We start from the raw sequence: 144,179 nt of genomic DNA on the forward strand, positions 1-144,179 counted from the left end.
TTCACTCACTGGCTCCATTCCCGCCTCTCTGTCAGAAGGTCCCGGGTCTGAACCCCGCTCCAGACAGTCCCGGCGAGCGGAGACCAGAGCTTTGGTGTGAAATTCCAGGTTGACATCTCATAGACTCATAGAAGATAGGAGCAGGAGTAGGCCATTCGGCCCCTCGAGCCCGCTCCGCCATTTAATGAGATCATGGCTGATCATCCAAATTCAGTACCCTGTCCCTGCTTTCTCCCCATATCCCTTGATCCCTTTAGCCTCAAGAAATATATCTAACTCGTTCTTGAATATATTTAATGAATTGGCCTCAACTGTCTTCTGTGGTAGAGAATTCCACAGGTTCACCACTCCCTGGGTGAAGAAATTCCTCCTCATCTCTGTCCTAAATGGCTTACCCCTTATCCTTAGACTGTGACCCCTGGTTCTGGACTCCCCCGCCATCGGGAACATCCTTCCTACATCTAGTCTGTCTAGTCCTGTTAGAATTTTATAAGTTTGAATGAGATCCCCTCTCATTCTTCTAAACTCCAGTGAGTATAAGCGGGATACTCGCGTCCAGTGGGAGTGGGTGATCCCCCCATCCTATGGATTGTGGGAGCCCATAAACCCCTCCCGATGTTATGGGTTCGAGCCCCATTCCAAAGAGCCCTAGTGATGAGAGTTTCTGAATATTGAGTTAACATCCAGGTGAGGACAGATGTCCAACACCATTGCATCTAGCCAATCCCCCCCACCCCTGGTTAGGTTAACGACCTGTCCACGTAAATAGGGGCCTTCATTACAGAGAAGGCTGAGGGGGGACATGATTGAGGTATACAAAATTATGAGGGGCATAGATAGGGAGGATAGAAAGGAACTTTTCCCCTTAGTAGAGGGGTCAATAACCTGGGGGCATAGTTTCAAGGTAAGGGGCAGGAGGTTTAGAGGGGATTTGAGGAAAAACTTTTTCACCCAGAGGGTGGTTGGAATCTGGAACTCACTGCCTGAAAGGGTGGTAGAGGCAGGACCCTCACAACATTCAAGAAGCATTTGGATGAGCTCTTGAAATGGCATAGCATACAAGGCTACGGACCAAATGCTGGAAAATGGGGATTAGACAGGGCTTGATGGCCGGCGCGGACGCGATGGGCCGAAGGGCCTCTTTCTGTGCTGTATAACTCCATGACTCTATGAGACAATCCAGTGTGCATGTGGAAGAAATTATACACTCAAGACGACCAAATAATCTCTCAGTGTGGTACTGAGCCCCACAGATTAGGAAAACCCCTCATCTGTGCTGAGTTACTGATGTCAACCGGGGTGTTGATCTGTTACATCCACCTGGGAGGGCAGACGGGACCGCGGTTTATGTCTCATCCAAACGATGACACCTCCAACAGTGCAGCGCTCCCTCAGTACCGGCACCGGGGGAGGTCAGCCTGGATTATGGGCTCAAGTCTCCAGAGCGGGGACTTGAACCCACAACTGTCTGACTCAGAGGCGAGAGCGCTACCCACTGAGCCACAGCTAACACGGAATCAAGTCCCACAACGCTCAATGTACACACACACACACACACACACACACACACACACACACACACATACACACACACCCCCCCCACCCCCCGGAGGTCCCATGGGATGACGAGCCGATGGAACTGGAATCCAGAACCAAGCAGCACCTTCGAGAGAGGAGAGAGGAAAACCCGGGAAAGAAAAAATAATAAATCATAAATCATAAATGTTAATTGGACAAAATTCCATTTCTGCCCTCGGTTTCCAAACTCTAAATCTGTTAGTAAACAAGAATTGCTCAACTATGATCTTTCCGAGCTCTGCCTTGAATTGAGAAAAAAAAACTCATTGCAAAGTGAGATAATCCTCCCTCAGGCAGATAAATCCCCCTTTTTAAAAAGGTACGGCCACATAAAGTTTACCCGGTGTGGATATTTCTGTACCCCTCAGAAAGTACAAGAGCACCAAACGGAAGGTCGAAAATGCTGTCCAGGCAGGTCAGGCCAGAGGCTGGGTATTCTGCGGCGAGTGTCTCACCTCCTGACTCCCCAAAGCCTTTCCACCATTTATAAGACACAAGTAAGGAGTGTGATGGAATACTCTCCACTTGCCTGGATGAGTGCAGCTCCAACAACACTCAAGAAGCTCAACACCCTCCAGGACAAAGCAGCCCGCTTGATTGGCACCCCATCCACCAGCTTAAACATTCACTCCCTCCACCACCGGCGTACCGTGGCTGCAGTGTGTACCATCGACACGATGCACTGCAGCAACTCGCCAAGGCTTCTTCGGCAGCACCTCCCAAACCCGCACCCTCTTCCACCTAGAAGGACAAGGGCAGCAGGCGCATGGGAACACCACCAGCTCCAAGATCCCCTCCAAGTCACACACCATCCTGACTTAGAAGTATATCGGCCGATCCTTCATCGTTGCTGGGTCAAAATCCTGGAGCTCCCTCCCTAACAGCACTGTGGGAGTACCTTCACCACCCGGACTGCAGCAGTTCAAGGCGGTGGCTCACCACCGCCTTCTCAAGGGCAACGAGGGATGGGCAATAAATGCTGGCCTTGCCAGGGACGCCCATATTGTATAAAACAAATTTTTTAAAAAGGCCGAGGCCTGGTGTGAAGTAATCTCAAGCCCTCGACAAGGGCGAAGCTGGTTCAAGCAAGCACCATAGCTTCCGGCCCTGCATCAGAAGACATTCCGCAAGACTAAAGGTTCTCCTACAGCCACCACTCGAGAGAAACCATTTAAACTGCTACTCTGAGCAACTTTTAGCTTAAAAACTACAAGGGAATAGGGCTGTCACACCGACCCGATTGTCACACAACTGAAATGAGGAGTGTGGGATGGTGCTCGGGAAACCTGATGGAAACTGAGGATATCAATCCAATCCAAACTGCGCATTAATATTCACTGACTCACAGCCAGAAAGAAAGAACTTGCATTTCTACGGCGCCTTGCACAATCTCAGGACATCCCAAAGCGCTTTACAGTCAATGAAGTGCTTTGTGAAGTGTAGTCACTGTTACAATGCAGGGAAACGTGGCAGCCAATTTGAGCACAGCAAGCTCTCACAAACAGCAATGTAGCAGTCACCAGATCATCTGTTTTTTTGGTGATGTTGGCTGAGGGATAGATATTGGTCGCAGGACACCAGGGAGAACTCCCCCCTGCTCCTCTTTGAAATAGTGGCCGTGGAATCTTTTACGTCCACCTGAGAGAGCAGACGGTGCCTCGGTTTAACGTCTCATCCGAAAGACGGCACCTCCAACAGTGCAGCACTCCCTCAGCACTGCCACTGGGAGTGTCGGTCTGGGTTAGGTGCTCGAGTCTCTGGAGTGGGACTCAAACCCACGATCTTCTGACTCAGAGACGAGAGAGAGTGTGTTACCCACTGAGCCCCGGCCGACAGAGCGGGAGAAGGTCGGTGGGCAAAAGGTAAGAATGGTCTGGGTGAAACGGGTAGCCTGGAAACTGCAGCCAACACTGGAGAGCAAAAGGCGGCTGTACAAGAACGTTGAAGGTTATTTTTCATTTTAAATTCTAAACAAATCAGTCGGCTTTAGTTTGAAGTCCTACAACCATAGCCTTTCAGACGGGGGCTCTGTCTGAAACTCAGATGCTTCAGCAGGCATTCTCCAGTGATGTCATCATCGAGGCCCTGCAGCCAATCACTGCTCAGCATGCCAGCTGTAACTAACCACTCTCTGACATCACTCAGCAGGATTGATTTCATGTGGAACAGTCTGCGACTTGCTTACAATCAGTCCTTGAAGCTTCAAAAGCAAGGTCTCGGTGTAGCGCAACTTCTGAAGTTGAACAAAGTCTTTGTGGAAGACTGGGAATCGAAAAGGAGGCGGTCTCCAGACTTTGCCACGATATGGTTTTTTTTAAGCTTGGCTCAAGAATTGTGTCGAGTGCTTCCTGGAAAAAAAAAACACACACACACACACACACAACCAAAGGTAATTGCTGTCTGCGAGGCTCAACTCGCTGAAGCACAGAGTAGCACGTCTGCCTCAGGCTCCATCTGTCCCGACTTAGCTACTCTCAACCGGAGGAGCAGGAGGGCCGGGGCTCCGTGGCCAGCACTCTCGCCCTTGGAGTCAGAAGGTTGTGGGCTCGAGCCCCCCGCTCCAGAGACTTGAGCCCCAAAAATTCAGGCCAACACTCTCCCGATGCCAGTACTGAGGGAGTGCTGCAACTGTCGGAGGTGCCGACTTTCGGATGAGACGTTAAACCGAGGCCCCATCTGCTCTCTCAGGTGGACGTGAAAGATGCCACAGCCACTATTTCGAAGAAGAGCAGGGGAGTTCTCCCCGGTGTCCTGGGGCCAATATTTATCACTCAATCAACATCACTAAAACAGATTATCTGGTCATTATCTCATTGCTGTTTGTGGGAGCTTGCTGTGCGCAAATTGTCTGCCGCGTTTCCTGCATTACAACAGTGACTACACTTCAAAAAGTGCTTCATTGGCTGAAGTGCTTTGAGACGTCCTGTGGGTGCTACAGGCGCTACAGAAATACACGTTCTATCTTGCCCTCTCCCTGGAACGGTTGACTGCTCACACGGGAGGGAGCTTGGCTTGAAGCAGAAGGAAAAGCAACAAGACCATGTCTTTGAAGTTGATTCTATCAGCACGGCAACAGCGAGCTGAATGTACAGAGTGCGCTTTGTGTTAAGAGGCAGGGTATATAATGAGCCCGGCTCTGACCATCCCAATCCCTGGCAGTCAGCTCCCAGCAATGAATATCACAAGGAGCTCGACTGTAGACCTTATGAACGGCCGAAGCTCCAATGTGTGAAGCACTGTGTCCACGTCTGAATTTCCTCGTGTTTTTTTTAGGGAAGGGAGGCGGGGATGGGGATAAGAACGGGGGCAAGGGGTATCAGGGGAAGGAGGTTATTGTTCAATCTTGAGGGAGTGGAATCTATTGTTACAGAGGCTAGCATCCCCTCCTCCAAATCACTAATCCACCATGTCTCAGTGTGATACAAGGTATCGGCAGGACCCAGCTTTACAGTGACAAACCTATACCCACCAGTACTGTACCCCAGTGTTATACAGTGACAGGCCTGTACCCACCAGTACTGTACCCCAGTGTTATACAGTGACAGGCCTGTACCCACCAGTACTGTACCCCAGTGTTATACAGTGACAGACCTGTACCCACCAGTACTGTACCCCAGTGTTATACAGTGACAGACCTGTACCCACCAGTACTGTACCCCAGTGTTATACAGTGACAGGCCTGTACCCACCAGTACTGTACCCCAGTGTTATACAGTGACAGACCTGTACCCACCAGTACTGTACCCCAGTGTTATACAGTGACAGACCTGTACCCACCAGTACTGTACCCCAGCGTTATACAGTGACAGACCTGTACCCACCAGTACTGTACCCCAGTGTTATACAGTGACAGACCTGTACCCACCAGTACTGTACCCCAGTGTTATACAGTGACAGACCTGTACCCACCAGTGCTGTACCCCAGTGTTATACAGTGACAGACCTGTACCCACCAGTACTGTACCCCAGTGTTATGCAGTGACAGACCTGTACCCACCGGTACTGTACCCCAGTGTTATACAGTGACAGACCTGTACCCACCAGTACTGTACCCCAGTGTTATACAGTGACAGACCTGTTACCACCAGTACTGTACCCCAGTGTTATACAGTGACAGACCTGTACCCGCCAGTACTGTACCCCAGTGTTACAGAGTGACAGACCTGTACCCACCAGTACTGTACCCCAGTGTTATACAGTGACAGACCTGTACCCACCAGTACTGTACCCCAGTGTTATACAGTGACAGACCTACACCCACCAGTAATGTACCCCAGCGTTATAGTGACAGACCTGTACCCACCAGTACTGTACCCCAGTGTTATACAGTGACAGACCTGTACCCACCAGTACTGTACCCCAGTGTTATACAGTGACAGACCTGTACCCACCAGTACTGTACCCCAGTGTTATACAGTGACAGACCTGTACCCACCAGTACTGTACCCCAGTGTTATACAGCGACAGACCTGTACCCACCAGAACTGTACCCCAGTGTGATACAGTGACAGACCTGTACCCACCAGTACTGTACCCCAGTGTTATACAGTGACAGACCTGTACCCACCAGTACTGTATCCCAGTGACAGACCTACACCCACCAGTACTGTACCCCAGTGTTATACAGTAACAGACCCGTACCCACCAGTATGTACCCCAGCATTATACAGTGACAGACCTGTACCAACCAGTACTGTACCCCAGTGTTATACAGTGACAGACCTGTACCCACCAGTACTGTACCCCAGTGTTATACAGTGACAGACCTGTACCCACCAGTACTGTACCCCAGTGTTATACAGTGACAGACCTGTACCCACCAGTACTGTACCCCAGCGTTAGTGACATACCTGTACCCACCAGTACTGTACCCCAGTTTTAGACAGTGACAGTGCGGTCCGATTGAATCGAGCGATGGTGAGGAGCCTCGAGCCCAGTGTTGGGTCATGTCTACCAGTGTCTCAGTGAAAGCTGAGTGCACAGGGTGAGCAGAGGTGGGAACAACCAGTGCAACTATAATCGGGCAAAAACCACTTCCACCCTAGCTGTGAGCTGAAGGGTTCGGAAAGTCATTAAAACTGTCAAACCGCCCCTCCGTGCTGTCTCCTGAACTAATATTTCAGGCACCCAGCGCCCGTCACCCAGCCGGCTGGTCATTCATCGCCCAGCCTGGTCTCACCACTCTATCACTGCCTAACGACCAGTCATTTCCTCTTACAGATCCTGCCCCCAACTTAAAATCTGCCCAATGCCAAATTCCCAGCTGCCGTCTCTTTATCTCCGAGGCTCTTTCGCGATGGTCCGAGGTGTAGGCATGGGGTAACTGCGCGATTTAACACGATACCGAGCGAGCGTGCGCTGGTTGTGATGGCCGCACAGTCAAATAGCCTGCCACTCATTGTTTCGCTTCACACGTAAAGAATGTTGAGTCAGCACCCAGGGAACTGTACCCCAGTGAGCCTTAGGGCCGGTTGAACCCACATCTCGGAGTGTCGGTGCCTGGGGAACCCATGCCCCGGGGAGCGTCCGTGCCCCGAAGGAACCTTTACCTCGGCAAATGATAGTATTTTAGAATTGGAGAGAGGGGGGCAAAAATCAACCAGATGAGTTGATTATTTTAAATCCGAGATCGATAGATTTTTGCTAGTCAAGCGTATTAAGGGATTTGGAACCAAGGCAGGTGGATGGAGTTGAGATACAGATCAACTATGATCTCACTGAATGGCGGAACAGGCTCGAGGGGCTGAATGGCCTCCTCCTGTTCCTATGATCAGTGAATCTGCCGCTTACACACTGCGTTCAATCGGCACAATAATAGCCCCATCCCATCTCTACAAATGCCATCCCATCAACGGTTCCTCCATCCAGCTCTGACCAGCATGGCAGAGCCTATGCGAGCGTCTACCTTCTGCGGTCTTTGAGCTGTCAAGAAGTGTTCTTTTACCATAATTACAAAAATATCATTTATCTAAAATCTACGAGCTTTTCTTCACCGGGATGTTCTTGCATTGGCTCCTCCGCTGTGCAAATTCTCCATGCTCAACAGTAGAAGATCCCTTGCCAATGGTTCAGCAAGTCTGGCCCACGAGCATGAACTGTCCAGAGCAGGAAAGTGCTCGGGTTGGACCTGCTGCGTCTGTTGAGGAGGGAGAGGCTGTATACTTGGCCTCAGGTATTGTCTCGCCCTTACATCTACAAGCTTGCATTCGAAGTTAAATAGACTGTAATGCCAAGAGGTGCCCGTAAGCGGTAGGAATCTCAACTCAGAGAGAGTGCATAGGTTGTGGGTTTAAGCCCCAACCTAGGCTCCTAGGAATTGGGGCATATACTTGAAACAGGGAAAATTTGCAGGGCTTTTGGGGAAAGAGCAAGGGGGAGCGGGACTGATTGGAGAGCTCTTTCAAAGAGCCGGCACAGGCACGATGGGCCAAATGGTCTCCTTCTGCGCTGGAGGATTCTCAAGGGCAACTATGGATGGGCAATAAATGCCAGTCTTGCCAGCGACGCCCACATCCCATAAATGAATTTAAAAAGTCATCATGGGGACAGTCAAGGAATACATGTCCACAATAACTGGTTGGAGGGATTTGGCCAGCCACATGATGTAGCTGAGAATTCACTACCCCAACACCTTCCCATAAGCAACAACAGGAAACACCTGGGACCCCTGATTCCTGGCCATTGTAGCGGTGAATTTAGCGTGGAGTGGGGGGTGGGGGGGGCGGGGGGGAACGGGGGAAGGGACTGTCATCACGGAATGCAGTGGTCCCTTTAGAGGAGGTTGATGGTGGGGAATTCGGCGATGGTAATGCCGTTGAATGTAGTGGGCCGATGGTTAGACTGTCGCGTGTTGGAAATAGTCATTGCCTGGCACTACTGTGGCGCGAATGTTACCTGCCACTTATCAGCCCAAGCCTGAACGTCGTCCAGGTCTTGTTGCATGCGGGCATGGACTGCTTCATTATTTGAGGAGTTGTGAATGGCACTGAACATGATGTGCAGTCATCAACGAACATCCTCATTTCTGACCTTATGTTGGAGGGAAGGTCATTGATGAAACAGCTGAAGATGGTTGGGCCTAGGACATTGCCTTGAAGAACTCCTGCACCGATGTCCTGGGGCTGTGATGATTGACCTTCAACCACCACAACCATCTTCCTTTGTGCTAGGTATGACTCCAGCCAGTGGAGAGTTTTCCCCCCCGATTCCCATTGACTTCAGTTTTACTAGGGCTCCTTGATGCCACACTCGGTCAAATGCTGCCTTGATGTCTAGGGCAGTCACTCTCACCTCACCTCTGGAATTCAGCTCCTTTGTCCATGTTTGGACCAAGGCTGTAATGAGGTCGGGAGCCGAGTGGTCTTGGTGGAACCCAAACTGGGCATCAGTGAGCAGGTTATTGGTGAGTAAGTGCCGCTTGATAGCACTGTCGATGACAACTTCCATCACTTTGCTGATAATTGAGAGTAGACTGATGGGGCGGTAATTGGCCGGATTGGATTTGTCCTGCTTTTTGTGGACAGGACATACCTGGGCAGTTTCCCACATTGTCGGATAGATGCCAGTGTTGTAGCCGCTAGTTCTGGAGCACCAGTCTTCAGCACGATAGCCGGGATGTTGTCGGGGCCCGTAGTCTTTGCTGTATCCAGTGTGCTCAGCCGTTTCTGGATTTCACGTGGAGTGAATCGAATTGGCTGAAGACTGGCTTCTGTGATGGTGGGGGCCTCAGGAGTAGGCCGACATGGATCATCCGCTCGGCACTTCTGGCTGAAGATGGTTGCAAACGCTTAGCCTTGTCTTTTGCACTCGCGTGCTGGGCTCCACCATCATTGAGGATGGGGATATTCAATCTTTGACAGTCAATCTTTGCTTATAATCACAAGTTTAAAAATCTGACGCATCATGGCCTTAACCCTTATACTGCTGAATATTACACAGCTAGTAACCCTTACCCTGAATAAGCAGTGACTCCGTACAGTCAGTGAATAATCCTTACCCTGCTGAATTTACAGCGACTCCATACAGTTACCATGAGTAATCCTTACCCTGCTGAATTTACAGCGACTCCATACAGTTACCATGAGTAATCCTTACCCTGCTGAATTTACAGTGACTCCATACAGTTACCATGAGTAATCCTTACCCTGCTGAATTTACAGCGACGCCATACAGTTACCATGAGTAATCCTTACCCTGCTGATTTTACAGCGACTCCATACAGTTACCATGAGTAATCCTTACCCTGCTGAATTTACAGTGACTCCATACAGTTACCATGAGTAATCCTTACCCTGCTGAATTTACAGCGACGCCATACAGTTACCATGAGTAATCCTTACCCTGCTGAATTTACATCAACTCTGTACAGTTACGGAGGGAGTAATCCTTACCCTGCTGAATAAACAGAGACTCCATACAGTTTCAGCAACTCTTTGCAGTTGTTGAAAGCCATTAAATGCAGGGCAGAAACTGGGAATGGATAAGGTGCTGATTTACAACAGAAGAGAGAAGCCTAGATATTCCGATGGGGTGAAATTTGGATCTGAATGGCGATAGCAGGTTTTCCAGAGTCAAATGGAAGTGTGCACCCAATGCTCTCTTAACACTCTTGTTCAAGGAGGGAGAGAGAGGGAGAGACAGACAGACAGAAACTGGGGAACGACAGACCAGTTAGCTTAATGCAAATTGGGGACAAACTCTCAGAATCTGTAATTCAGCATAAAGTTAGTGAGCAATTGGGAATACACAAAACTAATCAAGATCAGCCAGCACTGATTTATTGAAGGCAAATCGTGTCTGATAAATATAACAGAAATCTTGAATAAGTAACCAAGTGGAGAGATAACGGAATGCAGCGGATGGGGTGTATATGGATTTTCAGAAGGCATTCGATAAGGTGTCGCACGAGAGGCTCGTTAGAATAATTTAGGTGTGTGGTATGAGAGACAATGGATAGACAGTCGCTCGACAGACAGGGTGAACACGTATTGCTCGGATTGGAGCAGGGACGGAAGGTTTGTACCCCAGGGGACAGCGCTGGGTCTGTTAGATCCGTGATTCTGAGAGTATGATGTTTTTCAATAACCACACGGATGCTGTAACTTAACAATCAACAGGTATTTACTGGAGTAGGGTAGTCTCAAGACTGGGGTACAGAGGCATGCTCAAGGCTTATATACAGGTGTGGTCACTGCCAGTACTACAGTATACAGGAGCTGTAAAAGTAGTTCTCTCTTAAAGGTACATACACTACAATTCCTCCCCTTTTAGATTAGTAGTACCCATAATATTCAAATAACAATTAACATTTTAACATGTACATTAAACAACAATAGTCCATTTATAGATTCAGTCTTTGGGGCGGCTTCCTGATCCTTTCGGGATAGCGCCTTTCCTGAGGTTCTTGTTCTTGGTGCGGAGGCGATTCTGACCCCTTTTCATCGGTTAGTTCATCGGGTTCCACTGCTATTGGTTCGGAGGTAGATGCTACCGGTGTGTCGGGTTCATCCCCAGGTACGCAAGACATGGGGTTGACTCGTTCCTGTGACGCTAAGATCTGATCAACGTGGCGTCTCACAATGTTCTCCCCGACATCCACTGTGTACATTAATGACCCCTGCCGTGTGCATATCGTTCCGGGTTGCCATTTCTCTGTTCGGTAGTCACAGGCCAAGACTGGTTGTCCTACATTGAAGCTCCTTGTCGGCTTCTCATTGATGTGCTGGAATTGTTTATCCTCAACATTTCTTCGCACATTTGGTCTAAGCAAGTCCAGACAAGATCGCAACCTTCGGTTAAAGAACATCATGGCCGGGGTCTGGTTGGTAACTGCATGTGTCGCGTTTCGGTAGGCTAATAAGAAATTGTCCACCTTATGCTGTAGTGGAATTTCATCGTCGCACATGGCCTTTATCGCCTTCTTAAAGGTTTGTACGAACCTCTCAGCCAATCCATTTGTGGCTGGATGATACGGGGCGGATGTGTAATGCCTTACCCCATTCCTTCTCATAAATTTTTGAAACTCTTCGGACACAAACTGTGGTCCATTATCAGAGCAAATCTGCTCTGGCAAGCTGTTTCTGGCAAATATGGTCCATAGGACTGCAATCGTTTTCTCTGTAGTGGTTGAGGACATTTTTATCACCTCAGGCCACTTCGAATGAGCATCCACTGCTATTAAGAACATTGAGTCCATGAATGCACCAGCAAAATCAATATGCACCCATTGCCATGGAGAGGAGGGCCACTCCCATGGGTGTAGAGGGGCATGTGGTGGTGCATTTTGGACCTTCTGGCATCCTGAGCAGCTCTTGGTTAGGTCTTCAATTTGTTGATCGATTCCCGGCCAACACACATAAGCCCTAGCAAGGCTTTTCATTTTCACTCCCCCCAGATGACCTTCATGTAGCTCATTTAGCACTCTCTCCCTTAACTTGGGTGGAATCACCACTCTGGATCCACACATCACTGTCCCCTGGCATACTGACAGCTGTTCTCTTCTGGATGAGAATGCTGGCAACAGTGAGTCGCCATGTGTTGGCCATCCCCTCACCGTCAAATCATATACCCGAGACAGCGTCGGATCATTGCGGGTCTCCTTCTCTATATCCGCGTTCGTTACTGGCAATCGTTCAATTATTGACGAATAAAATATCTCGATAGGGTCCACTGCTGGTGCTTCCTCCACAGTAGGCAGTGGCAGGCGCGATAGCCCATCAGCGTTTCCATGCTGTTTCGTGCCTTTATATTCTATTTCATATTGATTCGCCCCCAGAAACAGGGACCATCTTTGTAACCGTTGTGCAGTCATCACTGGAACACCCTTCTTAGGATTAAAGATGGAGACAAGTGGTTGGTGGGCAGTCAGCAAGGTGAACTTCTGCCCATGCAGATAGTGGTTGAATTTTTTTATACCCCATACTAGGCTGAGGGCCTCCCTGTCAATCTGGGCGTAGTTGCGCACGGCTGAGGTTAGTGACTGAGACGCAAAGGCTACTGGCCTCTCCAACCCGTCTGGGAATTTGTGCGACAGCACCGCTCCAATACCATAGGGTGATGCATCACATGCCAAACGAATTGGTAGTGCTGGGTTGAAATGGGCCAACACCTTTTTAGATGTGATCAATTCTTTACACTTCTGGAAAGCTCGTCTACGTTTGTCATTCCACTTCCATGGTACCCCTGTTTGCAGTAGGGTGGTCAGTGGGTGTAATACCGTGGACAAATTTTGGTAAGAACTTATGGTAGTAGTTTACCAGCCCGAGGAACTACCTCAGTTGTGACACATATTCCGGTGCTGGAGCCTTGACTACTGCCTCAATCTTTTCAGGGGACTTATGTAACCCCTCTTCATCGATGACATGGCCACAATACGAGATCTGCTTCTGGAAAAACTCGCACTTGTGGCGATTAGCTCGTAGCCCATACTCCTTTAATCTGGTGAGCACCTTCTCCAAGTTGGCGAGGTGATCACTGTCATTTTCGCCCGTGATCAGGATGTCGTCCAAATAACACTGGGTCCCTGGAATCCCTTGCAGGACTTGATCCATTGCCCTTTGCCAAATAGCCGGAGCCGATGCTACCCCGAACACCAGCTGGTTGTATTGATAGAGACCTTTATGAGTGTTAATCGTAAGGTATTGTTTCGAGGCTTCTTCTACCTCCATTTGCAAGTACGCCTGGGTTAGATCAATTTTGGTGAAGCGTTTACCTCCAGATAGCGAGGCGAAAATATCCTCAATTCGTGGAAGCGGATATTGTACCGTGTGAAGGACTGGGTTCACTGTCACCTTAAAATCCCCACAGATGCGGACCTTCTTTGGTTCCCCAGGCGTATTACTCAACGACCTCTTCATTACAGGAACGATGGGTGTAGCCCACTCACTCCAGTCTACTTTGGACAGTACTCTTGAGCGTTCCAACCCTTCCAGCTCTGCTTCGACAGCTGGTCTGATCGCATAAGGCACTGGTCTGGCCTTAAGAAACTTTGGGCTTGCATTTTCCTCTCTCTCTCCGCTTTGTTTTTCCTCGACGCCGCTCGGTTTTCAACCCCCGGCTGCGCCCTGTGCGCTTCACCCTCTGTCTTACCCCATCGACGCTGCTTGGCTTTCTCTCCGCCATCGGTCAGCTCCAGCCGCCGCTGTCCGGGAAGGGTCTGCGCTGTACCTGTCGTCAGTCTATTGCTGATCGTCGTGGCTGGGGAACCAAGCCCGGCTCTCCACAGCCTCCCCTGCGATGTTCAATCTCTGCCGGACGACTGGGCGGTTGCTCGTGGTCGACGCCCGTGTTTCTGGCCTCGACTTTCTTCCACCGCCCTCCCGGAGTGAATCCTCGAAGGGAAATGCAGAGTTGCAGGTAGATTCGAATCGACACTCGTCGCCACTGTTAGATCCGTGATTCTGAGAGTGTGATGTTTTTCAATAACCACACGGATGCTGTAACTTAACAATCAACAGGTATTTACTGGAGTAGGGTAGTCTCAAGACTGGGGTACAGAGGCATGCTCAAGGCTTATATACAGGTGTGGTCACTGCCGGTACTACAGTATACAGGAGCTGTAAAAGTAGTTCTCTCTTAAAGGTACATACACTACAGGGTCCTCTTTCACTTCTGGTATGTACAGATTATTTGGACTCGGGCACAAGGAGCCCAATTTCAAAACTGGCTGACGACACAAAGGCAGGAGGCTTGGCAAACAGTAAAGAGGACAGTGAAAAACCACAGGTTACCGACAAGTTAGCGACAAGTTAACAACAAGCAATGTTCCCTTTAAGCTGCGTGGCCACGCAGCGCTCTGGACCTCCCGCACAGTCGGCTTGCCGGCTTTTAAATAGAAAAATCGCACGTGCATGGATTCTTGAATGGGCCGCGTGGGCAGTTAAAGGGGCCGCGCGGGCCAAAATAAAAATAAAAGGGAACATTGGCGTCAAGTTAGCGGAATGGGCAGCCAGCTAGAAGGTGTAATTTAATGTGGACAAGGGTGAGGGTATGTATTTGGGGGTGTCGGAGAACGGATTGGGAGTATGCACTCAATGGAAAGATGCTGAAGGGTGCGAATGAACAGGGAGCCAGGGGGTCAAATAGGTAATTCCACGAAAGGGCAAATGCAGGTAGATAAAGCATTAAAAAGCAAACACAGATTTGTGTTTTATAAATAAGAACAGAGAGTATAAGAGTAAGGAAGTAATAATAATGATTTGGCTAGATAGTGCGAGCACTGTGTGAAATTCTGGGAGTCCTGATTACAGAAAGGACATTAAACCCACAGACAGCAGGCAGTGTGGATTCACCAGGATAATACCAGGGATGGGAAGCTATGGTTATGAGGAGAGACTTGAGATACTGGGAGGATACGCACTGGAGCAGAGAAGGCCAGGAGGAGAGTTAATAGAGGTTTTTTTTTAATTATGAAGAGTTTTGATAAGATTGAGTTGGAAAAGACTATTTCCTCTGGTTGAGGATGAAGGGCCTTCAACTTGAAACCATCACCAAAGGAATGAGGAGGGAGGTTGGGGGAAATATCTTTACACAGAGGGTTGTGTGAGCATGGAACGCTTTACCACAGGGAGTGGCTGAGGCAGAGAGAACATTGCATCTTTCCAGGAAAATTGAATAAATATTTGAAGCCGAGGAACAGACAGGGCTATGGGGAGAGAGCGGGGCAGTGGGATTAGTTTGGGGATTGATACAGGGCTATGGGGAGAGAGCGAGGCAGTGGGATTAGTTTGGGGATTGATACAGGGCTATGGGAAGAGAGAGGGGCAGTGGGGTTAGTTTGGGGATTGATACAGGGCTATGGGGAGAGAGCGGGGCAGTGGGATTAGTTTGGGGATTGATACAGGGCTATGGGGAAAGAGCGGGGCAGTGGGATTAGTTTGGGGATTGATACAGGGCGATGGGGAGAGAGTGGGGCAGTGGGATTAGTTTGGGATTGATGCAGGGCTATGGGGAGAGAGCGGGGCAGTGGGATTGGTTTGGGATTGATACAGGGCTATGGGGAGAGAGCGGGGCAGTGGGATTGGTTTGGGATTGATACAGGGCTATGGGGAGAGAGCGGGGCAGTGGGATTAGTTTGGAATTGATGCAGGGCTATGGGGAGAGAGCGGGGCAGTGGGATTGGTTTGGGATTGATACAGGGCTATGGGGAGAGAGCGGGGCACTGGGATTAGTTTGAGATTGATGCAGGGCCATGGGGAGAGAGCGGGGCAGTGGGATTAGTTTGGGATTGATACAGGGCTATGGGGAGAGAGCGGGGCAGTGGGATTAGTTTGAGATTGATACAGGGCTATGGGGAGAGAGCGGGGCAGTGGGATTGGTTTGGGATTGATACAGGGCTATGGGGAGAGAGTGGGGCAGTGGGATTACTTTGGGGATTGATACAGGGCTATGGGGAGAGCGGGACAGTGGGATTCGTTTGGGATTGATACAGGGCTATGGGGAGAGTGCAGAGCAGTGGGATTGGTTTGGGATTGATGCAGGGCCATGGGGAGAGAGCAGGGCAGTGGGATTAGTTTGGGATTGATACAGGGCTATGGGGAGAGAGCGGGGCAGTGGGATTAGATTGGGATTGATGCGGGGCTATGGGGAGAGAGCGTGGCAGTGGGATTAGTTTGGGATTGACACAGGGCTATGGGGAGAGAACGGGGCAGTGGGATTAGATTGGGATTGATACAGGGCTATGGGGAGAGAGCGGGTCAGTGGGATTAGATTGGGATTGATGCGGGGCTATGGGGAGTGAGCGGGGCAGTGGGATTAGTTTGGGATTGATACAGGGCTATGAGGAGAGAGCGGGGCAGTGAGATTAGTTTGGGGATTGATACAGGGCTATGGGGAGAGAGTGGGGCAATGGGATTAGATTGGGATTGATGCGGGCCTATGGGGAGAGAGCGGGGCAGTGGGATTAGTTTGGAATTGATGCAGGGCTATGGGGAGAGGGCGGGGCAGTGGGATTAGTTTGGGGATTTATATAGGACTATGGGGAGAGTGTGGGGCAGTGGGATTAGTTTGGGATTGATACAGGGCTATGGGGAGAGAGCGAGGCAGTGGGATTAGTTTGGGATTGATACAGGGCTATGGGGAGAGAGCGGGGCAGTGGGATTAGTTTGGGATTGATACAGGGCTATGGGGAGAGAGCGGGGCAGTGGGATTAGTTTGGGATTGATACAGGGCTATGGGGAGAGAGCAGGGCAGTGGGATTAGTTTGGGATTGATACAGGGCTATGGGGAGAGAGCGGGGCAGTGGGATTAGTTTGGGATTGATACAGGGCTATGGGGAGAGAGCGGGGCAATGGGATTAGTTTGGGATTGATGCGGGGCTATGGGGAGAGAGCGGGGCAGTGGGATTGGTTTCGGATTGATACAGGGCTATGGGGAGAGAGCGGGGCAGTGGGATTAGTTTGAGATTGATACGGGGCTATGGGGAGAGAGCGGGGCAGTGGGATTGGTTTGGGATTGATACAGGGCTATGGGGAGAGAGCGAGGCAGTGGGATTAGTTTGGGATTGATACAGGGCTATGGGGAGAGAGTGGGGCAGTGGGATTAGTTTGGGGATTGATACAGGGCTATGGGGAGAGCGGGACAGTGGGATTCGTTTGGGATTGATACAGGGCTATGGGGAGAGTGCAGAGCAGTGGGATTGGTTTGGGATTGATACAGGTCTATGGGGAGAGAGCAGGGCAGTGGGATTAGTTTGGGATTGATACAGGGCTATGGGGAGAGAGCGGGGCAGTGGGATTAGATTGGGATTGATGCGGGGCTATGGGGAGAGAGCGGGGCAGTGGGATTAGTTTGGGATTGACACAGGGCTATGGGGAGAGAGCGGGGCAGTGGGATTAGATTGGGATTGATACAGGGCTATGGGGAGAGAGCGGGTCAGTGGGATTAGATTGGAATTGATGCGGGGCTATGGGGAGTGAGCGGGGCAGTGGGATTAGTTTGGGATTGATACAGGGCTATGAGGAGAGAGTGGGGCAATGGGATTAGTTTGGGATTGATTCAGGACTATGGGGAGAGAGCGGGGCAGTGGGATTAGTTTGGGATTGATACAGGGCTAGGGGGAGAGAGTGGGGCAATGGGATTAGATTGGGATTGATGCGGGGCTATGGGGAGAGAGCGGGGCAGTGGGATTAGTTTGGGATTGATGCAGGGCTATGGGGAGAGAGCGAGGCAGTGGGATTAGTTTGGGATTGATACAGGGCTATGGGGAGAGAGTGGGACAGTGGGATTAGTTTGGGATTGATTCAGGGCTATGGGGAGAGAGCGGGGCAGTGGGATTAGTTTGGGATTGATACAGGGCTATGGGGAGAGAGCGAGGCAGTGGGATTAGATTGGGATTGATGCGGGGCTATGGGGAGAGAGCGGGGCAGTGGGATTAGTTTGGGATTGTTACGGGCTATGGGGAGAGAGTGAGGCAGTGGGATTAGTTTGGAATTGATGCAGGGCTATGGGGAGAGGGCGGGGCAGTGGGATTAGTTTGGGGATTTATATAGGACTATGGGGAGAGTGTGGGGCAGTGGGATTAGTTTGGGATTGATACAGGGCTATGGGGAGAGAGCGAGGCAGCGGGATTAGTTTGGGATTGATACAGGGCTATGGGGAGAGAGCGGGGCAGTGGGATTAGTTTGGGATTGATACAGGGCTATGGGGAGAGAGCGGGGCAGTGGGATTAGTTTGGGATTGATGCGGGGCTATGGGGAGAGAGTGGGGCAGTGGGATTAGTTTGGGATTGATACAGGACTATGGGGAGAGAGTGAGGCAGTGGGATTAGTTTGGGATTGATACAGGACTATGGGGAGAGAGTGGGGCAGTGGGATTAGTTTGGGATTGATACAGGGCTATGGGGAGTGAGCGGGGCAGTGGGATTAGTTTGGGATTGATACAGGGCTATGGGGAGAGAGCAGGGCAGTGGGATTAGTTTGGGATTGATACAGGGCTATGGGGAGAGAGCGGGGCAGTGGGATTAGTTTGGGATTCCTCTAACAAAGAGCTGGTAGACACACAACGGGCCGAATGGCTGCTGGCAACTCTTTTGGTGCTTGATGTTCAAAACACTACAGATCAAGAAATGGGCAATGAATCACTGCTGCCAATTAAAAAGAAGAATCAGTCAAAATATTTTCAAAAAATCCTTTTCAGACACCATGGGTTCTAAGACTTGTAACATAATAAAAACATTGTAGGAATTGCAACATTTACAAGGAAATGATTAAAATCAAATATCCTATTCCAGTTACTGGGTTATGAATGGCTCTAACAAAGGTTTTATTGAGGTCGCCTGGGCCTATAGGAGGATACCGAGTCTCAAATCCAAGCAAGGTTCCCAGATCCCTCACCCAAGGACACCCAACCCGACAGCTCCCGACATCCCTGGCTATGCACAATTTGTTACCACTGACCACGAAACGAGCCACTCGCAGAGCGTGCCGGGACTTGCTGTTTGTAAGCCTCCACGCTTGGTGTATGAAAGAAAACTATTGAGAAAAATAAATGTCAGGGGAAGCTGTTATTAGAAGCAGCGAAATTCAATTTGATTTTATTGGTAGGTGTAAAACATCAAAACAAGAACAAGGTAAAGCATCAATTCCAACTTTCTCCGAGATTACTTCGAAAACAAAAAAAAACTTACATTTCTATAGCGCCTTTCACGACCACCAGACATCCCAAAGCGCTTTACAGCCAATGAAATACTCTTTGAAGTGTAGTCACTGTTGTAATGTAGGAAATGCGGCAGCCGATTTGCACACAGCAAGCTCCCACAAACAGCAATGTGATAATGACCAGATAATCTGTTTCAGAGGAATAAATATTGGCCCAGGACACCGAGGATAACTCCCCTGCTCTTCTGTGAAATAATGGCCGTGGGATCTTTTATGACCACCCGAGAAGGCAGACGGGGCCTCGGTTTAACATCTTAACCGAAAGACAGCGCCGACCGACAGTGCGGCACTCCCTCAGCCCTGCACTGGAGCGTCAGCCTAGATTTTATGCTCAAGTCTCTGGAGTGGAGACATGAACCCACGACCTTCTGACTTGGAGGCGAGTGTGCTACCCACTGAACCACTGCTGACACAGTGCATCTTATAGTGCACTCTGATCTCCCTTAAATACATGCAACAAGCTCAAATGAAAACCAAACAAACACACAGCTGATGAAACCTAAAAGTGGGAAAATACTTCGGCAGAAACAACTCTATAATTTGCAATGCATTCTAAATGGTTTCGGAAACTGATTGTAAACCAAAGATACACAGAACTCAAAACACCACCATTATTCATTAAAAAATACAAGTTGCAAGGACTGTACTATTAGGCAAGAGGTGCTGAATCACAGTACAGATTTATTATGTATATTTAAGTTGAATAATTTGGTAAACTCAAGGACTGTTGCAAAGCTATATGGTACCGAAGGCAAGATGCAAATTTGGTCTGTATGTTTTATATTATTTCTTGGCATTTGTTATAAAAATTCACACCCTGAGAAAGTAAAAATAGCTGGTCCCTGTATTACATCCAATCGTTATCAACCATCAGTGTGTAAGGGAAAGACTATCCATATATTTTCCCAAAGGTAAATCAAAAGACACACTTGCTGTACTCTTCCTGCATGAATTCTTTCCAGATTCTCTTGCAGATTCATTAACTGCCAACGTACGCTCCTCACGGGCACCCCGCCTCTTGCAGGAGTGTTACCTCTGACATACGCGAGGAACTCTCATCACTATCGCCTGCGCGCTAACTTGGGGAAACCAATCTCCCGGCCATTGTAGATCCCGCCGCTTCTCATTCCAATCGGATAAAAATCAGGTGGGCATTCTGCCCCGCCAGGTTTTTTAAATTCAATTCACAGGATGTGGGCATTTATCGCCCATCCCCAATTACCCTCTAGAAGGTGGTGGTGGAGAGCCGCCTTCTTGAACCGCCGCAGTCCGTGTGGTGAAGGTGCTCTCACAGTGCTGTTGGGGGGTGGGTGGGGGGTGGGGGGGGGGGGGGGGAAGTACCAGAATTTTGACCCAGCGACGATGAAGGAACAGTCGATATAGTTCCAAGTCAGGATGGTGTGTGTGACTTGGAGGTGGTGGTGTTCCCATGTGCCTGCTGCCCTTGTCCTTCTAGGTGGTGGAGGTCGCGGGTTTGGGAGGTGCTCCAGTGCATCTTGTAGATTGTACACACTATTACTACCCAAACAGTGGAGGTGAGAACATTGTTTACAAGCATAAACTAAGAACCTGTTGGAATGGGGCTGGTCACCTTGACCTAACCATTCAACAAACACTAGTTCCCAGAATCTGGAAAGCCATACCGGGTTAAGCATTGCTCCTGTACTTTTGGGAGCCCGATGTACAACCACCTTCAATTCATGGGCTGACATTCTCTTTTCTCTGTACGAAAAAATTGAATTATTCTGTACCTGACCAGGGAATGTTTGATGGGGCAGTGTAGAGGGAGCTTTACTCTGTATCTAACCCGTGCTGTACTTGCCCTGGGAGTGTTTGATGTGACAGTGTAGAGGGAGCTTTACTCTGTATCTAACCTGTGCTGTACCTGCCCTGGGAGTGTTTGATGGGACAGTGTAGAGGGAGCTTTACTCTGTATCTAACCCGTGCTGTACCTGCCCTGGGAGTGTTTGCTGGGACAGTGTAGAGGGAGCTTTACTCTGTATCTAACCCGTGCTGTACCTGCCCTGGGAGTGTTTGATGGGACTGTGTAGAGGGAGCTTTACTCTGTATCTAACCTGTGCTGTACCTGCCCTGGGAGTGTTTGATGGGACAGTGTAGAGGGAGCTTTACTCTGTATCGAACCCCGTGCTGTACCTGCCCTGGGAGTGTTTGATGGGACAGTGTAGAGGGAGCTTTACTCTGTATCTAACCCCGTGCTGTACCTGCCCTGGGAGTGTTTGATGGGACAGTGTAGAGGGAGCTTTACTCTGTATCTAACCCGTGCTGTTCCTGCCCTGGGAGTGTTTGATGGGGCAATGTAGAGGGAGCGTTACTCTGTATCTAACCCCGTGCTGTACCTGCCCTGGGAGTGTTTGATGGGACAGTGTAGAGGGAGCTTTACTCTGTATCTAACCCGTGCTGTACCTGCCCTGCGAGAGTTTGATGGGGCAATGCAGGTTGTGGTATCAAGTCCCACTCCAGAGACTTGAGCACATAAATCTAGGCTGACACTCCAGTGCAGTACTAAGGGAGTGCTGCACTGTTGGAGGTGCAGCCTTTCAGATGAAACATTAAACCAAGGTCCCGTCTTCTTTTTCAGGTGGTCAGAAGAGATCCCACAGCATTATTTTGAAGAAGAGCAGGGGAGTTCTCCCCAGTGTCCTGGTGTCCCAATATTTATCCCGCAGCCAAAATCACTAAAAACAGATTATCCGGTCATTATCACATTACTGTTTGTGGGAGCTTGCTGTGCGCAAATTGGTTGCCGCGTTTCCTACATTACAACAGTGACTTCAAAAGTACTTCATTGGCTGTAAAGCGCTTTGGGACGTCCTGAAGTGGTGAAAGGTGCTGTAGAAATGCAAGTCTTTATTTTCTTTGATGATTGGGCATCTAGCTACCCATGCTGTGGGGGTGTGTGTGTGGGGGTGTGTGTGTGGGGGTGGGGGGGTGGGTGTGGGGGTGGGGGTGTGGGTGGGGCGTGCGGGGGTGGCGCGCGAGTATGGGTGGGGGTGGACCAGGTCAGGGCAGGATTAGGTCCAATTGTGAGGCACCCTACAGTTGAACAGCTAGCCCAGGGAAAGAAGAGTGACAACGGAGGGAAAGATACCATAGGGTCATCAACCCCCCACCCCTCCCCGCCACCCAGCAAGGAGTCAACATCTTCAGTGCAGGAGGTGGGTGGGTTGGAGAACAAAAGCTGAAAAGAGAAGGTGAATCCAGAGAGCAGTGAAAGGGCATGAAAATTCTTGTTGGCAAAACACGAGATGGGGGGCTGAAATTCCACCAGTCTTCCGTCGCAACTCCCGTGGGAATCCTCTCGGAGAGGCCCCCTGGAGAATTCCAGCCCCATTGTGCCCGTCACCTGTGAGTTAATCACCTCTGGAGGTTTTTTTAAAATCAGTGCTGCACATTCCCATCCCCCCTCCCTCTCTCCCGTTCTCAGATTAAGCCAACCCCTCAGGATAAACCTCAAACACTGACATTCCATCATCACTTACTCCAACAATCCTGGCACTGAGTCAAGACAGAAATATTTGTGCAAGTACTCTTTTTTTTTATATTAAAAAAAATTAAATACAAATTGCAACCCACACAGTACAGTTTCCACCCCACTCCCCACTCCTCCCCCCTTGTCCTGGGAAAACCTGTCACAATTTATTACTTTCCTTGTAATTTTTTTTAATAAAACTTTTTCAAACATTGCCAGGTTGGGATTGGGGACGTGGAATGTCTGAAATTGATCACAATGACCAATCTTGTCTGAAACTGACTTAGAAATTGACAGGCAGAGAGCTGATGCACTGGGCAGTATAGATATAGATTGGAGAGTTAATTCTTCAGAAACACTATCTGTAAATACAGTAGCTTTTTAAAAAAATTACAAGGAACAAAACAGTTTGAAATACAGACACAACGAAAGAGCTAAACCACTGAGATGGAGGTGGGGGGGGGCGGAGGTCGAAGAACAGGTCCAGAAAATGTGAAAAATGAACTTTAAAAACTTGCAGATCCTAAAGAATGTATTTCTAAGCAAAGCAAAGGGGCAGAAATGCAAACATTATAAATCTCTGCCTGTCTCTCTCCCTTCCTCCAATATGCCCCATGGATCCAGATTTTTTTTATATGCAAAAAAAATAGAGCTCTAGGCTGTAGCTTTTGCGAAGTGTCTTGCACTGCGAGCGACACCTGATGCTATCTGGGGAAAGGCTGAATGTCCTTCTCTCCCCAGACCAGCTCTCTCCAGACCAGCTCTCTCCTACTGTCTTCAATTGTATTACCCATCTTAAAACAAGCTGCAGCCCCAGGTCATTAATTCCTCCCTCTTTCTCTCTCTCTCTGTGAGTCACTCTTTTTTGAATAAGTTCAACCGAAATACAAAATTCAGATTCATTTTCCCCCACTTAAATTTATATTTCATGATTTTTTTTTTGCAGAGGGCTAAAAATGATTTATATTTAAAACCACACAACGTTTCGACTTTGACCCATGAGTCACGTCCGCTACGAGTTGAAATTTGCACAGATCTCCCATTTTATTCCCTTTTTTTTTCCAAACACCCCCCTCCTTAGGAATTAAGAGGAGAGAGCCTGGCTGGAATGCGAGGGTATGCTGGGAATGCAGTAACTGTGGAACACACAGACTCTCTCAGCATTTTCCTTAGCAAATTAATTTTTTTTTTAAAGTATTTTCTCAAAAAATAAAATAGTCAGCAAGCAACCAGCATCAACTGGTTGAGGAGAGGAGAAAAAATACTGCTTTTTTAAATTACAAAAATAACACATTACGTGGCAAAAAAAAACTCATGATATTTATGACCATAATTTCCTTTTTCCCCTCTCTCGCTCTCAGAAGTTTTTTTCTGTCGAGCGGTTTATAATTTCAGCAGAAAGAGGTAGAGGAGAAATTGCTGCCTTCAATTATATTTTAAAAATAAGACGAGAGAGAGAGAGGGGGGAAGAGACAGATACAAAAAAAAACAAATTTAAAACGATGGAGAGGGAAAAACTCCCTTCCATTGCCAAGAAATATTCCTTTCCAATCACCAGGGGCTGCAGCCTGCAATTGCTCTTCAGTGAAAAAGCTATTTCTGCGGACATGTTTTTTTTTAACCCAAAACCATAATGTGGGAGAAAGGCAGGGGGGCGAATAAATCAAAAATCTCCAAGCAAAAAAAAGCCACAGACATATGAGAAACCCCCACTCCCAGGAGCAGCGGGATCGGTGGAAAGATTTTTAAAAATTTGGGGGGGGGGTCTCGATTAAAACTTTCCAAACTTTTTCCCCCCTTCTCCCCTTCTCTGTTTGATTCCATCAGACCTGCCGGTGTCTGATCCCACAGTCAGAACTTTTACTGCACACACAGAAACAATCCAAGCTGAACTTAATGCAAAAAGGTGACAGAGTTAAAAAGGATGTGAATTCCAGTCTCTCTCTGTGCAACAGCTGTGTTATCCAAAGGGATTTCTTTATAAAAAAAATCTCTTACCTTTCACTGTGATTCTGTGATTTTTGTGTGTGTGTTTTTTCCCCCCTAGCTCGCAGTCCCCTTTATTCCTTCGCTCTTCATTAAGTGCCCTCGGTTACAGATTCCCTGAGCTCAGACTGGGAAGGAGAATAATGGCAAACAGTGCCGCTCTCGCCATGTTAATGTCGTATGGATACACATTGCAGGAGTCACTGCCCACTCCTACCGTATTCAGGCTAATACACATTCACCCCGAAAAGCAGACATCCCCCCCGCTCTTCTATGTCTTTTATTTTTAGGACGGGTGGTGGGATGTTTCTATTGCTGAGGGTCAAATACATTCACTGAAAATGTTGAGGGGTGGGGGAGCGAGGGGTCGGACAGGAGCTTGGAGCCCAGTCCCGGGACGCGGGAGCTCAGCGCCGCACACCCAGCCTGAGAGAGAGCAATATTTCACACACATGACATTTCCTTCCCCAGCCCCACCGCTTTGCTCTCCTCAGATGTTTCTTTCTTTCGTTGCTGTACAGTTCCCTCAAGGCTGGGCTGGACCTCTCTCTCCCTCGCATGTTGCTGGGTGATATGCGGCTTTGAGGGCTGGCCGGCTATTCGGCCACGAAGGCCGTCACAGAAGAGCTGACATTCACCGGGTGGAGGTGGGGAGAGGGAGGGGTGGGGGTGTGGAGAGGGATGGGGGAGAGGGATGGGGAGAGGGAGGGGTGGGAAGAGGGATGAGGGAGGGGTGGGGAGAGGGAGGGGTGGGGAGGAGAGGGGGGGAGAGGGAGGGGTGGGGAGAGGGATGAGGGAGGGGTGGGGAGAGGGAGGGGTGGGGAGAAGGAGGGGAAGAGGGTGGGGGGGGAGACAGGGGGTGGGAGGAGGAGGGAGGGGGTGTGGAGAGGGAGGGAGAGGGATGGGGAGAGGGAGGGGTGGGGAGGAGAGGGAGGGGTGGGGAGTGGGAGGGGTGGGGAGAGGGGGCGGGAGGAGGAGAGAGGGGGAGACGGGGGCAGGAGGAGGAGAGAGGGGGTGGGAGGGGGAGAGAGGGGGCGGGAGGGGGGAGAGAGGGGGCGGGAGGGGGGAGAGAGGGGGCGGGAGGAAGAGGGAGGGGGGAGACGGGGGCAGGAGGGGGGAGAGAGGGGGTGGGAGGAGGAGAGGGGGGCGGGAGGGGGCGGGAGGGGACGGGAGGGGGGAGACAGGGGGCAGGAAGAGAGAGAGGGGGCAGGAAGAGAGAGAGGGGGCAGGAGGGAAGAGAGGGGTTGGGGTGGCCTCAATGTTTGGAGGGGACAGGTGGTCCAATCTCCGGATGGCCAGTAACTAATTTTCCCTCTCATTTTTTGGGGGACCGTGCGACCCTTATAACAGACGGTGCGACCCTTATAACAGGCCGTGCGACCCTTATACCAGGCAGTGCGACATTTATAACAGGCCGTGCGACCCTTATAACAGGCGGTGCGACCCTTATAACAGGCCGTGCGACCCTTATAACAGGCTGTGTGACCCATTCAAAATTCTGGGCATTCATGTTTTTTTCCCATTTACAAGCTGGTGAGCCGGCTGCGAGGGAGCTCCAGCGCACAGCACGGCCGCGCAGCCTGAAGGGAACATTGTTAGTAACCCAGGCTAGGAGCACTCCCGCTCCTCCTGGTCCCGCAAAATAAATCGGAGCAGAGCTTCGCTACCCTCCTGGGCCTGGGCCTGGCCTGGGCCTGGCAATGGTCAGAGAGAGCGCAGTGCTCACTTCTCCCAGCTCAGCCCAACAATGACAACTGGGGTCCTCTATAAGTAGCGGAGTCTAGTGGGTTCGAGCCCCACTCCAGGGACACATAATCCAGGCTGACCCTCCCAATGCCAGTACTGAGGGAAGTGCTGCACTGTCAGAGGCGCCGTCTCTCAGATGAGACGTTAAAACCGAGGCCCCTCTCGGGTGGACGTAAAAGATCCCAAGGCACTATTTCAAAGAAGAGCAGGGGGAGTTCTCCCCGGTGTCCTGGCCAATATTTATCCCTCATCCAACATCATCAAAACACCTTCTCGAGGGCAACTCGCTTGAGATGGGCAATAAATGCCGGTCTTGCCGACGGTGCCCACATACCGAGAATGAATAAAGTACCCAAACCGTTCCCAATGCTTGTTGTTTCCTAAATTATTCCAATGTTTTCAGCTCCGTACCATTGCACCAACAGTCATTCCGAGTGTTCATCACTCTCTGCTTGAAGAACTTCCTGATATGACTCCAAATGTGACCTTTTTCCTAGTTTGAAACTGTGTCCCACTCCCACAGTTTAATTTAAAGTCGTATTCCACTCCCTGCACCACCGGCGCACCGTGGCTGCAGTGTGCGCCATCTACAAGATGCACGGCAGCAACTCGCCAAGGCTTCTTCGGCAGCACCTCCCAAACCTGCGACCTCTTCCACCTAGAAGGACAAGGGCAGCAGGCGCATGAGAACACCACCACCTCCAAGTTCCCCTGCGAGTCACACACCATCCTGACTTGGACGTACAGTGGAACCTGGAACCATTAAATACGGACGCATCATTACAGTCCCAAATACGCCCCATTAAGGAAGATACAGAGGCACTCTGAAACGACAGACACTTGCAAATTACGGAGTACGGGCAGCCTTCAATGTACCAAGCCCCATTTATTAGTGATTCTGGCTTCTTGCGTATCCCCGATTTCCATCGCTCCACCATCGACGGCCGTGCCTTCAGTTGCCTGGGCCCCAAGCTCTGGAATTCCCTCCCTAAACCTCTCCGCCTCTCTATCTCTCTCTCCTCCTTTAAGATGCTCATTAAAACCAACCTCTTTGACTCAGCTTTTAGTCATTCATCCTAATGTCTCCTTAATAACAACAGAAGATGCTGGAAAAACTCAGCAGGCCAGGCAACATCCGTGGAGAGAGAAGCAGTGTCAACGTTTCAGGAAGCCACCGCGACCAAAGAAAAACAACTCAGGAGAAAACCGAAGATTTGAAAGTTTTCCACTCTACAATCTATTCCTGACTTACCCCCGGGTAAGATTTTTACTTAAAAGGAACTTTAAACCCTATCTCTACAGAAGAAAAGTGGGTACTCACCCCATAAATCCAAAACGCACCCTACCGCATCAGCGAACTCACGAAGACTGACCAGCAGTCGAAGTCCTCTACCGCGTCCGGGGTACGGCAGACACCGACCAACGCATCCAGCGAACCCCGAAACCGCGAACCAGCTCAACTGTCAAGGATTCGTTTGGTGAGCATTATCCCTGGTCCTCTAGAGTTCCTGAAACATTAACTCTGTTTCTCTCTCCACGGATGTTGCCTGGCCTGCTGAGTTTTTCCAGCATTTTCTGTTGTTATTTCGGATTTCCAACATCTGCAGTATTTTGCTATCGTACTAATGTCTCCTTATGTGGCTCAGGGTCAAATTGTGTTTGATAATCGCTCCTGTGAAGCACCTTGGGACATTTTATTACATTAAAGGTGCGATATAAATGCAAGTTGTTGTTGTATTGTATACCTCTCTCTCCCGTGCTCACCTCCTTCGCTCTGCCTACCCCCACGTCAGCAGAGGAATCTGTCTCCTTTGACAATGGACGTTCCATTGAGGAATGCCTGAACGAGTCCTGGGAGCAGGATTTCATTGGCTCCGACCTGCGGAAGTTCCCACCTTCCAAGAAGTTTGTTTATTTATTCACTCCCGGGATGTGGGCATCGCTGGCAAGGCCGGCATTTATTGCCCATCCCTAGTTGCCCTCGAGAAGGTGGTGGTGAGCCGCCTTCTTGAACCGCTGCAGTCCGTGTGGTGAAGGTGCTCCCACAGCGCTGTTAGGAAGGGAGTTCCAGGATTCTGACCCAGCGACGATGAAGGAATGGCCAATATATTTCCAAGTGGGGATGGCACGTGACTTGGAGGGGGACTTGGAGGCGGTGGCAGTCTTTGCCATGATGACCAAGATCCAGTTACCTGCCTCCCCCAAGGGCTACACCCAACGTCTCCGCTAAGCTGCGTAGCGGTCTGGAGGTCCCGCGCAAGCCGCTCACCAGCTTTTACATTGGAGAAAGCGTGCATGCACAAAAATATCAATGGGCCGTGCAGCCCATTAAGAGGACGGCGCACACCAAAAAAATTAGAGGGAACATTGGCTACAACACACTTGTTTTCCCACATTGGTGCAGCTGAACCTGATGCAAGTGAGCATTACACGGAGTCAAGAGCCCAGGCTGTTCAGCCACCAATCACTGACTATCTCCCGAGTGTCTCGGGACCAATAATGAATGATAGAAACATAGAAGATAGGAGCAGGAGTAGGCCATTCGGCCCCTCGAGCCTGCTCCGCCATTCAATGAGATCATGGCTGATCGTCCAAATTCAGTACCCGGTCCCTGCTTTCTCCCCATATCCCTTGATCCCCTTAGCCTTAAGAAATATATCTAACTCCTTCTTGAATATATTTAATGAATTGGCCTCAACTGTCTTCTGTGGTAGAGAATTCCACAGGTTCACCACTCTCTGGGTGAAGAAATTCCTTCTCATCTCTGTCCTAAATGGCTTACCCCTTATCCATAGACTGTGACCCCTGGTTCTGGACTCCCCCGCCATCGGGAACAGCCTTCCTGCATCTAGTCTGTCTAGTCCTGTTTGAATTTTATAAGTAGAATGAGATCCCCTCTCATTCTTCTAAACTCTAGCGAGTATAAGCCTAATCGACCCAATCTCTCTTCATACATCATTCCTGCCATCCCAGGTATCAGTCTGGTGATTCTTCGCTGCACTCCCTCCATGGCAAGAACATCCTTCCTCAGATAAGGCGACCAAAACTGCACACAATACTCAAGGTGTGCTCTCACCAAGGCCCTGTACAACTGCAGCAAGACATCCTTGCTCCTGTACTCGAATCCTCTTGCTATGAAGGCCAGCATACCATTTGCCTTCTTAACCGCCTGCTCCACCTGCATGCTTATATTCAGCGACTGGTGCACAAGGACACGCAGGTCTCGTTGCACTTCCCCTTCTCCCAATCTATTGCCATTGATATAATAATCTGCCTTCCTGTTTTTGCCACCAAAGTGGATAGCCTCGCATTTATCCACATTATACTGCATCTGCCATGCATCTGCCCAATCGCCCAGCCTGTCCAAATCATACTGGAGTGTCTCTGCATCCTCCTCACAGCACACACGCCCACCCAGCTTTGTGTCATCTACAAACTTGGAGATATTACATCTAGTTCCCTCGTCTAGATCATTAATATATATTGTGAATAACTGGGGTCCTAGCACCGATCCCTGTGGTACCCTACTAGTCACTGCCTGCCACTCGGAAAAAGACCTGTTTATTCCAACTCTTTGCTTCCTGTCTGCCAACCAGTTCTCTATCCAAGTCAGTACCTTACCCCCAATCCCATGTGCTTTAACTTTGCATGCTAGTCTCTTATGCGGGACCTTATTGAAAGCCTTCTGAAAGTCCAAATACACCACATCCACTGGTTCTCCCTTATCTATTCTACCAGTTACATCCTCAAAAAATTCCAGTAGATTAGTCAAGCATGATTTACCTTTTGTAAATCCGTGTTGACTTTGTCCAATCCTGCCACTGATGAATGAATGCCTTTCATTTGTATGAATGGGAAATTGATTCCGCTTATTAGTTGCTGATTTTATGAAAATCCAAATACTATGTTACAATTTTAAAGGGAATGCTCCCCTTAATTTTATTTTTTGGCTGCCGTGCGGTCTCTTTCCGGGCCTTTCAAAACATCGCCCAGGCACGGGTTTTTGCATTGAGAAGCCGGCGAGCCAACTGCGTGGGCTCCCTGGAGCGGTGTGTGGCTCCGCGGCCACGCAGCGTACAGGGAACATTGGTTGCAGGAACGGAGAGACCTGGGGGTGCACATACACAAGTCTTTAGACGATGACAAGTGGAAGGTTGCTGAAAAAAACATCTGGGATCCTGGGCTTTGCAATTGGAGGCATCGAGTACAAAAGCAATGAAGTCCTGCCATACCTTTATAGATCACCGGATAGGCCCCCGCTGGAGTACTGTGTCCGATTCTGGGCACCGCACTTTAGGAAGGAGGTCAAGGCCTTGGAGAGGGTGCGGAGGAGATTTACCGGAATGGTCCGAGGGATGAGGGACTTCAGTAATGTGGAGAGGCTGGAGAAGCTGGGATTATTCTCCTTAGGGCAGAGAAGGTTAAGGGGGGATTTAATAGAGGTGTTCAAAATCATGAAGGGTTTTGATAGAGTAAATAAAGAGAAACAGTTTCCAGTGGCAGGAGGATCGGTAACCAGAGGACACAGATTTAAGATAATTGGCAAAACAACCAGAGGGGAGATGAGGAGAATATATTTTCCTCAGTGAGTTGCTGTGATCTGGAATGCGCTGCCAAAAAGGGCGGTGGAAGCAGATTCAATAATACGCCGTAATTGTAACCATCTTCAAGAAAGGTGACAAGTCCGATTGCGGTAATTGCAGAGGAGTTTCCCTGCTGTCTGCCACAGGGAAAGTCATCGCAAGAATCCTCCTCAATCGCCTTCTCCCAGTGGCCGAAGAGCTCCTCCCAGAGTCGCAATGCGGATTCCGCCCACTAAGGGGCACAATGGACATGATCTTCACCGCACGTCAATTACAAGAGAAATGCAGGGAACAGCACCAACCACTGTACATGGCCTTCTTTGATCTCACAAAGGCCTTTGACACTGTCAACCGTGAGGGTTTATGGAGTGTCCTCCTCAAATTCGGCTGCCCTCAAAAGTTTGTCACTATCCTCCGCCTGCTTCACGACGACATGCAAGCCGTGATCCTGACCAACGGTTCCACCACAGACCCAATTCACGTACGAACCGGGGTCAAGCAAGGCTGTGTCATCACACCAACGCTCTTCACAATCTTCCTTGCTGCAATGCTCCATCTCACCCTCAGTAAGCTCCCCACTGGAGTGGAGCTAATTTACAGAACAAACGGGAAACTGTTCAACCTCCGTCGCCTCCAGCCCAGATCCAAGGTTGTCCCATCCTCTGTCATCGAATTACAGTATGCAGACGATGCTTGCGTCTGCGCTCACTCGGAGGTCGAACTCCAAACCGTCGTAAACACCTTCACCAAAGCATACGAGAGCATAGGCCTTACACTAAACATCCGTAAGACAAAGGTCCTCTACCAACCTGCCCCCACCACACAGTGCTGTCCCCCGATTATCAAAATCCACGACAAGGCCTTGGACAACGTGGACCACTTTCCATACCTCGGGAGCCTACTGTCAACAAGGGCAGACGTCGACGACGAAGTCCAACACCGCCTTCAGTGTGCCAGTGCAGCCTTTGGTCGCCTGAGGAAGAGAGTGTTTGAAGACCAGGACCTCAAACCCGGCACCAAGCTCATGGTCTACAGGGCAGCAGTGATACCTGCCCTGCTGTATGCCTCAGAGACATGGACCATGTACAGCAGGCACCTCAAAGCACTGGAGAGGTACCACCAATGCTGCCTCCGCAAGATCCTGCAAATCCATTGGCAGGATAGGCACACCAACATCAGTGTTCTTGCTCAGGCCAACATCCCCAGCATCGAAGCTCTGACCACGCTCAATCAGCTCCGATGGACGGGTCACATTGTCCGCATGCCCGATACGAGACTCCCAAAACAAGCGCTCTACTCGGAGCTCCGGCACAGCAAGAGAGCCCCAGGTGGGCAGAGGAAACGCTTCAAGGACACCCTCAAAGCCTCCTTGAAAAAGTGCAACATCCCCACTGACACCTGGGAATCCCTGGCCCAAGACCGCACAAAGTGGAGGAGAAGCATCCGGGAAGGCGCCGAACACCTCGAGTCTCTTCGCCGGGAGCAAGCGGAAGCCAAGCGCAAGCAGCGCAAGGAGCGCACGTCAACCCAAGCACCCCACCCACCCGCCCCTTCAACCACCGTCTGCCCCACCTGTGACAGAGGCATTAGGTCCCGCATTGGACTAATCAGCGAGCTCATTTTTAATGTGGAAGCAAGTCATCCTCAGTTCCGAGGGACTGCCTAAGAAAGAAGAGAAGACTAACTTTCAAAAGGGAATTGGATAAATACTTGAAAATGTGCGGGGCTCTGGGGAAAGAGCAGGGGGAGTGGGACTAATCTTTCAAAGAGCCGGCACAGGCACGATGGGCCGAATGGCCCCCTTTCTGTGCTGTATCATTCTATGATCTATGATTTAATAAGGGATTTGTTTGCAGGAATACAAGAGTATTTACCAGGTAATATTCACCAACTGATGACTATCTACGTCTAGCTTTGTACCACTTGACCACTTGGAAAATATGGACACCTGCAAAAATGGACAGCAGACGGCAGTCCCTGGGTGTCCATAATTCACAGATCATAACCTCGGCCCCTATCACATATATATATATAATAATATATTCTCTTTTTTTTAATCCACACTTTAGTCTGGGCTTTTTTCTTTCATCCCACAGGGCAGTTGTCCTTCATTCTGCCAGGGCCAATCACACTTCATCTAGAGCCATCCTTTGTTCCTTGAATATCTCTTAATGTCTCTCAATCTCTCTCAATCTCCCTCAATCTCTCTCAATCTCTCTCAATCTCCCTCAATCTCCCTCAATCTCTCTCAATCTCCCTCAATCTCCCTCAATCTCCCTCAATCCCTCTCAATCTCTCTCAATCTCTCTCAATCTCCCTCAATCTCTCTCAATCTCCCTCAATCTCTCTCAATCTCCCACAATCTCCCTCAATCTCTCTCAATCTCCCTCAATCTCTCTCAATCTCCCTCAATCTCTCTCAATCTCTCTCAATCTCCCTCAATCTCCCTCAATCTCCCTCAATCTCTCTCAATCGCACTCAATCCCTCTCAATCTCTCTCAATCTCCCTCAATCTCTCTCAATCTCCCTCAATCTCTCTCAATCCCTCTCAATCCCTCTCAATCTCTCTCAATCTCCCTCAATCTCTCTCAATCTCTCTCAATCTCTCTCAATCCCTCTCAATCCCTCTCAATCTCTCTCAATCTCTCTCAATCTCTCTCAATCTCCCAAAATCTCCCTCAATCTCCCTCAATCTCTCTCAATCTCCCTCAATCTCTCTCAATCTCCCTCAATCCCTCTCAATCTCCCTCAATCCCTCTCAATCTCTCTCAATCTCTCTCAATCTCCCTCAATCCCTCTCAATCCCTCTCAATCTCTCTCAATCTCCCTCAATCTCTCTCAATCTCTCTCAATCTCCCTCAATCTCCCTCAATCTCCCTCAATCTCTCTCAATCTCTCTCAATCTCCCTCAATCTCTCTCAATCTCTCTCAATCTCCCTCAATCTCTCTCAATCTCCCTCAATCTCTCTCAATCTCTCTCAATCTCCCTCAATCCCTCTCAATCTCTCTCAATCTCTCTCAATCTCCCAAAATCTCCCTCAATCTCCCTCAATCTCCCTCAATCTCTCTCAATCTCCCTCAATCTCTCTCAATCTCTCTCAATCTCTCTCAATCTCCCTCAATCTCTCTCAATCTCTCTCAATCTCCCTCAATCTCTGACCTTCCCTTTTGTTCTTTCATCCCCTCCCCCTTTTCCCAGCCCCCACTTGCTTTAAAATCTATCCCTTTTCCTGCTTTTTTCAGTTCTGACGAAAGGTCACCGACCTGAAACGTTAACACCGTTTCTCTCTTCACGGATGCTGCCCTGACCTGCTGGGTTTTTCCAGCGTTTTCTGTTGTTATTCCATAATTCACAGGTTTCACACAGGTATCGGCCGTTCCTTCATTGTCGCTGGGTCAAAATCATGGAATTCCCTCCCTAACAGCGCTGTGGGGGGCACCTTCACCACAAGGTCTATGTTACTACAACAGCAACAACTTGCATTTATATAGCACCTTTAACATAGTTAAATGTCCCAAGGTGCTTCACAGGAGCGATTATCGGACAAAATTTGACACCAAGTCACACAAGGAGATATTAGGACAGGGCTGGGCCAAAGAGGTTGGTTTTTAAGGAGCGTCTTAAAGGAGGAGAGAGAGGCGGAGAGGTTTAGGGAGGGAATTCCAGAGCTTAGGGCCCCAGGCAGCTGAAGGTGTGGCCGCCACTGGCGGGGCGATTAAAATCGGCGGATGTGCAAGAGGCCAAAAATGGAGCAGCGCAGAGATCTCGGAGGGTTGTAGGACTGGAGGAGGTTACAGAGATAGGTTAATATATTAGTATTGACATGAATCAACTGAGCGGCCTGCGGGTGGCGCTGTCCAGGGAGAGTATAAATACTCGGGCACGGGCCCAGCTTGCGCAGGACATTCTTAACAGGAACGAGTGAAGGACAGAACTAGACCTCCATGTTGTAAAACAGTTGATTAAAGCTTTGTTTAACGCTTAGACCAAATGCCTAGTAGTTTTCTTACGTCAAGTATATTACTAATGTTACTATTTAACAGCATTACTATGTTGCTATGTTGCAGGCTTTGCTTTCTGGTGTGCACTGAACTAACTGATGAACCCTGCGGTACCCCACTAGCCGCAAGCCTACATTTCGTTGTACTGCACTTGTGCACGAACAATGACAATTCAAAAAAAAAGTTGAGTTGAAGTTGAAGTTTGACTAGCATGATCGCGGCATTCAGCCAAGCTCTAAACGCGTTGCCGAGTGGCTGAGCACTCAGCAGGGGGAGGGCGCAAGTTCGTGCGAGACTAGCACCACTTAAAGCTGGCCTGCACTTCTTAAAGGCAGTCTACACCACTTAAAGGGGAGGAGCATTCTGGCTACAGCAGCTCGCACACGAGTTCTGCTGCAGAGGACTCAGATGAGGACTTCAACGGGGCGGCCTACAGAAGAAGGCTCATGGTCATGCATGATGAAATGCTCGGTGCATTGGCAAGCCTGCCAGAAAGCCTGAGTGCAATGTCAAGGAGCAAGGAGGAGTCAGGCACCAACCTTGCACAGGGTTTTTGCGCAGAGCTTGGTGCCCATGATTTCCAGCATGGAAGTGATAGGCAACTCCATTAGTGCACTTGTGGACCCAACCGTGATGCAGAGTCTGATGGGCAATGTCTCAGCTTCCATTGCAGCACAAGCAGCAGCCACCCAGTGTCTGAGTGCGGCAGTGCAAGCTCAGACTGCTCTCCTGCAGGCTCAGACTGCTCTCCTGCAAGCTCAGACTGCTCTCCTGCAGACTCAGCTTGCTGCCACACAAGCTCAGACTGCTGCTATTGTGGCTGGGCTTACCAGTGTGGAAAGGGGCTCGCAGGGTCTCACAGCAGTCCAGCAATCTGTGCTCCAACAGCTCGCTAGGAATGCTAAGGCGCCGCCCCGGGAGAGAGGCAGTGGCTCCGTGGAGCAAGATCCTGCTGTCCTCTCTCAGGATGACAGCATTCGTCTTCCCACCACTGCCACTCCGCCAGTGCCCTTGATGTTGCCTGTCAGCCAGCCAGCCCAGACCGCTGCCGCCCATGCCGAGGTGGTGCAGTCTAATCCCGGGCCTTCTAGGCCCAGAGCTGCTTGTTATTGTCCTGCAGGGTTGTCTGCAGTCTCCCTCACTGAAAGTCAGCAGTCTCCACCAGCCATAGAAACATAGAAAAATAGGAGCAGGAGTAGGCCATTTGGCCCATTGAGCCTGCTCCACCATTCAATATGATCATGGCTGATCCTCTATTCTCAATATCATATTCCCGCTCTCTCCCCATACCCCTTGATGCCTTTTGTGTCTAGAAATCTATCTATCTCCTTCTTAAATATATTCAGTGACTTGGCCTCCACAGCATTCTGTGGTAGAGAATTCCACAGGTTCACCACCCTCTGAGTGAAGAAAGTTCTCCTCATTTCAGCCCTAAATGTCCTATCCCGTATCCTGAGACTGTGACCACCTCGTTCTAGACCCCCCAGCCAGGGGAAACATCCTCCCTGCATCCAGTCTGTCTAGCCCTGTCAGAATTTTATACGTTTCAATGAGATCCCCTCTCATTTTTCTAAACTCTAGTGAATACAGGCCTAGTCGACCCAATCTTTCCTCATACGACAGTCCTGCCAACCCAGGAATCAGTCTGGTGAACCTTCGCTGCACTCCCTCTATGGCAAGGATATCCTTTCTTAGGTAAGGAGACCAAAACTGCGCACAGTACTCCAGGTGTGGTCTCACCAAGGCCCTGTACAACTGTAGTAAGACATCCTTGCTCCTGTGCTCAAATCCTCTTGCAATGAAGGCCAACATACCATTCGCCTTCCTAACTGATTGCTGCACCTGCATGTTTGCTTTCAGTGACTGGTGTACAAGGACACCCAGGTCCCTTTGTACATCAGCATTTCCCAATCTATCACCATTTAAATAATACCCTGCCTTTGTTTTTCCTACTGAAGTGGACATTTATCCACGTTATACTGCATCTGCCATCTACTTGCCCACTCACTCAACTTGCTTAAATCGCCTTGAAGCCTCTTTGCATCCTCCTCACAACTCACAATCCCATCTAGTTTCGTGTCGTCAGCAAACTTGTAAATATTACCTCATCTTCCGATTAGGCACTTTACAGCCTTCCGGACTCAATATCGAGTTCAACAATTTCAGATCATAACCTCGGCCCCTATTACATTTTTACTTATATTTTTTATCCACACCTTTGTTTTGGTTTTTCCCTCCCCCCCCCTTTCCTTTTTCTCTCCCACATGGCAGCTGTCTCCCATTCTGCCAGCGCATTTCACACCTAATCTAGAGCCGTCTTTTGTCTCCACTAGTCCTGTCACCATCTCGTCTCGTCTTGAATACCTCTTAATGTCTCTTCTTCTCTTTTGTTCTCTCTCAGCCCGGCCTCTTAATCTATTTCATTCCCTGTGCCTCTTTAGTCTTGATAAAGGGTTCACCCGAAACATCGACTCTAATTTCTCTCCACGGATGTTGCCTGGCCTGCTGAGTTTTTCCAGCATTTTCTGTTGTTATTTTGGAAATATTACATTTGGTTTCCTCATCCAAATCATTGATATATATTGTAAATAGCTGGGGCCCAAGCACTGATCCCTGCGGTACCCCACTAGTCACCGCCTGCCACCCCAAAAAAGACCCATTTATTCCTACTCTCTGTTTCCTGTCTGTTAACCAATTTTCAATCCATGCCAGTATATTACCCCCAGTCCCATGTGCTTTAATTTTGCACACTAACCTCTTATGTGGGGCTTTATCAGTCGCTGGGGGAGCACTTCGCAGGAGCACCAGGACAAGCAAAGGCACACTGAAGACAGGCACTAAGGGAATGCACAAGGGTGATTAGTTGACTTTATTATGTAATGTTGGATGGATTGATGTATAAAGTTGGATTGGAAAGTTTCTTTTGTGGTGACTTTTATTTCAGCATTGTGGCCAAGAGGACGCTGTGATGGTCAGTAACAGAGGGAAGGGAAGGTATGGGACTCTTGGTGAATGGGGAATTGGGGTTACGTTCACTGGGACCGCAGTCGGATGAGTCGATCATGGACAGCCTGGGCAGAAAGGGGCTGTCTGGGTTACCTTCACCTTTCCGCTTCCTCCTCTTCCTCCTCCTTCTCGTCCTCAGTTGTTCACCATATGCCTTGTGGCAAGGGCTGGGCCCTCGTGATGCCAAGGTTGTGGAGCATGCAGCAGACCATGACGAATCTTGCGACGCGCTCTGGGGAGGATTGCAGGGATCCTCCAGAGCGGTCCAGGTAGAGGAAGTGCTATTTAAGGACCCCAATGGTCTGCTCTATCAGATTCATGTGGCAGCACGGCTCTCATTGTATGCATGCTGGCCACGTGCAGTTGGGTTGCGGAGTGGAGTCATGAACCAGGTGGTCAGCAGATAGCCCTTGTCGCCCAGTAGCCACTCTCTGGTTTGTTGTGGTGGCTCAAGGACTGAGGGAGTAGTGGACTGGCGCAGAATAAAAGCATCATGACTGTTGCCAGGTTACCGGTCATTCACCACCATGATGTGCTGAGCATGGTCACACACCAACTGCACATTCAGCGAATGGTAACCTTTGTGGTTGCAGTACATCTCAGCATGTAGATGTGGTGCCCGCAAAGCCACGTGCGTGTAGCCAATGGCGCCCTGCACCATGGGAAATCCCGCTATCCTGGCAAAGCCACGTGCACGCTCCGCCTGCTCCTCTCTGGTCAGAGAGAAGACAATGAAGTCCCTTCTCCTGGTATAAAGAGCGTCTGTCACCACTCTCGTGCAGCAGTGGACGGCGAACTGGGAGATGTTACAGATGTTGCCCGCTCCAGCCTGGAAGGATCTCGACGAAATTCAGGGCCATAGTCACCTTCACAGCCATTGTGAATTTTGTATGTTTCAATGAGATCTACATCCTATGGTTTTGAAAGAGGTGGCTATAGAGATAGTGGATGCATTGGTTGTCATTTTCCAAAATTCCATAGATTCTAGAACGGTTCCCGCGGATTGGAAGGTAGCAAATGTAACCCCACTATTTAAGAAAGGAGGGAGAGAGAAAAACGGGAAACTACAGACCAGTTAGCCTGACATCAGTAGTAGGGAAAATGCAAGAATGAGAGGTGATCTCATTGAAACATACAAAATTCTTACAGGGCTTGACAGGGTAGATCTCTCTCTTAGGAAGTCCCTCGGAACCGAGGATGACTTGCTTCCACATTAAAAATGAGTTCTCAGGTGACTGATGAGTCCAATGCGGCACCTACAGTCTCTGTCACAGGTGGGGCAGATGGTGGTTGAAGGGGCGGGCGGGTGGGGTGCTTGGGTTGACGTGCGCTCCTTGCGCTGCCTGCGCTTGGCTTCCACTTGCTCCCGGCGAAGGGACTCGAGAGACAGGGTAGGTGCAGGGAGGATGTTTCCCCTCGCTGGGGAGTCCAGAACCAGGGGGCATAGACTCAGGATAAGGGGTCGGCCATTTAGGACTGAGATGAGGAGAAATTTCTTCACTGAGAGGGTGGTGAATCTTTGGAATTCTCTACCCCAGGGGGCTGTGGAGGCTCAGTCGTTGAGTATATTCAAGACAGAGATCAATAGATTTTTGAATATTAAGGGAATCAAGGGATATGGAAATAGTGCAGGAAAGTGGAGATGAGGTAGAAGATCAGCCATGATCTTATTGAATGGCAGAGCAGGCTCGAAGGGCCAAATGGCCTACTCCTGCCCCTGTTTCTTATGTTCTTATTTTAGATCACCCCCTCATTCTTCTAAACTCCAGATAATATAGGCCTAGTCTACTCAATCTCTCCTCATAGGACAATCCCCCCCATCCCAGGAACCAGTCTGGTGAACCTTCATTGCAGTCCCTCTAGGGCAAGTATATCCTTCCTTAGGTAAGTAGACCAAAACTGTACACAATACTCCAGGTGTGGTCTCACCAGGGCCCTATATAATTGCAGTAAGATGTCTTTACTCTTATACTCAAATCCTCTTGTAATAAAGGCCAACATACCATTTGCTTTCTAATTGCTTGCTGTACCTGCATGTTAACTTTCAGTGATTCGTGTACAAGGACACCCAGGTCCCTCTGAACACCAACATTTCCCAGTCTCTCAGCATTTAAAAAATACTCTGCTTTTCTATTTTTCCTACCAAAGTGGATAACTTCACATTTCCCCACATCATATTCCATTTGCCATGTTCTTGCCCACTCACTTAAATTGTCTATACTGTATCCCCTTGAAGTCTCTTTGCATCCTCCTCACAACTTACATTCCCACCGAGCTTTGTAAGGTGGTGGTGGGCCTTCTTCTTGAACTGCTGCAGTCCGTGTGGTGAAGGTGTTCCCACAGTGCTGTTCCTTCTAAAAAAAGAAAAGAATGACTTGCATTTCTGTAGCGCCTATCACGACCTCAGGATGTCCCAAAGCGCTTTACAGTCAATGAAGTACTTTTTGAAGTGTAGTCACTGTTGTAATGTAGGAAACACGGCAGCCAATTTGCGCACAGCAAGCTCCCACAAACAGCAATGTGATAGTGACCAGATCATTTTCTTTTGTGATGTTGATTGAGGAATAAATCTTGGTCAGGATACCGGGGAGAACTCCCCTGCTCTTCTTCGAAATAGTGGCCATGGGATCTTTTACGTCCACCTGAGAGGGCAGACGGGGCCTCGGTTTAACGTCTCATCGTTGGACTATGTTAATGAGGGGCCTGAAGCCTGGCTGAGGGCAGGCTCTGCCCATTGGTACCGGTGTTGAGTGGCTTAAACTGCGGGTCTTTAAAGAGGCCACACAAAAAATCAAGCAGTCGAAAGGTAACTTTTAAGCAAGAATGTGCCTCCTGGGGCCCCGTATTAAAAGCTCTCGTCCAAGCAGGCAGCGTCGAAATGAGACCCAGGCATGGGTCCACCGCCCGCCCGCTGTGCACTTAAGCTGGATGAGTGCCACTCCAACAACACTCAAGAAGCTCGACACCATCCAAGACAAAGCAGCCCGCTTGATTAGCACCCCATCCACCACCTTAAACATTCACTCCCTCCACCACCGGTGTACCGTGGCTGCAGTGTGTACCATCTACAAGATGCACTGCAGCAACTCGCCAAGGCTTCTGCGGCAGCACCTCCCAAACCCGCGACCTCTTCCACCTAGAAGGACAAAGGCAGCGGGTGCATGGGAACACCATCACCTCCAAGTTCCCCAAGTCACACATCATCCTGACTTGGAAATATCTCTCCGAACCTTCATCGTCGCTGGGTCAAAATCCTGGAACTTCCTCCCTAACAGCACTGTGGGAGCACCTTCACCACACGGACTGCAGCGGTTCAAGAATTGGCTCACCACCCCCTTCTCAAGAGGCAACTAGGGATGGGCAATAAATGCTGGCCTTGCCAGCGATGCCCAGATCCCATGAACAAATTTTTAAAAAAGCTGTAAAGTGACCTCCCCCACCGCCCCCCCTCCCCCCCCCAATCCTTGCCCTCCTGGCGAGGGTCCATTCTAATACTCTTCTCTATCCTATCTAGCCCATCCTGCTAGGACCCAAGTATTCTATTCCCTCTAGTCCATTCCTGTACTTCCTTTGTTTTATATTCTCACCTGCTCATCCCTCTCGGACTCTAGTTCATCGCTTTAATTCCCTGACTGACTGTCCTCTCCATCCCATCCCTTTAATTCTCTAATTCCCTATCCTTTCTATCCCATCCCTCTATTCCCTAATTCTACCAGTACCGCCCCAGTGGTATTTCAAGTGTCCCTAATATTTGTGTCTCCACTATCTCACTGACCAAGTATGCCAAATATTTCCCGCTGAAGAATTACTCCCTGACGTCTGTTTTGAATTTACTTTTCATTCATTTCCCGACTTTGAAGTGATATTCCGGCTTAAGTCTTATCTAACCATTTCATATTTTATATCCGTCAAAGAGCTTGACACTTAGCCTCCGTGCCTCGAGACTGTGGAGCTTGAGATCATTGCATCTACCCTCACAGCTCATCATCTTTACACTTGAGATCAGCCCTGATAATCTTCCCTGCTCCCCCGCCGACGGTCTTTGTGGTCTGTTGACTTGAACTGAACACAGTCCTCCAAAGTGAGCAGTGGATCGTAGCCGCAGCGTAACTTCTCTTCACTTAGAATCTCACAGCACAGAAGGAGGCCATTCGGCCCATCATGCCTGAGCTGGCTCTTTGAAAGAACTGTCCAATTCAGTCTCACAGACCAGCTTTCTCCCTGTAATTCGTCCTTTTCAAGTACAGGTCCAATTGCTTTTTGAAAGTTCCTATGGAATCTGGTTCCATCACCCTTTCAGGTCATGCGTTCCAGGTCTTAACAACCTTGTGTGTGAAGACACTTCTCCTCATTTCCCTTCTAGTTCTTTTACCAATTATTTAAAATCTGTGACCTCTGGTGTACAAAATTATGAGGGGCATAGATAGGGTAGATAGAAAGGAACTTTTCCCCTTAGTAGAGGGGTCAATAACCAGGGGGCATAGTTTCAAGGTAAGGGGCAGGAGGTTTAGAGGGGATTTGAGGAAAAACTTTTTCGCCCAGAGGGTGGTTGGAATCTGGAACTCACTGCCTGAAAGGGTGGTAGAGGCAGGAACCCTCACAACATTCAAGAAGCATTTAGATGAGCACTTGAAACGCCATAGCACACAAGGCTACGGACCAAGTGCTAGAAAATGGGATTAGAATAGACAGGGCTTGATGGCCAGCGCGGACACGATGGGCCGAAGGGCCTCTTTCTGTGCTGTATAACTCTACGACTCTACTTGCACAAGAAAACAGCTTCTTCCTACTTGCTCTATCAAAACCCCTCATAATGTTGAATACCTCTGTTCGCTCTGCCCTTAATCTTCTCTGCTCTGAGGAGGACAATCCCAGCTTCCCCAATCTCCCCACATACCTGAAGACCCTCATCCCTGGTATACCTCCTCTGTACCTGCTCCAGGGCCTTGACATCCTTCCTAAAGTTTGGTGCATGGAATACTCCAGCTGTGGCTTAACCAGTGATTTGTAAAAGTTTAGCATGACTTCCTTGTTTTCATATTCAATGCCCCATTAACAAAGCCAAGCATCCCGTACATTTTCTTAACCGTACACAACTTGTACACTACTGTGCTTACCAATTAACATCCACCTGAGAGAGAGCAGATGGGGCCTCGGTTTAATGTCTAAGCTGAAAGGTGACACCTCCAACAGTGCAGCACTCCCTCAGCACTGCACTGGGAGTGTTAACCTAGATTTTTGTGCTCAAGTCTCCTGGAGCAGGGCTCGAACCCACGAACCATCTGACTCAGAAGCAAGGGTGCTGCCCACTGAGCCATGGCCGACACTGCATAAATGCACGATAGTACCCAGTTCTATGGCAGACTATGGCTCCAGGAGCTGGTTGAATGGATGGCAGCAGAGGTGAGAGGGGGGCTGTGGGGGAAGAAAGATTCTTTGAGTGGAGCGGAGCTTTTTTGAAGATGTGTTTACCTTGGATGAAATGAGTGGTTTGTTGATTTCCCAAAATTGCACGGAAATTAATTATGCTGATTTCTAAAAAGCGAAGCAATCGCTGGCCGGAATTAGTTAGTTATCGTCCAAACTTTCAGCACAAATATTTGTTCTGGCTAACTTTATGCAGTGCAGGTGGCTTGTCTCAATCACCAGCGAACAGGAGCAAAGACCGAAAAAAGATTGACCTACCTGTAAGGACATGGCTCTGAGGGGGCAGAGTGCGTTATGTCACCTCCGGCCCTACTCTGAGTCCGTTACCAATGCAGCGGGCACCAGCCCCGATTCACATGACAGTTCTGATGCCGAGCTTCACGTGTCGGGTATTTAGGGGTTAGAACATAAGAACATAACATAAGAACATAAGAACATAAGAAATAGGAGCAGGAGTAGGCCAATCGGCCCCTCGAGCCTGCTCCGCCATTCAATAGGATCATGGCTGATCTGATCCTAACCGCCAATCTACTATCACAGAACCATCTCCTGAATCTAACAGAATTAGACACACGAAATAGGAGCAGGATCAGGCTACACGGCCCCTGGGCCCGCTCCGCTACCCACAGGGCCATGACCGATCCGAACCTAGACTCATGTCCAAATTCCTGCCCGTTCCCCATAACCCTTTATTCCCTTTACTTCTAGGAAACTGTCTATTTCTGTTTTAAATTTATGTAATGATGTAGCTTCTACAGCTTTTTGGGGCAGCATATTCCATGGTTTAGGGAGGGAATTCCAGAGCTTGGGGCCCAGGCAGCTGAAAGCACGGCCGCCAATGGTGGAGCGATTCAAATTAGGGATGGGCAAGAGGCCAGAATTAGAGGAGCGCAGAGATCTCAGGGGGTTGTGGGGCTGGAGGAGATTGCAGAGATAGGGAGGGGGCAAGGAGGCCACGGAGGGATTTGAAAACAAGGATGTGAATTTTTAAATCGAGGCGTTGCCGAACCGGGAGCCAATGTAGGTCAGCGAGCGCAGGGGGTGACGGGTGAACGGGACTCGGTGCGAGTTAGGACACGGGGGCAGCAGAGTTTAGGATGAGCTGAAGTTTACGGAGGGTAGAAGGTGGGAGGCCGGCCAGGAGTGCGTTGGAATAGTCGAGTCTGGAGGTAACAAAGGCATGGAGGAGGGTTTCAGCAGCAGAGGGGCTGAGGCAGGGGCGGAGATGGACGCTGAGGCCAAGAACAGATACTTGGCTATAGTTACCAGAGTAACCTTGGGAATGTAGCCGGACATGAGTCTGTGCCTTCAGCAGGAAGGAAAGAAGGTGCGGAATCAAGAAGAAGGGGACATACTCTTAAAATTAGAGCCAGACCGTTCAGGGGTGATGTCAGGAAGCACTTTTTCACACAAAGGGCAGTGGAAATCTGGAACTTTCTCTCCCTAAAAGGCTGTGGATGCTGGAGGTTATTTGGAGTTTTCAAGACTGAGATCGATAGATTTTTGTCGGGTAAGGGTATCAAGGGATACGGAGCAAAGATGGGTAAATGGAGTTGAGGTGCAGATCAGCCATGATCAGCCATGGGTATAGGGAGAAAGCAGGGACCGGGCACTGAATTTGGATGATCAGCCATGATCGCATTGAATGGTGGAGCAGGCTCGATGGGCCGAATGGCCTACTCTTGCTCCTATCTTCTATGTTTCTATGTTTCTATGAATGGTGGAACAGGCTCGAGGGACTGAATGACCTCCTCCTGTTTCTATGTTACTAAAAAAGGGGAGGAAATTGTGCGGAGGTGGAGGGGTTGGTGGGGGAAGGGGGGGGTGGAAATCAAATGTCCTTTCTCTCAGATAGAACTCCTAACCGCATTGCTGTGGTAAGGCTTGAGTGTGAGGGATGTACAATTAAATCCATCAGGAAATGAGGCAATGTGGCTGGAGTTCTCAAAGACTTTCACATCAGGACGGCATCTGTGAGCAAAGTACTTTCACACGAGGCAAGGCTCTGTCCCACCAGGGCAATGCGTTCTTGGAGCAGAGCAAACATGGGAAACATGGAATGACTTCTATCAAAGGGTTCTCTGCACCACACCCTATTGAGACTCTTGTGGGCGAGATACCGGAACCTAGAGCTACCAGTTAGCAAGCACAAAGCCCAAGTGTAGTCTTCATGGTGAAGGTACTCCCACAGTCCTCACGGACTGCCACATTTGCCACATCCCCCCCCTCCCCCTCAATCAACAGTACCTAAAAATTCATTAACTGGTCGTTTATCTCCTGTCCTGTTTGTGAGGACCGCAGTGAGTCAAAACCCTGGATCTCCCTCCCTAACAGCACCTTCACCACACGGACTGCAGAGGTTCAAGAAGGCGGCTCACCACCACCTTCTCAAGGGCAATTAGGGATGGGCAATAAATGCTGGCCTTGCCAGCGACGCCCACATCCCATGAATGAAAAAAAAGGAATTAGAAAGATGTGGAATTTATGCTACAGTTGTATAAAGCTCTGGTCAGACCCCATCTGGAGTGGCTGAGTTCAGTTCTGGGCTCCACACCTCAGGAAGGATATCTTGGCTCTGGAGGGGGAGCAGCGCAGATTCACCAGAATGATACCGGGGCTTAAAGGGTTAAATTCTGAGGACAGGGTGCACAGACTGGGCTTGTATTCCCTTGACTGGAGAAGATTAACTGGTGATCTAATTGAGGTGTTTAATATGATTAAAGGAGTTGATCGGGTCGATAGAGAGAAACTATTTCCTCTGGTGGGGGGAGTCCAGAACAAGGGGCAGAACCTTAAAATTAGAGCCAGGCCGTTCAGGGGTGATGTCAGGAAGCACTTCTTCACACAAAGGGTGGCGGAAATCTGGAACTCTTGCCCCCAAAATGCTGTGGAGGCTGGGGGTCAATTGAAATTGTCAAAAACTGAGATCAATATATTTTTGACAACCCCCCGAGATATCTGCGCTCCTCTAATTCTGCCCTCTTGAGGATCCCTGATTATAATCGCTCAACCATTGGTAGCCGTGCCTTCTGTTGCCCGGGCCCTAAGCTCTGGAATTCCCTGCCTAAACCTCTCCGCCTCACTACCTCTTCTTCCTCCTTTAAGACGTTCCTTAAAACCTACCTCTTTGACCAAGCATTTGGTCACCTGCCCTAATTTCTCCTTATGTGGCTCGGTGTCAAATTTTTTGTCTTTTAACACACCTGTGAAGCGCCTTGGGACGTTTTACTACGTTAAAGGCGCCATATAAATACAAGTTGTTGTTGTTGTTCGGCAAGGGTATTAAGGGTTACGGAACCAGGGCGGGTGGATGGAGTTAAGATACAGATCAGCCGTGATCTGATTGAATGGTGGAACAGGCTCGAGGGGCTGAATGGCCTCCTCCTGTTCCTGTGAGCCCAATCGCAACACCTCCAATTGGTATCTCAGCTGAGATCAGTGAACTCAGCACAGACCGTAACTCAAACCGTAAGCCTTTCTGGCCTGGATGGGCTCGGAACAATGGTGTCTTTATCATGTTAGCTCACGGACTGAGAGAGAGAAACAACCAACTTTAAAATCCGTGGTGAAAAGTCCAGGAGAATATATTCCCCGACAACCAGAGGCAAACAGAAATGTCCCACAATAGACTGGGCCCTTGTAACCAACACCACTTATAATTTTGGGTGACTTGGAATTTGAACATTGCCATCATGGGAACTTCAAATTACAATTGTGGGAATATTGTGTTGGGCTGAGAGTTCGACCGTTAATTGCATCAGACCATGGGGTGGATTTTATAAATAAGATGAGTACTTCTTAAAAAATGTGTTCTTGGGATGTGGGCGATGTTAGTAAATCAGTATTAATTGGACAGCTTTTGTTGACCTGAGGTTGTTACGAGTGAACCCACACCGCGTTGGATTGGAGCCTCGTGTCGGTCATAACTTCCTGAAGAATATTAATGAGCCAGTAGGGTTCTTGCAACAATCCGACAGCAATCCCAAACTAATCCCACTGCTCCGCACTCTCCCCATAGCCCAGTAACAATCCCAAGCTAATCCCACTGCCCCGCTTTCTCCCCATAGCCCTGTATCAATCCCAAACTAATGCCACTGCCCCGCTCTCTCTCCATAGTCCTGTATCAATCCCAAACTAATCCCACTACCCCGCTTTCTCCCCATAGCACAGTAACAATCCCAAGCTAATCCCACTGCCCCGCTTTCTCCCCATAGCCCTGTATAAATCCCAAATTAATCCCACTGCCCCACTTTCTCCCCATAGCCCAGTAACAATCACAATCTAATCCCACTGCCCCGCTTTCTCCCCATAGCCCAGTAACAATCCCAAGCTAATCCCACTGACTTGCTTTCTCCCCATAGCCCCGTATCAATCCAAAACTAATCCCAATGCCCCGCTCTCTGCCCATAGCTGTGTATCAATCCCAAACCAATCCCACTGCGCCACTCTCTCCCCATAGCCCTGTATCAATCTCAAACTAATCCCACTGCCCCGCTCTCTCCCCATAGCCCTGTATCAATCCCAAACTAATCCCACTGCCCCACTCTCTTCCCATAGCCCTGTATCAATCCCAAACTAATCCCACTGCCCCTCTCTCTCTCTATAGCCCTTTATCAATCCCAAACTAATCCCACTACCCCGCTCATAGCCCTGTATCAATCCCAAACTGATTCCACTGCCCCGCTCTCTCCCCATAGCCCTATATCAATCCCAAACTAATCCCACTGTTCCGCTCTCTCCCCATAGCCCTGTATCAATCCCAAACTAATCCCACTGCCCCGCTCTCTCCCCATAACCCTGTATCAATCCCAAACTAATCCCACTGCCCCGCTCTCTCCCCATAGCCCTGTATCAATCCCAAACTAATCCCACTGCCCCGCTCTCTCCCCGTGGCCCTGCATCAATCCCAAACTAATCCCACTTCCCCACTCTCTTCCCATAGCCCTGTAGCAATCCCAAACTAATCCCACTGCCCTGCTCTCTCACCATAGCCCTGTATCAATCCCAAACTAATCCCACTGCCCTGCTCTCTCCCCATAGCCCTGTATCAATCCCAAACTAATCCCACTGCCCCACTCTCTGCCCATAGCCCTGTATAAATCCCAAACTAATCCCACTGCCCCGCTCTCTCCCCATAGCCCTCTATCAATCCCAAACTAATCGCACTGCCCCGCTCTCTCCCCGTAGCCCTGTATCAAACCCAAACTAATCCCACTGCCCCGCTCTCTCCCCATAGCCCTGTATCAATCCCAAACTAATCCCACTGCCCCGCTCTCTGCCCATAGCCCTGTATCAATCCCAAACTAATTGCACTGCCCCGCTCTCTCCCCGTAGCCCTGTATCAATCCCAAACTAATCCCACTGTCCCGCTCTCCCCATAGCCCTGTATCAATCCCAAACTAATCCCACTGCCCCGCTCTCTCCCCATAACCCTGTATCAATCCCAAACTAATCCCACTGTTCCGCTCTCTCCCCATAGCCCTGTATCAATCCCAAACTAATCCAACTGCCCGCACTCTCCCCATAGCCCTGTATCAATCCCAAACTAATCCCACTGCCCCGCTCTCTCCCCATAACCCTGTATCAATCCCAAACTAATCCCACTGACCCGCTCTCTCCCCATAGCCCTTTATCCATCCCAAACTAATCCCACTGCCCCGCTCTCTCCCCGTGGCCCTGCATCAATCCCAAACTAATCCCACTTCCCCACTCTCTTCCCATAGCCCTGCAGCAATCCCAAACTAATCCCACTGCCCTGCTCTCTCCCCATAGCCCTGTATCAATCCCAAACTAATCCCACTGCCCCGCTCTCTCCCCATAGCCCTGTATCAATCCCAAACTAATCCCACTGCCCCGCTCTCTCCCCATAGCCCTGTATCAATCCCAAACTAATCCCACTGCCCCGCTCTTTCCCCATAGCCCTGTATCAATTCCAGACTTCAAATATTGATCCAATTTTCCCTGAAAATATTCAATGGTCTCTCTGCCTCAACCCCTCCCTGTGGCCTAGCGTTCCAATCTCCAATAACCCTTTGTGTAACGATACTTCTCCAAACCTCTTTCCTCAAACTGTGTTTGGTTTCAATAAATTTACTGTTACCTGTGTATCTCTCTCCCACTGGCTAAAGTTAGTTAACTCAATGTTGACATGAGCTTGGTGGTTGCTGATACCAATTATTGGATCCTGACAATGGCCCACCTAATACTCGGGATTGGACCCGCAATCTGTCCAGCTCGCCATGGCTCGGAGCCTCACAGGAGATGCAGTCAACCAACTGGGGAGCTTCTAACAATGTAAATATAGAGAAAGTTGCTTTACTAAAACCGTTAAGTCAACCTAACCCAACCAATAGAAAGACTTGCATTTATAACAACAACAACTTGCATTTATACAGCGCCTTTACTGTAGTAATAAGTCCCAAGGCGCTTCACAGGAGCGATTATCAAACAAGATTTGACACCGAGCCACATAAGGAGATATTAGGACCAAAATAGGTAGGTTTTAAGGAGCGCCTTAAAGGAGGAAAGTGAGGTAGAGAGGTTTAGGGAGGGAATTCCAGAGTTCAGGGCCCGGGCAGCTGAAGGCACGGCCGCCAATGGTACGGCGATTAAGTTTGGGGATGCTCAAGAGGCCAGAATTGGAGGAATGCAGAGATCTCAGAGGGTTGTAGGTTTGGACATAGGGAGGGGTGCGAGGATGCCATAGATGGACAAGGATGAGAATTTTAAAATCGAGGCGTTGCCGGGCCGGGAGCCAATGTAGGTCACCGAGCACCAGGGGGTGATGGGTGAATGGGACTCGGTGTGAGTTAGGACACGGGGCAGCCAAGTTTTTGGATCAGCCGAAGCTTATGAAGGGTGGAAGATGGAGGCCAGCCAGGAGTGCGTTGGGTTAGTCGAGTCTAGAGGTAACAAAGGTGTGGATGAGGGTTTCAGCAGTGAATGAGCTGAGGCAGGGGCAGAGTTACGGAGTTACGGAGGTGGAAGTAGGCGGTCTTGGTGATGGAGAGGATATGGGGTCAGAAGCTCAGCTCAGGGTCAAATATGACACCAAAGTTGCAAACAGTCTGGTTCAGCCTCAGACAGTTGCCAGGGAGAGGGATGGAGTCGGTGGCTAGGGAACGGAGTTTGTGGCAGGGATCAAAGACACTGGCTTCAGTCTTCCCAATATTTAATTGGAGCAAATTCCTGATCATCCAGCAGTGGATGTCGGAGGAGCAGCCTGACAAACCAAAGGCAGTGGAGGGGTGGAGAGAGCTGGCGGTGAGGTCGTGCTGGGTGTCGTCAGCATATATGTGCAAACTGACGCTGTTGTTTTCGGATGATGTCGCCGAGGGGCAGCATGTAGATGAGAAATAGGAGGGGGCCAAGGATAGCTCCTTTGTGGGGGCTCCAGAAGTAACGATGCGGGAGCGGGAAGAGAAGCCATTGTTTGTGATTCTCTGACTATGATTGGACAGATAAGAATGGAACCGGGTGAGGGCAGTCTCACCCAGCCGGCCAATGGGGGAGAGGCGTTGGAGGAGGATGGAGTGGTCAACCCTGTTAAGGCTGCAGACAGGTCGAGAAGGACGAGGTGGGATAGTTTACCACGGTCACTGTCACAAAGGTGACTTTGATAAGGCCTGCTTTTCTGGTGCACACATTCAGAAGAATAGTAAGTTTTACAGAACTATCAGGGTGAAAATAGAACATTTCGAGAACTATTTATCAAGCAGATTTTTGGAGAGGAATGGAAAGATCTTGTATTTCTTTTGGAGCCGGGACAGAAATGATGTGATAGAGAAGCAAAGTCCAGCTGAGGTTCCACACTGTGCCATTTCTTTCAAATGTTTTCCTGCATTGCTTCTCCCCCCCGGCCCTCCACCTCACCCCACCTCCCCCTCCATCCCTCCCCTCCCCTCCCACTCGTCCCTTCCCTCCCATCCCCCTTGCCCTACCTCCCCCTCAATGCCATCCCCCTCGCCCCCTCCCTCCACTTCAACCCACCTCCCCCTCCATCCCGTCCCCCTCGCCCCCTCCCTCCCCCTCCCTTCCCTCCCCCTCTATCTCGTCCCCCTCGCCCACTCCCTCCACCTCGCCCACCTCCCCCTCCACCCCGTCCCTCTCGCCCCCTTCCCTCCCCCTCTATCCTGTCCCCCTCGCCCCCTCCCTCCATCTCGCCCCACTTCCCCCTCCATCCCTCCCCTCTCCTCATCCGTCCCCCTCGCCCGCTCCCTCCACCTCGCCCTCCATCCCTCCCCTCTCCATCCCGTCCCCCTCACCCCCTCCCTCCACCTCGCCCCACCTCCCCCTCCATCCCTCCCCTTTCCTCTTCCCCCTCTACCTCCCCCTCCCTCCACCTCACCTCTCCCCACCCCTTCCTCCCCTTCCCTCTCTTCTCCCTCTCCCCCTCCCCCTCCCTCCTTCCCCATCCCGCTGCCTGCCCCTCCCTCTGTCCCACCCTCACCTCCCTCTGCCTCCCACCTCCCTCACCTCCCCGCTCCCTCCCCCTTCCCTTCCCTCCCTCCCCCTCGCCTCCTCCCTCCTTTCTCCCCCTTCCTCTCTCTCCCCCTCCCTCCTTCCTCCCCCTTCCCCTCTCTCCCCCTCCCCCCCCCCCAACCCACCACCAGAATGTGCTGAATCTTGGTGGGGTACGATGTTCTTTAACAAATCGCCCATTTTGTCATTCTCCGAGTGTGTGCAAGTCTAGACAGTCAATGTGGGAAGAGCCTGGCCTGATGTTGTCCTTACACAACACCCACACATCTGGAATGAGATCCGTGATGGAAGACCTGGCTGGGTTTTCTTTCCCTTTGCCCAACCCCCATCGAGGGCCCCTCTTGTCTGAGATCAGGTGCCTCAGCACAGGCCTCTTGTCCTCAACCACTGGCTGAGGCTTTCAGAAAGCACTGACTGATTCTCATCCTTGTGTTGAAATCCCTCCACGGCCCTGGCACCTCCCCTCCCTATCTCTCTAACCTCCTCCAGCCCTACAACCCCCCGAGATCTCATCGCTCCTCCAATTCTGGCCTGTTGCTCATCCCCACTTCCAATTTCGCCCCACCATTGGCGGCCATGCCTTCAGCTGCCTGGGCCCCTAGCTCTGGAATTCCCTCCCTAAACCTCTCCGCCTCTCTCTCCTCCTTTAAGACGCCGCTTAAAACCGACATCTTTGACCAAGCATTTGGCCATCTGTCCTAATTTCTCCTTATGTCTGATAATCGCTCCTGTGAAGCGGCCTTGGGGCGGTTTACTACGATCAAGGCGCCGTATAAATGCAAGTTGTTGTTGTTGCTGGATGCTGTGCTGTTTTACAGTCAGACTTTAACTGGTTAAGTGGGAATATTTCATCAAACCAGGCACTTGGTGAGGCAGTTCTCATCCGTGGTTATCACAGCTTCACATCATGGAGGCGAATGGGGCGTAATCGGGGCAAATGAGGCATAATCGGTCTACAATGGAGCAGTAAATGGGCGAGACTTAAAATGGGCGGCCAATTGGCCCACGCCCGATTTGTGCTATTGCCGAAGACCAATTTAAAACATACCAGATGAGGTCTTTCAGCTGTGGCTCAGTGGGTAGCACTCTCTTGTCTCTGAGTCAGAAGGTTGGGGGCGGCGGGGGGGGGCGGTTCAAGTCCCAACTCCAGAGACTGGAGCGCAAAAATCTAGGCTGCCACTCCCAGTGCCAGTGCTGAGGGAGTGCCGCACTGTCGGAGGTGCCGTCTTGCGGATGAAACGTTAAAACGAGGCCCCCCTCTGCTCTCTCGGGTGGACGTAAAAGATCCCACGGCAGTACTTCGAAGAGCAGGGGTGTCCTCCCAGTTCCTCATTCAGTTACACGATGAAGCGTTTGGGTGTGTCAGCTTAGACCAGTGGGTAACATTCTTGCCTCTTGAAGCAAAAAAGGTCGCGGGTTCAAGCCCCACTCCAGGACTTGAGCCCATAATCCAGGCTGGCACTCCCAGTGTGGTCCTGAGTGTTGCTGCACTGTTGCGCGTGTTGTCCTCTGGTTGAGATTTTGAACGACGGCCCTCCCTTCCTGTTCTTGTGGATAGCAAAGATTCCATGGAGCTTTTCAAAGAGTAGGGAGGGGGTGTTCTCCAAAAGTTCTGGTCAACATTCCCCCCTTCAAACCAAAAACCACCATTCATCCGACCTGCTGTTTGTGGGGCCTGCTTGACCGGTTATAGTGTACGACGCTTCCTGTTCGGTCTTTTTACCAACACGCCGATCCCCAACAGGACGAGGGCATCGTAATGAGGGATTCCTGTGGGGCTGAGCTCCGCCTATTGTCTCGGGCAATTGCTGCCATCCACAGACATCACTGACGCAGATTATCAGGAATGTGTGCGGAACTTCTGTGTGTCTGGGAACAAAACGTACTGTAGCGGACATGTTGGTGCAGTTGATACCACGGGTGTAGTTGGTACGGTCAGTGCCATTTTTTTTATTCGTTCCTGGGATGGGGGCGTCGCTGGCAAAGTCAGCGTTCTGACAGAAGGTCATCGACCTGAAACGTTAACTCTGTTTCTCTCTCCACAGATGCTGCCTGACCTGCTGAGTGTTTCCAGCATTTTCTGTTTTTATTTCAGATTTGCAGCATCTGCAGTATTTTGCTTTTGATTCATTGCCCATCCCTAGTCGCCCTTGAGAAGGTGGTGGTGAGCCGCCTTCTTGAACCGCTGCAGTCCGTGTGGTGAAGGGACTCCCACAGTGCTGTTAGGAAGGGAGTTCCAGGATTTTGACCCAGCGACGATGAAGGATCAGCGATATATTTCCAAGTCAGGATGGTGTGTGGCTTGGAGGGGAACTTGGAGGTGGTGGTGTTCCCATGCGCCTGCTGCCCTTGTCCTTCTAGGGAGTAGAGGTTGAGGGTTTGGGAGGTGCTGCTGAAGAAGCCTTGGCGAGTTGCTGCAGTGCATCTTGTAGATGGTACACACTGCAGCCACGGTGCGCCGTGGTGGAGGGAGTGAATGTTTAAGGTGGTGGATGGGGTGCCAATCAAGTGGGCTGCTTTGTCCTGGATGGTGTCGAGCTTCTTGAGCATTGTTGGAACTGCACTCATCCAGGCAAGTGGAGAGTATTCCATCACACTCCTGACTTGTGCCTTGTAGATGATGGAAAGGCTTTGGGGAGTCAGGAGGTGAGACACTCGTCACAGAATACCCAGCCTCTGACCTGCTCTTGTAGCCACAGTATTTACGTGGCTGATCCAGTTAAGTTTCTGGTCCATAGTGACCCCCAGGATGTTGATGGTGGGGGGGGTTCGGCGATGGTAATTCCATTGAATATCAAGGGGTGGTGGTTAGACTTTCTCTTGTTGGAGATGGTCATTGCCTGGCACTTGTGTGGCGCGAATGTTACCTGCCACTTATCAGCCCAAGCCTGAACGTCATCCAGGTCTTGCTGCATTGCTGTAGTTGGTAGGGTTAGCGCCGTTGGTGCAGCCTGGCCCTGACCCTGCCGACTGTAATTTGAACTTTCAGGCACCAAAGACACCTGCCCCAAAGCCGGCGGGATCTTCCTTTAATAAGCCGTTCGGGCTCGGATACACCGTCAGGGCCTGACTGCAGTTTGAAGCCCTGGCCTTCGCGGAGAGGCCTTGGTGATTTCTTCCCGTCAGACCAGACCTGGATGGAAATGGATCCAGGGCCGGAGGAGCACAGCCCGGTAAGTTATTTGAAATTTCTATCATTTTCATGTGAATGACGAACATAAGAACATAAGAAATAGTAGCAGGAGTCGGCCATTTGGCTCCTCGAGCCTGCTCCACCATTCAATAAGATCATGGCTGATCATCGACCAGCCCCATATCCCTTGATTCCTGTAATATTCAAAAATCTATCGATCTCTGTCTTGAATATACTCAATGACTGAGCCTCCACAGCCCTCTGGGGTAGAGAATTCCAAAGATTCACCACCCTCTGAGTGAAGACATTTCTCCTCATCTCAGTCCTAAATGGCCGACCCCTTATTCTGAGACTGTGACCCCTGGTTCTAGACTCCCCAGCCAGGGGAAACATCCTCTCTGCATCTACCCTGTCAAGCCCTGTAAGAATTTTATTTGTTTCAATGAGATCACCTCTCATTCTCCTAAACCCTAGAGAATATAGACAAGCGTCTGTCCGAGCCCCACCAGGAACCCTCGGACCTACCCTGCCCCGGGCTTCCCGTCCCCCATCAAATGTCTGGGCATCTTACCAAAGACTTACCTTAACACCGTGGGGAGGGGAGAGGACCTGTTCGATTGGGTCCCCTACAGAGGCTTCCCCGGTATCCCAAATCCCGTTCCCGTCCACCGGCCACATAGCTCTTCCTGCTGGGATCTGATTTAAAATCTCTCCGGCCTCACACTGATCGGGGCCAGACCGTTTCCCAGCCCCACCAATCCCGCTCATCTTTAAAATGCACCCCCCCCCCCCCACCCACCCCCATCGGGCTCTGTGGGACTTCACTAGCCAGACCTGGGGCGGCCCAGGGTCAATCCTGCTGGGCTGACCTTCGCTGGGGTGGCATTAACGGGGTACTCCGATTGGCCACTAGGTCCCAAGGTTAGGGAGCGGTGGCGGGGGGGGGGGGGGGGTGCAAACTCGGCCTGGTTTCCCTGCTGCAGATCACTAGCCAGTGAAACCCCCGCTGGAAATCATGCCTGTTGAGCAGGTGAGGACTGGTGCAACGCACATAGCAGTCGAATAGTCCGTGAGAAATGGACACTTGGATGAGGTGCTGGAGGGCAGCTGGAAGCTACAGAACTGTATCTCGGCAAGAGTCACCCTTTTGGGTAGAGAGAGAGATGGAGGGAGACAGAGAGATAGAGAGAGAGATAGAGAGGGCAGGGAGAGGCATAGAGAGAATGAGAGGGGATTGAACGACAGAGAGAGGGATAGAGAGAACGAGAGAGGGAGACAGAGAGATAGAGAGGGCAGGGAGAGGCACAGAGAGAATGAGAGGGGATTGAACGAGACAGAGAGAGGGATAGAGAGAACGAGAGAGGGAGAGAGGGAGACAGAGAGGGGGTAGAGAGAAAGAGAAAGGGAGAGAGAGAGAGACAGAGACATAGAGAGAGGGAAAGAGAGACAGAGGGGGGATAGAGAGAAAGAACGTTTTAGAGAGAGAGAGACAGAGACAAAAAGCGAGGGATAGAGTGAAAGAGAGAAGGATAAAGATAGAGAGAGGTATAGAGAGAAAGAGAGGGGGAGACTGGGAGAGGAATAGAGAGAAAGAGAGGGATAGAGAGAAAGAGAGAGGGAGAGAGAGAGATAGAGAGAGGGATAGTGTGAAAGAGAGAAGGATAAAGATAGAGAGAAGTATAGAGAGAAAGAGAGGGGGAGACAGAGAGAGATAGAAAGAGAGAGGGATAGAAAAAGAGAGGGGGAGAGAGAGACAGAGAGAGGGATAGAGAGAAAGACAGAGGGAGAGAGAGATAGAGAGAGGGATAGAGAGAAAGAGAGAGGGAGAGAGATAGAGAGAGGAAGAGAGAGAAAGAGAGAGGGAGAGAGATAGAGAGAGGGATAGAGAGAAAGAGAGAGGGAGAGAGAAAGAGAGAGGGATAGAGAGAAAGAGAGAGAGGGAGAGAGAGAAAGAGAGAGGGATAGAGAGAAAGCGAGAGGGAGACATAGAAAGAGAGAGGGAGAGAGAGAAAGCGAGAGGGAGAGAGATAGAGAGAGGGAGAGAAAGAGAGAGGGAGAGAGATAGAGAGAGGAAGAGAGAGAGAGAGGGAGAGATAGAAAGAGAGAGGGAGAGAGATAGAGAGAGGGATAGAGAGAAAGCGAGAGGGAGACATAGAAAGAGAGAGGGAGAGAGAGAAAGCGAGAGAGGAGAGAGATAGAGGGAGAGAAAGAGAGAGGGAGAGAGATAGAGAGAGGAAGAGAGAGAGAGAGGGAGAGATAGAAAGAGAGAGGGAGAGAGATAGGCCGACGACCTGGTTCTGCTGTCACCAACTAAGGAGGGTCTACAGCAGAACCTGGACCTGCTGGAGTCGTACTGCCAGACTTGGGCCCTGACAATAAATCCCCAAAAAACCAAAGTCCTTGTGTTCCAGCAAAGATCCAAACAACATGGACCCACAATAAATTTCACAGTAGGAACAACCAAAATTGAACAAACCACTCACTACACATACTTGGGCTTAAAAATCAGTTCTACGGGAAACTTCAAACTGGCTGTGAATGAACTGAAAGAGAAAGCAAGAAGGGCTTTCTATGCCATCAAAAAATCAATCCAAATAGAAATCCCAATTAGCATTTGGCTCAAAATTTTCAAATCAGTAATTGAACCAATTGCACTCTATGGCAGTGAGGTCTGGGGACCACTAACACAACAAGATTTTGCAAAATGGGACAAACACCCAATTGAGATCCTACATGCGGAATTCTGTAAAAGTATCCTCCGGACTCAAAGGAAAACAGTAAACAACGCATGCAGGGCGGAACTAGGCCAATACCCATTAATAATCACTATCCAAAAAAGAGCCACCAAATTTTGGAATCACCTACAAATGAGCAACCCCCAATGCTATCACTACGACGCCCTGAAATGCCAAGAGCTGACCATAAAGAAGAATACCCTCAGTCAACTAGTCCTGGGGACTCAATAAAGTAACTAATAACAATACTAACAATAACCAGTCCCAGGACAGTGACAGGGTAACACAAAGAATTCGACCCAACACAATCGTCGCTAAGCAAAAGGAAAAATATCTGTCATATTGGGCAGAAACAACAAAAACCCAAAGCAAACTCAATTGCTACTTGGCCCTAAACAGACAATACAACATAGCTGATTACCTGACCATGGTAAAGGATAACAAACTGAGAAGAACCTTGACAAGGTACAGACTTAGCGAACATAGCCTAGCGATCGAAAAAGGCAGACACAGGCAGACCAGGCTGCCAAGAGAAGACAGGATATGCTCTCACTGCAGTCAGGGAGTAGTTGAGACAGAGATGCACTTCCTCACAGCCTGTGGAAAATATCAGGGCATCAGAGAGAATTTCTATCAAAAATTCTCACAAATATGCCCTGAATTCAGAAATCTGACTGACAACCAAAAACTCCCATTCCTACTGGGGGAGGAGAGAAGCTGTGTAACACTGGCGGCACACTATGTTACAGCTTGCCATGAACAGAGGGACAACCAGTAAACTAAGACAAGAGTATATTGTATATTTATAAACTCAGGGATATACCTGTTTATACACTGTATGAATGGAACCGCGTTTATGTGTTCAACCATAAATGTATCTTGATGCTTTGGCAACATAAGATGTAACTTATCATGCCAATAAAGCGATTTGTATTGTATTGTATTGTATTGATAGAGAGAGGGATAGAGAGAAAGAGAGAGGGAGAGAGAAAGAGAGAGGGAAAGAGAGAGGGAGAGAGAGAAAGAGGGGTAGAGAGAAAGAGAGAGAGAGAGAGGGATAGAGAGAAAGAGAGAGGGAGAGAGAGAGGGGGAGAGATAGAGAGCGAAGATGGGAGAGTGGGGAGAAAGCGAGACATTTTGCGAGTCAGTGAGCTGGAGACTCTCCCCCCCCCCCCCCCCCCCTAAGGAAACCACCTTCTCCTTGAGTTTCTGACTGGCCGTCACAGCCCAGTAACAAAGCACAGATTGTATTCTTATTGGCCAACTTTCTTTAACCAATTTAACCATGCGTTTTCTGCCCGGCAACAGACCATTTTCCAAATGAAGGGGAACGAGTCCCCGGTGATTTAAAGGGAGAGACCCCGGTTGCATCGGCAATAACGGATGATCAATATTCCCCGGATTCCGGTGGGAGTTTGTGTTAATAATGAGACGGCTCACACACAAACAGGCTTCAGAAAACTTTCCTCGGCCAATAATAACTGACGCAGCCAAACTGTGCACTTGAAAGCCGGCCAGAGTATGTGGCAGAAACTCTCCCCGGCTCTAACTCGGTAACAAGCAAAGTCTTCCAGCCGATCTGCCAACTCCTTCCAAAGCCCTGTGCAACGGTTCAGTGTTCTCTGGCCCTCAGCCCAACTCTGCCCTTCTTTCCCTCTTCCTTTCCTTCATAATTTCTCTTCCTCGTTCTGCTTTTCTTTGCCAGCTCTCCCCCCTCTGTATTCCTTTCACCGTCTGACGCCCTGTTCCCACCAGCCTCCTCAAAACGAGGGGCCTCCTCAAAACGAGGGACCTCCTCACCAGACACCCCACCCACCCCCCAAACTTTGCTCCTCCGACCTACAAGCTTTGAAAACACGAGGACCCTCCCGCCCTCGCCACTCCCCTCCCTGTCCCCCCCTCTCTCTCCCCCCTCCCCTCTGCCCCTCACCCCTCCCTCTCCCCCTCACGACTCCCCCTCCTCTCCCCCTCACGACTCCCCCCTCCCTCTCCCCCCTCACGACTCCCCCTCCCTCTCCCCCTCACCCTCACTCTCCCCCTCACCCCTCACCCTCACTCTCCCACTCTCTCCCTACCCCTCCCCCTTCTCCCCCTCCCCTTATCGCCCTCCCACTCCCCTCCTCCACTCCTCCCCCCTCGGTAATCAATTCAATTCAATTCAAATCGCTTTATTGGCCCCTCCCCCTCTCCCCTAGGTCCCTCTCACTTGCCCCCCCCCCCACTTTGAAGTTAGGAAAACACTTCTTCATGCAAAGAGTGGTGGACGTGTGGAACTCTCTTCTACAAAAAGCAGTAGATTCTGGGGCTCAATTAATCATCTTAAATCTGAGATTGATAGATTTTTGTTAGGTAAGGGTATTAAAGTTTATGGAATCAAGGAGGGTAAATGGAGTTAAGATACAGGTCAGCCATGGTCTAACTGAATGGTGGAACAGGCCCGAGGGGCTGAATGGCCTCCTCCTGTTTCTATGTTCCTCGGTAGTCCACCTCCCCTTCAGCCCCCTCGCCCCTTGCCCCTTGCCCCTCACCCCCTAGCCCCTCGTCCCTCACCCCCTCGCCCCTCGCCCCCGCCCCCTCACCCCTCACCCCCTTGCCCCTCGCTCCCTCCCCCCCTCCCTTGCCCTTCACCCCCTTGCCCCTCGCCCCCTCGCCCCTCACCCCTCGCCCCCTCCCCCCCTCCCCCTTCACCCCCTTGCCCCTCGCCCCCTCACCCCTTGCCCCTCACCCCCCTCGCCCCCTCCCCCCCTCGCCCCTCTCCCCGTCGCCCCTCGCCCCCTTGCCCCTCGCCCTATCACCCCTCACCCCCTCGCCCCTCCCCCAGCAGAGTCACTCTGGGCTTTCCGCATTGTGACTATGGCTGGGCCCCCAGATGTGCTTTAGTAGCCAAGGCACTCGCTACTGAGAACCTCCCGCTGAACCTGGACACCCGCCTTGAGGACTTGTCGGGCCACTATATCAACACACGTTATTGAGCCAGAGGCAACATGAGGGGAAAAAATGTTTACGCAGCGAGTTGTGATCTGGAACGCGCTGCCTGAAAGGGCGGTGGAAGCAGATTCAATAGTAACTTTCAAAAGGGAATCGGATAAATACTTGAAAAGGAGAAAATTTGCAGGCTATGGGGAAAGAGCAGGTGGAGGGAGCGGGACTAATTGGAGAGCTCTTTCAAGGAGCCGGCACAGGCACGATGGGCCGACTGGCCTCCTTCTGTGCTGTATCATTCTATGATTCTATATGATTGGTATTAGCAGCCTGTATTCCTGATCTTTGTGACGTAGTTCAGCAAATTAGTAGTGTTGCGGTTATCTTACTGGGCTAATATTCCAGTAGAACGTGAGTTCTAAATCCCACCAAGGCTGTTTGAGAATTTCAATCCAGTTTAAGAAATCTAAAATGAAAAGCTGGCCTCAGTAAAAGTGACGGCGGATATGTCAGATTGTCGTAAGAACCCAACTGGTTCACTCGTGTTCTTTAAGAAAGAAAAACTTGCATTTCTTTAGCGCCTTTCACGGGCACCGGACGTCTCAAAGCGCTTTACAGCCAATGAAGTACTTTCTGGAGTGTAGTCACTGTTGTAATGTGGGAAACGCAGCAGCCAATTTGCGCACAGCAAGCTCCCACAAACAGCAATGTGATAATGACCAGATCATCTGATTTTGTTATGTTGGTTGAGGGATAAATATTGGCCCCAGGACACCGGGGATAACTCCCCTGCTCTTCTTCAAAATAGTGGCCATGGGATCTTTTACATCCACCTGAGAGAGCAGACGGGGCCTCGGTTTAATGTCTCATCTGAAAGACGGCACCTCCGACAGTGCAACACTCCCTCAGTACTGCACTGGGAGCGTCAGCCTAGTTTTATGTGCTCAAGTCTCTGAGAGTGGGACTTGAACCCACAACCTTCTGACTCAGAGGCGAGGGTGCTGCCCACTGAGCCACAGCTGACACTTTAGGGAAGGACACCTGCCGACCTTACCCGGTCTGGGCCTGTATGTGACTCCAGTCCCACAACAACGTGCTTGACTCGTAACTGCCCCCTGAAGCAGCCACTCGGTTGAATCAAACCAGCTACCAGCGGTACAAGAAGGAGGCCCACCGCCACCTTCTCAGGGCAACTAGGGATGGGTAATAAATGCCCGTGACACCCAAGAATGAATGAATTACATCAAATATCAGGAAGGAAATGAGCAGCACCTTACAAAGTCTTGGGGGACAGGAATATTTTAATATGCAATCAACCGTAATGCAGATGTCACACTGTAGCCAAAGGGGCTTTTCTTCACAAAGGGACAATGGTGTTAATTGGATTCTTGTCGACAAATGTCTCGATAACAACAGGTGCCTGCTGTATCATGGACCATGTAAAGCAGGCACCTCAAAGCACTGGAAAGGTACCACCAACGCTGCCTCCGCAAGATCCTGCAAATCCATTGGCAGGATAGGCGCACCAACGTCAGTGTTCTTGTTCAGGCCAACATCCCCAGCATCGAAGTTTTGACCACGCTCGATCAGCTCCGATGGACGGGTCACATTGTCCGCATGCCCAATACGAGACTCCCAAAGCAAGCGCTCTACTCGGAGCTCCGACATGGCAAGAGAGCCCCAGGTGGGCAGAGGAAACGCTTCAAGGACACCCTCAAAGCCTCCTTGAAAAAGTGTAACATCCCACCGACACCTGGGAATCCCTGGCCCAAGACCGCACAAAGTGGAGGAGAAGCATCCGGGAAGGCGCCGAACACCTTGAGTCTCTTCGCCGGGAGCAAGCGGAAGCCAAGCGCAAGGAGCGCACGTCAACCCAAGCACCCCACCCACCCGCCCCTTCAACCACCGTCTGCCCCACCTGTGACAGAGACTGTAGGTCCCGCATTGGACTCATCAGTCACCTGAGAACTCATTGTTAGTGTGGAAGCAAGTCATCCTCAGTTCCGAGGGACTGCCTAAGAAGAAGAACAGGTCTAAAGGAGCTTCTGTAACAGAAAGCTGACAGCTCCGCACAGCAGGGTGTTGCCCAAAGCTTCCTTGTGAGTCACGCAGGCTCGCCAGGCCACAGCTTAGTTTAGTCACGGAATACTGGAACAAGGACTTACGGGCGGAGAAAGATTCGGCTGTGGGTGACAGGTCCTCCTGGCTGAGGGCCAGGTGGCCCATGGTGAGCCAGCGATGGGACTCGAGGATGTTGTTGGTGTTGTGTTTTGAGTTTTGCTTCAATTAAGTTTGTCCCAGTTCCCGGGTGTTACCTGAAGGGGGTGCTGGGGGGCTCGGTTTTACTTTGTCTTTCACTTTCCGTTTCGGGTTCTGCCATGCAGACAATGTGCTGTAATGTCCACCCATTTACTCAGTAAATAGTAAAAGGTACATTCCGTCTCCTCTATTCATTACTGTTCGGTCAAGATGCAATACTGGCGACGAGGCGGCTGTTGAACTCGCTAGAAGGACGGAGATAGACATGCGAACCTACAGCCGTGATATTGGAAATTGCGACGAGCGGGCCAATCAGCTAGCAACATCAACAGCATTTTGATAGTTGGCTAGCTGCGACGTAGACGGCGGACAGAGTATTGTGCGGGCCAGGCAACTACCGTGAGTGTAGCTACCGTAACTCTGGCCGGAGGAGAAAAATAATTTTTATTTTTAAAGTCCGTGGATCTTAAAGGGACAGTGCACATTAAAACTATGACGACCTTGGGACATATTGAAGAGTTCTCTGGGGATAAGGACAGTTCATGGGAGGAATACGCAGAAAGACTGGGGTGTTTCTTTGAGGCCAATAATATTGACAAAGAAGAGAAGAAGCGCTCAGTGTTGCTAAGTGTATGCGGAGCTGCTACTTACTCCGTCCTGCGTTCATTGGTGGCTTCTCATAAACCTAGTGAGGTGGATTATGCTGATTTGATTGAGAAGCTGCAGAAACATTTTAACCCAAAACCCTTAGAGATTGTGCAGCGTTTCCATTGTCACAATTGTAAACAACAGCCTGGACAATCTATTTCAAGTTACATTGCTGAGTTGAGGAAGCGCTCATTACATTGTAATTTTGGTGACCAGTTAGACAATATGCTCCGTGATCGGATTGTGTGTGGAGTGCTGGACTCGGCATTGCAGAGACAGCTGTTAGTGGAGAAGGCCCTGACGTTCCGGCTGGCCGAGGAGAAGGCTTTAGCAGCAGAGGCTGCATCGATGAACACACGTATGCTCCGTACAGAGGCAGCACCATCTCAGGCCGCCGAGGAGGTGCACAAGACCACACACGCAGCTGCTGCTGTGAGAGACATGGAGGCAACTAAAGAGACAGGAAGAAAATGTTTCCGCTGTGGGGCTCTCCATGGTTCCACTACGTGCAAATTTGTGTCAGCGGTATGTCATTTCTGTAAGAAAAGAGGACACATAGCTCGTGTCTGCAGGAAGAAAGCTCAGGCTGCTGCAGCAGAGCCAACACAAGCATCGCAGACACACACCCTGACACTGGAGGACAACGATGAGTACACAGTGTATACCACGGAAGCTGAGCAGCTATCCCACAGACGGTGGGGATACACGGCAAATGTGATCATGAATGGGGCACCACTCTGCATGGAGGTGGATTCAGGCTCAGCGTGTTCGTTGATAAGTGAAGAGACTTACAATAGGCTGTGGCCAAGTGAACCCCCGGCGATGGCTCAGGTCAGTGGCATGCTACGGCAGTGGTCCCAAGCTCAACTCCAGGTGCTGGGTATGATTCATGTGGAAGTTAAGTATCAGGCAGTCAAGGACACACTTCCACTTTATGTGGTGGCGGGGCAGGGCACAAGCCTGCTGGGCAGAGATTGGTTTGAGCCCCTCGGTATTGAAGTGACAGGAGTACACACGGTACAGCGACAGCCCATAATGCCTATGTTGGAGAACTATGAAGAGGTTTTTGGTGAGTTCGGGACCTGTCGGGGACCGCCAGTCTCAATCGAAGTGGACCCAGGGGTAGCGCCTAAGTTCTTCAAGGCGCGACCAGTTCCTTTTGCGTTGCGCAAGAAGGTGGATGAGGCCCTGGATAAGCTGGTGAACCAAGGGGTTCTCTTGCCAGTGAAGAACTCCCATTGAGCCACCCCTATCATGCCCATTGCAAAGAAGGATGGGGGCCTGCGAATCTGTGGAGATTACAGATGTACGGTTAATACTGCTGTGTTACCAGATGTGTATCCCTTACCAACAGTTACAGAGCTGTTTTCAACACTGGCTGGAGGCACTCTGTTCACCAAACTGGATCTCAAGCAAGCATACCAGCAACTGGTCCTGGATGAAGAGTCAGCCGAGCTGTTGACAATCAACACCCACAGAGGACTTTTCTGAGCCACAAGGCTGCAGTTTGGGGTGTCTACGGCTGTGGCAATCTTTCAGAGGTTCATGGACACCCTGTTGGCTGGTGTTCCGGGAGTTCAGCCTTACTTGGATGACATACTGATTACAGGCAAGACACAGGAAGCCCATGATGAGCGGCTGCAGGAAGTACTACGCCGGCTGGCTGAGGTAGGACTACGCCTTCAGAAGGAGAAATATGTGTTCGCTGCCAATGGGGTGGCGTTCTTGGGATTCCGAGTGGACAAAGACGGTGTGCATCCGATTACGGAGAAGGTGGAGGCTATCAGGAGCGCTCCCACCCCCAAGAACAAGACCGAACTGCAGGCATTCCTCGGACTGTTAAACTTCTACAGTTGTTTTCTCAAGGGCAAAGCCACAATCTTAGAGCCACTGCACAGGCTGTTAGACCAAGCAACAGTGTGGAACTGGACCTCAGCTCATGAAACAGCCTACAGACAGGCAAAGGAACTGCTATAAGCAGATAAGGTTCTGGTGTGGCGACACGCCACCACTGGACATAATCCGCTCACGGCGGCACAGACAGTCTAAGCAGAAGCCCCCAGCCGGGGGCCCTTTCCTCCAGCAACTTGTTTCCCGCAGGGACAGGCTGCCGGGAGCACTTCCTGTCTGGGAAGTATTTAAGTGGATGCGCGGGCTTTTCTAGTTCCTGTTTTGTCATGTGGTTGGAATAAAGCAGTTGTGTTTTCAATAGCTCTGGTCTCGACTCCCACGTTTGCCGCGGTATCTCAACACTGGTGACCCCGACGCTCAGGACGAATCCTAAGCTAGCATGGCGGATACAAACGCAGTCACGGTTAAATTACCAGACTTTTGGGAGAACCTCGCCGAAGCCTGGTTCGTTCAAGCTGAGTCCAGATTCCGGCTGAAAGGCATTACAGTCGACGCCACGAAGTATGACTACCTCGTCGCCTCGCTCACCTACGCTACAGTCCCCAAGGTTTGGGCAGCGCTGCAGAATCCACCAACGGAGGGCAAGTACGAACATCTGAAGGCTGCGCTACTTAAAAAATTTCAAACGTCCTCTTACCAGCGCCACTGCCAACTCCTGGACCTCCCCGGCCTTGGTGACGCTTCACCATCAGACCTGCTTTCCCACATGCTGTCCCTCTCAGACGACAAAAATCCCGGCGCCCTTTTTCGCACGCTTTTCATTCGGCAGCTCCCCGCCAGCATCCGCCCGCTCATTGTGGAGTCTGACTCCACGGACCTGAATGATATAGCCGAAAAGGCCGACCGGCTGCTCTCTGCACAGGCCGCTCGCGACGTCGCGCCCGACCTCACGGCAACGACCACGCGGTCTTCCCGGGCCGCTAGGCCCGACCACCCTACCACTCCGGGTCACTGCTACTACCACACCCGTTTTGGCGCTAGGGCTCAACGCTGCATGCCACCGTGTTCCTTCAAACCCCCCCCGCACCGGCCCCCGCGATGGCCGCGGGGCAGAAGGAGCCCCTACTGTACGTCACTGACGACAGAGCCAACTGCCAATTTCTGTGCGACACAGGGGCCCAGCACAGCATCACCCCCGCCTCCGCCCTCGAGATCCAACGCGGCACACGGGGTATCACACTGGCTGCAGCCAACGGCTCTGAAATCCGCACATATGGCACCCGCATGGTCACGCTCGACCTCGCGGGCCGCCGCTACCGCTGGGAGTTCCTCACAGCCAAGGTCCTCTGCCCACTCATCGGCGCCGACTTCCTACGCACCCACGGCCTCCTTGTCGACATTCCGAGGCACCGCCTCGTCGACATCAACACTATGGCCCCCATCCCCGGCGCCTTTACCCCGGCCCGTTCGGCCGGCCTGACAACCTACTGCCTCGCCAGAGCCACGGACGACTACTCGGCACTCCTAGCTGAGTTTCCCGCCCTCACTAACCCGACCTTTTCGGCCAAAGCCGCCAAGCACGGTGTGGAACACTATATCCCCACCACCGGCCCCCCAGTTTCTGCCCACGCCCGCAGACTCAACCCGGCCAAGCTGGAAATCGCGCGGGCCGAGTTCACCAACATGGAACAACTCAGCATCATCCGCCGCTCCAGCAGCCCTTGGGCCTCGCCCCTCCACATCGCCCCCAAGCCCGGCGGAGGCTGGCGCCCTTGCGGGGACTACCGCCGCCTCAACGACGCCACCACCCCCGATCGATACCCGGTGCCACACATCCAGGACTTCTCGGCCCGACTGGCCGGACGAACCGTCTTTTCCAAAGTCGACCTGGTGCGCGGTTACCACCAAGTCCCCGTACACCCCGCGGACATCCCCAAAACGGCCGTCATCACCCCATTCGGCCTGTTCGAGTTCCTGAGGATGCCCTTCGGCCTCAAGAATGCAGCACAGGCTTTCCAGCGCCTTATGGACTCAGTCCTCTGGGACCTGAACTTCCTATTCGTCTATCTAGACGACATTCTCGTGGCCAGCTCCTCCAAACAGGAACACCTCGAACACCTGCGCATCCTGTTCGGGCGCCTAGCCCAACACGGGCTCATCCTCAGCCCGGCGAAGTGCCAATTCGGCCTAACCGAGATCGATTTTCTCGGTCACCACATCACCCCTGCTGGGGCCGTCCCCCTGCCCAACAAGGTGCAGGCCATCCAGCAATTCCCCCGCCCCACAACCATCAAGGGCCTCCAGGAGTTCCCCGGGATGGTGAACTTCTACAACAGGTTCATCCCCAGAGCCGCAGCCCTCATGAAGCCCCTATACGACTCCCTCCGAGGAAAATCCGGCAAGATGGACGTAGTCTGGACCACTGACACGGCAGCCGCCTTCGACACCACCAAAAACGCGCTCGCTGACGCCACTCTGCTCGCGCACCCGAGGGCCGATGCCCGGGTCGCGCTCACCACCGACGCCTCCGACCACGCGGTCGGGGCCGTGTTCGAGCAGTGGGTCAATGGCGCGTGGCAGCCACTTGCCTTCTACAGCCGCCAACTGCGCCCCCCGGAGGTCAAATACTCCACTTTCGACCGCGAGCTTCTCGCACTCCACCTGTCGGTCCGCCATTTCAGGTTCCTCCTGGAAGGCCGCCCCTTCACCTCGTATGTGGACCACAAGCCACTCACATACGCGATGGCCAAGCACACCGAACCCTGGTCCGCTAGGCAGCAACGCCAGCTCGCGGCCGTCTCCGAGTTTACTACGGACATTCAGCACGTCTCCGGTAGAGACAACGTGGTCGCCGACTGCCTTTCCCGTCCCGCCGTCTGTGCGAATCACCTCGCGGTCGACTACGCACAACTAGCAGCGGCCCAGCTCACGGACCCAGACCTCCTCTCGGCGGCTACCAGCCTGCCAGGGCTACGCCTAACCAAGGTCGCGCACGGGCCCGAAGCCACGGCAGTCACGTGCGACGTCTCACTTGGCCAACCCAGGCCGGTCGTCCCTGAGACCTGGCGCCGCCGCGTCTTCGATGCGCTCCACGGGCTCTCTCACCCGGGTTCCCGCGCATCCGTCAAACTCCTCTCCAAGCGCTTCGTCTGGCGCGGCCTCAGCAGAGATGTTCGGACTTGGGCCACCTCCTGCCTTGCCTGCCAACGGGCTAAGGTACAGCTGCACACCAAAGCACCCCTGGGAGACTTCGAGGTACCCAGCCGCCGCTTCGACCACGTACACGTCGACATCGTCGGTCCCCTGCCGCCATCGCAAGGCCAAACTTATCTCCTCACGATGGTCGACCGCTACACACGCTGGCCTGAGGCAGTGCCGCTGACCTCCACCACCACAGCCGACATCGCCAGGGCGTTCGTTAACACCTGGGTTGCGAGGTTCGGCGTACCGGCCGACATAACCTCCGACAGAGGCGCCCAGTTCACCTCCGAACTCTGGACGGCCACAGCACGCAACCTCGGGGTGACGCTCCACCGCACCACGGCGTACCACCCGCAGGCCAACGGACTTTGTGAACGCTTCCACAGGTCACTCAAGGCCTCACTCTGCGCCGGCCTGCAGGACAGTACCTGGACTGACCGCCTACCGTGGGTGCTACTCGGCCTACGCACCGAGGTCAAGGAAGACCTCCAGTCCTCGGCAGCGGAGTTAGTCTACGGACAACCGCTGCGCGTCCCAGGCGAATTCCTTCCGGAGCCTACCAAGCCTTGGTCGGCCGAACAGCAGCGGCTCGACTCTTTCTCTTCCGCTCAGCAGTTCGCCCCACTTCCGGTCAACCGACACGGCGAACTCGCACCTCACGTCCCGCCAAATTTACAGCAGGCGCGCTTCGTCTTCGTGCGACACGACGTGCACCGCGGGCCCCTGCGACCCCCGTACGACGGTCCGTACGAGGTGCTACAAACCGGGGACAAGGTCTTCAAGCTGCGACTCGGCGACAGGGTCGAGACAGTCTCCATCGACCGGCTCAAACCAGCACACACAGAACCAGGGGAACAGGTCCCCGTGGCCCAGCCTCCAACTAGAGGCCGTCCCCCCGGCAAGCCAGCACAGCCGGCGGCGAACCGCCCGACCCAACCAACCAGACCGGCGACCACTCAGAGCCGCTGCGGCAGAACCATTAGACCACCGTCACGACTCGTCCACTCCTCCTAAGCGGATTCTGGGGGGAGCTCTGTGGTGACACGCCACCACTGGACATAATCCGCTCACGGCGGCACAGTCTAAGCAGAAGCCCCCAGCCGGGGGCCCTTTCCTCCAGCAACTTGTTTCCCGCAGGGACAGGCTGCCGGGAGCACTTCCTGTCTGGGAAGTATTTAAGTGGATGCGCGGGCTTTTCTAGTTCCTGTTTTGTCATGTGGTTGGAATAAAGCAGTTGTGTTTTCAATAGCTCTGGTCTCGACTCCCACGTTTGCCGCGGTATCTCAACACTGGCACACTATGATGAAAACAAGCCATTGCTGTTGGTGTGTGATGCCTCACCATACGGGCTGGGAGCTCTGTTGGGTCACATAGAGCCAGATGGCCGGGAAGCGCCTATCAGTTTTGCCTCAAGAACACTCTCAACAACAGAACATAATTACACCCAGATTGACAAGGAGGCCCTAGCCATCATATTTGGGGTAAAGAAGTTCAGCCAGTACCTGTTAGGGAGACAGTTCGTCATCTACACAGACCACAAGCCACTCTTGGGGCTCCTGCATCACTCCAAGCCCATGCCCCAGATCATATCACCGCGTATGCTTCGGTGGAGTCTGATGTTGGGGGCCTACAGTTATGAACTTTGCTACAGGCCTGGGAAGATGCTGGCTAATGCTGATGCTCTGAGTCGCTTGCCTTTGAACCGGCCGATGGCTGAGACGCCACCACCCCTGGAGGTGCTGCTACTGGAGGAGGTTCCGGAGGCCCCACTCCATGCCCAGCGGATTGGCAGCCTCACACAGAAAGATCCAGCCTTATCACGGGTGCTACGCTGGCTGCTGCATGGCTGGCCCTCCGAGGTCCAGGAGGAGCATTTCAAGCCCTTCGTTCAGAGGCGCCATGAAATGTCTGCACACAAGAACTGCGTGCTCTGGGGAAGCCGTGTGGTGGTTCCTGCCGCCGCAAGAGAGGAGGTGCTGAAAATGCTGCATGACTCACACCCTGGGATTGTGCACATGAAGGCGTTGGCGAGAAGCTACGTCTGGTGGCCGGGGTTGGACCGAGACGTGGAGGAGGTGGTAAAGAGCTGTGAGACATGTCAGCTGATTCGCCACAGCCCATCCAAGGCTCCCCTTCACCCCTGGGAGTGGACCACTCGTAAATGGTCAAGACTCCACATTGACTTTGCAGGGCCATTTCAGGGGAAGGTCTTTTTGATAGTGGTGGATTCTCATTCGAAATGGCTGGAGGTGGCTATCATGAGCTCCATGACATCCAGTGCAGTGATCAACGCGTTGCGTTTGCTGTTTGCCACACATGGGGTCCCCGACGTGCTGGTTTCAGACAATGGAGCAGCCTTCACGTCAGCGGAGTTCAAGGCTTTTGCAGGCAGAAATTGGATCCGCCACGTGACCACAGCGCCCTATCACCCCTCCTCTAACGGGCAGGCAGAGAGGATGGTGCAAACCACAAAAGAGGCACTGGTGAGGATATCGGTGGGGGACTGGCAAACCAGATTGGCCAGGTTCCTGTTATCACAGCATACCACACCAAACTCAGCAACGGGGAAGAGTCCTGCCGAGATGCTGATGGGTCGCCGGCTGGCGACTGCACTGGACCGGCTACACCCGGACTACAGGGATGAGATGCACACAAAGCAAGAAGAGCTGGCTAAGAAGCACCAGGGCACCGCCAGGCAGTTCGAGCCGTCAGAGACTGTGTTTGCCCGTTGCTATGCAGGAGGAGACAAATGGATGCCTGCCGTGGTGGAGCAGGCCACGGGTCCCCTGTCATACAACGTCCGTACACCTGATGGCCAGCTACACAGACGCCACGTAGACCAGCTACGGGGTCGTACTGCGGTGAGAGTAACAGAGACGTCACAGGCTAGGCCATTGTCTCCGCCACCTCTGCCAGGCAGTGACGGCCTGCTTCCTGCAACAACGACGGAAGCCACATCGACAGAAGGTGTCACGGAGTCATCAGCCACGGAGGAAGGTTTTCCTGCGGCTAACAGTGGCACCCCGACTATGCCTGTCCAGCGGCGCTCAAGTCGGGTTAGATTCCGTCCCAGACGCCTGGAGGACTAAGGGGTTTTATCTGGGGGAAAGGAGTGTTGTGTTTTGAGTTTTGCTTCAATTAAGTTTGTCCCAGTTCCCGGGTGTTACCTGAAGGGGGTGCTGGGGGGCTCGGTTTTACTTTGTCTGCATGGCAGAACCCGAAACTGAAAGTGAAAGACAATGTGCTGTAATGTCCACCCATTTACTCAGTAAATAGTAAAAGGTACATTCCGTCTCCTCTATTCACTACTGTTCGGTCAAGATGCAATAGTTGGAACGTTGATGAGCCGGGATCCCGGAGTTGTTGGAGGAGAAGCTTTAGCTGGAAGAGGGGGGGGGGGGCGCCAACTCTGGTTGGATGTACATCTGGAGGTTTCATTACATGACCTCCCGCCCTGTCAGCCGGTTTGTCCGCATCGCCAATACTTTTGTAACTAAATCAAGAAAGAACTCGGATTTCTGTAGCGAATAGCAAGCTCCCACAAACAGCAATGAGATAAATGACCCGATCATCTGTTTTAGTGGTGTGAGTTGAGGGATAAATATTAGCCCAGGACACCGGGGAGAACTGCCCCCTGCTTTTCTTCCAACAGTCCTTGAACGTGTTGTCGCCTCCTAAAACTCGTGCCCATCTTTCACACAATTCCATGTTTGAATCCCTCCAATCAGGATTCCGCCCTTGTCACAGTACCGAAACAACTCGCATCAAAGTCACAAATGACATCCTTTGTGACTCTGACAAAGGTAAACTATCCCTCCTCGTCCTTCTTGACTTGTCTGCAGCCTTTGACACGGTTGACCACTCCATCCTTCTCCAACGCCTCTCCACCGTCGTCCAGCTGGGTGGGACTGCACTCGCCTGGTTCCATTCTTATCTAATCGTAGACAGAGAATCACCTGCAACGGCTTCTCTTCCTGCTCCCGCACCGCTACCTCTGGTGTCCCCAAGGATCTATCCTTGGCCCCCTCCTATTTCTCATCTACAGGCTGCCCCTTGGCGACATCATCCGAAAACACAGCGTCAGTTTCCACATGTACACTGATGACACCCAGCTCTACCTCACCGCCACCTCTCTCGACCCCTCCATGGTCTCCAAATTGTCAGACTGCTTGTCCGACATCCAGTTCTGGATGAGCAGAAATTTTTTCCAATTAAATATTGGAAAGACCGAAGCTATTGTTCCCCAGCCACTGACTCCATCCCTCTCCCTAACATCTGCCTGAGGCTAAACCACACTTCGCAACCTTGGTGTCATATTTGACCCTGAAATGAGCTTCCAACCACATATCCACGGCATAAGTAAGACCGCCTATTTCCACCTCCGTAACATCCTCCGTCTCCGCCCCTGCCTCAGCTCTTCCGCTGCTGAAACCCTCATCCATGCCTTTGTTACCTCTAGACTTGACTATTCCAATGCACTCCTGGCTGGCCTCCCACGTTCTACCCGAGGTAAATTTGAGGTCATCCAAAGCTTGGCTGCCCGTGTCCTAACTCGCACCAAGTCCTGTTAACCCATCACCCCTGTGCTCACTGACCTACATTGGTTCCCGGTTAAGTAACGCCTCGATTTAGAAATTCTCATCCTTGTTTTCAAGTCCCTCCATGCCCTCGCCCCTCCCTATCTCTGTAATCCAGGACCACTCAGCTCCAGACGTCATTACAGCCTTGGTCCAAACATGGACAAAAGAGCTGAATTCCAGTGGTGAGGTGAAAGTGACTGCCTTTGATATCAAGGCAGCATTTGACCGAGTGCGGCATCAAGGAGCACGAGTAAAATTGAAGTCAATGGGAATCGGGGGGGAAACTCTCCACTGGCTGGAGTCATACCTAGCACAAAGGAAGATGGTTGTGGCTGTTGGAGGTCAATCATCTCACCCCAGGACATTGCTGCAGGAGTTCCTCAGGGCAGCGTCCTAGGCCAAACTATCTTCAGCTGCTTCATCAATGACCTTCCCTTCATCATAAGGTCAGAAGTGGGGATGCTCGCTGAAGATTGCACAGAGTTCAGTTCCATCCGCAACTCCTCAGATAATGAAGCAGTCCATGCCCGAATGTAACAAGACCTGGACGACGTTCAGACTTGGGCTGATAAGTGGCAGGTAACATTCGCGCCACACAAGTGCCGGGCAATGACTATCTCCAACAAGCGAGTCTAACCACCTCCCCTTGACATTCAATGGCATTACCATCGCCGAATCCCCCACCATCAACTTCCTGGGGGTCATCATTGACCAAAAACTTAACTGGACCAGCCACATAAATACTGTGGCCACAAGAGCAGGTTAGAGGCTGGGTATTCTGTGGCGAGTGTCTCACCTCCTGACTCCCCAAAGCCTTTCCACCATCTACAAGGCACAAGTCAGGAGTGTGATGGAATACTCTCTGTAGTGTATGTACCTTTAAGAGCCCCTGTGTACTGTAATACCGGTAGTGACCACTCGGGTATATAAGCCTGTATAGTGTCTTGTATCTTTTAGTTCACCTGCAGACTTTGTTCAGTAAACACCTGTTAAACCAACTCCTGCATTCTGTGTCTCCATTAACACACGGATACAACACTCTCCACTTGCCTGGATGAGTGCAGCTCCAACAACACTCAAGAAGCTCGACACCATCCAGGACAAAGCAGCCCGCTTGATTGGCACCTCATCCATCACCTCAAACATTCACTCCCTCCACCACCGGCGCACCGTGGCTGCAGTGTGTACCATCTACAAGATGCACTGCAGCAACTTGCCAAGGCTTCTTCGGCAGCACCTCCCAAACCCGCAACCTCTACTCCCTAGAAGGACAAGGGCAGCAGGCGCATGGGAACACCACCACCTCCAAGTTCCCCTCCAAGTTAAAAACCATCCTGAATTGGAAGTATATCGGCCGATCCTTCATCGTCGCTGGGTCAAAATCCTGGAACTCCCTCCCTAACAGCACCGTGAGAGCACCTTCACCACATGGACTGCAGCAGTTCAAGAAGGCAGCTCACCACCACCTTCTCAAGGGGCAATTAGGGATGGGCAATAAATGCCGGCCTTGCCAGCAATGCCCACATCCCAGGAACGAATAAAAAAAAAATCTCCTCCAGCCCCACAACACCCCCCGAGATATCTGCGCTCCTCTAATTCTGCCCTCTTGAGCATCCCTGATTATAGTCGCTCAACCATTGGTGGCCGTGCCTTCTGTTGCCTGGGCCCTAAGCTCTGGAATTCCCTCCCTAAACCTCTCTACCTTTCTTCCTTTAAGATGCTCCTTAAAACCTACCTCTTTGACCAAGCTTTTGGTCACCTGCCCTAATTTCTCTTTATGTGGCTCGGTGTCAAATTTTTTGTCTTATAATCCTCCTGTGAAGCACCTTGGGACGTTTTACTACGTTAAAGGTGCTATATAAATACAAATTATTGTTGTTGTAGTGGCCGTGGTATTATTTTGAAGAAGAGCAGGGGGGCAGTTCTCCCTGGTGCCCTGTCCAATATTTATCCCTCAACCAACATCACTAAAAACAGATTATCCGATCATTATCACATTGCTGTTTGTGGGGGCTTGCTGTGCGCAAATTGGCTGCCGCATTTCCTACATTATGACAGTGACTACACTTCCAAAAGTATTTCATTGGCTGTGAAGTGTTTTGGGTCATGCTGAGGTCATGAAAGGCGCTATATAAATGCAAGCCCTTTCCTTCTAGTCAGCTATTCGACTGTCTGCGGCATCACAGCTGAGTCGGATTCTGTCCTCACCTGTTAAATCCACGGGCCCATTGTCCAATCAAGTGACTGGTCAGCGATCAGGTGCTGGACTTTTCCTATCTCCTATCCCCTCCCCCACAGGATGCAGCCAGTAGCAGAGCCACTGAACTCCTCCGAGGCCGGGGTCACCGCCTGTCACCCCACCATGTCACTGACCCTAAAAGGGCCAGGCGGGGAATCTACTCCTTACAAGGCCCAAAGGGAACTCCCGGTGCAAGCTGGGGCCTGGAGTATTCCTGGTCCCCGGCCTACTTTGCAGAGTTCCAGCGGGTTCAACTACAAGGACAGGATGCACAGACTAGGCTGGTGTTCCCTCGCGTTTAGAATGTTGAGGCGAGAGCGAAATCAAGATGTTTAAAAAGATAAAGAGATTTGATAAGGTCTTCTTCTTCTTCTTAGGCAGTCCCTCGGAACCGAGGATGACTTGCTTCCACATTAAAAATGAGTTCTCAGGTGACTGATGAGTCCAATGCGGGACCTGCAGTCTCTGTCACAGGTGGGGCAGACGGTGGTTGAAGGGGCGGGTGGGTGGGGTGCTTGGGTTGACGTGCGCGCCTTCCACTGTTTGTGCTTGGCTTCCGCTTGCTCCCGGCGAAGAGACTCGAGGTGTTCGGCGCCTTCCCGGATGCTTCTCCTCCACTTTGTGCGGTCTTGGGCCAGGGATTCCCAGGTGTCAGTGGGGATGTTGCACTTTTTCAAGGAGGCTTTGAGGGTGTCCTTGAAGCGTTTCCTCTGCCCACCTGTGTATTGATTTCTTTGTGGGTTCAATGACGAGACATTTATGAAAGAGAATGAGTTTTAACCTAAAGTCTGTTCAACTCTTTTATACAGCATTCAGGAGACACCATTATGCTAGTGATGCATCTAGAACGAAACCGAAACTAAACTAGACTGCCTTGCTTGTCTCGGTCACATGACCTCTGCTGGTCAGGCACAAGCAATCAATACATGCAATCATGCTGGTAGGCATCATAATCGAACAGGCAAATAACATCACTATTTGCTGATATCATTACAACCTGGGGTTCTTTTGCCGTGTCAGAGCTCCGAGTAGAACGCTTCTTTTGGGAGTCTCGTATCGGGCATGCAGACAATGTGACCCGTCCATCGGAGCTGATCGAGCGTGGTCAAAGCTTCGACGCTGGGGATGTTGGCCTGAGCGAGAACACTGACGTTGGTGCGTCTATTCTGCCAATGGATTTGCAGGATCTTGCGTTGGTGGTACCTCTCCAGTGCTTTGAGGTGCCTGCTGTACATGGTCCATGTCTCTGAGACATACAACAGGGCGGATATCACTGCTGCTCTGTAGACCATGAGCTTAGTGCCGGGTTTGAGGTCCTGGTCTTCAAACACTCTCTTCCTCAGGTGACTGAAGGCTGCACTGGCACACTGAAGGCGGTGTTGGACTTCGTCATCGACGTCTGCCCTTGTTGACAGTAAGCTCCCGAGGTATGGAAAGTGGTCCACGTTGTCCAAGGCCTTGTCGTGGATTTTGATAATCGGGGGGCAGTACTGTGTGGCGGGGGCAGGTTGGTAGAGGACCTTTGTCTTACGGATGTTTAGTGTAAGGCCCATGCTCTCGTACGCTTCGGTGAAGGTGTTAACGATGGTTTGGAGTTCGACCTCCGAGTGTGCGCAGACGCAAGCGTCGTCTGCGTAATGTAATTCGACGACAGAGGATGGGACAACCTTGGATCTGGACTGGAGGCGACGGAGGTTGAACAGTTTTCCGTTTGTTCTGTAAATTAGCTCCGCTCCAGCGGGGAGCTTACTGATGAAGAAGAAGAAGAAGATTTCCTCTGGTGTGGGGGGTGGGGGGCATCCAGAACAAAGGGGGCATAATCTTAAAATTGGAGCCAGGCCGTTCAGAGGGTGATGTCAGGAAGCACTTCTTCACACAAAGGGTAGTGGAAATCTGCAATTCTCACCCCCAAAAAGCCGTGGATTCTGGGGATCAATTGGAATTTTCAAGCCCGAGATCGGTAGATTTTTGTTGGGTAAGGGTCTCGAGGGATATGGAGCCAAGGCGGGTAGATGGGGTTGAGGTACGGATCAGACACGATCTGATTGAACAGGATCGAGGGGCTGAACGGCCTCCTCCTGACCCTATGACCTCCAGCGATCGAGATCGACAGTTTCTTAATTGTCTTGACTAAACAAACCTGTAATCGTTTTGGAAGCTACATTTTGCAAAGCTTTATTTATTGTTATATTTCGAAGAGTTAACATTCACTGTAGTTGTTGAAGCCGTTGTTCATTTTGATCACAAGATATTTGACAGAAGGACACATTGATGCATTGAGAGTAGGGGTTGCCAACTCTCCGGGATTGCCTGGGAGTCTCCAGGAATTGAAGATTAATCTCCAGCAGACAGCTGCCAGCAACACCCGGGAGAAATATTAAAATTTTCTGCAATTTCTTTGAGCATTTTCATTTATTAGTTAGAAAAATATTGAAGATGGGGGAGGGGGTGGGGGTGGGGGGCGGGGGGGGGAAAGGTCCATTTTACTGGGTGGGAGCTCATGGGATGCAACCTCCAGGAATACAGCCAGCCCGAGTTGGCAACCCTAATTGAGGGTTAGCCCGGGGCAGGTGGTAACGCTCTCAAACGCTCTGTGACCCAGCCATGGGCTCAAGCCCCACACCAAGGGCAGCATTGTTGGGAACTACAGGTCTGCAGATTCCGCAAAGATATATAGAGGCAGCACTGGAGAGGGTGTAAAAATAAAGATTCACAAGTATGATACCAGAACTGAGAGGTTATAACTATCAGGAAAGACTGAACAGGCTGGGGCTTTCTTCTGTAGAATAGAGAAGGCTGAGGGGTGACCTGATAGAGGTCTTTATTATGAAAGGGTTTGATAGGGTGGGGGTGTCCAAAACTCGGGGCCATAAATATAAGGTAATCATTAATAAATCCAATAGGGAATTCAGGAGAAACTTCTTTACCCAGAGAGTGGTGAGAATGTGGAACTCGCTACCACAGGGAGTGGTGGAGGCGAATAGTATCGATGCATTTAAGGGGAGGCTGGATAAACATGAGGGAGAAAGGAATAGAAGGATATGCTGATAGGGTGAGATGAAGAGGGGTGGGAGGAGGCTCGTGTGGAGCAGAAACACCGGCACGGACCAGTTGGGCCGAATGGCCTGTTTCTGTGCTGTGTAATTCTGTGTCATTCTATGTAGAGACCCTCAGTTGAGGCCCCCACCTGCTCGTTCAGGTGGACGTAAAAGATCTGCCGGTGAAATTTGCCACATTCCCCCCCTCCCCCTCAACCAAAAAATACATTGAACCGGTGGTTTACCTGATGTCGTGTTTGTGAGGAACTCTGTCAAAATCCTGGAACTCCCCTCCCGAGCAGCACTGTGTCCCGTGAGGGAAGGGAACCTGCTGTCCTTACTCGGTCTGGGCCCGTGTGTGACTCCAGACCCACGGCAACGTGGTTGGCTCTGAAGCCACCGAGCAAACTACTCAGTTGAATCAAACCCGCGACCAAGCGGGTTCAAGAAGGCGGCCCACCACCACCATCTCAACATAAGAACATAAGAAATAGGAGCAGGAGTAGGCCAATCAGCCCCTCGAGCCTGCTCCACCATTCAATAAGATCATGGCTGATCTGATCCTAACCTCAAATCTACTATCACTCTCCATCCCACCTGAACCCATGTGATCTCCCGGGACAACTAGGGATAGAAACATAGGAAGGATATATTGGCCTTGGAGGGAGTGCAGCGTAGGTTTACCAGAATGATACCTGGACTCCAAGGGTTAAATTACGAGGAGAGATTGCACAAACTAGGATTGTATTCGTTGGAATTTAGAAGGTTAAGGGGTGATCGGATTGAAGTTTTCAGAATATTAAGGGGAACAGATAGGGTAGAGAGAGAGAAACTATTTCCGCTGGTTGGGGATTCTAGGACTAGGGGGCACAGTCTAAAAATTAGAGCCAGACCTTTCAGGAGTGAAATTAGGAAACAATTCTACACACAAAGTGTGGTGTATGTAACCATTCCACCTTTAAGAGAACTATTTTAAGAGATGCACTACTTTATCTTGGCTGCTGTATACTGTAATACCGGTGGTGACCACACAGGTATATAAGTGCTGTGTAATGATTTATTGAGCAGTTCAGCCTGACCTTCAACTAGTAAAGACCTGTTGAATTTATTCTTGTGGTCTGTGTGCAGTGATTCGTATTAACAATAACTAGAACACACAGACTTAACAGTGGCGACGAGGATGGGATACTGTTAAGTCTGTGTGTTCTAGTTATTGTTAATACGAATCACTGCACACAGACCACAAGAATAAATTCAACAGGTCTTTACTAGTCGAAGGTCAGGCTGAACTGCTCAATAAATCATTACACAGCACTTATATACCGGTGTGGTCACCACCGGTATTACAGTATACAGCAGCCAAGATAAAGTAGTGCATCTCTTAAAATAGTTCTCTTAAAGGTGGAACGGTTACATACACCACACAAAGGGTGGTAGAAGTTTGGAACTCTCTTCCATAAATGGCAGTTGATGCTAGGGGGTCAATTGTTAATTTTAAATCGGAGATTAATGGCTTTTAGTTAACCAATGGTATGAAGGGATATGGGCCAAAGGCGGGTATATGGAGTTAGATCACAGATCAGCCATGATCTCATTGAATGGCGGAACAGGCTCGAGGGGCTGAATGGCCTCCTCCTGTTCCTGTGTACCTCTAGGCCCCTTGAGCCTGCTCCGCCATTCAATGAGATCATGGTTGATCATCCAAATTCAGTACCCTGTCCCTGCTTTCTCCCCATATCCCTTGATCCCTTTAGCCTTAAGAAATATATCCAACTCCTTCTTAAATATATTTAATGAATTGTCCTCTACTGCCTTCTGTGGTAGAGAATTCCACAGGTTCACCACTCTCTGGGTGAAGAAATTCCTCCTCATCTCAGTCCTAAATGGCTTACCCCTTATCCTTAGACTGTGACTCCTGGTTCTGGACTCCCCCGCCATCGGGAACATCCTTCCTACATCTAGTCTGTCTAGTCCTGTTAGAATTTTATAAGTTTCAATGAGATCCCCTCTCATTGTTCTAAACTCCAGCGAGTACAAGCCTAAGGATGGGTGATAAATGCCAGTCTTGCCAGCGACGCCAGCATCCCGAGAAGGGAATAATAGAAAAAAAAATCAATTTGCCAAACAGTGAATGGGCCTCAAAAGTAACTCACTGGCTGTGAAGCTTCTTGGGACGGCCGGTGCCTGTGCTAAGCTGCTGTGTAGATGCAACGGGGCGGGGTTGGTTTTCAACTTGGGGACCGGGCGCCCATTATGGAAACCACCCGGTTTTCCTGAAACCGATTTTATGCCCAGTCGGCAAGTTGCAAATGTACCCCAAGTGTTTTTTGGGTGAAATTTCCCCCACCCCTGCAACAGCTGCATTACCAGAAATGGGCTGCGGGTGGCGGCCTTACCCACAAGGAGACATTGCACTCAACAGCAGCACCACTGGCTGGAGGCTGGAGCCTCCATCTTCCAGCGCACCATCCCTCCGATTTTAACTGCCCATGTTTCTCTTGCTGGTTTTTCCCCCACTGGGCCCCAGACGGCTCTGCAAGCCAATAGGAAGAAATAACTTTCGCCACATCCCAAATCACTAAAGCAACACCTTTCACACTCCGTAAACTGCCCCGTGCCCTAACACGCACCGAGTCCTGTTCACCTGAGCACCCCTTTCTCTGCTCGCTGACTGATAGTGGCTCTCGGTCCGGCAACGCCTCGATTTTAAAATTCTCACCCTTGTTTTCAAATCCCTCCATGGCTTCGGCCCCCCCCCTCCCTATCTCTGTAACCTCCTCCAGCCCTACCATGCCCCCGCCCCCTCCGAGATCTCGGCGCTCCTCCAATTCTGGCCTCTTGCACATCCCCGATTTCCATCACTCCGCCATTGGCGGCCGTGCCTTCAGCTGCCTGTGTCCTGAGCTCTGGAATTCCCTCCCTAAACCTCTCCGCCTCTTTACCTGGGCACCACATATTGATATATTGGCCTTGGAGGGAGTGCAGCGTGGGTTTACCAGAATGATACCCGGACTTCAAGGGTTAAGTTACGAGGAGAGATTACACAAATTAGGGTTGTATTCCCGAGAATATAGAAGGTTAAGGGGTGATCTGATCGAAGTTTTCAGGTTATTAGGGGGAACAGATAGGGTAGAGAGAGAGAGAAACTATTTCCGCTGGTTGGGGAGTCTAGGACTAGGGGGCAGAGTCTAAAAATTAGAGCCAGACCTTTCAGGAGTGAAATTAGGAAACACTTCTCCACACAAAGGGTGGTAGAAGTTTGGAACTGTCTTCCGCAAATGGCAGTTGATGCTAATTCAATTGTTAATTTTAAACCTGAGATTGATAGCTTTTTGTTAACTAAAGGTATTAAGGGATACGGACCAAAGGTGGGTATACGGAGTTAGGTCGCAGATCAGCCATGATCTCATTGAATGTCGGAGCAGGCTCGAGGGGCTGCATGGCCTCCTCCTGTTCCTGTGCACCTCTCTTTCCTCTTTTAAGACGCTCCTTAAAACCTACCTCTTTGACCAAACTTTTGGTCACCTGCCCTAATCAATGTTTCCTCTCTTTTTTTGGTCCGCACGGCCCCTTTAACAGGCTGCATGGGCCATTCAAATTTTTTATTTAAAATTCATTAATGGGATATGGGCGTTGCTGGCAAGGCCAACCTTTATTGCCCATCCCTAATTGCCCTTGAGAAGGTGGTGGTGAGCCGCCTTCTTGAACCACTGCAGTCCGTGTGGTGAAGGTGCTCCCACAGTGCTGTTAGGGAGGGAGTTCCAGGATTTTGACCCAGCGACGATGAAGGAACGGCCGATATATTTTCAAGTCAGGATGGTGTGTGACTTGGAGGGGAACTTGGAGGTGGTGATGTTCACATGCGCCTGCTGCCCTTGTCCTTCTAGGTGGAAGAGGTCGTGGGTTTGGGAGGTGCTGCCGAAGAAGCCTTGGCGAGTTGCTGCAGTGCATCTTCTGGATGGTCCACACTGCAGCCACGGTGCGCCGGTGGTGGAGGGAGTGAATGTTTAAGGTGGTGGATGGGGTGCCAATCAAGCGGGCTGCTTTGTCCTGGATGGTGTCGAGCTTCTTGTGTGTTGTTGGAGCTGCACTCATCCAGGCAACTGGAGAGTATTCCATCACACTCCTGACTTGTGCCTTGTAGATGGTGGAAAGGCTTTGGGGAGTCAGGAGGTGAGACACTCGTCACAGGCGAGGTATTTCTATTTAAAAGCCGGCTCACTGGCTGCGAGGGACCGTCAGGCCACTGCTCGGCCACACAGCTTAAAAGGAACGTTGGTCCGAATATCTCCTCATGTGGCTCGGTGTCAAATGTGTGTTTGATAATCGCTCCTGTGAAGCAGCTTGTGACGTTTTACTATGTTAAGGGTGCGATATAAATGCAGGTTGTTGTTGTTGTGCCCTGCTGGACAGAAGGGTTGTGTCAGAAAGTTAAGCTGCAGCCTCGTCGGTAAGTGGGTGAGTGATTTCAGACAGGGCCCAGGGTAGCAGGAGGACACACCAGACGGACAAGCAGACAGTACGGCAGTGCGGGCATACAACAGCAGCTATGGATCAGATCACAACCCCACTTCCCACGGATACAGGCACAGAGAGAGAGAGCAAGGTATAAGGCAGTAAAACCACTCCCCGCCCTCACGGTTGAAAAGCTCCTGCTTTCTATCGCATTCCTTCAGCAGCTCGTTGTCAGGTGAGAATCCAGTAGCACGGGACCCAGAAGGGGCGAGGAGCCCTTACCACCTCCAGCGCTCACCCTGTAGAGAAGGAGAGAAAGAATTGAATGGATATCCCTCCTCCAATGGGTTTAATATACTGAGTAACTGAGCTAACTGAGTACAGGAACAAGGATGTCTTGCTACAGTTGTACAGGGCCTTGGTGAGGCCGCACCTTGAGTATTGTGTGCAGTTTTGGTCGCCTTATCTGAGGAAGGAGATTCTTGCCATGGAAGGAGTGCAGCGAAGATTCACCAGGCTGATACCTGAGATGGCAGGAATGACATATGAGGAGAGACTGGGTCGATTGGGCTTGTACTCGCTGGAGTTTAGAAGAATGAGAGGGGATCTCATTGAAACTTATAAAATTCTGACAGGACTAGACAGGCTAGATGCAGGAAGGATGTTCCTGATGGTGGGAGAGTCCAGAACCAGGGGTCACAGTCTAAGGATAAGGGGTAAGCCATTTAGGACTGAGATGAGGAGGAATTTCTTCACCCAGAGAGTGGTGAACCTGTGGAATTCTCTACCACAGAAGGCAGTAGAGGCCAATTCATTAAATATATTCAAGAAGGAGTTAGATATATTTCTTAAGGCTAAAGGGATCAAGGGGTATGGGGAGAAAGGAGGGACAGGGTACTGAATTTGGATGATCAGCCATGATCTCATTGAATGGCGGAGCAGGCTCGAGGGGCCGAATGGCCTACTCCTGCTCCTATCTTCTATGTTTCTATGTTACACTGATCCCAAAGATTCCCGCTTCAGTTCCCTGAGTTGTGGGGGAATTAACCAGCCACAGTCGGCGTGTTATGACTGCTCTTGTTGGTACTGGGCAAGTGTGGGGAAATTCAGCAATGGCTGCCACTGCTGACTGCTGGCCCAGTGACCCCGACTGGAAGGTTTGCATGTGAGCCGGAGATAAATCACCGTGTCAGCCGTGCCTCAGTCGGTCGCTCTCTCGCCTCTGCGTCAGAAAGTCGTGGGTTCGAGTCCCACTCCAGAGACCTGACACTCCCAGTGCAGTGCTGAGGGAGTGCTGCACTGTCGGAGGTGCTGTCTTTCGGATGAGACGTTAAACCTCAGTTGGATGTAAAAGATCCCACGGCACTATTTCGAAGAAGAGCAGGGGAGTTCTCCCCAGTGTCCTGGCTGAGATTTATCCCCCAATAATATCACCAAAACAGATTATCTGGTCATTAGCCGAGGCATAGAATATAAGAGCAGGGAGGTTGTGATGGAGCTGTACAAAACGCTAGTTAGGCCACAGCTGGAATACTGTGTGCAGTTCTGGTCGTCACACTATAGGAAGGATGTGATTGCATTGGAGAGGGTGCAGAGGAGATTCACCAGGATGTTACCTGGGCTGGAGCGCTTCAGCTATGAAGAGAGACTGGACAGGCTGGGGTTGTTTTCGTTAGAGCAGAGAAGGCTGAGGGGGGGACCTGATTGAGGTGTTCAAAATTATTAGGGGCATAGATAGGGTAGATAGAAAGGAACTTTTCCCCTTAGTAGAGGGGTCAATAACCAGGGGGCATAGTTTCAAGGTAAGGGGCAGGAGGTTTAGAGGGGATTTGAGGAAAAACCTTTTCACCCAGAGGGTGGTTGGAATCTGGAACTCACTGCTTGAAAGGGTGGTAGAGGCAGGAACCCTCACAACATTCAAGAAGCATTTAGATGAGCACTTGAAACGCCATAGCATACAAGGCATCGGACAAAGTGCTGGGAAATGGGATTAGATTAGACAGGGCTTGATGGCCGGCGCGGACACGATGGGCCGAAGGGCCTCTTTCTGTGCTGTATAACTCCCTGACTCTATTCATATGCTGTTTGTGGGAGCTTGCTGTGCGCAAATTGGCTGCCGCGTTTCCCACATTACAACAGTGACTACACTTCAAAAAAAGTGCTTAATTGGCTGTAAAGCGCTTTGGGGTGTTGTGAACGATGCTGTGTAAATGCAAATCTTTCTTTCTTTCGGTGGGCAGTAGTTCGCTGATTCCGGCTGGGGTCGTAGTTCGCGAGCTACAATTGTTCTCGATGGCTGAAGACATTTACACCTAGTTGGCGGGGGGGAAGGGGGGTCGACAGCGGTTGGGAGGGGGGCGACGGCGGTGGGGGGCGAGGGGGATCGACAGCGGTGGGGGATCGACAGCGGTGGGGGGGAGGGGGATCGACAGCGGTGGGGGGAAGGGGATCGACAGCGGTGGGGGAGGGGGATCGACAGCGGTGGGGGGAGGGGGATCGACAGTGGTGGGGGGAGGGGGATCGACAGCGGTGGGGGGGAGGGGGATCGACAGCGGTGGGGGGAGGGGGATCGACAGCGGTGGGGGGGGGAGGGGGATCGACAGTGGTGGGGGAGGGGGATCGACAGTGGTGGGGGGGAGGGGGATCGACAGCTTCAAACACTCGCCCTTCAGCGTCCTGCTGCCTTTCCCCCCCCAGCCTGCTTGCTGCCAGTGAGTATCGTGGGGACAATCGACTGCGGGAGCCTCACAGTCCCAGTCACACTTCTGGCCCAGATCAGCACGAAGCCCCTCTTTGTTTGTGAGGTTTAGTGCCGCGCCGTACCATTGGCTTTGATCGGGAGGGGCTTGTTTAATATAGGAGATGAAGCATAAGAACATGTGAACATAAGAATTAGGAGCAGGAGTCGGCCATTCGGCCCTTCGAGCCTGCTCCGCCATTCAATAAGATCACGGCCGATCTTCTACCTCAACTCCACCTTCCTGCCCAATCCCCATATCCCTTGATTTCCTTAATATTCAAAAACCTATCGATCTCTGTCTTGAATGTACTCAACGACTGAGCCTCCACAGCCCTCTGGGGTAGAGAATTCCAAAGATTCACCGCCCTCTGAGTGAAGAAATTTCTCCTCATCTCAGTCCTAAATGGCCGACCCCTTATTCTGAGACTGTGACCCCTGGTTCTAGACTCCCCAGCCAGGGGGGAAACATCGTCGCTGCATCTACCCTGGCACGCCCTGTAAGAATTTTGTACGTTTCAGTGAGATCACCTCTCATTCTCCTAAACTCTAGCATTGAATACAGGTTTGAAACGCACCCTCTGACACTCACTGGAGGCAGTTCAGAGAAGGTTCACGAGGTTAATTCCGGAGATGAAGGGGTTGTCTTATGAGGAAAGGTTGAGCAGGCTGGGCCTATACTCATTGGAGTTTAGAAGAATGAGAGGGGATCTTATTGAAACATATAAGATTCTGAAGGGGCTCGACAGGGTAGATGCAGAGAGGATGTTTCCCCTCGTGGGGGAATCTAGAACTAGGGGGCATAATTTCAGAATAAGGGGGCACCCTTTTAAATCGGAGATGAGGAGGAATTTCTTCTCTCAGAGGGCCGTGAATCTTTGGAATTCTCTTCCCCAGAGAGCTGTGGAGGCGGAGTCAGTGAATATATTCAAGGTGGAAATAGACAGATTTTTGAATGATAAGGGAGTCGAGGGTTATGGGGAGCGGGCAGGGAAGTGGAGTTGAGGCCAAGATCCGATCAGCCATGATCTTATTGAATGGCGGAGCAGGCTCGAGGGGCCGAATGGCCGACTCCTGCTCCTACGTCTTATGTTCTTATGTTCACTGAAGGGCTGTTATTTAATACCGTTGCTCTGTTATTTGCTCCGGACACACTGAACGGCACATCTGTCTGAAGCTAATGTGCTGACATGTTCTGATCTATTTGGATTCACCTTATTTCACTTCTCGGATTCCTGTCTGGCTCTTCAGTTCAACAACTTTCTCTGTCTTGTGATCCTTTTGAATTCACTGCGGAGCCACTGTCTGAGGTGACTGCCTCGTTCCAAAAAAAACAAGACTCTCGTTTAACTCTCCGCCTCTCTCTCCACTTCCAGACTCCTTGATGTTAAAGGCCTCAGAACCTAGGAACAGGAGGAGGCCATTCAGCCCCTCGAGCCTGTCCCGCTAGTCAATCAGATCGTGGCTGATCTGTATCATAACTCCACCCACCCGCCTTGGTTCCACAACCCTTAATACCCTTGCCTAACAACAATCTATCAATCACAGATTTAAAATTATTATTTGAGCCCCATCATCTGCTGCTATTTGTGGAGAGAGTTCCACACTTCTACCACCCTTTGTGTGAAGAAACGTTTCCTAACTTCAAAGGGGAGGGAGGGGAGAGGGAGGAGACTGAGTAAAATGCACGATACGTACGCTCAGAGTTCCAGTTGCGTTGAACCTCAGTGTGAGCTTGACGCAGAGGGTCAGAGAGAGGGAGAACATGACGAGGCTGATGAGTAGACTGATGATCTGGAGCACCAGGTGGTAATACTCGTAAAACAGGGGGTCCCTGCAGACCGGGGGGAGGGGGTAACGATAAGGAAACTGGATGGCGTAGCCCAGGTAACCCCTGCCAGAAACACCCGCCAAGGAATAGTAGCAGAACGGACCAATCAGGATGGCAGCCAGCGCGATGGCGAATTGCACGGGTGAAGCGATGAGGTTCACGATGGCGAAGGTGAAACCGAATTCTCGCTGTGAACGGAAATGGGAGCAGAGCCGTTAAATGGGCCACCCGACCGATCTACCGCGTAACCTGCCCCCTCCCTCTCCCCACACGTTCCCCCCTCCACGCACACCCCTCCACCTTCCCCCTCTCAGCACTCCCCCCTCCCCCCCTCCACCTCCCCCCTCTCAGCACTCCCCCTTCCCCCCTCCACCTCCCCCCTCTCAGCACTCCCCCTTCCCCCCTCCACCTCCCCCCTCTCAGCACTCCCCCTTCCCCCTTCCACCTCCCCCCTCTCAGCACTCCCCCTTCCCCCTCCACCTCCCCCCTCTCAGCACTCCCCCTTCCCCCCCTCCACCTCCCCCCTCTCAGCACTCCCCCTCCACCTCCCCCCTCTCAGCACTCCACCTCCCCCCTCTCAGCACTCCACCTCCACCTCCCTCCCCCTCCCCCCACGCTCCCCCCTCCACCTCCCTCCACTCTCCCACCTCTAAACTCCCTTAGCCCCCCACCCTCCCCATACCCCATACCAGCCGCATAACCTCCCCCCTTCCCTCAAACCCCTCTCACTCCCACACCCCTCCCCGAACCCCACAAACCCCTCTCCCCTAAACTCGCTCAGCACTTTCCCAACCCCACTCCCCCCTCCCCCTTCCCCAGCTACACTGTCCGATCAAACACTCCCAGGGCAGGTATAGCACGGGTTAGATACAGAGTAAAGCTCCCTCTACACTGTCCCATCAAACACTCCCAGGGCAGGTACAGCACGGGTTAGATACAGAGTAAAACTCCCTCTACACTGTCCCCATCAAACACTCCCAGGGCAGGTACAGCATGGGTTAGATACAGAGTAAAGCTCCCTCTACACTGTCCCATCAAACACTCCCAGGACAGACACAGCACGGGTTAGATACAGAGTAAAGCTCCCTCTACACTGTCCCATCAAACACTCCCAGGGCAGGTACAGCACGGGTTAGATACAGAGTAAAGCTCCCTCTACACTGTCCCATCAAACACTCCCAGGGCAGGTACAGCACTTGTTAGATGCAGAGTAATGCTCCCTCTACACTGTCCCATCAAACACTCCCAGGGCAGGTACAGCACGGGTTAGATGCAGAGTAATGCTCCCTCTACACTGTCCCATCAAACACTCCCAGGGCAGGTACAGCACGGGTTAGATACAGAGTAAAGCTCCCTCTACACTGTCCCATCAAACACTCCCAGGGCAGGTACAGCACTTGTTAGATGCAGAGTAATGCTCCCTCTACACCGTCCCATCAAACACTCCCAGGGCAGGTACAGCACGGGTTAGATACAAAGTAAAGCTCCCTCTATTCTATCCAAATAACTTGTGTTAACCTGCATCTCAACTTCAGATGAGACTGACTGGTCCTTTGCGGGAATGAGCAAACAACAAAGGCCTCTGAAAAGGAACTCACAGCCTTACGACGAGTTCCCAGTAACCCTCTCATCTTTGGTCACTGGACATCCATCAAGATTGGGAGCCTCGGTTGAATTTTTTCATCTCAGGTACTGAGGACAACTGCAGTGTCTCCGCCCGGGCCCGGGTACGAGTTTCTCACTCAACCCAGGTTTTCACAAGGGCTCGCTGTATTTACTGACAGTGCTTCAGTCTCATAAAATCTTACAGCACAGAAGGAGGCCATTCGGCCCATCGTGCCTGTGCCGGCTCCGACATCCCCTCGTCTGTGCAGCCGTGGCCTCGCCCCTCCCCATCTCTGTACCCTCCTCCAGCCCTACAACCCTCCGAGATCTCTGCGCTCTGGAATTGTTGTGTTGGAACCATTCCCGATAGTGCGGAGTGAAGGGGAGAAAAATCACGTTAAACGTCCGTTGATAATTACCAGAGATCGTGAGGCGTGGTCCCTCTCAGCCAGCAGTACAAGTACACCCGCGATAAAGGCCTGTTTGGGAAAGGGAGGCAAGGGGTAGCATTAACCAAGGAACGTTTCTTCGATGATTCTATGTCAACCGTGCCTCAGTGGGTCGCAGTCTCGCCTCTGAGTCAGAATGTTGTGAGTTCAAGCCCCACTCTAGAGACTGGAGCGCAAAATCCAGGCCGACACTCCCAGTGCCAGCACTGAGGGAGTGCCGCACTGTCGGAGGTGCCGCCTTTTGGCTGACCCGTTCAACCCGAGGCCCCCGTCTGCTCTCTCGGGTGGATGTAAAAAAAAATCCCACAGCCACTATTTCGAAGAAGAGCAGGGGAGTTCTCCCCGGTATCTTGGGTTGGCTGTAAAGTGCTTGGGGCGTCCTGAGGTCGTGAAAGGTGCTTTCTTTTAGTATTTTGGGTGGGAATCTCTCCATATCATGGATGAGAATGGAACAAATCCTCACCGCTCGATCAGCCTGGATTATGCGCACAAGTCTCTGGAGTGGGAACTTAGCCCGTGATCTCCTCACGCAGGCGGGAGTGCGACCCACTGAGGCACAGCAGACACCCTGCTCCAGGACTGTCGTGTTGTGGTTATGTTACTGGACTAATAATCCCAAGAACGTGAGTTCAAGTCCCACCTTGGCAGTTTGAGAATTTCGATTCAGCTTAAAAAATCTGGAAATATAAAGCTGGTGTCAGTAGAAGTGGCCGTGAAGCTGTCGGATTATCGGAAAAGCCCAACTGGCTCGCTGATGTCCCGTTAGGGAAGGAAACCTGCCGTCCTTACCCGGTCTGGGCCTATACGTGACTCCAGTCCCACACCAACGTGGCCCCTGAAGTGGCCTCGCAATCCTCGGACATAGGAACATAGGAGGAGGCCATTCAGCCCCTCGAGCCTGTTCCGCCATTCAATCAGATGAATGGCCAATCTCTATCTCAACTCCATTTACCCGCCTTTGCTCCACATCCCGCGATACCCTGGCCCAACAAAAATCTATCGATCTCCGTCTTGAAAGCTCTAAGAGCTGAATTTGAATGGGGAAAGCGGGTTGGGGGGGGCTCCAGGCGGGTAGGCCCGTGGCACTAGACCGCACAGAGGAGGGAGGGAGGGATCGCATGGGGTGGGTGGGGGCCGTGCCGGGAGAAGACCGAGGGATCGGAGGCCAGGAGAAGCTCGGAAGGGGGGTGACGTAAGAAAACTCACTAAGCACTTGGTTGGAGTATAAAACAAGGCTTTAATCAACTGTTTCACAACCATGAGATTCTAGTTACATCACTAGTTCCCGGTTACAAAAACGTCCTGAGCAAGCTGGGCCCACACCCGAGTATTTATACTTTCTTTGGACGGCGCCACCATCTGGCCGCCCAGTGTTATCTCATGAGTCATTTCTACATGAATGTTAAGATTCTTGACAGGGGGTTCTGAAGATGATCGGGGGCCGGAGGAGCAGCATGGAGAGGGCCGGAGCAGGGGGGCAATGATGGGAGGCCTGGAAGGTGGGTGGGGGGGATCGGAGCCCTTGTGGGGGCATCTCCGATTGCGGAGGGGGGGCGGTGGGTTAGGCAGGAACCCTGGATCCAGGAGGTAGATGTAAAGGCACTTACCTCCTGGTGTCAGCAGTCCTCACCTTGCTGTAGCTGGCGAGTTTTATGTGGGGTGCAAAACCCGACCCGCTAAAGTTAAACTCAAAATGGAGGTCAAAGAAGAGGCTTCCAGCCTCATTAAAATATTTCAATAGACGCCCCATCTCCTGGGAGCGGGCTGGTTGCCCGCGCCCCCATCCCGCCTCCGTTAGGGCGGGTTGGAGACGGGTTCAGGTCGGGATTCCGATTTTTAACACTTTATCCTCCCATCCGACCCAAACCCACCCGTTTTTTTTGGATTAAAATTCCCCCCTAATTTTCCTCCAGCATCCACATCCACTTGAGGGGAGAGAGTTGTCTCAAAATATCGGCCGTTCCTTCATCGTCGCTGGGTCACAATCCTGGAACTCCCTCCCTAACAGCACTGAGGGAGCACCTTCACCTCACGGACTGCAGCGGTTCAAGAATGAGGCGGCTCAACACCACCTTCTCGAGGGCAACTAGGGATGGGCAACAAATGCCGGCCTTGCCAGCGACGCCCCACATCCGGAGAACGAATTTAAAACGTTTTTCTCCCTACCACAGCTCCATTCCAGATGGGACAAGCTATCCTGACGCTCCATCCCGCAAACCAGGGCTTGTAGGAAAAAACTGGGAAGAAGGTAATGATCCCCAAGAAAATGGAGATGATCCCGAAGGCAAGAAGAGCTCTTCCGATGTGCAGGTACGAGTGCTTCATCTCACTCTCTCCTCCTTAAAGGAGGTGAATAATAATCTGCTCAGTCGCTGGAGCTTTGTGTTTATAGCCGAGAGCACCATGGCGATGATCACCAGGTACACAGGTCCTCCCAGCTCACTGCACCATGGCAACGATCACCAGGTACACAGGTCCTCCCAGCTCACTGCACCATGGCAATGATCACCAGGTACACAGGTCCTCACAGCTCACTGCACCATGGCAACGATCACCAGGTACACAGGTCCTCACAGCTCACTGCACCATGGCAATGATCACCAGGTACACAGGTCCTCACAGCTCACTGCACCATGGCAATGATCACCAGGTACACAGGTCCTCACAGCTCACGGCACCATGGCAACGATCACCAGGTACACAGGTCCTCACAGCTCACTGCACCATGGCGATGATCACCAGGTACACACGTCCTCCCAGCTCACTGCACCATGGCAATGATCACCAGGTACACAGGTCCTCACAGCTCACTGCACCGTGGCGATGATCACCAGGTACACAGGTCCTCACAGCTCACTGCACCATGGCGATGATCACCAGGTACACAGGTCCTCACAGCTCACTGCACAATGGCAATGATCACCAGGTACACAGGTCCTCACAGCTCACTGCACCATGGCAACGATCACCAGGTACACAGGTCCTCACAGCTCACTGCACCATGGCGATGATCACTAGGTACACAGGTCCTCACAGCTCACTGCACCATGGCAATGATCACCAGGTACACAGGTCCTCACAGCTCACTGCACAATGGCGGTGATCACCAGGTACACAGGTCCTCACAGCTCACTGCACCATGGTAACGATCACCAGGTACACAGGTCCTCGCAGCTCACTGCACCATGGCAATGATCACCAAGTAAACAGGTCCTCACAGCTCACTGCACCATGGGGATTATCACCAGGTACACAGGTCCTCACAGCTCACTGCACCATGGGGATTATCACCAGGTACACAGGTCCTCACAGCTCACGGCACCATGGCGATGATCACCAGGTACACAGGTCCTCACAGCTCACTGCACAATGGCAATGATCACCAGGTACACAGGTCCTCACAGCTCACTGCACCATGGCGATGATCACCAGGTACACAGGTCCTCACAGCTCACTGCACCATGGCGATGATCACCAGGTACACAGGTCCTCACAGCTCACGGCACCATGGCGATGATCACCAGGTACACAGGTCCTCACAGCTCACTGCACCATGGCGATGATCACCAGGTACACAGGTCCTCACAGCTCACTGCACCATGGCAATGATCACCAGGTACACAGGTCCTCACAGCTCACTGCACCATGGCGATGATCACCAGGTACACAGGTCCTCACAGCTCACTGCACCATGGCAAGGATCACCAAGTACACAGGTCCTCACAGCTCACGGCACCATGGCAATGATCACCAGGTACACAGGTCCTCACAGCTCACGGCACCATGGCAATGATCACCAGGTACACAGGTCCTCACAGCTCACTGCAGCATGGGGATTATCACCAGGTACACAGGTCCTCACAGCTCACTGCACCATGGCGATGATCACCAGGTACACAGGTCCTCACAGCTCACTGCACCATGGGGATTATCACCAGGTACACAGGTCCTCACAGCTCACTGCACCATGGCAATGATCACCAAGTAAACAGGTCCTCACAGCTCATTGCACCATGGCGATGATCACCAGGTACACAGGTCCTCACAGCTCACTGCACCATGGCGATGATCACCAGGTACACAGGTCCTCACAGCTCACTGCACCATGGGGATTATCACAAGGTACACAGGTCCTCACAGCTCACTGCACCATGGCAATGATCACCAAGTAAACAGGTCCTCACAGCTCACTGCACCATGGCGATGATCACCAGGTACACAGGTCCTCACAGCTCACTGCACCGTGGGGATTATCACCAGGTACACAGGTCCTCACAGCTCACTGCACCATGGCAACGATCACCAGGTACACAGGTCCTCACAGCTCACTGCACCATGGCGATGATCACCAGCTACACAGGTCCTCACAACTCACTGCACCATGGCAATGATCACCAGGTACACAGGTCCTCACAGCTCACTGCACCATGGCGATGATCACCAGCTACACAGGTCCTCACAACTCACTGCACCATGGCGATGATCACCAGCTACACAGGTCCTCACAACTCACTGCACCATGGCGATGATCACCAGGTACACAGGTCCTCACAGCTCACGGCACCATGGCAACGATCACCAGGTACACAGGTCCTCACAGCTCACTGCACCATGGCGATGATCACCAGGTACACAGGTCCTCACAGCTCACTGCACCATGGCAATGATCACCAGGTACACAGGTCCTCACAGCTCACTGCACCATGGCGATGATCACTAGGTACACAGGTCCTCACAGCTCACTGCACCATGGCAATGATCACCAGGTACACAGGTCCTCACAGCTCACTGCACCATGGCAATGATCACCAGGTACACAGGTCCTCACAGCTCACTGCACCATGGCAACGATCACCAGGTACACAGGACCTCGCAGCTCACTGCACCATGGGGATGATCACCAGGTACACAGGTCCTCACAGCTCACTGCACCATTGCAACGATCACCAGGTACACAGGTCCTCACAGCTCACTGCACCATGGCGATGATCACCAGGTACACAGGTCCTCACAGCTCACTGCACCATGGCGATGATCACCAGGTACACAGGTCCTCACAGCTCACTGCACCATTGCAACGATCACCAGGTACACAGGTCCTCACAGCTCACTGCACCATGGCGATGATCACCAGGTACACAGGTCCTCACAGCTCACTGCACCATGGCAATGATCACCAGGTACACAGGTCCTCACAGCTCACTGCACCATGGCGATGATCACCAGGTACACAGGTCCTCACAGCTCACGGCACCATGGCAACGATCACCAGGTACACAGGTCCTCACAGCTCACTGCACCATGGCGATGATCACCAGGTACACAGGTCCTCACAGCTCACTGCACCATGGCAATGATCACCAGGTACACAGGTCCTCACAGCTCACTGCACCATGGCGATGATCACTAGGTACACAGGTCCTCACAGCTCACTGCACCATGGGAATGATCACCAGGTACACAGGTCCTCACAGCTCACTGCACCATGGCAACGATCACCAGGTACACAGGTCCTCACAGCTCACTGCACCATGGCGATGATCACCAGGTACACAGGTCCTCACAGCTCACGGCACCATGGCGATGATCACCAGGTACACAGGTCCTCACTGCTCACTGCACCATGGCGATGATCACCAGGTACACAGGTCCTTACAGCTCACTGCACCATCGGGATTATCAGCAGGTACACAGGTCCTCGCAGCTCACTGCACCATGGCGATGATCACCAGGTACACAGGTCCTCACAGCTCATTGCACCATGGCGATGATCACCAGGTACACAGGTCCTCACAGCTCACATCGGGATTATCAGCAGGTACACAGGTCCTCACAGCTCACTGCACCATCGGGATTATCAGCAGGTACACAGGTCCTCACAGCTCACTGCACCATCGGGATTATCAGCAGGTACACAGGTCCTCACTGCTCACTGCACCATGGGGATTATCAGCAGGTACACAGGTCCTCGCAGCTCACTGCACCATGGCAATGATCACCAGGTACACAGGTCCTCACAGCTCACTGCACCATGGCGATGATCACCAGGTACACAGGTCCTCACAGCTCACTGCACCATGGCGATGATCACCAGGTACACAGGTCCTCACAGCTCATTGCACCATGGCGATGATTACCAGGGACACAGGTCCTCACAGCTCACTGCACCATGGCGATGATCACCAGGTACACAGGTCCTCACAGCTCACTGCACCATGGCGATGATCACCAGGTACACAGGTCCTCACAGCTCACTGCACCATGGCGATGATCACCAGGTACACAGGTCCTCACAGCTCACTGCACCATGGCGATGATCACCAGGTACACAGGTCCTCACAGCTCATTGCACCATGGCGATGATCACCAGGTACACAGGTCCTCACAGCTCACTGCACCATCGGGATTATCAGCAGGTACACAGGTCCTTACAGCTCACTGCACCATGGCGATGATCACCAGGTACACAGGTCCTCACAGCTCACTGCACCATGGGGATTATCACCAGGTACACAGGTCCTCACAGCTCACTGCACCATGGCGATGATCACCGGGTACACAGGTCCTCACAGCTCACTGCACCGTGGGGATTATCACCAGGTACACAGATCCTCACAGCTCACTGCACCATGGTGATGATCACCAGGTACACAGATCCTCACAGCTCACTGCACCATGGCGATGATCACCAAGTACACAGGTCCTCACAGCTCACTGCACCATGGCGATGATCACCAGGTACACAGGTCCTCACAGCTCACTGCACCATGGGGATTATCACCAGGTACACAGGTCCTCACAGCTCACTGCACCAATGCAATGCTCACCAGGTACACAGGTCCTCACAGCTCACTGCATCTTGGCAACGATCACCAGGTAGACAGGTCCTCACAGCTCACTGCACCATGGGGATTATCACCAGGTGTGTGGCTGGGTGGGGGGACTTGGGGGGATCATGTGTCAGGAGAAACAGCAAGGGGAATGTGGGACTAATTGGATAACTCTTTCAAAGAGCTGGCACAGGGACGATGGACTGAATGGTCTCCTTCTGTGCTGTATCATTCTGTGATTCAATTAAATAGTTAAGTAAAACCTTGTGAGCCCAGGATTTTACATTCAAACCCATTCCACTGCACCTCCTGCAGTGGACACTTGGTGGTGCTGTAGTAAAACGATGGACAGTACTGCAATTGAACATCACGTTTACATAATCTGCTCAGATCTTCTCGGAATTCCTGATTTCCCCCCATTCCTGGTCGAACTGTGTCGTAGGCTTAGCTCCCACAGCCATTCTTTACCTGCAGGCTATTGGGCCATGGGGGGCACTGCAGTTTTGCTCGACCTGTCCTATCCTGACACTCAAAGTTATCTGCATTCTCCAGCACGTGTCGCGTGGGTCAGTTTGTTCCCTTCCCCGTAACTGAGGCCAGTTTTAGCGCCCCTGCTGGCTGGCTCAGTGGGTCGCACTCTCGCCTCGGAATCAGAAGGTTGTAGGTTCGTAGTCCTACTCTAGAGACTGGAGCACAAAATCTAGGCTGACACTTCCAGTGCAGTGCTGAGGGAGCACCGCACTGTCAGAGGTGCCGTCTTTCGGATGAGATGTTAAACCGCGGCGCTCTCAGGTGGATGTAAATAGATTCCATGGCCACTATTTGTAGAAGAGTAGGGGAGTTCTCCCCAATGTCCTGGTCAATATTTATCCCTCAACCAACATGACTAAAAACCAGCTTCTCTGGTCATTATCACATGGTTTTCACACCTGCCATTTCCTCAGCTAATTCTTTCAAAACCCTGGGGTAGAAACCATCAGGTTCTGGAGGTCTGTTTATCTTAAGTCCCATTATTTTCTCCATTACCTTTAAAAGAATTGTGGTAAGTTCCTCCACTTGACTTATTTTTAGGTTTTCGTGTACCGCAGTTATTTTGTCCTCTTCCTCTACCGTGAAAACAGGTACAAAATCCTCACTTAACAAGCCTTCCATTTCCTTATTGTCCGTTATAGTCTTGCATGCATCAAGGGCCCACATTCTCTTTTACCACTATCGTTCTCTTAATATATTTTTGCCTCATCTGATGGGAGGCTAGATCAGAGGTGGCACCTGGATACGGATTCACAGACCCTGATCCTGTTCAGACAGGTTCACCGCTGGGGGTGCAGTCTCACTGTACAAACACTTAAGGGGGAAAAATTGGCTCGCGCCCCCTTTGGGGCTCTAACTTCGCCGGGGCGCTATTTTTAGTGCCCCGAAAATGTTAGTGCCCCCGTGCCCAAAATTGATTGGTAGCACCCCAAGCAGGAGGCGGGGCGCTACTGGAAGCGCTCCCCTTCCCTCTTGGGGCGCTCCCACTTAATATTGCAGCACTACGCCACGGTACTACAGGCCTCCCTCCCCTGATTAAAGGGGAGGGGCCTAGCGCCACGCACTGGTGCCCTGCTGGACCACCGGGGAGCGGGGTGCTGGGGAAAGAGCCCGGCCCTCGAGAGGCTGACCGATCGTGGCCGGCACCCCGCAGGAGGAGGCGAGAGGGGGCAGGTGCTGGCAGGCGGCCCAAAATAAAATGGCCACCTGGCACCTTCCCATTAATTTGCGCCGCCCTGGCTGCCAGTACGCCCCCTTGACCCTGTCGGACATAGTGTCCGGCGGTAGGTCAGGGGGCGCGAGCCAAGTTTGCGGCCAGTGTGCGAGCGGGGCACTGCGCTCGGCAATGACATCATCACCGGAGACGCAGCGCTGCGAGGTGATACCGGCTACCGCAGCCGCTAACCTCTCGCTTAATGTCATGGGAGGCGTCAGCGGCGCCACACCCAGGCGCGCTAACGGGAGGCGCAAAGCCTCCGAATTTTTCCCCCTTACGGTTCTTCCCAGCTCACATTTGAAACAATCACAGACTTTCCCAACAGAGGGCGCCACCTGTCAGTGGAAATCCATTCCGTCCTCACCAGTTAGAATATCAGATTTTTAGGAACAGTTAAGATGGCATTCGCCCCAACAAGCCTTTTTATAGACTGACTGCACCTATCCCCCCTCTCCCCATATCCCTCAATCCCATCTATCCTCCCTCTCCCCACATCCCTCAATCCCATCTATCCTCCCTCTCCCCACATCCCTCAATCCCACCTATCCTCCCTCTCCCCACATCCCTCAATCCCACCTATCCTCCCTCTCCCCATATCCCTCAATCCCATCTATCCTCCCTCTCCCCATATCCCTCACCAGCTTCTCCTGCCTCCCTTTTCCACCCACCTCTCTCCTCCCCTGAAGCTACTCGCGCACTCCCTGTGTCTCGGATGTGTCCTTTGTTCCTTCGATCACTCCCTCGTGTCTCCTGCCCAATACATCACTTCTCCCGTTCAACTATCTCCTGACCACGGCTGAAGCACGTTTTTTTTGCTTCAAGGGGTATGGGGAGAGAGCGGGAATATGGTATTGAGATAGAGGATCAGCCATGATCATATTGAATGGCGGAGCAGGCTCGAAGGGCCGAATGGCCTACTCCTGCTCCTATGTTTCTATGTTTCTATGTTGTCCCGTGGGCCAGCGACTCCCACTGACCTCCACATGAGACCTGACACAGTCTCTACCATGCATAATTTCCATTGAAAAGTAGAAAAAGCCCCTCAAGGTTCATTCTGTGGTCTGGTGGGATCGTCCTGTGCCAGCCCAGGTCATGAGGGCACGGCTTCCAATGAACAGCATATTGCAGATAAGTTTCATTCTATTCCTCTGTGTGTGTTTGTGGTTTTTTCTCCTCTCTCTCTTCCCCTTTTGCTAGGTTCCTTTATTTGGAAATGCTGTTATTCTGTAGTGCCTTGCAGTTACGTGGAAGTCTCCACACCCCTAAATGTCCGCTCTCTCCACCGGGGTTACCGGCTCTGGTTGAACGTATTCCTGGAGCTTTCATCCCATGACCTCTCGCCACTGTCCACTCCGCCCGATCGAACAGCCTTTACCACCCGCGCCCCCCTGCCCCCCCCATCGCCCCGCCCACCCACTCCCCCCGCCGACCCCCTACCCGCACCCACCCCGGCCCCCCACCCCACCCGCCCGCGCCCCCACTGCCCCCCCACCGACCCCCCCCGGTCAAACAGCCTTTACCACCCGCACCCACCCCGCCCCCCCACCCCAACACACCCCCCACCACCCCCCCACCTGCGCCCCCCCACCCCACCACCCCGCCCCCCCCACCGCCCCCTACCCGCACCGACCCCACTGCCCCCCCCACCGTCCACCCCGCCCGCCCCGCCCCCCCACCGTTGAGCCAGAGGGGCTTCATTTTAACATTGGAGAAAGTGAGTTGTTGGGACTCATTGAACGGTTAATGGGAGTTTCTGGCAGCACAGAAGGACAGCGTGAAAGGAGAAATAAAAGGTTCTGGGCCAGAATGGCAGTTCCACCCACAGGATAAGCACAGCCCCGCTGAGTTTGGGAAGCTGTGTTTAACCTGCAGGTGACCTGTGCATCCGGCAGCCTTGGTCCTGTTGCAAGACTGACTTCATTCTCGAACTTAACTCGTTAAGCAGCAAGTAGGAATGCGGATTTATCGCTGGGCTCAGGCACAACTCAAAGGACTTTTTGGTTTTTTTGGGGGCTGCTTTTCGAAGCCTATCCCGTCTAGAGCTGCTTATTCCTTGCTGAGGTAGGTACCCACTCATCCTTCAATAGAGCAACATCTTGCATTTATATAGCACCTTTAACACAGTAAAACGTCCCGAGGCGCTTCACAGGAGCGAGTATCAAACAAAAATTTAACACCGAGCCACAATTTATTTCACCACACACCAGAGACTGGGACTGAGACTAGAACAGGGTATTTGCCAACTGAGGTATGATGTAGAACTGACCTTTGCAATGCCTCTTGCTTTACTGAGTTTACGCGAGACTCAGTTGGAGTTAGTTCAACGTGCAAAGCTGTGTGTCATATCAGGGAGGCGAAGGATTGCATACTTAGATAAATGGATCTCCTGTAGCCAGCCAGGGTGTGCCTGGTACCAGAGGGCACTGTATGGTTTAGAAGCTAATACACACTCAAGACACCCTGGCCTAGAAATTGAGTTTGCCTCCGCCAGGGCTGTAACGCCCGAAATTTAGCGCCAGCGTTAATTGCCGCTGCGCCCGCCAAAAATTCAGCTGCGCCGCGCCCAGACGGCTGCGGGCGCTAATGGAGGGTGTCAGCACCTCGCAATGGGCGCTGAATGCAGGATTGCGGCGCTAATCCCCCGCTGCGGCACCCAATGCGGTGCGGCAGGCTGGGGTACTGCAGGCCTCCTCCTTCTGTTAAGGAGGAGCTGCCTGCAGCCGACCGCTGGCCGGTGGAATCGCACGAAAAATGAGCCCGGCACCTCGGAGAAGTGCCGGGCTCGAGGCCCACACACATCTGTGCCGCGGGGGGGTGGTGGAGGAGTCCGGGGAGGGAGGTGCGGGCAGGCGGCTGCCGGGAAAGCGGCCGGCCGCCGCGCCACCTTAATGCGCCGGCGCTAAGTCCAGCAAGAAACTTTTGAAAAATCGTTGGTTGCGGCTGCCACGGGCGAGGCGACCGCAACTGAATTTCGGCGTCCGGCTGCGTTACCACGGCAACTGGGACGCTGCGCACACCGATGACGTCATCAGTGCCGGCGCAGCGCTACCGGCCAACGCCGATGGTAGGGCCCAAATCAATTTCCGAAGCGGCTATAATTCCGGCGCAAGGCCCTCTAGCGCCTCTAATTGGGCGCTAACCCCACTCAATTTCTAGGCCCCAAACTTTAGACTTGAGACTTCATAGAATTATAGATTCATCAAATGATACGGAGCAGAAGGAGGCCATTCAGCCCATCGTGCCTGTGCCGGCTCTTTGAAAGAGCTCTCCAATTATTCCCGCTCCCCCTGCTATTTCCCCATAGCTCTGCCAATTTTTCCACTTCAAGTATTTATCCAATTCCCTTCTGAAAGTTATTATTGATTCTGCTCCCACCGCCCTTTCAGGCAACGCGTTCCCGATCACAACAACTCGCTGCGTAAAAAAATTCTTCTCATGTCGCCTCTGGTTCTTTTGCCAATTATCTTAAAAACGTTTGAACACCTCTATCAAATCTCCCCTTAACCTTCCCTGCTCCAAGGCGAACAACCCCAGCTTCTCCAGTCTCTCCACATAACTGAAGTCTTTCATCCCTGGTACCATCCAAGGCCTCGACATCGTTCCTAAGAGATGGTGCCCAGAATCCCTTAGCCAATTTCTTATCCACACAGCCACTGCCCCTTTAATCCCATGGGCTTCAATTATTCTAACAAAATTAGCAAAATTACTAAATGTGTCTACTTGAGCCCATAATCCAGGCCGACACTCCCAGTGCCAGTACTGAGGGAGTGCTGCACTGTCGGAGGTGCCGTCTTTCGGATGAGAAGTTAAACCGAGGCCCCGTCTGTTCTCTCTGGGCATAAAAGATCCCATGGCCTCTATTCAAAGAAGAGCAGGGGGAGTTCTCCCCGGTGTCCTGGGCCAATATTTATCCCTCAACCAACATCACTAAAAAACAAATTATCTGGTCAACATCACATTGCTGTTTGTGGGAGCTTGCTGTGCGCAAATTGACTTCCACATTTCCCACATTACAACAGTGACTATCTTCAAAAAGTGTTTCATTGGCTGCAAAGCGCTTTGGGACGTCCTGAGGTGGTGAAAGGCGCTTTAGAAATGCAAGTCTATCTTTTAAATTAATGCTGCGTAACTCGCAGTCATAAGGTTAAATATTCAACGTCCCGCCCCCTGGTGTTGTGATTGGCCACCCATTATAGAAACCGCCCGGTTTATCAATTCCATTGTTTCCATCACACCCGGGCGGCAAGTTGAAACCACGCCTGGTAACCAGCGATGTGCTTCACCTCTCCTGCCGATCGTGGTGACGCTTTGCCTGGGTACGGTTAGCAACATAGGAACAGGAGGAGGCCATTCAGCCCCTCGAGCCTGTTCCACCATTCAACTAGATCATTGTTGACCTGTATCTGTGTCAGCTGTGGCTCAGTGGGTAGCAACCTCGCCTTTGAGTCAGAAGGTCGTGGGTTCATAGTGCCCACTTCAGGGACTTGAGCACAGAAATCTAGGTTGACACTCCACTGCAGTGCTGAGGCAGTGCTGCACTGTCGGAGGTGCCGTCTTTCGGATGAGACATTAAACCGAGGCCCCGTCTGCGCTCACAGGTGGACGTCAGTGATCCCGTGGCTCTATTTCGGAAAAGAGATGGGGAATTATCCCTACTGTCCTAGTCAATATTTATCCCTCAATCAACATAACAAAAACAGATTATCTGGTCATTATCACGTTGCTGGTTTGTGGGAGCTTGCTCTGCGCAAATTGGCTGTATCCCACATTACAACAGTGACTGCACTCCAAAAGTACTTCATTGGCTGTAAAGTGCTTTGAGACGTCTGGTGGTTGTGAAAGGCGCTATATAAATGCAAGTCTTTATTTATTTCTTTAACCTGCCTTGGTTCCATAACCCATAATACCCTTGCCTAACAAAAATCTTAGTTTTGAAATTTTCAATTGACCCCCCAGTCTCACAGCTTTTTGGGGAGAGAGTTTCAGATTTCCACGACTCATTGCCCCGATCCCGGTACCTGACCTGACATTCCTCGTGGGCAAGCCTCGATAGGCAGTGACAGTGGGCCAGTCGCCAAGTGGGATATTCATCTCATCAGATGCTATCACCACCTGATGCTCATACAAGCCTTCCCTTTGCACCAAGGGCCATTGGATAGACAACAGGAGTTGGTAGACAGACTGAATCCCCTTTCCCTCCCGCCTCACCCAATCACTTGTGGGTGCTCTAAGGCTATTATTAGGTCAGCCCAGCTGGGATTAGTTGACAGACTGGGATCGAAGCTGTTACCTTGCTGTCTGATCTATGGGTGCAGGCACCCACTCAGTATCTGCTGTCACGGGGCCGTTATGCTAGGGTTTTGGTAGTGGACCCAAGCGCAAGAAACCTATCCAAGGACTCGAGACCAGGTAGAACTCGAGAGATGCTTCCTTGAGACTCAAGAACATTGAAACAGGGTAACACTCGAAAGGAGATTCAGTAGAGACTCGAAAACAGAGAGACATGGTAGCACTCGAAAAGGAGATTCCTTGAAACTCAAAAACACAGAGACACGAGAGAGCGAGCGCTGCTACCTGCAGACAAGCAAACCCAGGACTGAGCAAAGAGGACAGGAAACAGGAAGCTTAAATACAGGCCAGAGTGGTCACGTGACATAATTATTCAAATAAGACAGGAGACAAATACTTTAACAACACACAGGTGAGGCCAGAAGGCAGAGAAACAAGGCAAGGACAAAACTGAACAACTTTATTAACTAGCCTAATTACTCTGATGAGAACAATTACTCGAGAAACAGGTGAGGAGAGAGGCCCAAAGGCACGGCAGCAGCGCACCGAGGCCTCAAAAACCGCCCTCAGGCGGCGAGCAGAGGGAAGTGCCGCTGAAGCCGTTACATCTGCTGCCCGTACCCCAACTTGCACCAAGTCCCGTTCACCCATCACTCCCTGTACTCGCTGACCTACATTGGCTCCCGGTCCAGCAATGCCCCAAAATTAAAATTCTCATCCTCGTTTTCAAATCCCTCCCTATCTCTGTAACCTCATCCAGCTCTACAACCCCCCAAGATCTCTGCGCTCCTCCAATTCTGCCCACTTGCGCATCTCCGATTTTAATCGCTCCATCATTGGCGGCCGTGCCTTCAGCTGCCTGGGCCCCGAGCTCTGGAATTCCCTCCCTAAACCTCTCCACCTCTCTCTCCTCATTTAAGACGCTCCTTAAAACCTACCTCCCCTGTCCTAATGTCTCCTTATGTGGCTTTGTGCCAAATTTGTGTCTAACAACGCTCCTATGAAGCGCCTTGGGATGTTTTACTACATTAAAGGCGCTGTATAAATGCAAGTGGTTGTTGTTGTTGTTGGGTATAACCAAAACCCTGCATCAGTCTATCAGACCTCAACACAAATTATGTTTACTCTGTGAAAACTCCTAGACTCCTGGATAGACATTGCTGTTTATCTGGTCATTATCACATTGCTGTTTGTGGGAGCTTGCTGTGCGCAAATTGGCTGCCATGTTTCCCTACATTACAACAATGACTACACTTCAAAAAGTACTTCATTGGCTGTACAGCGCTTTGAGACGTCTGGTGGTCGTGAAAGGCACTACAGAAATGCAAGTTTTTCTTTTTTTATCTTTTAATCTCCGATCAGTGCTCTACGTTTGTGATTCATTCAAAAACAAATTTGATAGATTTCTTTCAGATAATAACATTTTCAGATCCAGACTATGAGCAATTTGATACAAGATGTGTGGCGAGTGTAGCAATAATTGGGAGGAAGCATTTCCTCTGCCCACTTGAAAAAGTGCAACATCCCCACTGATATCTGGGAACCCCTGGCCCAAGACCACACAAAGTGCAGGAGAAGCATCCGGGAAGGCGCCGAACACCTCGAGTCTCTGCGCGGAAGCCAAGCGCAGGCAGCGCAAGGAGCGCACATCAATCCAAGCACCCTACCCACCCGCCCCTTCAACCACCGTCTGCCCCACCTGTGACAGAGACTGTAGGTCCCGCATTGGACTCATCAGTCACCTGCAAACTCATTTTTAATGTGGAAGCAAGTCATCCTCGGTTCCGAGGGACTGCCCCAAGCTCTCCACGACTGGAGGTTTTCCTCGCCTCGTGTCTGGGTCTGTTGTAGACTCATTGATAGAGATTGATCGCTGTGATTAGTCAACAACTCTATTGTAGATCATTTATAGGGCAAGGCTCCACTACTTGCACAGATGGGCTATTTAATTCCTGGGATGAGAGGGCTGTCCTATGAGGAGAGATTGAGTAGAGTGGGTCCATATTCTGTAGAGTTTAGATGAGTGACAGGTGATCTCATTGGAATGTATAAAATTTTTATAGGGCTTGGCAGGGTAGATGCTGAGAGGCTGTTTCACCTCGATGGAGAGTCTAGAACTGAAGGTCAAGGTCTCAGGATAAGGGGTCGTCCATTTAGGTGAGATATTGAACCGCCAACAGGTGCGATATTCCATCGCCAACAGGTGAGATATTCCACCGCCAACAGGTGAGATATTCCACCGCAAACAGGTGAGCTATTCCACCGCCAACAGGTGAGATATTCCAACAACAGGTGAGATATTCCACCACCAACAGGTGAGATATTCCACCACCAACAGGTGAGATATTCCACCGCCAACAGGTGAGATTTTCCACCGCCAACAGGTGAGCTATTCTACCACCAACAGGTGAGATATTCCATCACCAACAGGTGAGACACTGTACCAACAACAGGTGAGCTATTCCACCGGCAACAGGTGAGATATTCCAGCACTCCCAGGTGAGATATTCCACCAAAGGCATGTGAGATATTCCACCACAAACAGGTGAGCTATTCCACCACCAACAGGTGAGATATTTCACCACCAACAGGTGAGATATTCCACCACCAACAAGTGAGATATTCCACAACCAACAAGTGAGTATTCCACCACCAATAGGTGAGATATTCCATGAAAAACAGGTGAGGTATTCTACAGCCAACAGGTGAGATATTCCACCGCCAACAGGCGAGATATTCCACCGCCAACAGGTGAGATATTGCACCATCAACAGGTGAGATATTCCACCACCAACAGGTGAGGTATTCCACCACCACAGGTGAGATATTCCACCAAAAAGAGGTGAGATACGTCACCGCCAACAGGTGAGATATTCCACTGCCAACAGGTGAGATATTCCATGAAAAACAGGTGAGGTATTCTACAGCCAACAGGTGAGATATTCCACCGCCAACAGGCGAGATATTCCACCGCCAACAGGTGAGATATTCCACCACCAACAGGTGAGATATTCCACCACCAACAGGTGAGATATTGCACCATCAACAGGTGAGATATTCCACCACCAACAGGTGAGATATTCCACCACCACAGGTGAGATATTCCACCAAAAAGAGGTGAGATACGTCACCGCCAACAGGTGAGATATTCCACTGCCAACAGGTGAGATATTCCACCGCCAACAGGTGAGATATTCCACTGCCAACAGTTGAGATATTTCACCGCCAACAGGTGAGATATTCCACCGTCAACAGGTGAGATATTCCACTGCCAACAGGTGAGATATTCGACCGCCAACAGTTGAGATATTCCACCGCCAACAGGTGAGATATTCCACTGCCTACAGATGAGATATTCCACAGCCAACAGGTGAGATATTCCACCAGCAACAGTTGAGATATACCACTGCCAACAGGTGAGATATTCCACCACCAACAGGTGAGATATTCGACCGCCAACAGTTGAGATATTCCACCACCAACAGGTGAGATATTCCACTGCCAACAGGTGAGATATTCCATCACCAACAGGTGAGATATTCCACCACCAACAGGTGAGATATTCCACTGCCAACAGGTGAGATATTTCACTGCCAACAGGTGAGATATTCCATCGCCAACAGGTGAGATATTCCATCACCAACAGGTGAGATATTCCACCACCAACAGGTGAGATATTCCATTGCCAACAGGTGAGATATTCTGCCTCCACAGGTGAGATATTCTATCGCCAACAGGTGAGATATTCCACTGCCAACAGGTGAGATATTCCACTGCCAACAGGTGCGATATTCCACCACCAACAGGTGAAATATTCCAACAACAGGTGAGATATGCGCCACCAACAGGTGAGATATTCCATCGCCAACAGGTGAGATAGTCCAACAACAGGTGAGATATTCCACCACCAACAGGTGAGATACTCCACCACCAACAGGTGAGATATTCCATCGCCAACAGGTGAGATATTCCAGCGCCAACAAGTGAGATATTTCACTACCAATAGGTGAGATATTCCACCACCAACAGCTGAGATATTCCACCACCAACAGGTGACCTATTCCACCGCCAACAGGTGAGATATTCCACCACCAACAAGTGAGATATTCCACCACCAACAGGTGAGATATTTCACCACCAATAGGTGAGATATTCCACGAAAAACAGTTGAGGTATTCTACCGCCAACAGGCGAGATATTCCACCGCCATCAGGTGAGATATTCCACCACCAACAGGTGAGATATTCCACCACCAACGGGTGAGATATTCCACAGCCAGCAGGTGAGATATTTCACCGCAAACAGGTGAGATATTCCACCTCCAACAGGTGAGATATTCCATGACCACAGGTGAGATAGTCCACCAAAAACAGGTGAGATATTCTACCACCAACAGGTGAGGTATTCCACAGCCAACAGGTGAGATATTCCATCACAAACAGGAGAGATATTCCACCGCAAACAGGTGAGATATTCCATCAAAAACAGGTGAGATGTTCCACCACCAACAGGTGAGATATTCCACCACCAACATGTGAGATATTCCACCACCAACAGGTGAGATATTCCACTGCCAACAGATGAGATATTCCACCACCAATAGGTGAGATATTCCACTGCCAACAGGTGAGATATTCCACCTCCAACAGGTGAGATATTCCACCACCAACAGGTGAGATAATCCACCGCCAACAGATGAGATATTCCACCTCCAACAGGTGAGATATTCCACCGGCAACAGGTGAGATATTCTACTGCCAACAGGTGAGATATTCTGCCAACAGGTGAGATATTCCACCGGCAACAGGTGAGATATTACACCGCCAACAGGTGAGATATTCCACTGCCAAAAGGTGAGATATTCGACCGCCAACAGTTGAGATATTCCACTGCCAACAGGTGAGATATTCCACTGCCAACAGGTGAGATATTCCACAGCCAACAGTTGATATATTCTGTAATGTATATACCTTTAAGGGGGGAACTACTTTTTACAGCTCATGTATACTGCAGTACCGGCAGTAACCACACCTATATATAGCACTGAGTAGTAATCTGTACAGTTCAGTTCCAGAGTGAGCCACGTTGAGTAAACACCTGTTATACCGTTCTCCTGCAGTCTGTGTCTTACTACTGACGGACACAACATTGGCGACGAGACAAATTTGATCCTACCTGCAACTCTGCATCACCTCCCAGGGATTCATTCCTGGAGACCAGTAGATTGGAGGTCAAGGCCAGAGACACGGGCATCGACCACGGGCAACCGCCCAGTCATCCAGCAGAGACTCGAGAATTGCGGGGGAGGCTGTTGAGAGCCAGGTTTGGCTTTCCAGTCACGGTGGTCCAGCAAAACGGGCTGGCAACAGATAGTGCGCAGACCCTTCCCCTGACAGCGGCGGGCTAGAGCCCGACCGAGCAGCACAGCAAAGGGCCGAGCAGCGTCGATGGGGGAGAGAGAGAGAGGGCAGAGCGCACAGGGTGCAGCCGGTGTTCAGGGGCCGAGCAGCGTCGAGGAGAGGGAGAGGGACGCGCAGAAACCCGCGAGCTGCCGCCATTGCCACGAGGACCGCCGAGAGCGGCGTTGGCAGCAACGCAGGAGAAGCGCGCGAAATCTACAGGGCGCTGCCATTGCCACGAGGACCGCCGAGAGCGGCGTTGGCAGCAGCGGGGGAGGAAGGAAAGCATGGGAGACGCCATTTTAAACCACACCCAAAATGCCGAAGAGTGGCAGTATCACCGCATTTGACAATGAACTGGAAGATTGGACTACATATGTCGAACGAATAGAGGTATACTGCAAGGCAAATGAGGTGTCAGATGACAAGAAAGCACCGGTAATGTTAAATTTAATGGGTGCAAAGACGTATGGCTTATTACGAAATCTAGTAACCCCAGCGAAGCCAGTGGAAAAGAGTTTTGGAGACATAGTGACGATACTACAGGAACGTTTAAACCCCACACCGCTGCTGATAGCAGAAAGATTCAAGTTTCAGAAACGGAACCAGCATAAGGATGGAAAATTAACTGTACAGTTCAGTTCCAGAGTGAGCCACGTTGAGATATTCCACCACCAACAGGTGAGATATTCCACCGCCAACAGATGTATATTCGACCGCCAACAGTTGAGATATTCCACCACCAACAGGTGAGATATTCCACTGCCAACAGGTGAGATGTTCCATTGCCAACAGGTGAGATATTACACTGCCAACAGGTGAGATATTCCAACAACAGGTGAGATATTCCACCACCACAGGTGAGATATTCCATCACCAACAGGTGAGATATTCCACTGCCAACAGGTGAGATATTCCACCACCAACAGGTGAGATATTCCAACAACAGGTGAGATATTCCATCGCCAACAGGTGAAGTATTCCAACAACAAGTGAGATATTCCATCGCCAACAGGTGAAATATTCCAACAACAGGTGAGATATTCCATCGCCAACAGGTGAAGTATTCCAACAACAGGTGAGATATTCCATCGCCAACAGGTGAAATATTCCAACAACAGGTGAGATATTCCATCGCCAACAGGTGAGATATTCCATCACCAACAGGTGCGATATTCCACTGCCAACAGGTGAGATATTCCAAAAACAGGTGAGATATTCCACCAGCAACAGGTGAGATATTCCACCACCAACAGGTGAGATATTTCACAGCCAACAGGTGAGCTATTCCACCGCCAACAGGTGAGATATTTCACCACCAACAGGTGAGATATTCTACCACCAACAAGTGAGATATTCCACCACCAACAGGTGAGATATATCACCACCAATAGATGAGATATTCCACGAAAAACAGGGGAGGTATTCTACCGCCAACAGGTGAGATATTCCACTGCCAACAGGTGAGATATTCCACCGCCAACAGGTGAGCTATTCCACCGCCAGCACGTGAGATATTTCACCGCCAACAGGTGAAATGTTCCAACAACTGGTGAGATATTCCACCACCAGCAGGTGCGATATTCCACCGCCAACAGGTGAGATATTCCAAAAACAGGTGAGATATTCCACCAGCAACAGGTGAGATATTCCACCAGCAACAGGTGAGATATTCCGCCACCAACAGGTGAGATATTTCACAGCCAACAGGTGAGATATTCCACCAACAACAGGTGAGATATTCCACCAACAACAGGTGAGATATTCCATCACCAACAGGTGAGATATTCCGCCAACAGGTGAGATATTCCAACAGCAGGTGAGATATTCCATTGCCAACAGGTGAGATATTCCACGACCAACAGGGGAGATATTGCACCGCCAACAGGTGAGCTATTCCACCGCCAACAGGTGAGATATTTCACCACCAACAGGTGAGATATTCCACCACCAACAAGTGAGATGTTCCACAACCAACAGGTGAGCTATTTCACCACCAATAGATGAGATATTCCACGAAAAACAGGTGAGGTATTCTACCGCCAACAGGCGAGTTATTCCACCGCCAACAGGTGAGATATTCCACCTCCAACTGGTGAGATATTCCACCACCAACAGGTGAGATATTCCACCTCCAACAGGTGAGATATTCCAACACCAACAGATGAGATATTCCACCACCAATAGGTGAGATATTCCACTGCCAACAGGTGAGATATTCCACCTCCAACAGGTGAGATATTCTACGACCAACAGGTGAGATATTCCACGACCAACAGGTGAGATATTCCACCACCAACAGGTGAGATAATCCACCGCCAACAGATGAGATATTCCACCTCCAACAGGTGAGATATTCCACCGGCAACAGGTGAGATATTCTACTGCCAACAGGTGAGATATTCTGCCAACAGGTGAGATATTCCACCGCCAACAGGTGAGATATTCCACCGCCAACAGGTGCGATATTCCACCGGCAACAGGTCAGTTATTACACCGCCAACAGGTGAGATATTCCACTGCCAACAGGTGAGATATTCGCCCGCAAACAGTTGAGATATTCCACCGCCAACAGGTGAGATATTCCACTGCCAACAGGTGAGATATTCCACAGCCAACAGTTGATATATTCTGTAATGTATATACCTTTGAGGGTGGAACTACTTTTTACAGCTCATGTATACTGTAGTACCGGCAGTAACCACACCTGTATATAGCACTGAGTAGTAATCTGTACAGTTCAGTTCCAGAGTGAGCCACGTTGAGTAAACATCTGTTGTACCGTTCTCCTGCAGTCTGTGTCTTACTACTGACGGACACAACATTGGCGACGAGACAAATTTGATCTTACCTGCAACTCTGCATCACCTCCCAGGGATTCGTTCCTGGAGACCAGTAGATTGGAGGTCAAGGCCAGAGACATGGGCGTCGACCACGGGCAACCGCCTAGTCATCCAGCAGAGACACGAGAATTGCGGGGGAGGCTGTTGAGAGCCAGGCTTGGCTTTCCAGTCGCGGTGGTCCAGCGAAACGGGCTGGCAACAGGTAGTGCGCAGACCCTTCCCGGACAGCGGCGGGCTAGAGCCCGACCGAGCGGCACGGCAAAAGCCGAGCAGCGTCGATGGGGGAGAGAGAGAGAGGGCAGAGCGCACAGGGTGCAGCTGGTGTTCAGGGGCCGAGCAGCATCGAGGAGAGGGAGAGAGACGCGCAGAAACCCGCGAGGCGCCGCCATTGCCAAGAGGCCCGCCGAGAGCGGCGTTGGCAGCAGCACAGGAGAAGCGCGCGAAACCTACAGTGCGTCGCCATTGCCACGAGGACCACCGAGAGTGGCGTTGGCAGCAGCAGGGGAGGAAGGAAAGCGCGGGAGACGCCATTTTAAACCACACCCAAAATGCCAAAGAGTGGCAGTATCACCGCATTTGACAATGAAGTCGAAGATTGGAGTAAATATGTCGAACGAATAGAGGTATACTGCAAGGCAAATGAGGTGTCAGATGACAAGAAAGCGCCGCTATTAAATTTAATGGGTGCAAAGACGTATGGCTTATTACGAAATCTAGTAACCCCAGCGAAGCCAGTGGAAAAGAGTTCTGGAGACATAGTGACGATACTACAGGAACATTTAAACCCCACACCACTGCTGATAGCAGAAAGATTCAAGTTTCACAAACGGAACCAGCATAAGGATGGAAAATAATCTGTACAGTTCAGTTCCAGAGTGAGCCACGTTGAGTAAACACCTGTTGTACTGTTCTCCTGCAGTCTGTGTCTTACTACTGACGGACACAACATATTCCACTACCAACAGGTGAGATATTCCACCACCAACAGGTGAGATATTCGACCACCAGCAGTTGAGATATTCCACCACCAACAGGTGAGATATTCCACTGCCAACAGGTGAGATATTCCATCGCCAACAGGTGAGATATTCCACCGCCAACAGGTGAGATATTCCAACAACAGGTGAGATATTCCACCACCAACGGGTGAGATATTCCATCGCCAACAGGTGAGATATTCCACTGCCAACAGGTGAGATATTCCACCGCCAACAGGTGAGATATTCCAACAACAGGTGAGATATTTCACCACCAACAGGTGAGATATTCCACCACCAACAGGTGAGATATTCCATCGCCAACAGGTGCGATATTCCACCGCCAACAGGTGAGATATTCCAAAAACAGGTGAGATATTCCACCAGCAACAGGTGAGATATTCCCCCAGCAACAGGTGAGATATTCCACCACCAACAGGTGAGATATTTCACAGCCAACAGGTGAGATATTCCACCACCAACGGGGGAGATATTCCATCACCAACAGGTGAGATATTCCACCGCCAACAGGTGAGATATTCCAACAAGTGAGATATTCCATCGCCAACAGGTGAGATATTCCACTGCCAACAGGTGAGATATTCCACCGCCAATAGGTGACATATTCCACTGCCAACAGGTGGGATATTCCACAGCCAACAGGTGAGATATTCCACAACCAATGGGTGAGATAGTCCACCGGCAACAGGTGAGATATTCCACCACCAACGGGGGAGATATTCCATCACCAACAGGTGAGATATTCTGCCAACAGGTGAGATATTCCAACAACAGGTGAGATATTCCATCGCCAACAGGTGAGATATTCCACTGCCAACAGGTGAGATATTCCACCGCCAATAGGTGACATATTCCACTGCCAACAGGTGAGATATTCCACAGCCAACAGGTGAGATATTCCACAACCAATGGGTGAGATATGCCACCGCCAACAGGTGAGATATTCCAGCGCCAACAGGTGAGATATTCCACCACCAACAGGTGAGATATTTCACCACCAACAGGTGAGATATTCCACCACCAACAGGTGAGATATTACACCACCAACAGGTGAGATATCCCACCACCAACAGGTGAGATATTCCACCACCAACAGGTGAGATATTCCACCTCCAACAGCTGAGATATTGCACCGCCAACAGGTGAGATATTCCACTGACAACAGGTGAGATATTCCACTGCCAGCAGGTGAGATATTCCACCGCCAACAGGTGAGATATTCCACTGCCAGCAGGTGAGATATTCCACCGCCAACAGGTGAGATATTCCACCGCCAACAGGTGAGATATTCCACCACCAACATGTGAGATATTTCACCACCAACAGGTGAGATATTCCACCGCCAACCGGTGAGATATTCCACCGCCAACAGGTGAGATATTGCACCACCAACAGGTGAGATATCCCACCACCAACAGGTGAGATATCCCACCACCAACAGGTGAGATATTCCACCACCAACAGGTGAGATATTCCACCGCCAACATGTGAGATATTCCACCGCCAACAGGTGAGATATTCCACTGCCAACAGGTGAGATATTCGACAGCAAACAGGTGAGATATTCCACTGCCAACAGGTGAGATATTCGACCACCAACAGGTGAGATATTCCACCGCCAACAGCTGAGATATTCAACCACCAACAGGTGAGGTATGCCATGGCCAACAGGTGAGACATTCCATGGCAGCAGGTGACATATTCCACTGCCAACAGGTGAGATATTCCACTGCCAACAGGTGAGATATTCCATGGCAGCAGGTGACATGTTCCACTGCCAACATGTGAGATATTCCACCGCCAACAGGTGAGATATTCCACTGCCAACAGGTGAGATATTCCACCGCCAACAGGTGACATACTCCACTGCCAACAGGTGAGATATTCCACAGCCAACAGGTGAGATATTCCATCACCAACTTGTGAGATATTCCACCAGCAACAGGTGAGATATACCACCACCAACAGGTGAGATATTCCACCGTCAACAGGTGAGATATTCCGCCAACAGGTGAGATATGCCACTGCCAACAGGTGGGATATTCCACTGCCAACAGGTGGGATATTCCACCGCCACCAGGTGAGATATTCCACCACCAACAGGTGAGATATTCCACCACCAACAGGTGAGATATTCCACCACCAACAGGTGAGATATTCCACCGCCAACAGGTGAGATATTCCACCGCCAACAGGTGAGATATTCCACCACCAACAGGTGAGATATTCCACCGCCAACAGGTGAGATATTCCACCGCCAACAGGTGAGATATTACACCGCCAACAGGTGAGATTTTCCACCACAGGTGAGATGTTCCACTGCCAACAGGTGAGATATTCCACTGCCAACAGGTGAGATATTCCACCACCAACAGGTGAGATATTCGACCACCAACAGGTGAGATATTCCACCGCCAACAGCTGAGCTATTCGACCACGAACAGGTGAGATATTCCACCGCCAACTGGTGAGATATTCCACTGCCAACAGATGAAATATTTGACCACCAACAGGTGAGATATGCCACTGCCAACAGGTGAGATATTCCACCACCAACAGGTGAAATATTCCATGGCAGCAGGTGAGATATTTCACCGCCAACAGGTGAGATATTCCACCGCCAACAGGTGAGATATTCCACCGCCAACAGGTGAGATATTCCACCGCCAACAGGTGAGATATTCCACCGCCAACAGTTGAGATATTCCACCACCAGCAGGTGAGATATTCCACCGGAAACAGGTGAGATATTCCACCGCCAACGCCTATGCAGGAGCGTTTCCCCCAAAGTGTGTACATTCTCTGTGACTGTTACATAATGAAATCAGCCTCAGCTACGTGTTTGTGCCTTTGTCTCCAAGAACGTCCTGGAATCAAGCGACAGGTTTCTGAAGCAGAGTCCTGGGTGTTTCCTCCAGTGCACGCCCTCCCCTCCTAGATTTTGTCATTTTCCCATTCGGTGCGTGTAAATTCAAGCCGCAGAATTTCTGAAACTTGGACTTGTATTGTTAATTTAGTATCGCACCAGGACTTCGACTTGCTTTTTTAAATAGCTGACTCAGCTTCGTGAGAGGGTAAAGATCTCAAACAAACAAGCCGAGTTTTATGAGTGTGCAGTGTTTGATGCATTCATTGTGTTTGACCTCCTGCATCGGCAAAGGTTTAGCTCTAAACATTATCTAAGGGGGCACGGGCTCAGGGCTGTGCTGGGCAGGCTTGGGATAGACCAGGGCAGGTAATTCTTTACAACGGCAACTTGCATTTATACAGTGCTTTAACGTAGGAAAATGTGTCAAGGCGCTTCACAGGAGCGTAAATCAAACCAAAATTGACACTGAGCCAAAGGAGGAGATGTTAGGAGGATTGGCTAAAACCTTGCCTAGGTTTTAAGGAGTGGCTTAAAGGAAGAGGAGAGAGGTGGAGAGGTGCAGGGAGATAATACCAGAGCTTAAGGTTTAGGCAGCTGAAGGCACAGCCACCAATGGTGGAGTGATTAATATTGGAGATGCGCAAGAGGCCAGAATTGGAGGAGCGCAGAGATCTCAGAGGTTTAGACGGCTGGAGCAAGTTTCAGAGACAGGGAGGGACGAGGCCGTGGAGGGATTTGAAAACAAGGATGAGAATTTTAAGATCGAGGCGTAGCCGGACCGAGAGCCAATGTAGGTCAGTGAGCGCAGGGGGTGATGGGTGAACGGGACTCGGTGTGAGTTAGGACACGGGGTAGCAGAGTTTTGGATGAGCTGAAGTTTACGGAGGGGGGAAGGTGGGAGGCCGGCCAGGAGTGTGTTGGGATAGTCGAGTCCGGAGGTAACAAAGGCACGGATGTGTGTTTCAGCAGCAGATGAGCTGAGGCAGGTTCGGAGAGGGGCGATGCTATGGAGGTGGAAGCAGGTGGTCTCGGTGATGGAGAGGATGTGGGGTCGGAAGTTCAGCTCGGGGGCAAGTTTGCGAATGATCTGGTTCAACCTGAGACAGAGGTCAGGGATGGAATCAATGGCTGGGAAACTGAGTTTTTGGTGTGGACCGAAGACAATGGGAAAGATAATCGGGTGAGGTGTAAGAGGGGCTGTCAATTCGCTATGGCCCGCTTCGAGCTTTCTCCGAAGACTGATTTCATCACCCTTCCTCCCCGTCAATTTCTGTAAAGAGAGAAGTCAGTTTAATGTCTTAAGTGCAGTTATGGACTTCCAGAAGGCATTCGATAAAGTCCCTCATAAGAGAGTGTTAGCTAATGTTGAATATCACGGAATTGAGGGTAAGTTATTGACCTGGTTAGGAGACTGGCTGAGCAGCAAGAGACAGAGAGTAGGGATAATGGGCACGATAGCAAAATACTGCAGAAGAAGGGTTCGACCCGAAACGTCAACTCAAATTTCTCTCCACGGATGTTGCCTGACCTGCTGAGTTTTTCCAGCATTTTCTGTTGGGATAATGGGCAGGTACTCTAAGTGGCAGGATGTGACTAGTGGTGTCCCACAGGGATCTGCGTTGGGGCCTCAGCTATTCACTGTATTTATTAACAACTTAGATGATGGGATAGAAAGCCACATATCCAAGTTTGCCGATAACACAAAGATAGGCGGCATTGTAGGCAGTGTAGATGGAAGCATAAAATTACAAAGAGATATCAATAGATTACGTGAATGGGCAAAACTGTGGCAAATGGATTTCAATGTATGCAATTATGAGGTCATCCACTTAGGACCTAAAAAAGATAGAGCAGGGTACTTTCTAAATGGTGAAAAGCTAGAAACAGTGGAGGTCCAAAGAGACTTGGGGGTCCAGGTACATCGATCGTTAAAATGTCATGAACAGGTACAGAAAATAATCAAAAAGGCTAATGGAATACTGGCCTTTATATCTAGAGGACTGGAGTACAAGGGGGTAGAAGTTATGCTGCAGCTGTACAAAGCCCTGGTCAGACCACACCTGGAGCACTGGGAGCAGTTCTGGGCACCACACCTTAGGAAGGATATATTGGCCTTGGAGGGAGTGCAGCGTAGGTTTACCAGAATGATACCCGGACTTCAAGGGTTAAGTTACGAGGAGAGATTACACAAATTAGGGTTGTATTCCTTGGAATTTAGAAGGTTAAGGGGTGATTTGATTGAAGTTTTCAAGATATTAAGGGGAACAGGTAGGTAAGATAGAGGGACACTATTTCTGCTGGTTGGGGAGTCTAGGGCTGGGGGACATAGCCTAAAAATTAGAGCCAGACCTTTCAGAAGTGAAATTAGGAAACACTTCTACACACAAAGGGTGGTAGAAGTTTGGAACTTTCTTCTGCAAATGGCAGTTGATGCTAGATCAATTGTTAATTTTAAACCTGAGATTGATAGCTTTCTGTTAATCAAAGGTGTTAAGTGATATATATGGAGTTAGGTCGCAGATCAGCCATGATCTCATTGAATGGCGGAGCAGGCTCGAGGGGCTGAATGGCCTACTCCTGTTCCTATGCAGTCCCTTTGATAGGGTTGCACAGCCAAGATGGGGAATGGAATAATTCAACAAACATAAAAAGGACTTGCAACAGTTAACTATTACTGATTTCTTGTTGTAAAGGTGTTCAAAGACTGGTTACACTGGATTTTCCACTCTCAGGGGTAGCTTTTCTTGCAGGCCCTTCAATGAACTTTGTTGTTTGGTGAGAAAGTTTCTCCTTTGATTTTGCAAAGGCTTTTCTAGGTACACAAGGTGTCCTGAGGAACAGAGATGTGATTGCTCTGGCTGTAACTGTGGTGAGTGCCTTATTTATCAAGAGCATCTTTCTTTCTGTGATTTAAGGGTGGGTTCTGATCCTGATCGGCAATGCGATGGCTGTTTAAACCTTTAAGGTGGCTTTCATAGAAACATAGAAGATAGGAGCAGGAGTAGGCCATTCGGCCCCTCGAGCCTGCTATTCAATGAGATCATGGCTGATTATCCAAGTTCAGTACCCTGTCCCTGCTTTCTCCCCATATCCCTTGATCCCTTTAGCCTTAAGAAATATACCTAACTCCTTCTTGAATATATTTAATGAATTGGCCTCAACTGCCTTCTGTGGTAGAGAATTCCACAGGTTCACCACTCTCTGGGTGAAGAAATTCCTCCTCATCTCTGTCCTAAATGGCCTACCCCTTATCTTTAGACTGTGACCCCTGGTTCTGGACTCCCCCGCCATCGGGAACATCCTTCCTGCATCTAGTCTGTCTAGTCCTGTTAGAATTTTATAAGTTTCAATGAGATCCCCTCTCATTCTTCTAAACTCCAGCAAGTATAAGCCCAGTCAACCCAATCTCTCTTCATATGTCATTCCTGCCATCCCAGGTATCAGCCTGGTGAATCTTCGCTGCACTCCCTCCATGGCAAGAACATCCTTCCTCAGATAAGGATCTTAATTAAAGGGACACTAACTCCATGGGAGAGACATTCTCTGCCTGTGTTAATTCTCCAACGTTCTCCTTTTATCCCACGGCACTCTTTTGAAGAAGAGCAGGGGAGTTCTCCCCGGTGTCCTGGGCAATATTTATCCCTCAACCAACATCACTAAAACCGATTGTCTGGTCATTATCACCTTGTTGTTTGTGGGAGCTTGCTGTGCACAAATTGGCTGCCGTGTTTCCTACATTACAACAGTGACTACACTTCCAAAAGTACTTCATTGACTGTAAAGCACTTTGGGACGTCCTGAGTTCATGAAAGGTGCTATAGAAATGCAAGTCTTTCTTTCCTTGCATGTCACCCTTGATTGGTCTGCTACAACGCTCTGTACGCCATTGTCCCCTCACGGTCTTCTCTCACTGTCCTGCTATATTGCTGCGAGGAATGGTTGCCATATGGGTCTTGTGATTACATCACGCAGACCTCATTACCGTGGTATCGTGGGAGCATCAATATTATTCGGACAAAAAGCAAAATACTGCGGATGCTGGAAATCTGAAATAGAAGCAGAAAATGCTGGAAACACTCAGCAGGTCAGGCAGCTTCTGTGGAGAGAGAAACAGAGTTAACGTTTCAGGTCGAAGACCTTTGGTCAGTATTATTCAGGTCAGCGCAAGCGCAGGCTAACTGGTGAGTTCTGATATTGTTTGGATTGTCAGGGAGGCACAAAGGTGAAATGATTTAAGATGATTAAAGGAGTTGATGGGGTCGATAGCGAGAAACGATTTCCTCTGGTGGGGGGAGTCCAGGACAAGGGGGCAGAACCTTAAAATTAGAGCCAGGCCGTTCAGGGGTGATGTCAGGAAGCACTTCTTCACACAAAGGGTGGTGGAAATCTGGAACTCTCGCCCCCAAAAAGCTGTTGAGGCTGGGTTTAGGGAGGGAATTCCAGAGCTTAGGGCCTAGGCAGCTAGAGGCACGGCCGCCCATGATGGAGCGATGGAAATCGAGTATGCCCAGAAATTGAGGGAGTTGTGATGGAAAGAGAGGTGGATGCTTGAGGTGAGAGGAGGATCTTCTGCCAGACAACAAGTTTTTTTACACAGTGTTACATAGACTTACACAGTATTTACAACACAGAAACAGGCCATTCAGCCCAACTGGTCCATGCCGGTGTCTATGCTGCACACGAGCCTCCTCCCACCCCTCTTCATCTCATCCTATCAGCATATCCTTCTATTCCTTTCTCCTGCGTGTGTTTATCCAGCTTCCCCTTAAATGTATCTCTGCTCTTCGCCTCAACCACTCCCTGTGGTAGCGAGTTCCACATTCTCACCACTCTCTGGGTAAAGAAGTTTCTCCTGAATTCCCTATTGGATTTATTAATGATTGTCTTATAATTATGGCTCTAGTCTCTCCCTACAAGTGGAAACATATTCTCTACGTCTACCCTAGCAAACCCCTTCATAATTTTAATGATTTCTCTTTTATCCTGCCCGGGTTTGGAGAGAATCTAAAATGTGCGGAACAAGAAAAATATCATTGTGACCACTGGCGGCACCCTTCCAATAAGCACGGGGTCTGGGATAGATTTAACCTGCAGTTGAGTAAGGAGGTGGAATATCGCTGTGGGAAAGTTCTGTGAGAGGTCGCCCTTGCTTCTCAAAGGGTAATGGCAGGCTGAAGCTTGGTAATCACAAAGCAACACTTGAGTTTGCATAACCGGGCTGTGACCAGTCACATTCCACGCATGATGTTACCATGGGTTCCAGTGGAATGGAATGTCAGGTCATATCTGATCATCTGACCTGTACCTGTTCCACTAACCTTCAGTTCTGTTCTTAACCAGCTCAGCGCCCAGTTCCTTTTCTTTCAAAGGTTCACTTCTTTACCACATACTCCTGCGCCATTGCACATCTTAACTTGATGTGGTTCAGTGGGCAGCACTCGCTCGCGCCTCCGTGTCGGAAGGTTGTGGGTTCACAGTCCCACTCCAAGAGACTTGACCAGTGTTCTCTTTAAGCCGCGCGGCCGCACAGCGCTCTGGAGGGGGGGGGGGGGTCCCGCGCAGCCGGTAAGCCGGCTTTTAAATCGAAAAAAAGTGCATGTTTTTTGAATGGGCAACGCAACCCGTTAAAGGGGCCGCGCGACCCCAAAATAAATTATGGGGAGCGTTGGTCTTGAGCCCATGATCCAGGCTGACGTGCCCAGTGCAGTACTGAGGGAGCGCTGCACTGTCGGAGGTGCTGTCTTTCGGATGAGACGTTAAACCAAGGCCTCGTCTGCGCTCTCAGGCGGACGTAAAAGAACCCAAGGCCACTATTTCGAAGAAGAGCCGGGTGGGGGAGTTCTCCTCCCTGTCCTGGGGCTGATATTTATCACTCAACCAACATTGCTGTCTGGCCAATATTGCTGTGTGTGGGAGCTTGCTGTGCACAAATGGCCTGCCCTGTTTCCTATATTACAACAGTGACCACACTTCAAAAAGTGATTGATTGGCTGTAAAGCGCTTTGGGACGTCCGGTGGTCGTGCACTTATATTCCTCTCTTGCTGGCTTGACTTTCCTGGACTTACAGGCTTGGGAAAAGCCTGTTCCTCGTTCTGTTGCCCCATTGGTGGATAAATCCTAAATCACAACGCCGATGAGTATCAGCAGCCTGAGCTACAGGACAATTAATCGGAATGTGCTTTTAGAGTTTGTGGGCGTTAGTTTGTGAGGTGCCGCCCTGGGAGTTTCTTTGCGGTCATAAAAAGACAGGCCATTTTACACACAGCTCCACCTCAGCAGAATGATACAGGGCCGCCCTGATTTTTCCGACCTGTGCTCGTCACCAGAAAGGCTCCGTAAAATTAACCGCTGAATGTCTGAGGCTGAACCAGACTGTTCGCAACCTCAGCGTCCTATTTGACTCAATCAACTCAATCAATCAATTCAATTCAATCAATTCAATTTTATTTGTCATATATGCAGCAAACGTGTGCACTGCACAATGAAATGTTGATTTTTACGAGTCCTCCCAACATTGGAATAGATATGGCATAGCAATGATAAAAATACTAATAGAAATACAGTAATAATAAATAAGACAACAGTAATAAATAATAATAAATTATTTGTTCATGAGTCTTATGGCCTGGGGGTAGAAGCTGTTTCGAAACCTGCTGGTACGAGACCGTATGCTTCGGTATCTCTTACCGGACGGGAGCAGGGCGAAGAGGTTGTGGCTGGGGTGGCTCGCGTCTTTAATGTATCTCAGGGCCTTCCCCCGGCACCTCTCGGGGTAGATATCCTGCACAGCAGGTAGTTTAATTCCTATAGTGTGTTGTGCAGCTTTCACCACCATCTGTAGAGCCTTGCGGCCTGTGGCGGTGCAGTTGCCATACCAGGTAGTGATGCAGCCGGACAGGATACTCTCGATGGTGCACCGGTAGAAGTTGGTGAGAATCTGGGGGGCCATTCCAAATTTCTTCAGTCTCCTGAGGAAGAACAGGCGTTGGCATGCCTTCTTGGTTACGACATCGATGTGATGAGACCACATTAAGTCCTCCGTAATGAATACACCCAAGACTCTGAGCTGAGCTTCCGACCCCATATCCTCTCCATCACCAAGACCGCCTACTTCCTCCGCCTGCGTAACATCGCTCGCCTCCGCCCCTGTCTCAGCACATCTGTTGCTGAAACCCTCATCCGGGCCTTTGTTACCTCTCGACTTGACTATTCCGACGCTGTCCTGGTCAGCCTCCCTCCGAAAACATGAGCTTGTGGCAAAACCACTAAGAGACTCTTACAGTGACTTACATAATTGTCTGTAACCAATGTTATTACCTCTAGCATTAATTGTCTGTAACCAATGTTATTACTTTTCAAGTTGGCTCTGGTTAAACAGAGCTAGATCGACAACATCGCGATCTGATGCGATGACGTCATCACGTGGGTCACGTGACGTCCCCTTCGGCGGGAAACGTGATGACGTCATGCCGTCAGAGGTAGAGGGCGGGGCCAGCCAGTCCTCGTGTGGATTGAAAGAGAAAAGATCTGTTTTGAGCTTCTCCTGTAGTTTCTTGTTTTGTAAAGTTCTTAGACAATAAATTCAGTTTGTTAACTTCCAGTAAGTTATAGATTCTTTGTTAGGAGTGCAGAGACTCCTACATTGGTGACCCCGATTCCTCGCGATCGTTTTTCGCGGTGAACGCCGAACACAGGCCAGTGATGGAGGCCAATGCAGTGGCCTTGAAGCTCCCCCAATTCTGGGAACAACAGGCAGCCTCTTGGTTTGTGCAAGCCGAGGCGCAATTTGAGCTCCGCAACATCGTTCAGGATCAGACCAGATATCTCCACGTGGTCTCCGCCCTCGAGAGCTCGACAGCGTCGAGAATCATCAGCCTGCTGGAGAGTCCTCCGACTGCTGACAAGTATGTCGCCATCAAGACACGATTGCTGCAGGTGTTTGGTCTCACCAAAGCGGAGCGCGCTCGCCGTTTACTGGCTCTACCAGGGTTAGGAGACTCCAAACCCTCGGAAATGATGAGTCATATGCTGACTCTCCTGGGGTCTGAGCCCCAGTGCTTTCTGTTTCGCGAACTGTTCCTTACTCAACTTCCTGAGCAAGTACAGGCGTCCCTCGCCCGAGCAGAAACCGCAGACTGCGTCGCGCTCGCCGAAGAGGCGGATAAGATTTACGCGGTCCGGCAACAATACTGCGCCCTCGCGCAACGCCCCGCCACGAAGAGCCCGACCCCGGCTCCGACAAAGGCGCCTCCGACGACCGGTTTCTGCTACTACCACGCCCGTTTCGGCCCGAAGGCCCGCTGCTGCCGCTCGCCGTGCAGTTTCATTACCAGACCGTCGAATAGACCGCCGCGAGTCAAGCACGCCGGTCCCGGTACTTCCCCCGCGGCCGCGATGGCGATCGGTGCTTCCGGGAATCTCACCTACATAACCGACTCCATCTCCGGCCGTCGTTTTCTATGCGGCACGGGGGCGCAATGCAACATACTGCCCGCCTCGGTCATAGACCTTCGCTCCGGCAGCCATGGTCCCCCTATGCAAGCGGCCAACGGGGGTTCGATCCGCACTTGCGGGAAGCACCTCGTCCGAGTATGTTTCGGTGGACAGTTTTTCAGCTGGAATTTCATCACCGCTCAAATCTCACAGGCCCTGTTGGGTGCTGACTTTTTAGGCGCCAACGGCCTGTTGGTGGACGTGAAAAATCGACGCCTCGTTCGCGCCGCCACGCTTGACGATATTTTGGGGGCGCGCAGCACGGCTGCGTCACACACAATTTCATGTGCGCGGCCACAGCCCGACAATTTCGCCCATCTCCTCGAGGATTTCCCCGAGCTGACGAAGCCCAACTTTTCGGCTCCGACCATCAAGCATAGGGTGGAGCACCATATTTCGACTACCGGCTCGCCCGTTTACGCCAGAGCGCGACGTTTAGAGCCCAGCAAGCTAGCGGCAGCAAAGGCGGAGTTCGCTGTGATGGAAAAAATGGGGATCATCCGTCGGTCCAGTAGCCCCTGGTCCTCCCCTCTCCACATCGTCCCCAAGCCTGGCAGGGGATGGCGGCCCTGTGGGGATTATTGCCGCCTCAATAACATAACGACGCCCGACCGCTACCCCATTCCCCATATACAGGACTTCTCAGCGCATTTGGCGGGGACGTCCACCTTCTCCAAAATCGACCTCGTCCGTGGTTACCATCAGGTGCCGGTGCACCCTCAGGATGTCGAAAAGACAGCGGTAATTACCCCCTTTGGACTCTTTGAATTCCTGCGAATGCCCTTTGGGCTTAAGAACGCAGCACAGGCATTTCAGCGCCTCATGGATTCAGTCCTGCGGGACGTTGACTTTCTGTTTGTTTATTTGGACGATGTTCTGGTTGTCAGCACCTCCAAGGAGGAACACCTCGAGCACCTTCGGGTCCTTTTCAGACGGCTTCAGCAGCACGGCCTCATCGTTAACTCGGACAAATGCCGTTTCGGCCTATCGCAACTGGATTTCCTGGGCCACCGCATAACTCCCACGGGGGCAACACCACTTCGGGTCAAGGTGGAAGCAATTGCGGCGTTGCCGAAACCGTAATCCGTGAAAGCTTTACAGGAGTTCCTGGGGATGGTTAACTTCTATCATCGTTTCATCCCCAGGGCTGCACAGCTCATGCGTCCTCTATATGAGGCCCTCAGAGGCTCGACGGGAAAGGACCCTGTGGAATGGTCACAGGACATGGATCGTGCTTTCGAGGAGACGAAAGCCGCACTCGCCAATGCGACCATGTTAGCACACCCCATGCCGGGAGCCACCATCGCCCTCACGACGGACGCGTCAGACTACGCGGTGGGGGCCGTCCAGGAGCAGTGGGTCGACGGCACGTGGCAACCCCTGGCCTTTTTTAGCCGCCAGCTACAACGGCATGAACGCCGGTACAGTACTTTCGATCCAGAGCTGTTGGCTTTGTTTTTGGCCATCCGCCATTTCCTCCTCGAAGGACGACGCTTCATCGCGTTTGTCGACCACAAGCCATTGCTGTTCGCAATGGCCAAGTCTGCGGAACCATGGTCGGCTCGGCAGCAACGGCAGCTGACGTACATATCGGAGTTCACCACCGACATCCGACATGTGGCCGGTAAGGACACCGTCGTTGCCGATTGCCTATCCCGCGCCGCCATCCAGGCCGTCCAATTGGGCATTGACTACGCACAGATGGCGGTTGACCAAGCGGACGACCCGGAGACCCAGGGTTTTCGTTCGGTTCCAAACAGCCTCCAGCCGAGGGATGTGCCTTTCCATTCCGCAGGTACCACTCTGCTCTGCGACGTTTCGCTGGGTGCACCCCGTCCGATCATCCCGTCTAAATGGCGTCGTACGATTTTCGATGCCTTACACGGCCTGGAGTGCGGGCATCGCAAAAACTGCTGGTCTCCAAATTCGTATGGAGGGGAATACGCAAAGACGTCAGGGACTGGGCGAACACTTGTGTTGCTTGCCAACGGTCCAAGGTGCAGCGCCATGTCAGAGCCCCGCTCGCCACCTTCGAGGTCCCGGAACAGCGATTTGATCATATTCACATCGACTTAGTGGGACCACTCCCACCTTCCCGGGGCTTTACGTACCTTTTGACGATGGTGGATCGCACCACGAGGTGGCCGGAGGCAGTTCCCCTGACGTCCACCACATCTGCGGACGTTGCTCGAACTTTCGTTTCATCCTGGGTAGCCCATTTTGGTGTCCCTGCGGATATTTCGTCGGATCGGGGGCCGCAATTTTCGTCCGAACTGTGGAACGAGGTGATTTCCATGTTGGGCGTTAAACTCCACTGCACTACGGCCTATCACCCACAAGCGAACGGCTTGTGCGAGCAGTTCCACCGCTCCTTGAAGGCGTCGCTCAGGGCCAGCCTGCTGGATGCATCACGGGTCGACAAACTACCGTGGGTGATGTTAGGACTCCGCACGGCGCCGAAGGAAGGTCTCCAGTCATCGGCGGCAGAGATGGTTTACGGGCAACCGCTTCGAGTCCCAGGTGAATTCCTGCCGTTACCTACGTGACCATGGTCCGCGGCCACACAAAAAGAGACCCTCCGGGATGCGGCCCGGTTTCCGCCCAGTTCCGACCTCACGGCACGGTTTGCTTTCGTCCAACGTCCCGGGGGAGTTGTCGAAAGCCAAGTTCGTGTTTGTGCACCAGGACGGCCATCGTACCCCGCTCGCACCGCCGTATGCCGGACCCTTCAAGGTTTTGCAGGCAGGGGACAAGAGTTTCGTGATTGACGTCGGGGGGCAAACCGGATCACATCTCTGTCGATCGCCTCAAGCCTGCACACCTGGACCTCGAACGACCAATAGAGCTGGCGCAGCCTCCGCGCCGCGGCCAGCCGCCAGCCGCTACCACACCTGACAACGCCGTGCTGCCTACCAGTTCGCCACCTGCTCAGCGTTTTCCCCTCCGGGAATTTCGGAGTCGGTCCAACAGACTTGTCCGACCTCCTCAGTGATTGACTCTTTTCGTTAAAGACAAGTCTGGGGGGGCGTGTGTGGCAAGACCACTAAGAGACTCTTACAGTGACTTACATAATTGTCTGTAACCAATGTTATTACCTCTAGCATTGATTGTCTGTAACCAATGTTATTACCTTTCAAGTTGGCTCTGGTTAAACAGAGCTAGATCGACAACATCGCGATCTGATGCGATGACGTCATCACGTGGGTCACGTGACGTCCCCTTCGGCAGGAAACGTGATGACGTCATGACGTCAGAGGTAGAGGGCGGGGCCAGCCAGTCCTCGTGTGGATTGAAAGAGAAAAGACCTGTTTTGAGCTTCTCCTGTAGTTTCTTGTTTTGTAAAGTTCTTAGACAATAAATTCAGTTTGTTAACTTCCAGTAAGTTGTAGATTCTTTGTTAGGAGTGCAGAGACTCCTACAAGCTCATCCAAAACTCCGCTGCCCCGTGTCCTCACTCGCACCAAGTCCCGTTCACTCATCACCCCCTGTGCTCGCTGACCTCGATTTTAAAATTCTCATCCTTGTTTTCAAATCCCTCCATGGCCTCGCCCCTTTCTATCTCTGTAATCTCCTTCAGCCCCACAACCCCCCGAGATCTCTGCGCTCCTCCGATTCCGGCTTCTTGCGCATCCCTGATTTTTAATCGCTCCGCCATTGTCGGCCGTGCCTTCAGCTGCCTGGGCCCTAAGCTCTGGAATTCCCTCCCTAAACCTCTCCGCCTCTCTCTCCTCCTTTAAGGCGCTCCTTAAAACCTACCTCTTTGACCAAGCTTTTGGTCACCTGTCCTAAAATCTCCTTGTGTGGCTGGGTGTTAAATTTTGTCTGATGATGCTCCTGTGAAGCGCCTTGGCAAGGTCCTGTTGTTGAATGGGGCAGCCAGATTTCCAAGATATATGTGTAAGTGAAACTTAAAGATTCTTGTTAGTCAGTGATGCTGCTTCAAACTGCGACCCTTGTTGTGCGCAATGTTTCCTCTGAGCTGCGCGGTCGCTCTCTGCCGGTCCCACGCAGCCCGGGACCGGCTTTTCCAACGTTAAATTTCACGAAACTGTGGCTGGCCGTGCAGCCCCTTAAAGGGGCCACGCACCCAAAAGATTAAATTGGGGGCGCATTGGTTGTCCATGACGGTATCTTTGTCGAATGGTGCAGACAAATACCTTTTCTTTCCTTTAAGACTGAGGTGAGACTTTAAGCTTTGGGACAAGACTTGAGTCTGAACAGAACACTGCTGCCTGCTACTGCTGAAAAAACTCGTGATCGATCAAAACACTCTAGATAGGGTTTCCTGGTATTGTCCATTTTTAACAATTCACCGCAAATGTTGGTGAGAAAATTGTCAACATCATTTGCTTCGGCAGCACTGTTGACTTGTTTCTTTGTGTTTACGAAGGGCTCTCCAATTATAGTAGGAGATTGGATGGTGCCAAGGCTTAGAGACTGACCTTTCTCCCGGTGTCAGCCGTGGCTCAGTGGGCAGCACTCTTGTCTCTGAGTCAGAAGGTTCTGGGTTCAAATTGAACTCCAGAGACTTGAGAACATAAAGCTAGGCTGACACTCCAGTGCAGTGCTGAGGAGGTGCCGTCTTTCAGATGAAACATAGAAACATAGAAGATAGGAGCAGGAGTAGGCCATTCGGCCCCTCGAGCCTGCTCCGCCATTCAATGCGATCATGACTGATCATCCAATTTCAGTACCCAGTCCCTGCCTTCTCCCCATATCCCTTGATCCCTTTAGCCTTAAGAAATATATCCAACTCCTTCTTGAATATATTTAATGAATTGGCCTCTACTGCCTTCTGTGGTAGAGAATTCCACAGGTTCACCACTCTCTGGGTGAAGAAACTCCTCCTCGTTTATGGCCTACCCGTTATCCTTAGACTGTGACCCCTGGTTCTGGACTCCCCGACCATCGGGAACATCCTTCCTGCGTCTAGTCCTGTTAGAATTTTATAAGTTTCAATGAGATCCCCTCTCATTCTTCTAAACTCCAGCAAGTACAAGCCCAATCGACCCAATCTCTCCTCATATGTCATTCTTGCCATCCCAGGTATCAGCCTGGTGAATCTTCGCTGAACTCCTTCCATAGCAAGAATATCCTTCCTCAGATAAGGCGACCAAAACTGCACACTGAGACATTAAACCGAGGTCCCGTCTGCTCTCTCAGGTGGATGTGAAAGATCCCACAGCCACTATTCGAAGAAGAGCAGGGGGGAGTTCTCCCTGGTGTCCTGGACAACATCAATAAAACAGGTGATCTGGTCATTACCACATCGCTGCTTGTGGGAGCTTGCTGTGCGCAGATTGGCTTCCGCGTTTCCCCACATTACAACAATGACTACACTCCAAAAAAAGTACTTCATTGGCTGTAAAGCGCTTTGGGAGGTCCTGAGGTCGGGAAAGGCGCTATATAGATGCAAGCTATTCTCTCTTTAGGCCCTGGGCTCAAATTCAGTTCACACCGATAGGCTCAGTGCCGACCAGATCCAACGTGAAATTAATTCGGAGCAGTTGATGCAGGGTCACAGGGTAGAAGCTAATTTGGCTCAGATTTGGCAATCTCACTCAGAGAGGCCACAGGACGGTTGGCAAGGAAGAAGGGGGGGAAAAAAAACTGTTCCTCTGGTCTCAGTCGGACATGGTTCTGTGAGAGCAGAGGTTAAGGCAGCCAAGCTGCTTCAATGGGATGAAAGTGAGACCTGGATTCCGTACTTTGGGATCTTACAGTAAAACAGATGCGTCCCATCTGGGAGCAAGGTTGCTGGGAAAGATTTCAAACTAACATAGCCCCCCCCATGCGCAGAATAATTCTCCAGCACAGCTTGGTTTGCTGACAGATCGGAGACAACTTTCAGGCTTAAAGTAGGGGTTGCCAACACTCCAGGATTGCCCTGGAGTCTCCAGGAATTAAAGATTGATCTCCCAGGACACCACGATGAGTAACACAAAGGAAGACAAATCATAGGGGTGTTAAAATAGTGCGGCTTCTTTCCATCTTCATTGGACACTTTTGTTTATTATTTATAAAAATATTGGAGGGGGGGGGTTAAAGTGACGATTGGGTTCGAGTGATTGGAGGCCGGAGATCATGTGATCAAATCTCCATCTAGAGTTGGCAACCCAATCTTAAAAAGGGGAAAAAAATGAGTGGAAGTTGCAAATGCACAACGGGTCAGTCGGTCAGTGTCTGAAAGGGTTCGGGAGAGGAGGGGGCTGGTTCTAAACCTTCACACCCCCCCACCACCCCCCCCACCGGGGATGGTGGGCAGTTAACAACGAGCTGGTTACTCCCCGCTCAGAATTCGACCCTTTCCCTCCGTCTCTGATGCTAACCCACGGGGTCCCGCAGGCGGATGGGGCGGCCGTGCGCCGATGTAAGTCGGGGTCCCGCAGGCGGATGGGGAGGCCGTGTGCTGATGTAAGTCGGGGTCCCGCAGGCGGATGGGGCGGCCGTGCGCCGATGTAAGTCGGGGGTCCCGCAGGCGGATAGGGAGGCCGTGTGCTGATGTAAGTCGGGGTCCCGCAGGCGGATGGGGAGGCCGTGCGCCGATGTAAGTCGGGGGTCCCGCAGGCGGATGGGGAGGCCATGCGCCGATGTAAGTCGGGATCCCGCCCCGCCATTGGGACCCAGATGGCCTTTCAACGGGGGCTTGAGTGGAGAAATTCCCCACAGTTTTACCGCCACTGGGCTGAATCAGGTCAGCAACTGGTGGGAAGGATGGTGAGGAGAAAAAAAGGTCCTTTGTGGGAAATGATCTAGAGGCACTGGAGAAGGTGCAAAAAAAGATTCACAAGGAGGACACCAGAACTGAGAGGTTATAATTATCAGGAAAGGCTGAACAGGCTGGGGCTGAGGGGAGACCCGATAGAGGTCTTTAAGATTATGAAGGAGTTTGATAGGGTAGATGTAGAGAAGATGTTTCCACTTGTGGACGAGTCTAAAACTAGGGGTCATAAATATAAGATAGTCACTAATAAATCCAATAGGGAATTCAGGAGAAACTTCTTTACCCAGAGAGTGGTGAGAATGTGGAACTCGCTACCACAGGGAGTAGTTGAGGAGAATAGCAGAGATGCATTTAAGGGGAAGCTAGATAAACACATGAGGGAGAAAGGAATAGAAGGTTATGCTGATAGGGTGAGATGAAGAGGGGTGGGAGGAGGCTCGTGTGGAGCATAAACACCGGCACGGACCAGTTGGGCCAAATGGCCTCTTTCTGTGCTGTACGTTCTATCTAATTCTAGGGACTGGGAGGAGCAGTTACTGCAAACTTCTCTCGTGAATACGTCAAGTTGTAGTCAGTGAGTATATTAAGTATTTTCTGTTCATCCTCAGGCACACCCCAGTGACGCTCATTAAGGTTCTGGCCTGTCCCATCTTGCTGTTATGGTACTGGAAGTATTTCTTGCTGTTGTGTTACCTGCCTGCTTCTCTCTGTGGTCTTTTTGAAAATAGAAAGGTTTACATTTATGTAGCGCCTTTCACAACCTCAGGACATCCCAAAGCGCTTTACAGCCAATTAAGTACTTTTTGAAGTGCAGTCACTGTTGTAATGTAGGGAACGCAGGAACCAATTTGTGCACAACAAGAACATAAGAACATAAGAAATAGGAGCAGGAGTCGACCATTTGGCCCTTCGAGCCTGCTCCACCATTCAATGAGATCATGGCTGATCTTTTGCCTCAACTCCATTCACCGGCCCTATCCCCATATCCCTTGATGCCTTTACTAGTCAGAAATCTATCGACTTCTGTTTTGAATATACAGGAAACTTTTTTTTATCCGGCACGGACGGGACCGACGTGGTGCCGGTTCATCAAAAATTCTGGATAACCGAAAGCTGAGAGCTCCGTATAAAGCAACAAACCCTGTTGCTAACAGGTTCAGAACAATGGCCACAAGTTGCAAGCGTAACTGTAGCTTAGCAACAGCTGCAGCCACACCCTTGCACAGCAACAGATGGAGGAAGGCAAGTAATAAAAGTTACCTGAACCTACTCCTGAATTTTGCCGGTTAACCGAGATTTCCGGTTATTTAGGTGCCGGTAAATCGAAAGTTTCCTGTACCCAGTGACTGAGCCTCCACAGCCCTCTGGGGTAGAGAATTCCAAAGATTCACCACCCTCTGTGTGAAGAAATTTCTTCTCATCTCAGTCCTGAATGGCCGACCCTTTATCCTGAGGCTGTGGCCCCTGGTTCGAGACTCCCCAGCCAAGGGAAACATTCTCCCAGCATCCACTCTATCAAGCCCTGTATTAATTTTGTATGCTTCAATGAGATCCTCTCTCATTCTTCTGAATTCAAGAGAATACAGGCCTAGTTTACTCAATCTCTTCTCATACGACAGTTCCGCCATCCCAGGAATCAATCTTGTGAACCTTCGTTGCACTCCCTCGATCGCAAGCTCCCACACACAGCAATGTGATAATGACCAGATCATCTGTTTTTAGTGACATTGTTTGAGGGATAAGTATTGGCCCCAGGACACCGGGGACAACCCCCCTGGCTGCACTGAGAGTGTCAGCCTAGATTTTTGTGCTCAATTGGAACTCGAACCCACAATCTTCTGACTCTGAGGCGAGAGTGCTACGTACTGAGTCGCGAGTGACACCTAAAACTGAAAGTGAAAGGCTAGATTATTCATGAATCTTCTTTCTTTGAATCTTTTTCCTTTCAACTGAAGTTTCAACAAACAATTTATTCCAGTCAATCTGTTCCAACTCTTCTCTGTCTAAAATGGTGTGCCCAGTGTTGGCGATAGGCATAGTTGATTCGTAAATCCAGGAACCAGTATAGATTTGGGTCCAAGCGTGTAACGGTTATGTTACTGGACTAATTTTCCAGAGAACGTGAGTTTATATCCCACCAGGGCAGTTTATGTATTAGAATTCAGTTTAAAATAAAAGTGAACACGAAGCTGTTGGATTGTTGCAAAAAACCATCCGGTTCACTGATGTCCACTTAGGGAAGGAAACCTGCCGTCCTTACCTGGTCTGGGCCTATAGGTGACTCCAGCCCCAACACCAACATAGTTGATTGTTAACTGCCCCCTGCAGTGGCCACTCAGTTGTATCAAGACCGCTACCAGCGGCTCAAGGGGCAACTAGGGATGGGCACTAAATGCCAGTCTTGCCAGCGACGCCCACATTCCCAGAATGAAAGACTGAAAAGTAACGTGGGCCCAAAGACTTCCTTCGTTTGGTTCTATATTTTGTTGGCTACTAATCTGAGGTGCCTTGATCTCCATCCTGGATACATTGCCGAAGTCACTCACTGCGGACAACTGTCTCCTACGGATCGCTGACTCACTGAGTCGCTCTTCGTGTGTGCTCGCGCACAAACACTTAACCCGTTGGTAGAAAATCCCTTCATCCTCTATTTTAACAAGGGTGCTAACCTGTTCTAAATAAACTGGCTAATATCCCCATTAAAAGACTGGAGAAAGGTATCACACATGAAGCAAGTTTATAGAATGTACGGCACAGAAACAGGCCATTCGGCCCACCTGCTCCATGCCGGTGTTTATGCTCCACACGAGCCTCCTCCCACCCCTGCTTCATCTCACCCCATCAGCATAACCTTCTCAGAGGACACAAGTTCAAGGCTTTGGTTGTTTGCAACCCTCAAATTTTAACACATTTTCTTGAACCAAAGAGAAGCTGTTTAAGAGATGCTGGGGGTAATTTTAACCGAAACCCACCCAGCGGGAAACTGAGGGGCTCGGGTTTGAACAGCACAATAGAGAGTACGGGGTAAAAATAAAATCCCCAGTGATCGACCGGATCCCATCAGCTACTTGCTGGCATTGTTGGCTTAAACATACGCCTCGCTGGGTGAGTGGGCAAATGTTATGAGTCACACTTATCAAGGCCTTAACTACATGCAAGTTCATTTCAGTTCAAGCTGCCTCTGTGGTCATCAAGGCAATCACCCTGATGTGGTGTAGATTGTCAAGGGGGGAGGAGGTGGGATCAACTGCACAGTGAAGAAGGAACGAGCTCCCCATGCCCCCGGCTGGATGAATGAACAGGTGAAAGATGACGTATTGGTTTGCAAAGGTTGAGCAAGCCCGCAGTGAAGCTGGGATCCCAAAGACCCCAATGTAAAGGCTTCCTGCTCCATTCCTTACGCTGTCTTACTGTTACTTCCTCCAAGCCCACTATCAGCCGTTTCCTTTATCTCCCACACAATCAAACCACTAGCACGGAGGCTGCTGGTTGTTTTAGTGACTGCTCGCTTCCTCACTGCCTGCCGAACCAAATGATGCTGCTGCCCCTGTCCCCTGTGCTGCTAAATCCACCCCTTCCCCGAACTTGTTGGCAATTACTGGGAGACATCTTAACAATGTGGAGGTACGTTCAATGTACATTTTTGCTATAATGTGAGTGTTCAACAATGCACAGCGCAGCAATATAACAATTACACCCCACTGAATCTCTAGAAGTGTTGATTTTAACTCCAACCTTGAGTTAAGCAGAGAATTTTAAGGTGATTGGCAAAAGAACCCAGAGGCGGCATGAGGAGACACAGCAGGTTTTGTGATCTGGGACGCGCTGCCTGAAAGGGCGGTGGAAGCAGATTCAATAGGAACTTTCAAAAGGGAATTGGATAAATACTTGAAGAGAAAAAAATTGCAGGGCTGTGGGGAAAGAGCAGGGGGAGTGGGGCTAATTGGAGAGCTCTTTCAAAGAGCCGGCACAGGCACGATGGGCTGAATGGCCGCCTTCTGTGCTGTATTGTTCTATGACTCTAACTTGCGTTCTCAGGTCATCCCAAAGCGCTTCACAGCCGATGACGCGTTACTGAATTTATCTCAAGTGTGGTTTTTGATCATTGGTTCTTGCTGCGTTCTTGGTAACGTTGCCACAATGATATTCATTGCTTATTTCTCCCCGAGGGCGTTAACAGGCTTGATTGGCACCCCATCCACCACCTTAAACATCCACTCCCTCCACCACCGGTGCACCGTGGCTGCAGTGTGTACCGTCTACAAGATGCACTGCAGCAACTCGCCAAGGCTTCTTCAGCAGCACCTCCCAAACCCGCAACCTCTTCCACCTCAAAGGGCAAGGGCAGCAGGCGCATGGGAACACCACCACCTGCAAGTTCCCTCCAAGTCTCGCACACCATCCTGACTTGGAAATGTATCGCCAACCCTTCATCGTCGCTGGGTCAAACTCCTGGAACTCCCTCCCTAACAGCACTGTGGGAACACCTTCACCACATGGACTGCAGCGGTTCAAGAAGGCGGCTCACCACCACCTTCTCAAGGGCAATTAGGGATGGGCAATAAATGCTGGCCTTGCCAGCGACGCCCACATCCCGTAAACGAATAACCCTGGTTGGACGTATTTCTGCAGGTTTCATCAAGTGACATCCTGGAGCCAGGAGTCATGTGTAGGCCAGACCAGGTAAGGGTGGGACTGGAGTCACCTGTAGGCCAGACCAGGTAAGGGTGGGACTGGAGTCACCCATAGGCCAGACCAGGTAAGGGTGGGACTGGTGTCACATGTAGGCCAGACCTGGTAAAGGTGGGACTGGAGTCACCTGTAGGCCAGACCTGGTAAAGGTGGGACTGGAGTCACCTGTAGGCCAGACCAGGTAAGGGTGGGACTGGAGTCACCTGTAGGCCAGACCCGGTAAGGGTGGGACTGGAGTGACCTGTAGGCCAGACCAGGTAAGGGTGGGACTGGAGTCACCTGTAGGCCAGACCTGGTAAAGGTGGGACTGGAGTCACCTGTAGGCCAGACCTGGTAAGGGTGGGACTGGAGTCACCTGTAGGCCAGACCTGGTAAGGGTGGGACTGGAGTCACCTGTAGGCCAGACCTGGTAAAGGTGGGACTGGAGTCACCTGTAGGCCAGACCTGGTAAAGGTGGGACTGGAGTCACCTGTAGGCCAGACCTGGTAAGGGTGGGACTGGAGTCACCTGTAGGCCAGGCCTCAACCGAGGATTCCCCTCTACCGTGGTTGACACGGCCCTCGACCGCGTCCGTTCTATCTCCCGCACTTCAGCCCTCACCCCTGCCCCTCCTTCCCGGAACCATGATAGGGTTCCCCTTGTCCTCACCTTTCACCCCACCAGCTTCCACATTCAACGGATCATCCTCCGCCATTTCCGCCACCTCCAAAGTGATCCCACCACCAAACGCATCTTCCCCTCCCCTCCCCTTTCAGCATTCCGTAGGGACCGCTCCCTCCGAGGCACCCTGGTCCACTCCTCTATCACCCTCAGCACCCCTTCCCCTTCGCCCGGCACCTTCCCGTGCAAGCACAGGAGATGCAACACCTGCCCTTATACCTCCCCCCTTCCCACTGCCCAGGGCCCCAAACACCACTTCCAGGTGAAACAGCGATTTACTTGTACTTCTTGCAATCTAGTACACTGTATTCGCTGCTCACGATGCAGTCTCCTCTACATTGTGGAGACCAAACACAGATTGGGTGACTGCTTTGCGGAACACCTCCGTTCAGTCCGTAAGGGTGACCCCGAGCTTCCGGTTGCCTGTCATTTTAATTCACTGCCCCATTCCCACTCGGACCTCACCGTCCTTGGCCTCTTGTATTGTTCCACGGAAGCTCAGCGTAAACTCGAGGAACAGCACCTCATCTTCCGATTAGGCACTTTACAGCCTTCCGGACTCAATATCGAGTTCAACAATTTCAGATCATAACCTCGGCCCCTATTACATTTTTACTTATATTTTTTATCCACCCCTTTGTTTTGTGCCCTTCCCCCTTTTTCTCTCCCACATGGCAGCTGTCTCTCATTCTGCCAGCGCATTTCACACCTAATCTAGAGCCGTCTTTTGTCTCCACTAGTCCGGTCACCATCTCGTCTCGTTTTGAATACCTCTTAATGTCTCTTCACTTCTCTTTTCTTCTTTCCCAGCCTGGCCTCTCAATCTGTTTCATTTCCTGTGCTTTCTCAGTCTTGACAAAGGGTTTCGACCCGAAACGTTGACTCTATTTCTCTCTCCACGGATGTTGCCGGGCCTGCTGAGTTTTTCCAGCATTTTCTGTTGTTATTTCTCGTAAGGTTGGGACTGGAGTCACCTGGAGTCCAGACCAGGTAAGGGTGGGACTGGAGTCACCTGGAGTCCAGACCAGGTAAGGGTGGGACTGGAGTCACCTGTAGTCCAGACCAGGTAAGGGTGGGACTGGAGTCACCTGGAGTCCAGACCAGGTAAGGGTGGGACTGTAGTCACCTGTAGGCCAGACCAGGTAAGGGTGGGACTGGAGTGACCTGTAGTCCAGACCAGGTAAGGGTGGGACTGGAGTCACCTGTAGTCCAGACCAGGTAAGGGTGGGACTGGAGTCACCTGTAGTCCAGACCTGGTAAGGGTGGGACTGGAGTCACCTGTAGTCCAGACCAGGTAAGGGTGGGACTGGAGTGACCTGTAGGCCAGACCTGGTAAGGGTGGGACTGGAGTCACCTGTAGTCCAGACCAGGTAAGGGTGGGACTGGAGTCACCTGTAGGCCAGACCAAGTACGAGTGGGATTGGAGTGACCTAAAGCGCAGAGGAGCTGGAGTCTCTGGATTGCGACCGTACGCACAACCTTCTGACTCGGAGATGGGAGCGCTACCCACTGAGCCACGGCCGACACATCCCTCCATGGCCTGAGCACTTCCCACCCTCTGGAAGCCCCTCCTCTCCGCCCCAGCGCGTGCCCGCCTCATCTATCTCTGGCCTCCTGAGTGCGAGGAAGGGAAGGGTGTGAGCTGGGGCGGAGCTCGGCGTTTGCAGGGGGTGGCTGTGGTCGGGCCGTGAATAGACGTTGCGGCGGGGGGGGGGGGGCGGTCATCAGCAATCTCAGGACAACACTCTATGACACCCTCCTTAAACCCCTCCAACCCGCTAAACACACACCCCACGGTCAAACGTCTCTCCGAAGCCCAGCTGTTTGACCACAGCTGGGAAATTCCTCCCAGTCCTGACGCCACTGCACCGGAAGTGCGTAAACGGACTTGGCGGCGCATATCTGGGGACGTAATGGTGGGGAGCAGACAGCTCCGAGGAATGTCACACCTGTCCCATACCTTTGGCCCTCAACACGAAAGAACTTGCATTTCTATAGCGCCTTTCACAACCTCGGGACATCCTAAAGCGCTTTACAGCCAGTGAAGTACTTTTGAAGCGTAGTCACTGTTGTAATGTGGGAAATACAGCAGCCAATATTGCGCACAGCAAGGTCCACAATCAGCAATGTGATAATGACCAGATAATCTGTTTTTTAGCGATGTTGGTTGAGGGAAAAGTATTGGCCCAGGACACCAGGGAGAAATCTCCTGCTCTTCTTCGAAATAGTGGCCGTGGGATCTGTTATGTCCGCCTGAGAGAGCAGACGGGGCCTCGGTTTAAAGTCTCACCTGAAAGACGGCCCCTCCGACAGTGCAGCACTCCCTCAGTACTGCACTGGGAGCGCCAGCCTGGATTTTGTGCTCAAGTATCTGGTATGATTTGGACAGGTTGGGTGATTGGGCAGATGCATGGCAAATGCAATATAATGTGGATAAATGCGAGATTATCCACTTCGATGGCAAAAACAGGAAGACAGATTATTATCTGAACGGCAATAGATTGGGAAAAGGGGAAGTGCAACGAGACCTGGGTGTCCTTGTGCACCAGTCACTGAAGGTAAGCATGCAGGTGTAGCAGGCGGTTAAGAAGGCAAATGGTATGTTGGCCTTCATAGCGAGAGGATTCGAGTACAGGAGCAAGGATGTCTTGCTGCAGTTGTACAGGGCCTTGGTGAGACCAAACCTTGAGTATTGTGTGCAGTTTTGGTCGCCTTATCAGAGGAAGGATGTTCTTGCCATGGAGAGAGTGCAGCGAAGATTCACCAGACTGATACCTGGGATGGCAGGAATGACGTATGAGGAGAGAGTGGGTCGATTAGGCTTATATTTGCTAGAGTTTAGAAGAATGAGAGGGGATCTCATTGAAACTTATAAAATTCTAACAGGACTAGACAGACTAGATGCAGGAAGGATGTTCCCGATGGTCAGGGAGTCTAGAACCAAGGGTCACAGTCTAAGGATAAGGGGTAAGCCATTTAGGACAGAGATAAGGAGGAATTTCTTCACCCAGAGAGTGGTGAACCTGTGGAATTCTCTACCACAGAAGGCAGTTGAGGCCAATTCATTAAATATATTCAAGAAGGAGTTGGATATATTTCTTAAGGCTAAGGGGATCAAGGGATATGGGGAAAAGGCAGAGACAGGGTACTGAATTTGGATGATCAGCCATGATCTCATTAAATGGCGGAGCAGGCTCGAGGGGCCGAATGGCTGACTCCTGCTCCTATCTTCTATGTTTCTATGAGTGGGACTTGAACCCACAACCTTCTTGATTCAGAGGTGAGAGTGCTGCCCACTGAGCCTCGGCTGACACGTTAACTCTCCTGGAACTGTTTGTTATTGTTTTGGTTCTAAGTTGAGTTTCCGATCACATATTTCCTCCATCACCAAGACTGTCACATCATCTGTCTCCGCCCCGCCTCATCCCATCTGCTGCAGAAACCCTCGTCTGTGCCCCTTGTCACCTCCAGACTCGACTATTCAAAAGCTCCCCTGGACGGCCTCCCACTTTCCACCCTCCGTAAACCCCAGCTCATCCAAAACTCTGCTGCCCCGTGTCCGAACTCGCACCCAGTCCCGTTCACCCATCGCCCCCTGTGCTCGCTGACCTACATTGGCTCCCGGTCCGGCAACGCCTCGATTTTAAAATCCTCAGCCTTTTGTTCAAATCCCCTCCATGGCCTCCTCGCACCCCCCCTCCCTATCTCTGTAACCTCCTCCAGCCCCACAACCAATGATCCCTTTGCAGTTCTCTGATCCTCCCACGCAGCCAGCTCGCTGGATTCTCCGGGCAGGCGCCATACTTTGAATGGGCCGCGCAACTCTTTAAGGGGGCTGTGCACTCAAAAGAAAATTAACGGGAACATTGCCTATCAAACTCTAAGATTTCTGGCCTCCTTAAGACGCTCCTTAAAACCTACCTCATTGTCCAAGTTTCTTGGTGACCTGTCCTAATGTCTCCTTATGTGGCTCAGTGTCAAGCATTATCTCCTGTGAAGTGCCTTGGGATGTTTTACTATGTTAATGGCGCTATGTGAATGGGAGTTGTTTCTGAGGAGGTTACAGCGATAGGGAGAGGCGAGGTCATGGAAGGATCGCCGCTGCTGCTGTTGTTGTTGGGGATCTGTTCTGTGATGCGTCTTAAGAACATAAGAATTAGGAGCAGGAGTAGACCATTCGGCCCCTCGAGCCTGCTCCGCCAGTTAATAGGATCACGGCTGATCTTCGACCTCCACTCCGCTTTCCCGCCCGATCTCCATATCCCTTAATTTCTCGGGAGTCCAAAAATCTATCGATCTCAGCCTTGAATATACTCAAAGACTCAGCAGTCACAGCCCTCTGGGGTAGAGAATTCCAAAGATTCACAACCCTCTGAGTGAAGAAATTTCTCCTCATCTCAGTTTTAAATGGCCGACCCCTTATCCTGAGACTGTGACCCCTAGTTCTAGACACTCCAGTCAGGGGAAACAACCTCTCAGTATCTACCCTGTCAATCCCCCTCAGAATGTTATGTTTCTTGCGAAGTTTTATTTTGCTAAATATATGCGAGTTGTTACTGATGCTTTCCACATTCCGGCACATTCTTCGTAGTACAATGTGGACGAAACAGTGACAATCTCACATCAATCCGGTGCTTCAATCAGAGTTGGAGGATCGCACCGGGCAGAATGCCAGCTGACGCCTCCAATTGAACATTATAGAATACAGGGTGCGGTTACTTGTCGCTACACACTGACATTTTCCAATCCTTTCACTCGCGATGTGCTTCCTGCAAATTATTACTTAATTATAGCTGTTGATGTGGAGTTTCATATCAGCACACTGACTGGAGAGAAGTTTAAACAAGAAATTAATGTTTTCTATGAAATTTTCTATTTTTGCAGAATTTGAATGCTAGGGAACAGAACACTTGACATTTCAGGCACTCAGTGTCAGAAACACACACTCCCAGGGCAGGTACAGCACGGGTTAGATAGAGAATAAAGCTCCCTCTACACTGTCCCATCAAACACTCCCAGGGCAGGTACAGCACGGGTTAGATAGAGAATAAAGCTCCCTCTACACTGTCCCATCAAACACTCCCAGGGCAGGTACAGCACGGGTTAGATAGAGAATAAAGCTCCCTCTACACTGTCCCATCAAACACTCCCAGGGCAGGTACAGCACGGGTTAGATACAGAGTAAAGCTCCCTCTACACTGTCCCATCAAACACTCCCAGGGCAGGTACAGCACGGGTTAGATAGAGAAGAAAGCTCCCTCTACACTGTCCCATCAAACACTCCCAGGGCAGGTACAGCACGGGTTAGATAGAGAATAAAGCTCCCTCTACACTGTCCCATCAAACGCTCCCAGGGCAGGTACAGCACGGGTTAGATACAGAGTAAAGCTCCCTCTACACTGTCCCATCAAACACTCCCAGGGCAGGTACAGCACGGGTTAGATACAGAGTAAAGCTCCCTCTACACTGTCCCATCAAACACTCCCAGGGCAGGTACAGCACGGGTTAGATAGAGAATAAAGCTCCCTCTACACTGTCCCATCAAACACTCCCAGGGCAGGTACAGCACGGGTTAGATACAGAGTAAAGCTCCCTCTACGCTGTCCCATCAAACACTCCCAGGGCAGGTACAGCACGGGTTAGATACAGAGTAAAGCTCCCTCTACACTGTCCCATCAAACACTCCCAGGGCAGGTACAGCATGGGTTAGGTACAGAGTAAAGCTCCCTCTACACTATCCCATCAAACACTCCAAGGGCAGGTACAGCACGGGTTAGATACAGAGTAAAGCTCCCTCTACACTGTCCCATCAAACACTCCCAGGGCAGGTACAGCACGGGTTAGATACAGAGTAAAGCTCCCTCTACACTGTCCCATCAAACACTCCCAGCGCAGGTACAGCACAGGTTAGATACAGAGTAAAGCTCCCTCTACACTGTCCCATCAAACGCTCCCAGGGCAGGTACAGCACAGGTTAGATACAGAGTAAAGCTCCCTCTACACTGTCCCATCAAACACTCCCAGGGCAGGTACAGCACGGGTTAGATACAGAGTAAAGCTCCCTCTACACTGTCCCATCAAACACTCCCAGGGCAGGTACAGCACGGGTTAGATACAGAGTAAAGCTCCCTCTACACCATCCCATCAAACGCTCCCAGGGCAGGTACAGCACAGGTTAGATACAGAGTAAAGCTCCCTCTACACTGTCCCATCAAACGCTCCCAGGGCAGGTACAGCACAGGTTAGATACAGAGTAAAGCTCCCTCTACACTGTCCCATCAAACACAGAGTAACGCTCCTTTGGTCTGCTTGATGTGAATGTTTCAATGGAGACATTCAGGGGGAAAAATCCGGCCGCCTTGTGCCTCCTGTTACCTCCCCAAGGAGGCGCTAAGGCGGCAGCAAGCACCTAGCGCCTGGTTGCTGCGTTGCCAACACTTTCCGCGAAATGCAGCGGGAGGTTAGCAGAGGCGGCAGCCGGTAGCGTCCCGCCGCGCTGCTCCCCCAGCGATGATGTCATCGCCGTGGGCAGCGCCCCGGCAGCCAACTTGGCTCACGGCCCCTGACCTACCTGCAGGGTCAGGGGGGCGTTCTTGCGGCCGGGGCGGCAATAATTAAAGGGCAGGTGCCTGGCGGCCATTTTTTTTTGGCCCGTCGGCCAGCACCTGCCCCCTCTGGCCTCCTGCTGCAGGGTGCCGGCCACGATCCGTCAGCCCGGCGCTCCTCCTGAGTGCCGGGTTCTATTGCCGGCTCCCTGCTCCCTGGCGGTCCAGCAGGGCCCCGGTGCATGCTGCGCTAGGCCCCTCCCCTTCCAGCAGCACCCCGCCTCCTGCTTGGGGCGCAAGCCAATTTCCCCCCCCATAAATCGGATTAACAATTGGCGCAGTCATGTTTGCCAACAATAGTTTGGAAACTTTACCAAGTGCTTGAGAAAGCCAAGATTCATTGAGCTGGTACTTTTCCTGGGTCTTCTTCCAAGTCTCATTGTTCTCTGTTGTCGAAAATACTTGTTGAACAAGGACAGGTAGTTACTCAGGGTGCCATGGGTTAACTGAGGTATGGCAGGTGTTGAGAAGGGTCACCATGTATCGCAACACACTCAAGACGGAGGGGGTTACTCTGATGGTTTGACCTTTAGAAACTTCCCAACCTGACCTTAACATCAGTTTAAATCCCTCTGAAAAAGCGCCAGATAAATATCTGGTTCGGAGCACAATTCACGTTTTCGACAGGAACACTGATTCATGAGCATTGAGTGTGCAGCAAATTCTTTTTCCATCAGCTCAGACTAATTTGGGATTGGTACGTGGAAGTTTCGCTCTGTACAGGGCGAGTCGCACCTTGAGCATTACGTTCATCTCTAGGTTACTGAAACAGGCAAGGGCGATGTTCGAGCCTGGAGCATTGCAGTGAAGAGACACACAGCTAGTCCGCAGGGATCGGTTCATGAGGGGAGACTGGAGGTACTGGTGTATTCGGGAGGTGCGGTACCAGGTTATTCAGGTACTGGGATATTCAGGGACTGGGGTACAGGGGTATTCCGGGACTGGGGTACAGGGGTATCCTGGGACCGGGATACTCAGGTACTGGGGTATTCAGGGACTGGGGTACTGGGATATTCAGGTACAGGGGTATTCAGGGACTGGGGTACAGGGGTATTCAGGTACTTGGGTATTCAGGGACTGGGGTACTGGGATATTCAGGGACTGGGGTACAGGGGTATTCAGGGACTGGGGTATTCAGGGACTGGGGTACAGGGGTATTCAGGGACTGGGGGATTCAGGGACTGGGGTATTCTGGGACTGGGGTATTCAGGGACGGATACAGGGGTATTCAGGGACTGGGGTACAAGGGTATTCAGGTACTGGGGTATTCAGGGACTGGGGTATCAGGGACTGGATATTCAGGTATCAGGGTATTCAGGGACTGGGGTATTCAGGGGTGGGGTACTGGGGATGGGCAATAAATGCTGGCTTCGTCAGCAACACCCATGTCCCA

General features: G+C 51.1%; 2 protein-coding genes across 2 annotated transcripts in view; both read right to left on the reverse strand.

Moving 5' to 3' along the window:
• fndc3ba (fibronectin type III domain containing 3Ba) overlaps positions 1-24,967 on the reverse strand; it is a 480,942-nt gene extending 455,975 nt beyond the window's left edge. The window contains exon 1 of the mRNA XM_085989714.1: positions 24,721-24,967. The gene's annotated coding sequence lies outside the window, so the exon portion shown is untranslated. The remainder of the gene's footprint in view (positions 1-24,720) is intronic.
• Positions 24,968-47,348: 22,381 nt separating this feature from the next.
• LOC147115451 (transmembrane protein 212-like) lies at positions 47,349-91,980 on the reverse strand. The gene is made up of 4 exons (XM_085989587.1): positions 91,803-91,980; positions 89,607-89,666; positions 87,450-87,770; positions 47,349-47,402 (listed from the first exon to the last, which is right to left on the reverse strand). The coding sequence occupies exons 1-4, from the start codon at positions 91,959-91,961 to the stop codon at positions 47,349-47,351; spliced, it is 594 nt and encodes a 197-aa protein (XP_085845713.1). The 5' UTR covers positions 91,962-91,980.
• Positions 91,981-144,179: the final 52,199 nt, after the last annotated feature.

The sequence above is a fragment of the Somniosus microcephalus genome, chromosome 6 (genome assembly GCF_052327205.1).
Source record: "Somniosus microcephalus isolate GS21.2 chromosome 6, FLI_Smic_1.0, whole genome shotgun sequence".
In the NCBI taxonomy this organism is placed as follows: Eukaryota; Metazoa; Chordata; class Chondrichthyes; order Squaliformes; family Somniosidae; genus Somniosus; species Somniosus microcephalus.

Bases quoted from the DNA above. Each gene is read 5' to 3' on its own strand.
- LOC147115451 (XM_085989587.1), bottom strand. From the start codon at position 91,961: ATGAAGCACTCGTACCTGCACATCGGAAGAGCTCTTCTTGCCTTCGGG. The intron at 89,667-91,802 runs GTAGGGAGAAAA...TTTCCCAAACAG, and splicing joins CCATCTGGAATGGAGCTGTG to GCCTTTATCGCGGGTGTACT. The intron at 87,771-89,606 runs GTAATTATCAAC...TTCCGTTCACAG, and splicing joins ACCACGCCTCACGATCTCTG to CGAGAATTCGGTTTCACCTT.